A 135,869-nucleotide genomic window follows, 5' to 3' on the forward strand; every position below is an offset into this window, starting at 1 on the left:
AAAAGGAACTCCAAAGAGTTTATGAAGCATTGAGCAGTCATTATAAAAGAATCAGCTGCAGGTAGAGGAGGGTAGGTATATCTGGGAAAAAAATTAGACACAGAAGACTGGGTGGAAGGAGAGGAGATTTCAATTTTTGCTTATGGGCAACCTTTTTGAAAAATCTATGTAACACACATTTAAAGTATATACATGTGTCTTTTATATACTATTTTTTGCATCCTGTCTCTCCCATTACAATGTAACATCCTTGAAGGCACTGGTTTTTGAGACCTTGTTTTTGCCTTTCTTTATATTCCTAACACTTAGCACTTGTACTTTTGCTTCAGTAAATATGTTATTTATATATGTATATATATATATGTATATATGTATATATATATATTAGTGAATAATTCTTGCACATCAAATAAAGTTAGACTGTAGACTAGAACCCTATGAGAATGAAGACTAAGGTAATTTGATAAACTGTGAGTTATTGTTGGGAATATCCATGGCCAAGATATAAAACTGGTAAAGACAATCATATAGTGCCATGGTCTGAACATGCTCAGATGGGTAGAAATAGAAACTGGAGTTGTGATCTCATTAGCATAGGGAACTTTCTGGGTGAGAAAGCAACCTCTACAAATGCTAGTTAACATATTTTCTGTAAATTATAGTCCAAAGAACCCTTAGATTCCAGAGGTTAGATTTGAACCCAGATCTAGCTTTCTATCCATTATTCCACAATGCCTCTCATTTTCAGTTAGGTGTGAGCAAATTGCTCCAGGATGGAAACTAAGAGACATATAAATATATACAGTGAAAACAAGGCATACTGTCTGACTTAAACAGAGGTTATACTGCAAATAGCTAACCCCACCCAACCAAGGAGGCTTAAGGGTCACTAATTGACCCCCTATAAGTGAGTACATTTGCTTTACATGCCTTTGCAATAGGAATAATTACAAGGTCTTACACTTAGATTTCAGAAATTTTAGTTTAAAAGGATAATATAAGAGAGGCATACCTAGATAGTTATTAACTCAAACTCCACTTTCTGCAGGTTTTTCTTACTCCCCTCTTACTCTGCAAGTTAATGCCTTCCCTCTAAGAATACTTTTTGCTTACTAGATGGATGGATGTATAGATGGATGGATGGATGGATTGAGAGAGATAGGTCTATATCATGATATAAGGCAAATAGGATATAAATACATATATTGCACATATAATATATAACTGTACATAAATATATTACACATAAAAATATATATGTGTGATTTTTATGTACTTTTTTGCATGCTGCCTCTCCCATGTGAATGTGAGATCCTTGGAAGGCATTGGTTTTTCACCTTGCTTTTGCCTTTCTTTGTATCCCTAACACTTAGCACAATGCCTAGCTTGAGGAATACTTCTAAATAAATGTTTTTTGACTTACTGATCTGAGGCTTTTAGCATGAGGAAGGGACAACATGGCTTGACAGCCAAGAAGCTAGTGAACTCTTCAATTGCATTAAAAAAGTTGGCATAGGTTCTGGGAATATGGAATAAGCACTGTTGGGGGGGGGGCGTGTAGCTCAGTGGTACACTGGATAGAGCACTGGTCCAGAGTCAGAAGGACCCAAGTTCAAATTTGACCTCAGAAGCTTAGTTAACTACCTAGTTCCGTGACCTTGAGCAAGTCACTTAACCCCATTGCCTTGCAAAAAGCAAAAAAAAAAAAAATTTAAAAATAGCATTGCTGTGGAATATTGGGTAGAATTCTGGTTACAAAGTGACTTCAGAGAAGGATAAACAGGATGGTGAAGAGCTTTTGAATTCCAATTCTAGCAGACCAGTTGATGAAACTGGGAATAGTTTAGATGGCAAAAAAGAGCCAGGGATTACATGATAGCTTTCTTCAAGTATTTGAAGTGTACTCATGTGGAAGAAGGATTAGACAGCCCTGTTTGGTCTGAGAAGGCAAAAAATGAGCAATGAGTGGAAATTCTTGAGAAGGCCATTTTAACTCAACATAAGCAAAAACGTCCTCTCAGTCAGAGTTGTACAGATGAGGAATGAATTGCTCAGGAACTAGTGGGTTTCCTTTCATTGGAGAGATCCAAACAAAAAAAGATTGAATGACACTTGTCATGTATGTGACAGAGAATTTTTTTCTAAAAATGGGTTCATAAAGATGCTAATGTTCCTTCTAACCTAGACCTTTTGCAAATGTTCTATGGTGATGAAAATAAGATGCTTTGTAAATCTCAAAACCAACAAAATGTCAGCTATTGTTACTCATTATTAAATAAATTTATTTTCTGGTAGGAAAGTCAATGTTTTGTTTTATATTCCTTTTCAATAGGAATAATAACAAGGCCTTACATAATGGAAGGATGAGTATATGGAAACATATTTATGCATATATAATATGTGAAGCATCTGGGATTTCATCTTTGAGAACTTCCCTCAAGGGAAGTATTCCCAGTATAGGAATTCCTTCTAATTTATGAATAGTTAGATGGATAGATAAAAAAGAATTAAGCACTTAGGGAACTCCAAGCACTGTGTTAGTTTTCTTGCTGCTTCTGTCTGACACTTCTTAAATTCATTTGGCATTTTCTTGGCAAAGATACCAGAATGATTTGTCATTTTCCTTCCCCAGATCATTTTTATGGATGAGGAATTGAGGCAAACAGGGTTAAGTGACTTGCCCAGGGCCATATAGTTAGTAGGTGTCTGGGGACAAATTTGAGGCTTCCTGATTCTAGGATTCTAAGGATCTAAAGCAAGATTTGAACTCAATTCTTCCTGATTTTAGGCTCAGCACTTTATCTACTGAGCTATCAGTTGCAGAAAGAACTTGGGACTTTGAGTCAGAAGAAGAAGGTTAGAGTCCTAGTGACCTTAGGTAAATAACTTTATTTTTCTGGTCTCAATTTCCTCACTAATGAGGATGCAGATACAAGCAAGAAAGATATTATCTACAACCAGGAAGTTTGCATTTTAATAAAGAAAGACAACATATTTAAGAGATATACCTGGCACATATCAAACATTGAACTGAGACTGAAGTCCAAAATGTTTAATTACATCCTCATTCAACCGTAAGAATGGTTTTTAAAACCCCGTACACATAACAACAAAAAATAGTTTGAAAATTCATTCTTTCAATTAGTCATGTAGCAAAGGGGAAGAAAAGGAAATAAAAGCATTTATATAGCAGCTATTCATAATTATTTCATCTGCAGTTTTAAATCTCCTTTTTACAATTGGGGAAACTGAGGTTAAATGACTTGCCCAGGGCCACACAACTACTACGTGTCTGCAGCAAAAGTTGAACTCAGTTCTTCCTGATTTTAGGCTCAGCACTCTGTCCACTGAGCCACCAGCTGTGGAAAGAACTTGGGACTTTGAGTCAGAAGAACAAAGTTAGAGTTCTAGTGACTTTGGGTAAATAACTTCATTTTTCTAGGTCTCAATTTCTTCATCAATAAAATAAAAAAATTGGATAAAATGATTTCTAAGTCCTGTCCAGCTTTGACATTCTATGATTTGGGAAACAAATATTTCTTTTCCAAGGCATTGTGCTGCCATTTCTAAGGGCAGTAGCCAGTTGAATTTAATCAGCTATATTATAGAGACTCTTACTCAGGTCCAGGTTGGATCAGACAACCTCTGAGTTATTCCCATTTCTAAAGTTATGATCCTATGATCACCACCAGTGCCAAGCCCTGGGGTTAATCTAGTTTGCAGAATTTAAGCCTCTTAATTGGCTGTCAATTATTTACTCCTGGCTTCCTGATTCTTTTCTGACTTCCTCTTAATTGGTTCTTGGCAAGTCATTTCAAACTGGTCCTTATCTCTTTTAGCTCTCTTTACCTTTTTATAGTCAAATAATACAAAAAATCAAGCAAACAAATAATTTACAAATCCTAAACTACAATTTAGTTTGTGTCACATATCCAGGGTTGTGATAGAATTCACTATTATCTTTAAAATATCAGAAAGACTTCACTCCTTAGTTCATAGTCAATGAATGTCATTTGTGCTCAAACTATTTGAAATATATTGGAACATGTGAAAAAGCAACTCAGCTGTTGTCTTTGATGACTAATATCTATTTTCTGGTATCTTAACAAAGGCAGGAATGGTCATGGAACTAGTAACCCAATTCCTGGCACTGGCTTGCTCAAGTGTTGATTGATAGCTTTTCTGACTAAGGGCAAGAGACTCTGACTAAAGGCAACTTTCAACCCATTTAGCATTATGAATGGAATCTGATAGTGGTGCTTTCACTAGACTAGACAAGCAGGGACTTTACATTAAAATGTTTCACAGGTAACAGAGTTAAAGAATTTCAGAATTTTAGAGGAGAAAGGGAGATTAAAACCATCCCTTGTTTTGTTGTTTTTGTCATTTAGTCATTTCAGTTATGTCTAACTCTTCATGACCCTATTTGGGGTTTTCTTGGCAAAGACACTGGAGTGGTCTGCCATTTTCTTTTCTACTTCATTTATGGATGAGGAGTTGAGGAAAGCAGGGTTAGGTGACTTGCCCAGGGTCACACAAGATCACCATAAACTGAAAGTCCAGTGTTCTACCCACTTTACCACCTGGGGCTCATAGAAATAGATTTCAGGGGGGGGAAAGTGACTGGTTTGTTATCACCTAGTTCCTGACAATGCCCAGAATTTTTGGTCTACTTTTTTTTAAGGATTTTTGCAAGGCAATGGGGTTAAGTGGCTTGCCCAAGGCCACACAGCTAGATGATCATTAACTGATTACTAAGTGTTTGAGGCCAGATTTGAACTCAGGTACTCTTGACTCCAGGGCTGGTGCTCTATCCACTGCACCACCTAGCCAACACTGAACTCAGGACTTCTTGCCTTTATTCACTATATCAATGGCTTTTAAAGTGTGATCCAGGAGCCCATAGGGTTCTTGAAACTCCCTCAGAAGATTTTCAGGGTAAAAACTATTTTTATAATAATACTGACATGCTTTAATTTCTCTTGTGATAAGTAAACCTAAATAAACAAAACTTTTAGGGTCCTCAATAATTTTTAAGAGTGTAAAAGGAGTGCCTGAGTTCAAATCTGGCCTCAAACACTTAGTAATCAGTTAATGATCATCTAGCTGTGTGGCCTTGGGCAAGCCACTTAACCCCATTTGCCTTGCAAAAAAAAAAACCTAAAAAAAAAGAGAGTGTAAAGGGGTAGGAGCAGTTAGGTGGCTCAGTGGATAGCCCATTGATCCTGGCCTCAGGAGGACCTGAGTTCAAATGTAGTCCCAGACACTTAATAATTACCTAGCTGTGTGACTTTGGGCAAGTCACTTAACCCTATTACCTTGTAAAACAAAAAACAAAAAAAAGGGTGTAAAGAGGTCCTGATAAAAATCTTGGGAACCACTGCATGATGCCACACTTAGTGCTCTATCCACTGCGCCACCTAGCTGCCCCTAGTGTGCCACCTAGCCACCCCTCAGTGTATTTCTTTATATACCAAGCAGCTTCTCTGACTTCCATTAGAAATTTACAAGTGTCTAGCTTGATTTTCCATCTTCTGATCTCAAAAAGTTTGGTTTTTCAGGTGCCCAGGAGAAAGTGTTAGGTTTTAAGTGATGAAAAAAGTGAAATTACCTAGCCTCACCATTTGATTTTTTATGATAGCTACTGACCCAGTTATCTATCATATCTAAGAAGCCTGTAATCAAAAAGGATGGATAAGATAAGTATGGGGGAAAAAAACAAGAATGTGATAAATGACATTTGTAACCAGAGGTTCAAGTCCAATTGCTAAGACTCTCCTCTCTGGTGGAGATCAAATACACAATGCTGAGGGATGATCAAATTGTATCAAGGAAGCGAGTCTTAGCAACTAGATCTGACCCCTTGGTTTATGAAGGTTCGAAGAAGTAGTTATTACATCATATTGAGGAAAACTGAAGAGTTTATTATACAAATTTTTTTTATAGAATCTCAGCATCATACAGCTGGAAGGAACCTTAGAGGTGATGTAGTCCTACCTGTATCTGGGCAAGAATCATCTCTGCAACATAGCAGAAAAGTGGTCCATCAAACCTCTGCTTAAATACCTCCAGAGAGGAAGAATTCCTAAGAAAACCCAGCTATTTTTAGATAACTTTGACCTGTCAGTTATATACATATGGTAATGTAGATTTTATCTTCTCTTTCCTTAAAAGAATGGAAAGCAGGAAATAGAAAACCATTCATGACTCTTACACTCTAATCACTGGAATTGATCTTAGTTTGTATTAAGTTCTGTTAAAAATTCAGATTAATGTCTTCCCTTTTGCAGTAAGACTTTCAATAGGTTTTTTTGCCTCAAGATTAAGGGAGCAGTCTTACTCACCTTTGTGATTTCTAGAGCATCCCTACTTCCGACATGATGCTTAGCTTTCTTAGCTTTTCCCTTTCACATTGGTGAAGTAGCACTGTTACTTAATTTAAAATCAATACAATCTTAAGGCAGGATGAATATATACTTATTTTTCTAAAGTATGATTGCTATTCCAGCAGTTTGTCATGTTTAATGATTATTTTTTTCCCTTTTCTTTTTGGATCTTAGTACTCTCTATTTTAAACAGCCCTACTCAATGCTGTTTGATGTAGAAAACTTGATCTGCTCCATATCTATCGTGGTCCCACTCCTAGAGACTCATCACACTGGTGCCAGACAATGCAGGCACTCCATTAGCTTTAGCCTTACTCCAACTCAGAACCTCTGAGCTCAAGTGATCCATCAACTTCAGTCTTCCCAGTAGCACATGCCACCATGTCTGATGATAATTTTAAAATAAAAAGAGAAAGGTATGTACTTCAATTATTTTATTATTAAAGATAGAAAGGATAGAGACCAAATTTTTAAGTTCATTTCTCAGGGAACTTTGCATTTGGTCAATATTCCTGATTTCAAAATTCAAGCCAAGTTTTAAAAAAAAGTTTATTGAGTAGTTGCTATGTGCAAAGCAGTATTACAAAGCTTAGATCTAATGAATTAAGCCTAAAATGTTTTACAAACATATCCAGTATTTCTAAACAATGAGTATAGTGGGGAATTGAGGCAATCATTCAAATTAATAAGACCAGAAAACCCAATGTTAAAGAAGGAAAAAGTTCCTTTGACCTAAAAGATTTTCCCTTTCAGTTATTGTATAGTTAATTACGGAGTTTTCTTTCACCTGGACTGTTTAGATAGATACAGCTTCTAAGATCATCCTTCACACTATGTATTTTTTTATTTAACTAGGATGTAATTTATTCTTAATTCCCAAAAGTGAATTTGAGTGATTGAAAAGAATGGCATTTATGAGGAGCCCAACTTCTGAAACAACACTTTTCAGAGACATGAATACTTAAAATTACTTTTAATTATGATTTCACATAGATCTATATATTTAAGTGTTTCACAGCCTTTTATTTAGTAAAAAAAAATACCCATAGAGGAGGTCTTGGTGAAGTGAAAGACAGCATTTGCCTATAATTTTTATGCCAAAGGCCTTGGTGTGCAGCACAATTTCAAACAGATTTGCTAAATGTCACAGTGATCTAAGTTTGGTTTTAGTGTCTACTTGAAATATTCTAATTTTACCTGTTAAAGGTTTAGATAACTGCTTAGATAGCTGGGGCTTTGGAAAAAACAAGGAAACTTGTCAATAAAACAGACCCAATTAAATTCCTCAAGATTTTCATATATGGATTTAATGTATTTAAATTGAAATAAAGGTATTGGTGTATTCTTGCCACAATTATGACAGAAATTACAAAGATTGCTAGAAAAAGAAGAGAACTTATTTTCCCCTTCCCCCCCATGAAAATAAATGAGGAAAAAAAAAGGCTAGTACTTGCTTTTCTTTCTTATGCTCTCCTCAGTTTCTAGTTTCATAAAGATGAAGTCAGAAGAGTTAAAGCTTCAACAACTGAGTGGGGGGGAGGGACTCTGACAGATTGTGCTGACTGATTCCTCCTGACCCAATGCATGATTTAACAACCTTTTCTTGGATATTTCTCCCTTCCTTGAGTAAGTAGATGAATTAATTTGAAATTTATGGAGGAATGAAGAATACCAAGAGAGACAGAGACAGAGAGACAAAGACAGAGACAGAGCAGAGAGAGACAGAGAGACAAAGACAGAGACAGACAGAGAGAATTGGCTATGTAAGGACAGAAGATACAGGTGTAGAACAGTGATACTCAGTTCAGTTTGAAAATGAGTTTGAATTTCCTCAATTTATGAAAGGGAGGAAGTGAAGGAGGACTTTAAAATTTGCCACAGTAGAATGAGTCACACTCAAGTAACCTGAACACTATGGAGCTATAGCAGTGACGTCATTCTTTCATTTAGACAAAGCAAACCTTTTCAGATAAGGATACCTCTGCTTGTTTAGGAAGGACTGAGTCACCACACCCATCTATTGAGTAATGCATTTGGGGTACTTTCAGAATCTGAATGCTTTAAGGACATCCAAATTGCATTGGAGTAGGATTAAGGGGGGAAAATGTTTCTATGACCAAAGATGAGTTAGATGAGGAAGGAGAAAGGCTACATACAGATCTGAAGCTAGGCACTCCTAGACATTATAAATATCTCAATTTGGGCAGCCTATGAAATCATTAGGTACTGCAAAAAAAAAATGTGGTCAGAGTCCACATAGAAATTTGAAGGTTTTTCTCCACAGCAATTCAGAATGTCTAAAGCAGATATGGTCTAGATATGGTTGAGTAACCTTTTAGCTCACCTGGGCCACACATATAGGATTCAAACTTGGAGAGAACAGAGGTAATAAACAGTAAAGTATCATTTCTGCTATAGCAAGTTAATGAAAGATCTAAGAATAGACCCAGTAAAAATTGAGGAGGTAACTCAGGATGAATTTTTTTTAACCTCATTATCCATGGAAGGAGGAGAAAATTATTTTTGAATAGGATTAGATCAAATTCATTTATTCAGCAATCATAATTAAGCACCTCTTGTATTCAGGACTTCATGTTAAGATAGGCACAAAGACAGTTAAGATAGGGTCTCTGTCCAGACAAATTCACAACTTAATAAAAGATGACAGATAAAGACATGACTATATAATAACTATGATGCATAATAGGATATGAGAACCTCAAAACAAGCACAAAATGCAAAGTCTGAGGAAGAAAAGATCACTTATTTTCCACTGAGAAATCAGAGAAGGCTTTCTGGAAGAAATAGTATTTCATAGACTCACAGAATCTCAGAGCTAGAAGGGACTTCAGAAACCATCTAGTCTAACTTTTATAAGAATCTTATCTAAAATCTATCTGAGGGGAAAGTGACTACCTCCCAGAGGCAGCACAGTTCACTTCTGACATTGTTTATAATCAGGTCTAAGCTTTCCCCTTTGCTACAGAAACCAAGATGAATTCCTCCTCCATGCTCTTCAAATATTTGAAAACAATTTTCAAATAAGGCTTCTTTTCTCCAGGTAAGCATGTCTGTTTCCTTCAATTTATCTCATATAACAGGATCCTGAGGTCTTCCAACCATCCCATTCACTCTCCTCTAGATTTTCAAAATGATCAATACCCTTGTTAAAACATGACATCCAAAACTAAACACAGTATTATAGATGTGGTCTAATGAAAGCAGAGTACAAGATTATTCTTAGTTCTAGACATTATACCACTCTTGTTTTAAAAAAAAAAAAAGCCTTTCTCCCATTAACAAGCATTTATTCTAACACTTTCTCACTCTCTTTTTGTTGTCAAAGAAAATCTTGTTACAAATTCTTACATTGGCCATGTCTGAAAAAGTATGTCTCATCCTGCTTAAGTCCATCATCTCCCTGTTCCAAGGTGGGCAGCATGCTTCATCATTCAGCCCTCTAAAATTATGGTGGACATTGCTTTTATCAGTTCTTACTATAATTCTCTTTATTCTTTTAAAGATCAGTTTTTTTTAGGTTGTTTTGTTTTTGGCTGTAGTTTCACACTGCTGACTCATATTTAATTAAATTTAACATTAAAATCCACTTAAAGCCAAAATCTTTTTTCAGATGAGTAACTATCTAATCACACCTTATGTTCATGAAGTTGAAAAAGATCCTAAGAAATGCACTTTTTTTGCTCAAGTAAAAGAACATGTTTGTCTCTATTAATTGTTACCCAATTTGATTCAGGTCAAAGTCTTAGCCTGTGAAGATCTCTTTGGATCCCAACTCTGCCCTACATCATGCTAACTAACTCTTCTAGGTTTATGGCCTCTTAATTTGAATTGGATAGAATGAAAATAAATTTTTTTTGACTAAGGTCCACTTCCACCCTAAGTCTGCAATGTGGAGAACTTCTAAGGATTCATTTTGATGCCCAAAACAGTTAAAGTCAAAGAGATGCCGGATCTTTCCCCTTGAACTTTTTTTTTAAGGAAACATTTGAAAGGGCTGAAATTTTCCAGAGCTGCTTGTTCATAGAGATGTCATAACCATTGGCTGTTTATGCAGTTTTCATTTCTGTTTATCATTCTGGGAAGTGGAGAAGGACTGTTTATAGAGAAGCTACATTACAGGACTGGCCCTGCCACAAAGGAAGGGTCCTTCAGGAAATGAGGAGCTGTTTTACCTCAGACACCAAATGCTGTATTTATATTAACAGATTCTGGGAATTTTAAAGGAAAGTCAGTTTAATGGCAACACTGTGCAATGGAAAGAACTCTGAATTTGGAGGTCTTGAGTTTGAATCTCAGTTCTGCTGCTATAATGAGAAGAGTACTAAATATGGAATCAAAAGATGTTGGTTCACATATTAGCTCTACCATAACCTTACCTGTATAATGTTGTGTATGTCACTATATCTCTCTAGGTCTTGGTTTCCTCATCTGTATAATAAGGAGGGTTGGACTAAATCTCTAAGGTTCCTGACTCCTTTTAAATCTATGACACTTCTCTGGGTATCAATGTCCTTAAATGTAAAAAAGAAAAGATTGGATTAGGTCATCTTTAAGGTTTCTCTAAGTTCTGTGATTTCATAGAGTACCCACCACCAACACCACTCATACCTACTGGTTTCCTCTTCCAGAGACATATGGACTGATGTCGCATTTACAACTTTACAGTCATTCATAGAGTCATAATATTTTAGAACTAGAAATTACTCTATGGATATATTATCTAATCTAATCCATGTCTCATTTTACAGAAGAGAAAACTAAAAAACAGATAGTCTCCACTCCCAGATCATGACGCAATCAGAATATAGGCCTAGAACCCTATTCTTGAACACACACAACTGGATTGAACACACACAACCTGGATTTTTGCTTTGAACTCCCTAATAACTCACGTTTATAAAGTAATTTAAGTTGCATAAAACCCTTTCTTCCCAACAACCTATGAGTTAAGTCACGTAAGTGACCATTTTACAGTTGAAGAAAGTGAGTTGCCTTCTCAACAAGAATATTTCCTATTCCTCTGTGGCCTTTTCACCATGGAAAATTCCTCCACTCTGGTCCCTTTCTCCCAGTAGAGAGATACTTCCCAAGTCTCTATTTGGGGCAGGGGCCTTCCTATTCTCTCATAGCTTTGTTTCTGAATCCCCAGACTAAACATGCCCCAGAATGGGTACCTTCCCCATTAGACTGTAAGCTCCTTGAGGGTGGAGGCTGTTTTTACTTTTCTTTGTATCCTTAGCATGTAGAAGAATGACTGACACACAGTAAATTCTTATTAAGTTCTTAATAAGATGGCACAAACCTAAAAGTGTCTCTCTACTTTCCTGAGATTCATAAGGGTGAAGTAACTCGCCCACTTGAATCAGGTCTGACTCAGCATCCAGGACTCTTTCCATTATTTTCTTGCTACATTGAGCCTAAGATTACACAATTCAGAATTATTTTGCTCAATATACTAAAATGACTTCCCTTATACATCTCTCCTTCCCTATTTCTTCCAAGTGATCTCCAAATATCTTTTCTGTTTCTTAGAATGTAAAAATTGAATTTTCAGACACTACCAGTGTATGAATTTATTTTGTTTCATTATGCATATTTGTTGAAAGAGTTTTGGGGTTTGATTGATGTTCTTTCATTTGGAGATGGAAAGAGAGCTGAAGTAGCAAGGGGCTAGGCATAGAGGTCAAAAAAAGAAAAAAGATGATTTAAGCATTCTTCAATAAACTTTTTTTTGTACTTTTTTTTATTTGAATTTTGAGTTTTACAATTTTTCTCCCAATCTTACTTCCCTCCCCCACCCCACCCCTACCCCAACAGAAAGCAATCTGTCAGTCTTTATTTTGTTTCCATGTTGTACATTGATCCAAATTGAGTGTGATGAAAGAGAAATCACATCCTTAAGGAAGAAACAAAAAGTATAAGAGATAACAAGATCAGACAATAAGATATCTGTTTTTTTTTTCTAAATTAAGGGGAATAGTCCTTGAAATTTGAAAGGGACTAGTCCTTGAAATTTGTTCAAACTCCATAGCTCTTTACTGGATACAGATGGTATTCTCCATTGCAGACAGCCCAAAATTCAATGAACTTTTTAATGCACAAAACTGAACCAAAAGAAAATCAGAAGAAATTCTATAGCAGTCAGAGAGCTTAGTAAGTTACATGTTAAATTTATTTTATATTATATAAACTGCACATAATAGAATCACAGTTTCATGTAGAACTCTTTGCTTCACTGAGTTAATGGAAGTGATCATTGTACTTGGTGTTTAAGTTCAGAATTTTAAAAGAGGAAATGTAAAAATAAAATATAAGTAGATTGAGAACTTCTTGAAGAGTAGATTATCTTACTTTTGTTCTTACCACACCACCAAAATAATTTCTTTATTCAAGTACATATATGTTTCATATCCTTCTTTGTCATAGCTGTTTTCCTATGATTGAATGAAAACTTCCTGAGGACAGGAAATGTTTAGTTTTTGTTTTTGAACAATGTCTGGCACAAAGCAGATGCTTAATAAATATAAATTAATATATGTTATAATGTCAGAACATAGTACAATGTCCAGCACAGAATAAATAATTAATTGATTCACTGGCAACATTGACTGATCATATAAATATATATATATAATAATTATATATAAAATATAATGATAAACACATATGTATATATAATTATTTAACTCATTATGCAAATGATCATTATCTATCTTTTAGGGCAGTGACATAAAACTCACTTCTGCCAGGAAAACTCCCCAGTACTACTAGAACCAGATTAAAATATAACTGGAACATATTTAACAAAATAAATAAAAATGTAATAAAAACAACAAAAGGTTAATTTGTGGTTTCCTATGTTAAGCTACAGGGGTTCATTTCTATTTGAGTTTGATACCATTGTTTTAGGTCAGAGAGTCCTCTAACCCAGATAGATTTGATTATACTAATCAGACTTCCATGCCATCCCTCTTCTTTTCATCACTGCCACCACATTACAAGGAGCACTCCGGCATGAACTGAAATAATAAATCAATGAATTGTAATAAAAAGAATTCTGAGTTTCAGTGAGGGAACCTAGGTTCAAATTCTACTGCTGTCACTCTCTACTTATGCAACTTTAGACAAGTGGTTAACTTCTAGTCCTTTTAACTCATCTTCCAAAATGAAGAGATCTCTGGGGCATGGTAGAGAATATTCAAAGTACGTTTGGAAAGAAATGAGATATAACTGGCTTGGGCATCTTCCTTAAAGAGAAGTGCTGGATGGAGCCATCCAATGTGGGGGAGGGGGTGGAGTGGTGGTGGGAGGAAGATGGAGGGTACTTATAATGTGTGAACTCTAACACCTGGAGTGAACTTCTGAGATGAAAGGTTTCTACACATGGTAGAAAAAGTCCAGAGTGCAGTCTGGAGAGGAATGAAGGGAAAATTTCCCTGGCAAAAAAATCTATAACTTTTGCCCTGCTCCATGAGAACAGAAAATTTTCCACTCCCTAACACTGTTGAGCAGTAACAGTGTCAGAAGTGGTATGAGTTAATGATAATCCTGGGGACTAAAGGACCAGATTGTCTTGCTTAACTCAGCCAGTGCCTTAAATATAATCTTGGAGCAGTCTAAAGTCATTTACCATCCCTTTTTCTCCTATTTTTTTGGAAAAGGGGAGAAATTATACCTTTATTTGTATCTAGAAAGTTAGATTAAGAGGTAGAACTCAGCTCCATCACTAATTTGTATGTACCTTAGACATGTATTCAAATTTGTCTCTGCATTTTCTTTGTGTATCAAGTGAGTAAAAAAATTATCAAGCTTTTTGGAAAGAGCATAAAATTCTTGTTAGACACATGTAAAGTGATACTCTTATAGTTATTATGATGTATATAGTCAAGGAACAACATTTCATGCCTTTTATCTTCTTTCCATCCTTTTATTCTCCTGTCTTCTAAATTAAGTATCCTAAAATGCTTTATATAAATGTACTTTTCTAAATTAAGTAATCAGGGTTGCTTACAATTAGTAATTGGGGTTAAATATTTATTTAAGCATTTGCAAGATCCCTACCTAAACTAGTCTTTTGATGACAGACCATCAACCAGTACTATTCTGTTCAATTCAATTCACCAAGCATTTAAGTTCCTTCAAAGGACAAGGCAATGTGATATTCCAACATCAGTGGTGGAATATAGTAGATACAGAAGACTACTTATATTGATCATCATCTTTCCATTTTTATTTCAGTTACTTTTAATTTTAATTCTTCTGAAATTATAGTATTTTATGATTCTCAAACATATAATATTAGAGGAAATTTTGAAAGGGTCTAAATTCTTGGAGTCAGAAAGTCTTGCGTTTGAATTCTTCCTCAGATCCTTTTTAGCTATGTGACCCTGGACAAGTCACAGTCTCCCTTTGTGACTTCTCTTTCCTCTCCTAGAAAATAAAGGTCCATGATCTTATGAAATGTTTCAGCTTTTTAGGACCTTCTAGAGAAGATTAGTCAAACTCAAAGAGAAATGAAGACCATTAATCTATACATGAATATATTGATTTTTTAAATTACATATTAGTCTCAATGTTTCTACTGTATTTTATTTATTTCATTAAATATTTCCCAGTTACATTTTAATTTAGTTCAGGCAGAACTTCAGTATTGCAGGCTACAATATATTTTACACCTGTTTTAGAGCAGGCATTCTGCCACTATTATCTGAAAGGACCCATTCTTACCTCCATAACACCATGAGTCAGCAAAGGGAAAAATGAAATAAAGTAAATGATCACCAAAAGTTATTCTTTAAAATACTATCTGGATTGATGTAATGTCTTGCAATAATTTAAATTGTCATGCGGTCATAGTTAGACAATTTCTGACTTTGACGGCAGGGATTTAACAAATTCTTATCTAGTGAATGAGTGGCACTCATAAGCATTTGCTGGTGTCATTCCACCATTCCCATATCTGCTCAATTTTGCTTTCTTTCTTTCTCCTTCCTTTCCCTTTCTTTCTCTTTCATTTCCTTCTGAAACTCTCTCTCTCTCTCTCTCTCTCTCTCTCTCTCTCTCTCTCTCTCTCTCTCTCTCTCTCTCTCTCTCTCTCTCTCTCCCCTTTCCTTTTCTTCCATTTCACCTACTTCCACCTTAGGTTTACCAGTAATACACAGAGATCCCAGTTGATTGTTTCACTATAGTGTTGGTACACAGGATCAAGAGCTTTCTGGAACTCATTCTTTCCAAGCAATACCAAATCATTGCATAATTCTATAGAAAATACTGAATGCTTTCATCAATTATTCATGAACCTGAGTTTTAATGCTATTTCAACATATTTATGTAATTGAGGCAGACAATCCTCATCATCCCAAAATCTCTGAGCCAGAACATGTGGTCTATCAGAAGTGATTAAGGTCCCAAATATCAGTAGAAGTTCTCCTGTTGGCACCCATTATATTTATAAACAACTGATTGAGAAGGAAGTTTTTAAGATTACATACTCTCTAAGTGTTGCAGCTTCCCAAATTCAGCCCTTTTCATTCTTTAAGTATATCCACAGGATAATGTTTTGACCTATTAAGTCTTCTCTTACTGAATGCTTGAAAGAAAATCATTCATGGTTCCAGAAATCATGAGAACTGCTCAAACACTGGCTTACACACATTGAGTTCAGGAAGGACAAACCTGTTTGCTATTCATTATTCCTGCCCCTCCCCCAGGTTATCCAAGGGTATGATGCCAAGATTCTCACCCTGTGAATCTTCCTGTGAAGATTAAAGAAAGTGTCAAGAAGGGAACTTGAAAGTTCACCTCTTGATGATGATGGAAGAGCCCTCACCAATTTTAAGGTGACTGAGACAAGGGTACTTCTAGTTCCAAGCTACCTATAAAGGGTTGACTTCTGAAGCTGTCCTTGGTCCTCCAAACCTGTATTATGTCCCTGACACACCACATTTGGGACAAACGGGCTGTCAGAGGATTGATAAAGTTGAAATTCCTCCCCAATCCCAAGCCCCCACCATTTTGCTTGCTGAGATATTTACATAGGTCTAGTGTGTCCTTGGACTAAATAGACTCAAAGAAGAGCCTGGCAGCCCCCTTTCAGTGGGGGGGGGGGGGCTGAGCTGCCTTAATTCAGATGCCTTAAAAGGCTTCCAGAGCAGAGTTGCTGCAGTTCTTATCTCCTGTGGATGGCTGTTTCTTTGGTGATACTGTATTTATAGCTCCCTCTGGCAAGAGAAGACCTGTCTAATTACTAAAGACATAGTTAGAAGTAATCCAATAAAGCAGTAAACCCCAGCCCTGGCTGCTGTCCTCTCATTTCAGGCAAGGAAGCCGACTGAAAGGAGCTGCCACTGGGCTGTAGCAGAGGTAAGGACAAAATAACTTGATCCATAGTAATTTTCTTTCCCCCTCCTTCCTTTCCCGCTCCTGGGTTGCCAGTAAGATAAAAAATAAGAAAGCTGTGCTGTTCTGGGGAGGAGAGTTTTCAAAACTGTTAGTTTTCCCTGCAGTCATTTCTGCATGCATAATTTCTCTTTTGATACCAGTCTGGAGCTTCCATCCGGGTGCTAAACAGCTGGGTTCATTATGCAGTGTCACCCCGTCACCAACAGAATCCTAGCTCTCTACAGATTGTTCTGAAAGAAAAGAGCACCATTCCCTCAAGGTGGACTGTCTTTCCCATTTGAATCGAACATTGCATGGAAAAGGCCTTGGTTATGTTTTTGCATCTAGTTAAACCGAATATTTGGACACTGGAAAATTCCAAAATAATTAACAAAACAATAAAAAAAATAGGGATGAAAACCTCCAAATTGCATTTTCGACTTTGCTCCGTGACAGCATTTCCTGATGGCCTGTGGATGCCTCTGGGTGAAAAGCAAAAGGCACTGATGAGACTGATTACACACTGGGAAAGTATGTTTAAACAAAATGACTTGTTATGGCTTTATGGTTTAAAAGCACAAATAGCTGTTGTGGGCTTTACAAAAGGAAATGCAGTCATGGTTTTGCAATAGATGTGCCTAGGATTGAGTTATGAGTACCAGAGTCCAGCCAATTGCTTGAACCCCCCGCATTGGTTGTTTAGTTCTCAGAAGTCATACTATTCCCTACCTCAAGTCTATAAAAGAGAGCTGTTTGTGGCACCCCTTTATGATAGGTCTAGTGTGTTCTTGGGAGGGTCAAGTCTCACCCCTGCTTTGTAAAACTAGTCAACTTTCATGAGGTTTTAAAGATCTGTAGTTGTATTTAAGAAATGTGGGGCCAGGGGAATTGAAAAGTGATAGATCCTAGTTCTTGTTCTATAATGGGGCTCATGGTCAGGTATGATAAACAAGAGCTTATGACAAACAGGATCTGTTGCCGTTCAGTTGTTCAGTCTTATCCGAAGTTTTGTGACCCCACTAATTATAACACACCAGGTTCTTCTTTCCTCCACAATTTCTCAAAGTCTTTTCAAGTTCATGTTTGTTATTTCCTTGACACTGTGCACTATTCATCTCATCTTCTGTCATATTTTCTTTTGTCTTCAATCTTTCCTGAAATAGGGGTCTTTTCCAATGAGTTCCATCTTTTCCTTATGTAGTCTAAGTTTAAATTTTAGCTTCAGCATTTGATATTCCAGTCATTAACCTGAATTAACTTTTAAGTATCAACTTATTTGATAATTTTGCTGACAAAGGGACTCTGAAAACTCTTCTCCAATACTCTAATTTGAAAGGACTGATTTTACAATGTTATAGTCAACTCACAGTCATAGATTGCTACTGGATAATTTTGACTATATATATGGACATTTTTCATCAAGGTGATGTCTCTACTTTCTAGTATGCTATCCAGATTTATCACACCTTTCCTTCCAAGGAGCAAGTGTCCTTTAATTTCATGCCTGCAGTGATATTTGAACCCAAGAATATAAAACTTGACCTGCTTCCATTTTTTCCCTTTATTTACCAGGAAGTCATGAAACCAGGTGCCAGTATATTAGTTTTGGAGATTTAGAACTTCAAGCTGGTTTTTACATTTTCCTCTTTCAACTCATCAAGAGGCTACTTAATTCCTCTTCACTTACTGATATCAGAATGGTATCATTTAAATATCTGAGATACATTAATTCCAGCTTTTGATTCAATCAACTTGGCATTTAACACAAATATATTATATATATATTATATATATATATTACATATAATATATATATGTAAACACAAATATATATATATATATGTATATATATATATAATTCAGTATGTTCCAAAAGTCTTAATGCAGTTTTCAATTTGTTAAAGCCTTAAACTGCACTAAGACTTTTGGGACATTGTATAATAGCTATAATTTACAACAAATATATATTATATTATTATAATTATGATAATATAGTATGCTTTATATGTACACATATGAATTATAGTATATATTTATATATGACCAGACCAATTACGTCCATAATTGTGACAGATATAGCTTATCTGAATTTCACAAAAAATTAAACATAAAAAATTAAATTAAATTCAGTATATTTTATGGTTCTTTCTTACTTCAATGAGTCTGTAACCTTGACAGTAAGTATATTGTGATTCATCTGTATCCACCCATCCTGCACAATTATGTCCCCATGTTTTAGTCAATAGTTCACAGAAGATTCTGGAAACCTGCTGAAGATTTTCCTTTAGTTCTCTTAATATTTGATGACTACCATTGTAATACTCACACTCTCCATCAGTTATCCCTTTTTCTTACCAGGTGTGTAAGAGCACTGGATGAGAATCATTGAAGACTTGAATTCACCTGCCACCTCACACATTTTGTAGTTTCTATGGCAAGTAACTTCCCCTCAGTCTCAGTTTCCTCATCTATAAAATGAAGATAATAATAGCACAAACTTCATTGAGTCATCATGAGGATTAATTGAAATTATATATGTAACAGTACTTTCAAACCTGAAAATGCTATATAAACACTAGCTATCATTGCTGTTGCTGTTGTTATCATCATCACTTGGAATTCAGTTAATCCTTGAAATATACTTGAACTGATCATTTACATGTTTATCCTGATCATTGATTTTCCCATTGTTCTTTTGGTCACTTTCAATTTTAATTCTGAGATCACAGCATTTCATAATTCTCAAACATAGAACATTACTGGGAGATATTGACACGAGTACAGGTCTATATGTGAGGAACTCTCAACCTGGATATTCCCTTCACCATCTTTTTATTCTATCAAACTCATCTGTCATACAACCCTACCTATGAGTTAAAGAGCAACCATATTTTGAGATGATTATGGAACACATATAAGTTTTCTTTTTAGTGGACTAAGTCAAGATTTTTGGCTTAAGAGCCTAGGCATCAAGCACACATCTGGAACTGGAAGAGGACAGTGTACCCTTAAGAGGAATTAGCTTTGCATGTATATGGCCTCATTTGTTTTGATGACAGTGAACAGTCCAGGAAACAACTAAATTGTAATCATTTATTAAGTGCCCTACAATTGGGCAGCTAGGTGGCACAGTGGATAGATAGATCAACAAGATTGGAGTCAAGAGGAACTGAGGTCAAATCCAATCACAGACACTAGATGCATGACCCTGGACAAGTCACTTAACTCTGTTTGCTTCAGTTTCCTCATCTGTAAAATGAGTTTGAGAAGGAAATGGCAAACCACTCCGGTATCTGCCAAGAAACCCCTATATATAGCTACAAAGAATCATACATGACTGAACAACAAAAACAACAAGAAAATGTGGCAGGCACTTTCTAGGCACTGGGTATTCAAATATAAAATGTAGATCCTCAAACATTGTGCAACTTACAGTCTTAGAGAGTCACCTGGGGCACTGAGAAATTAAGTGACTTGTCCAGGCTCACAAAACTGATACTGTCAGAGGCAGGACTTGAATCTAAGTCTTGATTTTAGAAACTGGCTCTCTATTTACTATAGTGGTAATGAAAACAGGTATTTTTGCAAGAGTGAGCAGCTTGCAAACATTGAAAGGACTGCATAGTTTTTCAACCCAATTTCCCCGTTATTCATTTTAGATAATGCCCAGGTCTTCTCTAATTTGTACTACCTGAAAAAGTTTGTGCATATGTATAGATATAGGTATGGGTATAGGCATATGTATAGGTTGTATGCAAAGTTATATGCATATGCATATATATGCGTAAGTATATGTGCATACTGCACATGTGTATATGACATGTGTATAAGTATAGGATGGGTGTAAGTGTATATGAATGTGTCTGTGTATTATGTATATATTTATATATATATATGTGTGTGTGCATTCTGTATGTAAGGGTATGTATATTTTTATAGAGATAAATATGTACATACATAATCTTTTTATATTCATATGTGTACTTAATATATGAGTAGGTATATGCACATACAAATATAATTTGTATGCATCTACTGCACAAAATGAATGTGTATGCATATATTTAAGTATGAGTATGTGTCTAAGTGTATGATATATTTATATTCATGTATGTGTACATGTGTGCATGCACACATACATATAATATACATATACACTTTTAGTAATTTGTTGAGCTACCAATCTAATTGTCATAATATTTTTATTAATTACATATTTTTCATTTTAATTCATTATAAATTGTTATTCAATAGAATATTGAATTAATCTGAGTCACTCTTTCTCAAGTCATTATGAATAAATAATTCGCCAATCCTGATGCAGAATCTCAAATTCAAAATCAAGTTAACTCATTGAATACAATAATTAGTTTAGCAATTTTCATATTATTCTATATGTCACCAAGCATCTAATTTTATTGATTTTGTTTTCTACCCAGGTTAATCTGACTTCCTGTAATTGTATTCTCAAAGGTCCTTAAATCATGCAAGGAAAATTAAAAGCAACAATAACATATGCTTTGAAGAATTCGGTATTTAACAGATGTATTTTATAAATGTCATGCTATTTTTTAAAATGCTATCTTGTAAAAACAAATTTTTTTCTAACTCAGAGAATTTTTGGAACCTAAGGCTGTTAACTTCCATTAAACTAGAAAAAATCATTTTTAAGTTTGGGGAGTAAGGATGGAGAAAGAGCAAAAATTGCTTTTTGTTCCTTTTAATAGCAATATTTTCCTCTGGTTAATAACAGATGCTGAAAAATGGTAAATGAAATCAGAACAATTTAATGTCATAATCAGGCCATTCAAATTATTCATTTTGCCTTTCTGTAATTGACTGTGACATCTAATCAGAAAAAGAGAAGATGGAAATATCTGAATTAGCTGTGGGGAACCATTCATTTTCACAGGAGATATTTTGGAATTGTGTAATGCTTTCTGCCTGGGCTCAGTCCTAGGCTGATCTATCTAGAACAATTTCAATAATATCTATCAATAATGTCAAAAAAAAAAACCACAAAATGAAGGACAATAGGATACTGATTTAGCCTACTTCCTCTAAGAGACCAGCTGCATGTTTCCCAAAGCTCAGTTCTGGAAGAAATGTTGAGATCAGTATTATTGCCTTTGGCTCTGAGTCTATAAAGCAGTTGAAATCGCATAATTCATTATCTTAAAGAATAGAATTTACCATCATGTTCTTCCAGTCATCCCTGCTGAATTAAATCATGCTTCTTTTCAAGAACTCATTAAATAAAAACTACCTACTAACTACAGCTTGAATAAATGTCAGTTTCTAAATTACAGAATGAAAATGATCATCCCATTAGCTCTGGGAAAATCATCTTTGTTATTCATTAATTCGATTAAATTCAAACATTTATGAAACACCTATTATTTACAATTGACTATACTAAATGCCAGAGGAAAAATAGAAATACAATGCAAAGTTATTATCTCCAGGATATAACCTAATAGGGAGGGCATTTAGACAGGTCTACAAATAACTACAATAAAATTTGTGCTATACCTGTGAATTTTACTTATTTATTTATTTATTTTTCATAAATGGTATTTAGGTTATGCTACATTTTCCCCTATTTTGCTATTGTTCAATTGTTTCAGTCATGACCGACTCTCTGTGACTCCATTTGTTTTGTTTTGTTTTTTTGGCTTTTTTTTTTTGCTAAAGGTACTAGAGTAGTTTACTATTTCCTTCTCCAGTTCATTTTATAGAGGAGGAAATTGAGGGGAAAAAAGGTTAGATGACTTGCCCAGGGTCATATAACCAGCTAGTGTTTGAAGCCAAATTTGAACACTAGAGGAATCTTCCTGACTCCAAACCCATTGTACCATCTAGTTGCCCTTAAGGGAGTCCACAAATAACTATCATTCAGTCATGTGGCACTCTTCATGATCCCATTTGCAGTTTTCTTGGCAAAAATTCTGAAATGGTTTCTCATTTTCTTCTTCAGCTCATTTTATAGATGAGGAAACAGATAAACAGGATTAGATGGTCACACAGTTAGTAAATGAGACCAGATTTGACCTTGGGAAAAAGGAGTCTTCCCGACTCCAGGTCTACTGTTCTATACACTGTACTTAGTTGCCTCAAATAACCATAAAATAAAGTATATCATAAGTCCCTGTGAAGTTTTTTATCTAAATAACATATAGGTTATCTTACATTTTTCCCCCTATTAAATTTTCTCAAATTAGAATTGATCTTTCATTCTAGTGTATTGACTTGGTACTGAACTCTAATATCTGACATCATCTCTTATTCATGTCATCTGTCAATTTTATAAATATGCCATTGATAGGGAAAAAAACCCATCCCTGGGCCAAAGTTAGACCCCTGGGATACTCTCATATAGCTATTCCTCCAGTTTGACATAGAAACCATTATTAATGCATTAAAGTAATTCCAAATTCACCTAATTATGTGATTATCATCTAGCATACATCTTTCCATTTCATCCATAATAATGAGGGATTTTGCCAAATATTTTGCTGTATTTTAGGTAGTCTATGTCTAATCAATACCCCTGTCAAAAAATGAAATGAGTTAAGGCTGATAAAACTTATTTAAGACATATTGAATGAAATTTTTAAAAGTCTATTAGTGACAACCACTTTCCTAATTGCTCAAAAACTGTTTATTAAAATGTATCCCAAAATTTTGCCAGAAATCAAAGTATGTTAGACTATAGTGTGTCCGATCCATCTTGTTCCCTTTTCTGAATATAAGGTCCACATTTATTCACCTGCTCCTGTCCAGTAGCACCTTCTCCAGTTCGCGCATCTTTTTTTAACAAGGCAAATGGGGTTAAGTGACTTGCCTAAGGTCACCCAGCTAGGTAATTACTAAGTGTCTGAGGTCGGATTTGAACTCAGGTCCTCCTGACTCCAGGGCCAGTGCTCTATCCACTACTCCACCTAATTGCCCCAGTTCTCCAATCTTTTCTTGATACATAAGAGCAGTTCAACAATCACATCTGCCAGGCCTTTTGGTCCCTGAAACATAGTTCAGTTGGTCCTAGTAGCTTGAGCTGAATAATTAAGTTCTTTCTTACAAATGAATCAAATAATCTTTTATTCAAATTCCTATTGTGTTCCTGGGGGTGTGCTAGGCACTAGGAATTCAAAAACAATCAAACAAAATTCCTGCTTTCAAGAAGTTTTATATTTTTTCTATATAACAAGGCTTCTGGAGAAAACTGAATGGGGAATAGAAAGGAGAATATACCTTTCTCTCAGTTTTAGGACAAAAAAATCACAAACAAATGTAGGAGAAAAAATTAAGCTTATATTTTAATGGTGGAGACAACATGTATATAGATGCAAATCTATAAATCAAATACAAGTAAACCTTGGAGAAGAAAGCACCAGCAGCTGGGAACCAGAGAAGGACTCATCTAGAATTATTTCTGTTTGTTTCCATTTATTGTTATTGTTGTTTTTAGAGACTAGATCTCCCTATCTCACTCAGACTAGAAGTACAAGGGTTACTCATAGATATAATCTGATTACTTATCCATATAGATCCATTACTTATCCATAAACTGGACTGTTATTTCCAGTTTAATACTGTGTTATCATCTTGGTTCCTCACAGTTCCCCAAGTATCATATTGATGCAAAACAAAGCTGCCACCAAATAGGGTGACTGCATCTTAGAAATCCCAATACACAAACCTCAGCATCCCTTGTGCTGTAATTATAGATGTTGACCACCACACTTGACTTGGGAAGCCATTTTTAGCCATGTTTGTTTTATCCTGTTCAATGTGAAGATAATTACCCTTGGCAGAAAAACCCCCACTCAAACCAGAAGCAAAATTAGAATTTAGTAGTTCTAATTTTTCTTCTTTGTCCATTAGAATCATGCCTTGACCATTGGTCCTACCTCTTTTTTGTTCATCTTTTTGTCTATAAAATGTTCTTATTTTTGTTTCATTTTGCTTCATCACCTACCTTAGTCATTTTCAACACCCTTAACCACTGCTCTTAAAAGACTAGGCAACTCATTTATATTTATCCTCTATTTCTTGCCCTTGCTTTCATATTCTATAAATATTAAAATTCTATATTCTCTTATCAAAAAATGACAAATGAATTACTGAATTTCCTCTTCATTCAAGTGGTATTCTTTTCTTCCTCATAATAACATCTTCTATTGTAAGATATCTTCTCTTCATCATAAAGACAATCTGTGTTTATAACATATCTGAGATTACTGTGCATATCAACTAATAAGAAATAAGTATGATTTGATAATGATAATACAATCTATAATGTATTGTACAATGAATATATTATAATGTATATAATATACATATTATAATTTATATATGCTTTATATATAAGATAGTCTTCTTGAGAGGAAGTATGGCATCATGTAGTGGTTCCCAAGACTTTTATATCAGGACCCCTTTACACCCTTTTTTTTGTTTTGTTTTTTGTTTTGCAAGGTAGTAGGGTTAAGTGACTTGCCCAAAGTCACACAGCTAGGCAATTATTAAGTGTTTGGGACTAGATTTGAACTCAGGTCCTCCTGAGGCCAGGATCAGTGGGCTATCCACTGAGCCACCTAACTGTTCCTACCCCTTTTCACTCTTAAAAATTATTTAGGACCCTAAAAGTTTTGTTTATTTAGGTTTATTTAGCACAAGAGAAATTAAAGCATGTCAGTATTATTATAAAAATAGTTTTTACCCTGAAAATCTTCTGAGGGAGTTTCAAGAACCCTATGGGCTCCTGGATCACACTTTAAAAGCCATTGATATAGTGAATAAAGGCAAGAAGTCCTGAGTTCAGGGTTGGCTAGGTGGTGCAGTGGATAGAGCGCCAGCCCTGGAGTCAAGAGTACCTGAGTTCAAATTTGACCTCAAACAATAATCATCTAACTGTGTGGCCTTGGGCAAGCCACTTAACCCCATTGCCTTGCAAAAACCTAAAAAACAAAAACAAAAACAAAAAAGAAGATCTGAGTTCAGTCTCTAACAATGCTAGTTATGTTACTCTGGCAAGTCACATACCTTCTTAATGTCACGGGTGTCTCTTTAAATTTATTTATTGCAGATTGAAAAGTTTGTCAGACTCATAAAATCACAGATTCAGGCAAAAGAAAAGATGAACATCTGGGACATCTCTTTTCTGACTACAATATTTGAATTGAGTGGAAACTTTTTTTAAACTTAAAGACTATTCAACATAAATCATTTAAATTTCCTTTAGGGGCAATCTCTTTTACTGTGCACAGAACATTTTAAGGACCATCACTTAGTATTGTGCCTAGTACATATTAAGCATTTAATAAATATTTATTGATTGACTACTTATTCTTTTACCAGAAACTGAAACAATTTTCTGCTGGATCCAATTTGGGGGAAGGAAAAACCAGTTCAGTAAATAGTTTTCTCAATTCAAAAATCCCAAATGTAATTACATGAAATTGTGGACAACAATCTAATTTTAAACCTCTCTCCCTCCATCTAAAGAACAAAAAACAAGATAAATATCTCCCATTAGTTATATTCAGAGATAAAGCAAAATAAAATGCCTTGATGTCTTGTATTCACAAAAAGAAAGCTAAGGAATCATTTGGAAAGTTTCAAAAACCAAACTGACTGATAAGGTTCAAACCATTTAGCATAGTTTATCTCAATTCACAGTATTAGCTACAATACAATCTTCTAATTTTACAATTGAGGAAACAAATCTAGAAAAACCATGACCATAGCTGACTTTCTAGCAAAATGAAGATTTGACTCTAGAACTGATTCTTCAATGTTAGTATACTTTCTGTTACATTCTCCCCTTGTATTTCCTTTCTAGGTTTTCAAGAAACTTCCTAGTTCCATTCAATTCACCTCAACAAATATTTATTAAGCAATTATGTGCCAGACACTGTGTTTAGTGTCAGAAACAAATTTAAATTTAAATAAATAGAAAAGAAAGAAATCCAGTTCTTGCCTACAATGTAATGGGAAACTGTTGTTTCAGTTCTGTTACTCTCTCTGACCCCTTTTGGGGTTTTCTTAACAAAGACAATGGAGTGGTTTGCCATTTCCTTCTCCAGTTCATTTTACAGATGAGGAAACTAAGGCAAACAGGGTTAATTTACTTGCCACACAGCTAATTAGTGTCTAAGGTGGTATTTAAACTTAGTTCTTCCAGGTCTGGGATTTCATCCACTGTGACATCTTAGCTGCCCTAGTCTAATAGGGGGAAAACATAAGAGGAAGTTGGAAAAGTTAGGGGACACCAAGACACCTTTCACCCAGGCTCAAAATCTTAGCACTTTCTCAGTCTTTTCACATATCGAGTCTGTTATAAAATTGTATTACTCTTATCTCCACAACATCTTTTATATGCATTCCCTTATTTCCACTCACAGTCATCACTGCTGTACAGACATACATCATGATTTCTTGTCAAAATTATTGCAATAATTTCTTAATTGATCTCTTTCTAGTCCAACATAGTCCCCACTTAGCTATGAAACTGATTTTTTAAGTACAAATTGACATTGTTTACCCTCTCAATATGAATGTTACCCCATTCAATACTCAATGATCCCCAATCAATAGACTTCATTGGCTCCCTAATATCTTCTGGATATTATCTTCTGGATAAATTTCTATGGCAGTTAGAGTCCTTCTTGGACCCTTTCTGCCTTTCCGGTTGACTTTTATTTTACTTCCTTCTTATATACACTATAATCCAACTTCTTCACATATGACACTCTGTCTCTTGACTCAGAACACTTTCAGCTCAGAGATTCAGCTCAAAGGCTACATTTTCAGGAGGCTCTCCCCAGTCCTATCCCTCTCCTGTTACCTTCCATTTATACTACATGTATCTTTTATGTACATGGTATTTTCCTTTTGACTCCCAAGCTAGAATACAAGCTTCTTGAGGTCAGGTACTCCTTTTGCCTTTGAATTCTCATCATTTGGCACAGCGCCTAGCATCTAATAAGTGCTTAATAATGCTTGTTAAAGGATAGATTGAAGCAATAGTCTTAGAACTACCCAGGGAGAAAATGGTTACCAAAGTATAAAATAAGTTTGTGAATAATGTTCCTACTTAAAGAATCACCATCTTTTTTCAATTTATGGTTAATAACTGTGTTTGAGAGGGCTCTTGGCCAAAATTCTTTAGGCTTTTCACTACATAGCATTTCAGAGGAAGCAATGAGTACCATTTATGAAAGCAGAAATAGCCTGAAGTGAATAGCTAAAGATCAGAATGGAGAGTTTGTTAGTGATGTTTTAGGAGAACTAAAATACATCTTAGTTCTTTTCAAATCTCTTTATTCCATTTGATATAGACCTTGACCTTCTGAAATGGTCCATCATTCCAACTTATTTAATACTACATCTCATAATTCTTATAAATTCTTATTAAAAGGATAATGAAACAGAATGAGTCAAATGTTAATGCAAAGTCTCAGGATGAAAAGGACATCTTGAAGAGGGGAAAGGTGAAGACCAAGGAAGGAAGGACATATTTATTAAGTATCTACTATGAGCCAGACACTATGCTAAGCATTTTATAACTATCTTGTTTTATCCTCTCAACAATCCAGTGATTATTACTTATCCCATTTTACAGTTGAGGAAACTGAGGCAGACAGTTTAAGTGACTTGAACAAGATCACACAGCTAGTAAGTGTCTGAGGCTTGATTTGAATTTCAGGTCTTCCTAAATCCAGGCTTTATCTACTGCACCATCTTGTTATCTCAAAAGGAATTTATTCAACCTGTACTTAGCTGCTGTACTATCTTGAACCTTGATATAATTGCACATATATTACAATATTGTGATTATAAGTTTAAATTAAAATTTTGAGTGGCAATAGGGACTATTCTGATAGCCCCTAGCACTGATTCTGCCATACTATCAGTATGATCCTGGGCAAGTCCCTTAATTTTCAGTGCTCCCAGGCAATTTTCTATGATCACTAGATTCAGATAATCTGTATTACACAGATAATTATACAGTTTGTACAATACAGTTTACAGTTATAACACAGGACTTATAAAAATAGAGTTTATGAAAATATCACTGTTAGTTTAATAGAGCTACATTTTCAAGGAAATATATTAATAATTGAAACTGGTGATATATAAATATGCATTTATATACATATATTTACATATACATACTAACATACTTACAATACAGTTTCTAAATGTATAAGATAAAATAGATAAGATTGCAAAGGAAACCGATTATATTAAAATGTAATTATCAAAATAAAGATTTTTTTAAAGAAATTAATGAACCCCCAGGTTAAAACTCCTGATTTCAAAAAACTGTTTTCTGAGGTGTTGTTCATAAACTACCAGAGGGCCAACAGGGTCCATGGCACTGAAAAGATTATGAACTCCTGTTTTATAATTTGCTGACAATTAGGATAACTCTTGCTGTGATTTAGAAATGTGCAGTGAGAAGTATAGAAAAGAATTACATAAAGAGATCTTAAATGTTTGAAGGAAAAGTGTGAAATTTCTCACTCTTCCCCCTCTCACCTGCAACATCCCCTTACCTGTCTTTACCTTCAGTTTCAGTTTCTGTTTCCTGAAACCTCAACCTATGATGGAATACTCACCTGCATATATGTATGTGTGTGTGTGTGTGTGTGTGTGTGTGCCAATTCACATGGTCAGATGTATAGCTAGCTTCATGCAGACCATAAGATGAAGTAAATGAGTACTTCATACATGAGTAAGGAATAGTTGATGACTTCAGGAGGAGTTCTATGAAAAGAAGCAGAGCAGGAAGTTTGAAGCCTCTGAGAACCAGAGTCCCATCAGTTAGACTCTTCCCATAATTTGGAAAAAAAGGAAATAATGTGAAGATTCTGGGAGCAAGAGGAGGACAAACGGTCTTCTCAACATCAAAAGTTACTTATCATATATAGCTGAAAGAAAGGAAAGAGAGGTGAAGTTTAGTGGAGATCAGAAAGGAATAGACCCAGGCAGGATGTCTGGGAGAGAAGATAAAGCAAACTGTAAAGGAATTTTAATTAATACACATGATGGTTCCATTTTTTTACCATGTGTTTTTCATTCAGTTGGGTTACATTTGAATTGTTATGGAGCTATGTCTCTTGATGAAGATAAATTATGCTGAAATTTATTTGAAATTTCACACACACAATACATGGAGGGGTGGGGTAAGGAGACAGAATATTGGAGGGAGATTAAGGAGAAAGGATTTAGCCCTGATTGCTGAACTGGATGTGACCCCACTTTTTCTAGAAAAATTTCCTAATTATATAGTGGATTCTGTGCTAGAGTGGGAGTCAGGAAGATCTAAGTTCAGTTACTGCCTTAAGACATACATTGTGGGCAAGTCACTTAACTGCTCAGACTCAATTTCTTCATCTGTAAAATGATGACAACAGCACCTAACTCATAAAGTTCAAGAGCCATAGAAATTTTATCTATTATTTATTAGCATTATCATCATCATCATCATCATCATTGTCATCATCTCCTGGCACTACAGTCAAGTAGTTTTATAGGGACTTAGAACATTTTGCAAACTTCAGCTATTTAAAGCAGTTCAACACTTATTGAAAAATGTTCTCTCCTGAAATGAAATTTAAAGATAGTTTAATGACTTAGAGGAAAATGTATGTTCCTTTTTCCTGGAGAATTTGCTCCAGATATGAGGACACAAGGATCAATATCCTTCCCATTGTAGAAAATTCTAAGAATTTCTTTTTCAATGACTAAATTCTAAAAAGAGCAGCATTGTCTGATTAGTTGCTAAAAATACTAGACTAAAGTCAAAACTTGTTCCTGATATTGTTGGGGATTTTTCACTGACAGTCAAGAAATTTCCTTGTTTTGTCCCTTAGTTTCCCCTTCCTAGGAAAACATTTGTAAAGAGGTATTATAGTGATTCACATATAACTGACATTTTGATAGATCTGTGAAAATTATGTATTATTTAATTTGAGCCTGTTGAGATAGATTTTGATCCAGACCATGTGGAGAACTCTTGGTAAAGAAGCACCCTCTACCAATACATTTTTATTGGTGCTGCTTGCTTCAGTTGTGTCCAACGCTTCATGATTCTGTATAGGACCTAATTGGTCAAGGCATTGGAGTAGTTTGCCATTTCCTTCTCCAGCTCATTTTACAAATGAAGAAACTGAAACAAATATAGCTAAGTTACTTGCCCAGGGTTACACAACTACTAACAGGATATATTTGAACTCAGATCCTCTTGACTCCAGAACTGATGTTCTATCCACTGCACTACCTAACTGCTCTCTACATACATACATACACACATATGTATATATATATATATATATATATATATATATATATATATATATATATATATATATAATTTATCAGCACTTATCCTGCAAACTTCAAGTCTAACAGAGTTGCCTATTGCCCTGAGAGGTTAATTGATTTGTATAGCTGGGGGGGGGGGGGGGCATTGGATTCCAGATCTTCCTGATTCTCAAAGTTCTCAATCCACTAAAATATGTTATTTCATGAAAAAATACAGGAATTATTACCTCTCTCTTCCTGAATATAATCTCTTCTCTGGTTTTTCATGTCTCTTGGTTCTTCTACCTGTTAGCTCCTTCCTAATTTCCTTTGCTAATTTATAATCCTGGAAAAGGTCACATAAACTCTCTGAGTATCATTTGTAAATGGAGATAAAAATAATTACATTACTTATATTACAATGCTATTTTGAAACTCAAATTTAGTAATATATTTTAAAATATGTTTGCTATTAAAGCACAAGAAAGTCAGCAATTATGATTCCTTGGGTCCCCAAGGATTGTCTATCACATTTAACTACCATTGACTATTATCCAGCATCCTGGGTCATCAAACTCTTTTATCAATTCTTACAGAGCAATAATATTATAATGCATTCTCATACAATTTGTTAAGTCATGCCCTACTTTGATGGACACCCTTTTTCATTTTAACATAAAATGCTACTATGAATATTATTGTACCTAAGTGTCCTTTCTCTCTGGCAGTATCTCTGAGTCAAGAACTTTCTCAACCAAGTTAATGTACTTTTAGAGTATAACTCCAGGATACTTAGAGCAATTCACAACTCCCCAAAGTCTATTGGTTCTTCTAACAATTTTTATTGCTGTTTTGCATCATCTTTGCCAATCTGATAGATGTGCCATTATTTTCAAATGGGTGTGATATTATTCCCAGAGGTATTTTAATTTTCATTCCTATCTTTATTAGTAATTTGGAACATTTTGGTTGTTTTCAAGAATGCTTTTATTTTTCCTTTGGGGAATTGTCTGTTCATATCCTTTGACTATCCATTTTGGAAATGTTTCTTATTTATATATATATGTGTGTGTGTGTAATGATTCCATATATAGCACTCCCTTCAGGGCTATTTCCCCACTCCCACTCAAATTAGTGGGCTAGGATCCCAGAGAGCTGCTCCCTCAAAAACCTAAAGGAAACCTTAATGGACTGGGGTTTCTAGAACCATGTTAACCAGTTCCTACTCATATGTTAGCCCATTAGTTGTCAGTCAGTAGCCTTAATTAGCTTTTAGTAGTAATAATTTACTAAGTAAGAAAGGTCAATATATTTGAGGCATTAAACGTGGTTAAATAATGATTATATACTTAAGTTTTAATAGGGAGTAAAGAGATGTGTGCTTTTAAAACACAAATATCTTCAAGAAGTTGCAAAGGGACTTAAATAGGTAAAATAGAGCACCTACCATGGTTTTGTTCTGTTTTAAAGGTCTTACAAAAGGAAAGAATAGGAAAGGCAAAAAGAAGTACATATGGGAAGAAATGGAAAGGAGGGGGATGAAATTTACTATTAATCATAACTGGAATGAGAAAGAAGAAAAACAATCAAACATGGGGAAAAGGAGGGAGAATAAGGGGAACTGGGTAACATGCAAACCTCACTATTATCTAAACCTGACAAAAAAAAGGATTGAAGCACAGAGAAAAGAGTTAAAACAAACAAACAAAATATTAAGTAACAGATTCAAACAAAGATAGAGAAAGGGAAGGGGCATGTTTAAAGAAAAGGTAAGAGTTGGAGAGGGAATATTCATAAATAAAACAAAGTTCAACCTTGTAGGATGAAAGGGGGAGAGAGAGAGAGAGAGAGAGAGAGAGAGAGAGAGAGAGAGAGAGAGAGAAGGAGGAAAGGGAGAGAGGGAGGAAAGAAGAAGAGAGAAAAGAAAGAATGGAGGAAAGAAAGAAGAAAGAACACTAGTGAGTGAGGTCTGGGCATGAGGAGGAGAGGCAGGCAGTGGTATGAGCAAAGATGACTTCACTTATAGAATATTAGTTGATGCCATTCCTACTACCACTTTGTTCAATATGTCTATTTTGTAAACAAATTTTTGTTGTTGTTGTTGTTGCTGCTGGCAAGAAAGGGATATATTTGGGATCTGGAGGGGGGACATCATTAAAAATAATAATTTTTTCAAACAACATTTAAGAAGAATTGGAAGAGAGATTAGGATCAATGATCATAGTTACCATGCTTTTTACTACCCTTTTCTATTTTGTTAATTAGTTTATCCTATTTACATTCATGATTATGATGATTAAGTATGTGTTTTTCATCATCCTCTTACACTTTTTCTTCTCTGCACAATAGTTCTAGGGGAGTGAAGAGAGATTAGAAAGAGGAAGACATCAATGTTTCATAAGGATTCATGTAAGTTAAACATAAGAATTCTCAAAGATAAAATGAGAACCTAGAGTAAAAATATGCTTTAGGAAAATTTTAAAAATAAGTGGTAGAAATCATGATCTCGAATTAGGCAGCAATAAAAAAATTATAAAGCTAAAATATTGAAAAGGGAAAGCACATAATATTCAAGGTATCATAAACAAATAATATCAGTACATAATATTTACTATACTTTTACCATTTAATAAAAATAAAAATTAAATTAAAGAGAAAAGAAAATATGACTGCAATAATTAGATTTCATTGTATCCCTTTTGGACCTAGACAAATCTCACACACCAAAAAAAAACCAATTTAAGTATTTGAATAGAATTGTAAGAAAATTAAATATAATAGATTATGATAATTATTAAAGTAGAATAGAAAGAAGTATACTTTTTTTCAGCTGTGAATGGTACCTTGATTGATATTGATCATGTGCAAGGGCACAGAAAATTCCATAAAGAAATGCAGAAATATTACACTAATCTTTTAATAACTACTACTGGATAAATATTCACAAAGTATAAAATACTCAGACTAACAGAATAAGAGATTTTAAAATTTAGAAATCCAATCTCAAAAAGTTAACTTCAATAAGTCATAAATCAACTCTCAAAGGAAAAAATAAAATCAAGAATCAAATGGTTTTATAAGTGAATTTTATCAAATCTTCTAAGAATAATTAATTCCAATATTACATAGACTGTGTTTAAAACTAGGGAAAGAAAGGATAGGATTGTATTGCTATAGGGAACTAACCAGTAAGCAAACTCATCCTACCAATTCACTTTCTCTGAAGCCTAAAATTTTAGAGATTTTTCTAGAGACATGAGAGGTTAACTCATTTGCTTAGGGTTACATATTAATTTAAGTATGTATAGGATTTGAGACTTGAGCTTAGGTCTTCTTGTTTTTGAAGTCAGCTCTCTCTCCATTTTGTTTTTCTCCTTTTAAAAAAAGAAGGGATCCTACAACCTTCCTTTTATAATACAAATATGGTCTTGGTAATTATACAAAAAGCTATAGAAGGAAAAATATTTTTCAATATCCCCAAAGAATATTAATGTAAGAATTTTGAATAAAGAGTTAGCAAAGAGAGTACAGCAATATATATTTAAAATGTTTATTCTATGATCAGGTTATATGTATACCAGGTTTATAGAGGCAGTTCAAAATTTGGAAAACCATAAATTTGATGGGCTATATTAATAACAAATCCAACAAAAATATAGAAAAGGTGTTTAACAATATAAAACACCCATTTTGTCAAAAATACTAAAAACATAAGATTGAGTCTTTTCTGAATAAAACAAATAGGATCTGTTTAAAACCAAAAACCTACTTTATCTGTAATACAGAAAGATCTTTTCAATAAGTTTGGGCAAAGTTAGGGTATTCATTATCACTACTATTATGTTATATAACTCTAGAAATGCTAAATATGAAATATGATAAGATAAAGAAATTGAGGGAATAAACATAGCAAAGAAGAAACAAATTATCATTCTTTGCAAATGATAAGATCTAATTATTTTTTTTTATTTTTTTAGCAAGGCAAATGGGGTTAAGTGGCTTGCCTGAGGCTACACAGCTAGGTAATTTTTAAGCGTCTGAGGCCAGATTTGAACTCAGGTACTCCTGACTCCAGGGCTGGTGCGCTATCCACTACACCACTTAGCCACCCTGATAAGATTTAATTATAGAATCTTAGTAAATGGGGACAGCTAGGTGGCACAGTAGATAGAGCACCAGTCCTGGAGTCAGGAAGACCTGAGTTCAAATTTGACCTCAGACACTTAATAATTACCTAGCTGTGTGAACTTGGGCAAGTCACTTAAACCCATTGCTTTAAATAAATACAATTTTTTAAGAATCCTAGAAAATGAACTAAGATTTATTGAAACAACTAAAAAGAAGTGGTATTTAGTTTTTTAGATTTGCAAAGCACTTTATTAATATCTCCTTTGTTCTTCACAACAAACTTGAAAGGTAGATTCTATTATCTCCATCTTACAGTTGAGGAAACTAAAGCAGACAGTGTTTAAGTAACTTAGAATCACACAGCTAGTAAGTGTCTAAAGTGGGATTTGAAATCAGTTCTTCCTGACTGATGTCACTGTATCATCTAGGAAATTAACAAAATATAATATAAACTCAATTATCTTCCTTTTTATAAATTATCAACAAAATCTAGAAAAAGATCATCCTATTTAATAAAAGAGAAATTCTATTGAAATAAATAAATGTTTGGGATTTCAGCTACTGAATGCCCTCAGGATCTATATGGATTCAATTGTAAAACAAATTTTTAAAAAACTATTTGCTGTTCTGTCTTCAGACTTTATGCTAGTGCCAGACTCTGTATACTTCTGGTGAGAATTTCTAGACTGGCCTTTTGTTGTTTTCTTGGGGACCTGCAAGTTTTCAGTGCTCCCTAAGTGGTCTGATCCAGAAGAAAGTCTGATGGCTGCTCCCCTGACTTGAACTCTACAAGTTCCTCATCAAAATTTGGTTCTGGGCACCAGGCCTATGGGCTTACCTTAATTAGAGTTTCAACTCTTAGACTGGTTGACTCAGCCATGGTCGGTCAAGTGGAACACTTTGCTAGTTCAGAGTGACAGAACTTCAGGCTTTACTTTGATTCCTGGGATTCTTGCCCTGATCATTCTTCCATACACTTCAGACTAGGTTGGAATCTAGAAATGAGAATCTGTTCCACTCCTGGAGACAGTAGCAGACACACAGTTGCCCCTTGATTGTGAACTTCTTTGACCAGTACACAGCCTAGGACTCTCAATTGCTTCCTCCCCTGGAATGCCATCTCTATGTAAATGTCCCCTTCTCAGTCTGGCCTGGATTCTATGACCTGGAACTGGGCTGCAAGCAACAGAGTTGCCAGTTGGCATCTGTTTCTTCACCCTACATAAGCATAGGTCCTTCTATGCTGACATAATGCACAGCCTCTCCCTATGCTGGAATGCTCCGCTCAACTATTCTTGGCTAGACTCTATCTGAAGACCTTCCTGTCTGTCTCTCTAGGCTGACCTGAATTAGAAATATGACCTCATGCCTCCCTTTTGTTCATAATATGCATAATGTTCTTTCCCAGTTGAATATAAACTCCTTGAGTGTCTATCATAGAACCCTATATAATGGGTACTTATTATGTACTTTTCGGTCATTGGTTCTTTGAGGAAAGATTATTTATTTTTTACTTTTTCCCTTATACCCCGTCTTTAGAAAAGTGCATGGTAAATAATATCATATACTTAGTATCATGGTATATAGTATCATATACTATAGTATCACATACTTGGTGCATGGTATATAGTATCACATACCATAGTATCATATACTTAAATATTCCTTGCATTCCTGTGTGCTCCTTGGACTCTTTTTAAATCTCATAAAAATTCAATTTAAGATGGGAAGATATAGGTTCATAAAGGTAAGAAGGAAAACTAGATCTATAGTGAACATCAATGGTATTGGGGAAGGGGGGAGCTCACCTTGAGGTGAATGAAGGTCTTTTTGTAACAGACACATGGTAAATACCTTATTAGGTCATGTTACCAATTTGCCCCCACAAGTATTTCATAGTGATGTCTTAAAATTTCTTGAAAGGACAACCTCATGCCAGAATGAACGTTAATGTTGGCAGCAGGCAGAGATGCCAGCATCTTCTGAAGTTGATTTAACATGTACTGTGTGACTTCCTAAAATAACTAGGCATGTCTGAAGCTCTTTGCTTATATAAATGTTAGAAGCCATTGTTCCTCATTTTCTATGGGTTTGTTTTGAAGCACTTTTGAGGCACCTTATCTGAAAGGATTAAGCATTTTGGGATCTCATCTTTAATCTTTTAACTTTTTTCCACCTGTCTGAACTATTCTTGTCCCCAGAATAGTAGAAATACAAGCAGATACAAGAAGACTTGCATACCACACACTTCCCACTTGTTTCCTGTGCCAAGAAATCCTTCTGGCATGAGTAAGAGAATTTGGAGGCTTGATTTTGGAGCATAGAACCAGACTAAGAGTTAAATAGATGACATCTTTTTGGAAACCAACAATTAAAAACAGAAGTCATTGTTTGGGGTTTTTTTTTAAACGTAAGTAGCTCACTAAAATTAAGAATAATTTCTTTTGAGTCCCCATGAAGACATGAAGTACTAAATAAAAATAAGAGATAAGTCTTGAATTTGAGAAACTTACCTTTTTAAACGAGATATACCCACCTCTCTTTCCGCATTTGGGAATAATTTGTTATTCTTCCACACCACAAAAAAGGGAAAAAGAAGGACCCTTTGACCAGAAATTTATGCATTGTATGAATCATAATAATACCATTTATATAACACTTTGAAGGTTTGCAAAGCATTTTAAAAATATACTATTTCGGGGCGGCTAGGTGGCACAGTGGATAGAACACTGGCCTTGGAGTCAGGCGTACCTGAGTTCAAATCTGGCCTCAGACACTTAATAATTACCTAGCTGTGTGGCCTTGGGCAAGCCACTTAACCCCATTTGCCTTGCAAAAATTAATATATATATATACATACTATCTCTCTTTTTTTAAGGTAGGTAATTATTAAGTGTCTGAGACCTGATTTGAACCCAGGTACTCCTGACTCCAAGGCCAATGCTTTATCCACTAGGCCACCTAGCCGCCCCTATACTATCTCTTTTGCACTTCACAATGAGATAGGTAATTTTTAGAGTTGCCAAGTATTTATATATTTAATATATTTCTATATTATTAATATATTAATTATATTAATATTTAATATATGATTATATATTTTAAATAAATATATAAATACTGAGGTATTTATATTTATATTTTCCTGACTGTAAGTCTAATAGTCAATCCACTATACCACCTAACTATCATAGAGTCAAATACTCAGGGTTGATGCTATATATGCTATTAGGATCCTTATACATCAGGGTTGATGCTATATATGCTGTTAGGATCCTTATATCACATATGAGTTAATATTGGAACCTGAACTAAGAGGTAGCCAAGTAGCACGTGGAATCATGAAGATCTGAGTTCAAATATGGCATCAAAATATTTGTTAGCTGTGTGACCCTGGGCAAATCACTATCTCCTCCCTGTAAAATGAGGCACCTACCCACTGGGATTATTGTGAGGATCAAATGAGATAACAATTGTAAAGTGTTTATATAGTAGGTGCTTAATAAATATTTATTTTCTCTAGTCTTCTCTCTAAATGGGGGAACAATCATGAGGCATCCTCAGTGCTTGAGGTTGATTCAGCCTGGAGCAGGTTTCCAGGAAACTTTATTCTCCCTAAACTTTTGTTTGATTATTTTATTGGTATTCTTGCTCCATAAAAGAAGGGAGAGATTAGTGACTGAAAAAGTGGATTCAAGTGGGAAGAGACTTTAGGCAGGTAGACCCATCAGTCAGCCACTGCAATAAGCCAGTCTTGAGGTGATGACAGTTTGCATTAGGGTACAGTATCAGAAGAGAGAAGGGGACAGACATACTGAGACAAGTTGTAATGGTGAACTCAGCAGACCTTGGCAACAGATTGGACATGAGAGTTTGACATCTTGGTTGTAAAGCTGAGGAAGTGGGAGAATGGTGCTGCCCTGGACAATAATAGGGAAGGTAGGAAATAGGGACAGTTTAGGGGAGGTAAGTAGAGGCTTTATACTCAACATAAGGCATGGAAACAGAAGTATCAAAAAAAATTTTAAAAGGGAAGATTCAGACAAACTAAAAAATGAATAATTAAGTTGATAGTTTTGAAACTTTGTAAGTAGCAACTATTGAAAACTGTTTTCAGGCTGATTTTAGTCAATCATTAAGCAATCAATTAGACTGACAAACAGTATACATGATCTGGTGGTCAAGATTGAAACGATTGAGTTATACTTCTGTGATTTTTTTTTTTAGATTTTTCAAGGCAATGGGGTTAAGTGGCTTGCCTAAGGCCACACGGCTAGATAATTATTAAGTGTCTGAGGACGGATTTGAACCCAGGTACTCCTGACTCCAAGGCCGGTGCTCCATCCACTGTGCCACCCAGCCACCCCTACTTCTGTGATTTTGCTCATTATTTAATTGTTCTATGGTTTACAAAAATTACATATCCTCCCAAAGGGGTGGGGGAGAGGAAATAATTTAATGCTATGAGCTAAGCAGCTAGGTGACTCACTGGATAGAACCTGGGCCTTAGACACTAGCTGTGTCACTTATTTGCCTTAATCTACTGGAGAAAGAAATGGCAAGTCACTTCAGTGTCTTTGCTAAGAAAACCCAATGGATAGTATTGATGTGCTATGGTCCATGCTGTAATGAAGAGTAAGAAATAATTGAACAACACTAAAACCCAACTTTACCTTGAATCAGGAGTTAAGTGAGTTATTGATTGGAGAAGAAAATATTGTTTTGGAAGAAGGGAGAGGCAGATGGCACAAAACAAAACAAAAAAAGTCCAAGAGCAGAATCATAGGCTTCCAGGTGAGAACTATTTAATTTCAGCATCCAGTTCATAATGAGTACTCATTTTGTGAATGTGGGGGTTATAGTCTTTATTTGTTACTTTGAAGGATAGGTGATTTCATTAGTATGGGTATTTTCTCCACTTAGAGAGATTGAAAGTCCTCCACACCTCATCTTATACAATTCTCCATATTTACCAAAGATTCTCCATAGTGGATGTGGATTAACCTAATTCAATGGAATCCATCTTTGTGGTTTTTTTATGATCTCAAAGAAGGCACTGTACTTCTGTTGTCACTTTTTCATGTTATCTCTATAAGTCATGTATATATATATATATATATATATATATATATATTTGAATATATGTATGTATTCTCAATAAAGTTTTCAACATTTCTTAAACTCCCACTGTCTTTGCTAACACAACTTCCCCACCTTCTTCTCCCTTACACAGCATTTTGTTCTGTACCTGATATACTCATAACAAAATATAATGTTATGGTTATCTCTCTCTTATCCTTTTAGTCAATTATAAATTCCATGAGGATAGTAACCATGTTTTATCTAAACATAGTATTTCCCCTACTGCTCTGAAGGTAGGCACTTTGTTACTGTTGATATTGTTTCCAACCAATGTTTCTTGTTTTTCTTTTGTTGTAATTTTGATTCTGTATGAAATTGAGATATTTCAGGATCTGCAGACATCCTAGCATCTCTATGAGAATACTGATGTTGAAGTAATGTTTTTTTTGCAACAGAGAATAGTTTAGGATTATAGAAAGTACTCTGCAATTTCCCCAAAGCAATCCAGTCTAGTCTCCTATCACTGCTCAATTCTGGCCCCAGAATGGAGCCATACATATGAGAAAGAAAATGACAAGAGATGTTCCCTAATGAAAATCATTTTTTATCTTGTGTGATTCACATACATATTTTCCAAATAGGGGCTAGGATGAAATGGAGAATGTGAGGTGGGGAATGTGCTGAAGAACTTGAACTCTAATACCAATAGAGTGAGAACTATCCTTCTCCTAATTACAAGCAATTATTTTATTTTTGCAAACAAACCCCCTGTTCTTAGTCTTTATTAGGATTGAGTATACAAATCAGTTCCTTCAAAAATTCCTTATTCTTTGTGATTTTTTAAAACATAAACATGAAATTGATGGCAGTTTACCCAATGGGTTTCTTATTTTCTTTGCTTTTGTGCAGTTCCCTTCTGATCTCTGGTTTTTTTTCTTCCCTAATTATCACTCCTTGATCTGCTTTCCTTTGCCTTCATTTGTATATGGTCTATATGTAATTAAGTTGTTCTTTAGAAAACTCTGTGAAGGTGTTTTACATCAAAAATGACCAAAATGGGGGGGAAACCGAGTCAGGTTCTAAAAACTTGAAAAAAAAGTTGCAAGATGAGAAAAAAATTATAAAATTGTCAGTATCTTTCTCATCTTAGCTCCAAAGAAGGTATGGGGATATAAGTGTTTAACATTGTCTATAATTTTGATATAGTAGTTTTGCTGAAGTGTTTTTCTTCTTCATTTTAATTCTTAGCTATGAGAGATTGCTTTCTATGAAGGACACATTGAGAAATATAAATGATGTAAAAACAAGGTATCAATTAAAATGTATTTTTAAGTCTAGGCAATAAGTAAGAACAACTGACAAATATTTATTAAGCATTTACTATGTGTTAGACACTAGGTATATGAATATAAAAGGCATTTAAATGGAAAAAACACTTGTATAAAATTTAGCCAATTTGTTTCTTCATAACATTCTTCATAACATCCATAACTTCATAGCTTAGGCCTATTCCATAGATAATCTAGACCCAATTTTCCTAGTTTACCAGTAAAATTTCCTATAACTTCACAATTTATTTAGACTGGAATAATTATGTCAGTCTTTGGTATGTTTCCTGCTGAGACTGGGAATATAAATTGACAAGTATAATTGTTCACAATTTTTCTTAAAAGACTAGAAATGAAGCTTGAGTCTAAGCTGACATTCTATCACTTATTTGAGAGTTTTTCTTTCATTTTTAAAATATTTCACCAGATCTATGATCTCAACAATAGGGATAAGCCCCGAGTCAGTGAAGATTGTATTCCTTTTCCTCCCTTTTCATCTTGGAAGAATCTTGTCTGAATTGTTCTCCTTCAAATTCTCCACAAATAGAGGGTGTCTGTCTAAAGTCCTAGGATTCTCATCCTGGTTCTAAGAAAGAATGTGCTTGTCCATCTTATTTCCCCCTCCCCTCCTCCCTATCACCACCACAATGATATGACTGGTTCATTCCCTTTTCATGCATATCTTTAACAGTCTTTCTTTCTTTTCTTGCTTTGTCCATGTGATTCATCATTGGTAATGTGCCATATACTATTTATGATCATCATGTGTCTGTTACCCTTTGACATATAATTTAAAATGGAGTTTAAAAATTCAAATTAGAGGAAGTTATTTCAAGGTAGCTTTAGACCAAGGGTTCTTAACCTGAGGTCTACAGACATCCCCACTCCCACCAAGGGATTTGTGGATAGTTCTTAGGAGATCAGTAAATTTGGATGCGGAAAAAAATTATGGTCTTTACTGCAATATAATTGGTTTCCTTTTTAATCCCATGTATTTTACTTAATGCACTTAAAAACACTATTCTGAGAAGGGATCCATAAACTTCATCAAACTTTCAAAAGAGTTCAAGTTACCAAAAAGACTTAGAATCCTTGATTTAAATCATCAGAAGGCAAGGCTTATAATCAAAGGTAAACTGATAAGCCTGGGACAGGATTCATCAGGAATGGATTGCTACAGCAGCAGTATGAATAGGATATACTAACGCTGCTAATCAGACTGAGTACTGAAATCACCAGGATCTCTGGTCAGCCTGGCTCTGTTACTAAGTTTCCTAAGCACGATCTGAGAAGCTAATAAGTTGCTCCCAGTTTTCTTGATTGGTGAAAAAGTAGGGATAGATTTTATTATTATTATTATTATTTCTTGCCTGGGTCACTTTCCCCAATATAATCTACAATGTTATCAAAGGAGAATGTGGTATAGGGATCAGATGACCTGTGATTTAATTGGTAACTAGAATTGGGTGAGAAAATTCCATGCAGCTTGATAATGTCCCTGAAACTTACAGAGTCAGAAAGTTATCATTGAGAGGGAAAAATAAAATTGGAACAATGATGTTGATGGTGTTATTTTCTTCTCAAACAAAGCTTGATAATGTGCAGATGGATTAAATCCAGTCAAGTAAAAAAAGTCTCTTCATCACTACAGGAAGGATTTATGATTTCCTCAGTATGAGGAACTCCCTAGCTTCATTCAGAGCCTCCATATTTATACAAGGTCCTGACAGGAAGAGCTAACTACATAAGATGGGTTGTATGTGTGCAAAGATGAAAATGGCTTGTAAGACAAGAGAAGGGCAGTTCTTTTGCTTTTAGTACTGGAAGAAGATCAGAAGAATAATTACTTCTGAAGTTGGATATACAACAGCTCTAAACTGGGCTTTAATTAAAAAACAAGAAGACAATCCACTGCAAAACAGTTGTCTAAAGGTCTAAAGGAATGCAATAGTATTCATTTGGGGAATGAAATGTCCTGAATCTCTGCTTAGTTTTTCACATTGGGCATGCTACTACTCTCACCACTACCCATCCCCATTCAATTCAAATTACAACTTAGAATATTAGTTTTAGATGTGGAAGGGATGGTAAAAGTATTCTAGTCTGACCCATTCATTTTTGAAATTAAGAGACATCTCTCTGAGATTACCTTCCATTTACACTGGTATAGTGTGACTGTCATGATGTGGTTTGCAGGGAGGCAAGAATAGACATCTCTGGCATCTTCTCTCCTCATCTCCCTCACTTTTCTCTAATAGAGATTTTGATTTCTGCCAAGAGTAAAAGGAAGTTGGGGCAGAGACTGGCTACTTTGCTCTCCTCAGAGAGAGGGATATTCATGAGTAGAAATATAATTCTACTTTTTGTATCTTTAAGTATTATAAGTTTAGAATATTTAATTCTTAAATTCAAGTTAAACTCTTAATTGCTATTTCTTAATGGTAATGGAGTCTGCTAAGCTACATATCCAAGACTTAACTCCCTTCTCAAATGCCAGTTATACAATGAACACTCATAACAAATAATAAATAAATCTATTTATCTAGTTAATAGCAAAACACAAATCAGAGAAAGTACACATAGGAGAGTATTTATCAGATAGGACAGATTGAAAGAGCTCCCATTGGGAGTGAGATGTATCAGTTCAACTAAAAGAAAACCCATCAAGAAAGGGTTCTAGATCTTACCCAAGAAAGAAATTTCCCCAGATCTCTAGTGTAGCATGTTGGAAATAGGAACATGATAGATATTGCCAGTCTTTCTCTCCTTGGGATAGAAAGTAGATCCTGCTCTACTGGTGCTTCTCAGGAATTATTTTAATATCATCTTGCTGTTTTAAAAACTGAACCTTGTTTCACTGAAAAGTAATGTAGTATAGCATTTAAACAATGCTGACCTTGGAGTCAAGAAGACTTGAGTTCAAAAGTTCCTGCTTGTTTTAGACTAGCTTTGTGAGCCAGAGTCAGTCACTGAAACTCTCATGAAAAACTAAGCACAGATTCACTACATTCCACTTAAAGAATGAACACAGACCTCAAGGCAATTGTCTTCATTGGAGTTTCTTGTTTATTGATTATGGCCCAGTTGAGACCTGCTACAACTACTCCCATTTGGAAGGTAACTTGTGTGACCTCAGAGACAATGCAGTCAAATACTTTTATTATGCTTAATATTACCTGCAAGTTCCAAGATTCACAGTCATTCAGTTTCATTGGGAGAAACAAAAAGCACTTTAAAAAAAAGCAATCTAAGACTACAAAAAGAAAACTTCCCAAATTCAGTACAAGTTCTTTTCTTCAACTCTGAACTCAACTTATTTTGTTTGACAGGGAATACAGATATATCAATTCAATGGATCATAGATTGGGAACTAGCATGGACCAGAGACACCATCTAATCTAATCCTTTCATTTAATAGATAAGGAAATAGATATTAAGTGATGTGGATTCAGGTCTTTCAGACTCCACCTGCCACACTACCTCCAGTTGGTCTGGTTAGCCAATTTCATATTGTAGTCTGCACAATGCTCATTTTCTATCCTTTCAGCTTTTCCTATGTGATTTGTTCAGTTGATCTCTTTGAGTAATCATAGATTTTATAAGAAACAGTGAAGTTTTTTTAAAATTAAAAACTAATGTATTCAATGCAGATAGTTCTCCATCAGGGACTCCTATCAATCAATACAGCTGAACTCTTTATAACTTAATATAAGTTATAAAGTAATATAAGTTAAATATAAAAAGTTAATATAAGTTATCTAGCACACTAAAATGCTAAATAACTTATCCAAGATCACATATCCAATAGCATTATCAAACCTAATACCTCCCCTCAAAATACAGATAAACTAAAACCTGGTAAAGTTCAGGGAATTGCTTGTGGCCATCTAGCTAAGAAAGAGGGCTTAAACTCAGGGGCTTCTTCACTCTGAGGACCAGTAATACTCTAGGGCTTCAGGAAGTCAAAATAATATAATTAATTCATAATAGGATCAGGTAGAAAGTTTATTAATTTTCTGTTTGGTCCCATATAGGGTAATAACTATAATAGCAGTGAATGCCTTTGGACATAATATCTAGGAAGCAGGTAGGTAGTGAAGTGAATAGAACTCCAGCCCTGAAGTCAGGAGGACCTGAGTTCAAATTTAACCTAGCTGCGTGACTTTGGGCAAGTCACTTGCCTCACCTCCAGGACCATCTCCAGTTGCCCTGATTCATATATGATCACTAGCTACATGGCTCTGGAGGAGAAAGTAAGGCTGGTGACTTTGTACAGTTCCCCCTCACTCAAATCCAATTCATGTGCATGTCATGGAATCACCTTCCTGATGTCATGGTCTTCTTTGAAGAACAACATTATTATTATCATCATTTATATTGATAGATTTAAATATTTATATAAAAACATATATATATATATATATATATATATGTATATTACTTTGTTCAGTCATTTTAAAATCCTGTTTGACTCTTCATGACCCTATTTAGGGGTTTGGGATTTTCTTGACAAAGATACTGGAATGATTTGCAGTTTCCTTCTCCAACTCATTTTACAGATGAGGGAACTGAGATAAATAGGGTAAAATGATTTGTTCAGGGTCACCCAATTAGTGACATGTTTTGTGTGTGTGTGTGTGTGTGTGTGAGTGAGAGAGAGAGAGAGAGAGAGAGAGAGAGAGAGAGAGAGAGAGAGAAAGAAAGAGAAAGAGAAACCAAGAAGACTCCTCTTCCTATGTTCAAATTTGGCTTCAGACACTTAGTAGTTGTTTGACCCCAGGCAAGTCATTAACCCTGTTTTCCTCAGTTTCCTCATCTTTAAAACACACTGGAGAAGAAAATGGAAAATCATTCTAGTATCTTTGCGAAGAAAACTCCAAGGGGGGGGTCCCTAGAAAAGGTCAAGACTGTGCAACAACAAAAAAATAGATTCTTCCTTAGGGTTATCTCTAGGATTGCATTTATCAAGGTATCTTGTGTGATCTTAACACATACATGAGACTCCTTGTTGAAAGTCTTTAAAGCTATTATTCTATACACTAAGATTGTTTCAAAAACATATATAGTCTAAGATTTGCAAAAAACTTTATACATATTATTTCATCTGATCCTCAAAATAGTCTTATGATATAGATGTTATTATCTTCATTTAACAGAAGGGGAAAATGGAGATGGTTAAGCAATTTGCTCATTATCATATAGCTAGTAAATATCCAAGGCTGGATTTTGATCTTCCTAACTACAATTCTGATAGACTATCCACTATACTACCTTAGCTAACTCTATCAAAAACCAATAAAGATAGCAGGACTTTTTATCACCCCCCCACACTTTTCATGCTCCCAGTTACAAAATGTACTTAGCCTAGCTAAGTACAGAAAAGCTTGTTACTAACAGGTTAACAATTGTATGATGAATTCTTTAACTGCAGCAACCTATTAGCCAGATTTTTTTTAAAAAAATTTTAAGCCTGTATGTTATTAAAACTAAGACCAAGGAATCATGTTTTGTTCACTCATCTTCCTTTCTTCTCATCTCCTCTTGTCTCCTCTCATCTCATTTCCTCTCCTATCTCCTCTAAACTGAGATTGTCTTCAATACTCTATTCTAGATGTTATTTTTTATTACAGTAATTTCCTCCTAACAAGTTTTAAATATAATATCTATTCTAATGATTTATCAATCTAAATAGTCTGCCCCAATTTCCCATCACTCCCCCTTTGAACCTCAGTCCCACATGACTAATTGTCTATTGAGCATTTCAAACTGGATGTTCTGGAAACATCTCAAATTCCATAAGTCCCAAACTGAATTCATTATGTCTCCTCCCATACCCACCCCTTTTCCAAATTAAACTATTTCTGTGGAGAAAATCACCATTCTTCCAGTCTCCCAAATTCATAACCTTAGCCTTATCCTTAACTCCTTACCCTTTTTCGATTCCAAATGTCATCAAATGTTGTCAATTGTCAAATCTTCCTTGATTCTTCTTTCAAAATATCTCTTGAATTCAACTCCTTATTTCTATTTCCCCAACTACTTATTATTTAGATAATTTTAACAGTCTCCTAATTTGGTCTTTGTGTCTCTCCCTTCTCCAGTTCATCTTGACCAATGTTGCCAGAGTGATTTTTACTTAAGTGTGTGGAGAATTTAGAGGTAACTATTTCGGTCTCCTATTCAACAGACTCCAGTGGTTTCCTATTACCTTGGAGATAATATATAAAACTCCTCCATTTAGCTTTTAAAGCCTGTCTGTGTGCTACAATACTACTCCCATTCCTATACTGTATAGTCTGGAAATTACTGCTTTCTTTGTGATCATACATTTGCATTCCATGTCCTATATCAGCACCTTTGTAATCTCTTAGTTGTCTGCCTAATTTTCTTCATGACCTATAAACTAATGGCTTTATCTGTCTGGGATTCCATTTCTTCTGAAAATCAAGGGTTTGACTAGTTCACCTGCAAAGTTCATTCCAGATCAGTGAATTCCTAAGTTTCCCTTGATAGTTCAGTAACATCTGCATAAAATAACATTTGAGTGTATATTGAGCTCTTAATTACACATGATAATAGGAACAATGATTCATAACTGAAACAGTATGTGTATATATGTAGCAGCTTCAACAACTGTAGTGATATGAGTTATTGGGAGGAGGGAAGAAAATGAAGTTTTTTGCTATTTTGTTTTTTAACAAGTTTGTTTTTAACACAGGAGCAGATGGATGCATCTTTTGAACTCTGTTTTGATTTATATGTTGTTTGTTTGACTTTTCAAAATGTTTTCACATCTATTGTCTCATTTATTCCTCACAGCAACACTATACAATTGGAAGGATGGATAGTTTTATTCTCATTTTACAACTGAGAAGATTGAGGCTTTGCCTTAAAGTTACATAGCAAGGTAATGTGATATAATAGAAAGACTATCATCTTTAAAGTTGTAAAGGCCAAGGTTCAAGTGTAAATTTATCAAATATATAATTTTGGCCAAATAATTTTCCTTTTAGTTTGTTCAGCTATATAATGAAATGAGTTAGTTGTCAATATGTCTGTGTGCTACATATAGACACATATGTCTATATGTATATGCTACATGTATGTATATATACATACATGCACTGTGTGTGTTTCCTAGAAAACAGATAATGGAATATGCTTCTCATCTCTCAACAAATAAGGGAATTATTGTGGCAGAAGAGTGATAGATTGTGAGAGTCACTAAATCAATTTTTTTCTTAACCCTTTAAACCAAGGGAGGGTTCATTTCCTGGTGAGAGAAAGAGTAAAATATATCAAGAAATAAGAATAATTAGCATTTATATAGACCTTTAAGGTTGGCAAAGATTTACTTTGCATAATTATTTAGAAGAGATCAAAAGGATCCTCAAAAGAACTCTCTGAAAGAGATATTTTTATTTCCATTTTACAGTTGAGGAAAATGACATGAATAGAGGTTAAGTGATTTACCCAGGGTCACACAGTAAATGTCTAAGAAAAGATTTAAATTCAGCTCTTTCTGACTCCAGATCCAACTCTAATATATTACCTAGCAAAAAAATATATTTTTAATGAGGGGGATAAACTTTAGCATTCTATGAGTCTAAATTAATAAACAAATTTGGACCCAAACTTTGACTTTTGGTCCCATATATAGGGTTTTTTTTTGGGGGGGGGGTTGCCAAATCATGCTGCCTCTCCATCAAAATTGGCTTGTAATCCCTGAACAAAAAAGAAAGTCTCAAAGACTATTCATAGTAGAAGGAAATCAACCTGGGATTAGAAATTTTGCAGCAATTGTCCTCAAGATAAACAAGACACTGATGGATAACTGAAAGTTATGTACTTTGAAATAAACATTCTTAAAAATAGCTGATCCTGGGTGAAACTCTCCGGTTTCAGTGAAGCAATGGAGTGATTGTTAGAGACCATATGTGAAAGCTATTGAAGCATGATAAGAAAGCAAACACTGTTGAATCAGAATAAGATTTCACTGGGTTTATATCAATTCTAGGGATTTACTCTGTCCCCCCACCTCCACCATCCCACCCAATGCAACTTTTAAAACTGACTTAAGAATAGCTGGTAACAGAAAAAAGAATCCTATTACTATTGCCTCGACTCAAGAGTAAAACAATTTAAGTCAATATGAATGGATTACTGCAAAAAAAAAGCTGCAATCTGAGACACAGCAAAGGAAAGAAACAAAATTTTTTTAAAACCACTTTTTTCCTTGACCTGCTACCAGTCAGTGTTAACTAATATTTATCAAGCCCCTACTGTGTGCCAGTGTGATAAGTGCTAGGTATTCAAAGAAAGGTAAAAGAAAGTGCCTACTCTCAATGTTTGGAAGACAGAATATCTTAAGTTCCGCTAACATGTAATGATATCCAACTACCATGTTAACTTTATTGAGCTATGTTGGGTTTTCAAGATTCCACACAATTGGTCATTATCCCCAAACAGCAGCTTTCTTTAATGGTCTATCAAGACTGTAATGGAAACTTGTATTAAGGACAACCAAATAAAATTGAAATTATTTTGACAATATGATGGCAAACTCTTTGGTACCATATAGTTATTTGTGGATTTGGCCAGAACACTGGAATGTTTTGAGACTTTAAACATTGATAATTTGTATCCATTTAATCTTTTTTTTCCTTTTTCCTCAGAGAAAGAAATTGGATATGGAAAGTTTGTATCTAAGAAAGAAACCAATTTTTTTCCTCCTTCTAACTGGAATGGGAAGAGGATAGGGAATATTGGCCTTTTGTTTATTTATTTGCAAGTATCAAGGCTGGCTTCATGGTGGGCTGAACATTCCTCTGAGCAAACAGAAACAAAGCTGCAAACTATGCTTGTTTCAATACAGAGAAAATAACACAAACAGGCCCTGTGAAAAAATGGCTAATTCAAACAGAGGTGACTCACATTTCCTGGGTGGCAAAACCTGTGGGTCACACATTACAATTTGTCATTGCAGTCTTGTAGATGCCAGGCACTCACACAAACAACCACAGTGCCATTTTAGAGTATAAAGGATAAAGTTTCCTATACCCTATTTTTTTCTAAAAATAAGTGGGTTTTTTCCTTCCCCTAAAACTACATTTTTCTGGTGTTTAAATTCTCTAAAATTCTATGATGAAAAATCAGGGTCTGAGGAGTCTTTGTGTGATCTGCATTTCTGATGTGGCATAGTAGAAACAGTATTGGTTCTTTCCTTAGAAAACCTAGATTCAATTCATACCTCTAAAATTTGCTACCTATGTGAACTTAGGTAAATCACTCAACATCTCTGGAACTCAGTTTATACATCTCTAAAATGAGAGAATTGTACTAGATTGCCTCTAAAGGATCTATGATCCTATGTATTTCCATTTCCCACTCTGCTTATCAAAATCTTGGCAATCCTATGTGCTCAAGGAGAAATCAGCACTAGTAAACATCAGCAAAAGCACCACAAGATTTTAAATTCCTTGAGGGCAAGAACTATATCTTATTATTTTTTTAAGCATAGTGTATTAGCATAGTGTATCAGTGTATTTAAGCATAGTGTATTAGCATAAATTATGTTTAAAATCAATGTAGAAAGAATCCATACCATATATACATTTATGTGCAAAGAGAAATATGGGGATAACAGTGGAAATAAGAGTTGTCATGATTTAGAAAAAGAATTTCTTTAATTTTGGACATTGATGCCAAAGCTATTTTCATAGAGCACACTCATCCTAGACTGCTATTCAGTCCCCTGAGAAACCCATAGTTATCCTCATTCCTCACTCTATCCTCAATCCTAGTCACAAATTCCTGATATTCTCTCTCTTAGAATCTTAGAATCTCTTAGATCTCCAGATCTCCAGATCCATTCCTTGTCCTAAAAGTAGTACTCACAAAGTAAGGAAAACTTTAGTGTTGTCACTACACAGGACACTTCACCAATTCCTTTGGGGACCCAAATGATAACCTAAGGCCAAATCAGATACAAAGCTATTCATGGATTACATATTTCCCTATTCCTTCCCATCTTAGTCCATTCATTTGTTCCACTCATTTCTCCCTACTTTTTTCAGTATTTTTTCTCCCTTCTTGTCCTTTCACTTCCATTAACTTTTCTGGGTACATCAATAATATTCAGAGAATTAGACAAGTGTTTTGTTCTAGTTCTTTCCTGGTCCATAAATGATACATATAGGGATCAAGATTATAGTAGACTAATAACAGGATTTCAATTCTCACCTGTTCATCTATTCCCATTCTGAGAAATAAGAGATAATCTGACCTCAGAGAAGATCAGAATTCATCTGCAGGTACATCATGGGATCATAGATCCAAAGCTAGAAGGGACCTAAGAGGCTGCCGGAGTGAATTACTTCATTTTACAGCTTTTAAAAAAACTGAGGTCCTGAGAAACTAAGTGATTTGCCCAGTCACAAAGCTAAGAAGTATCTGAAGCAGATTTTTTTGACTATCTAAATCCCACACATTATACTTCCTCCCAAACTATTAACCCCTTTTAAGCTATGTTCAGTCTCCTTTGGGGCTAATCACTAGACTATCTATTAACAACCACTTGTGTTCTTATGTGCACTTGTAAAAAAGTTGACTTCTCTTTGAGAGAATTTTATGTGAATTATTTACAGTGTTTTTAAAGACAGCCCATCTGACTTTTTTTCTCCTTCAGTTTTGATAATAGAGGCTTCTCCTCACTTGAAGAAACTGAAAGGCTCATTGCAGAGAGGATTCAGAGTTCCTGATTCCATGTCTATATTTAGCCTATTGCCAGCCCTATTCCAACCCCAGGGAAATTGCCCACTTCATAATGTGTCATTTGTAAATTATTGAATCCAGACTTTGAGTCATTGTGCTGTTTTACTTGGACAATAACCCTTCACACTCTTGTCAAAGTCCTTCAATATATCCAGATAATGTGACATTGTGCACCTGGCTTTGTCCTGGATTGCCATATGTTCACCTGATATGATTTTCAGGTGAGTGACAGTGGGAGGTCACAGGATATAGTAGAAAGAATATTGACTTTGAGTCATGGGTTCAAGTTCCATCTCTAACGCTTAATCTAACTCTGAAACCATGCTCAAATCATGTTGCCTCTCTAATCCTCAAAGTCCTATAATAATCTATTTGGGATGAATGAAAATGGAAGTAGAAAGGACACTGACTCTGGAGTGGGAAGACCTAGGCACCTTCTATTTATTAATGGCTTCAGACAAGACATAGCTTCTCTAGGTCTAAGTTTACTCCAGATGAAGAATCAGACACAACTGAACAACAGCATGGTCTCCTTCACAGTCTCCTAGGTCTGTGATCTTACCTCATGTAGAAATGGTTTTTGTGAGGGAAGTTTTTTTTTCCTTAGAGAAAGTGTTATACAAATAAGAATCTACATTTTCATCGAGAGTCAGTAGTTTTGGATTCTTCCACTGATGGGCTATGTGATCCTGGGCAAGTCGCTTGACATCTGTAAGATTTACTTGACTGACCTTTAAAATGAGGGGCTCCTTCTGGGAAACCCCTCTTAATCATGCACAGGCTCCTTTGTGCGAATTATGAACTCAACAGAAAATAACTGACCATCTCTTTTACAGAATCATAAAACATAAAGCTAATCTTAGAAATCATTTAATCAAATTTCCTTCTGGTGTAGATAAGGAAAATGGAGGTGCAGAGCTAGGCATACATAGGCAGTAATAGATAGAACAGGGATTAGAACCTCTGGCTTCAAATTCAGAATCACTTCCCTTTGTCTACCTCCAGAGCATTTATTATGTTGAACTTCACTCAGTCTCTGGACTACTACGATGTTGCATCTTAACAGTACCCAATGCAGGTTATCAGACAATCTCCTTTGGCCTGGAGCCACAGTTCACAACTTGAATTTTCTTTAAACACTGAAGAAGAAACAGTTGCAATCCCAGAGTTCCCTTTCACTAGCTTTCAATGCAGACACCACCCCCTCCACCCCGTGCCTTTACTTGGGGGTTAAGGAGACAATGTTGATTTTTTTTTTCAATTAACGAATTTGAACCAGTAGAGTGAAGTCCTTTGTTATCTGCAGAGTTTTCATTTATCATCTCATATTTTGATTTTTCCCATGGGAAAGGAAAGTAAGTTCTTTTGTTTTCTTTTCTCAGAGTTAAAAAAAATTAGGCTTTGCATTTTCATTTCGTTTTGATCTCTAGTAGGGTCTGAGCTCCTGGAGAACAGGAGCTGGATTTTTGGTTGTAGTTGTAGTTATTATTGTTTATCTTTGTATGGCCAGTGTTTAGAACAGTGGTCCATTGGAGAAGCTTAATAAAATGCTAGTTGATAGACTGACTGACCTGCTAGTTTCTTTTATTAATTGAAAGGTAGACTTAAAAGAAGGGCCAAGTCTGCAAATATCCAGCTTTCACAGTTCCTGCTCCTCAGATTCCCAGTCTTTACTCCTCGTTTTCACTCTCTTCTCTCCCTTCCAAAGTCTGTCTGCTTCCCCACCCCATATGTAAGCAAAAGGTGAATGTTTAGCTGACAGAATCATCCGCGGGTGACTAGATTCTGCTAAGTCCCAGACTAGCAGCAGCAGCAGCAGCCGCCCTGGTCTGGGCGCTCTACCCCAGGTGAGGAGCCCTGGAATGCTAGGGTCAGGCTTACTGTAAAACTCTCCTTCCTGTAAGTTGAGATTGTTGGGTTTTCATCAAGATGTTTTCCATGAAAGACATCCTTGGGTTCAAAGAGAAAGAAACATGATGGAAAGAGGTGGTTGAAGGGGGGGGGGGGGGAAGTGGAGGTGGCGGGAGATGAGAGGAGGGAGGAGGGAGGAGGAGTGAGAATCTGGCTGGAGCAAGAGCTTGACAAAAGAGTGTTTGGGAGAAAAAGAAAACACACACACACACACACACACACACACACACACACACACGCACACGCACACGCACACGCAAACACACTACAGACGAGAGAAAGTGTTGAACGCCAGCTGCTGTGAGCCTTAAAGAGTGAGTGTCTCCGATGCTTTTGTCTCCTTATATGGTAAAATGATACGGAGGGGGTTTCGCTAGGCTGCGAAGGCAGGCAGCAAGCATCCACACCCCCGGCCTCCCAGCCCAACTCCGCGGAGCCGCCTCGACTGCCTTTGCAGGGTGGCGGGATCTAAGGCTGCTTGGCTCCTGCGCGTCCGCTCTGCACGCAGGCCATTGTACTCCTTCCCAGGCTGCCCATGGATGTGACTCCCCATCCCTGGTCCAGCGAGTCTCACTAACGTGGCTGTGGCTGCCCAGTAAGTAGACCTCTCCTCCCTCCTTCTCTACCTCCCTCCCTCCTTCAGTCTGATTCCAGATTTCTCTAAAAAAAGCAATGAAACGTTGAAGGTGTGTTGCTTGAATAACAAAGGCTGCTGGAGAGAAGTCTGGTCCGCTGAGGAAGGACAAAAAGGTTGGAATGAAAATTGGAGGCTATTGTGAGTCTAGGAAGGATCCCGGCTTAGCCCTCACCCCCCCCCCCCCCCCCCCCGCCTCACCTTACCAGGACGGTGGTAAAAAAAAGGCAGGAGAAAGAGGTCCTTGGGCAAGATGAATCCCTTTGGATCCCTACTAGATGACAGAAAAGGACTGCGTCATGTATTTAGTGAACATTTGGACAAAACTCTGCTATGTGTGATAATGATGGTCTAATGCCTTGGGTCTGGCTTAAGAGAGCCTGAGTTTCAGTGTCTCTCTACATCCCCGTGCATATTTAAAGCTTCCAAACTCAACAAAAGAGTGGTTTATTTTTGTGCTCCAACGGCAGTACCTGAGAACGGAGAAGGATATCTAGGTCCATCAGCGTTTGTATGTCAGAAACATTTTCTTTTAAATAGGGAGGGGAAAAAAACAGTTTGTTTAAGATAGAAAAAATTCTCACTTTCTTGTGGGGAAAGATTGCAAAACCTACTAAGCAAGAATCTTTCTTTGTTCTCAATTCAAATGAAAAACAATTCTTCAACTGTATTCCATTAATAGCTATCTTTGATTACCCTGTGATCACTGGAGGAAAGAAAAATGAAAAAATGACTTGCACGTTTTCCTGCTTTTCTTAATAAGACGATAAAGCTTCTTTGTTTGAATTTACTCCTTACTGTCATAATGTAAAGCATATACATTTTTGTTTAAATGTTCATTTGGACCACTTATTTGGAAAAAAAATATAATTTGGGATTAAGTTAAGATGAATGAATTGGTAATATGTAGAGAAGTATGTCCCAAACCCAACTGCTAAAGTCTAATTCATCTCAATGTATTGATGCCTATGCTGCTTGTGTATATTTGTATCTAGAAATAGGAAAGAATGTGAGTCAAAATGTATTTTGTTCAAACCTTAATTGGATAGAAATAGACACATATGACACCACTGTTTTAAATGTTAGTAAAGTGAAAATGTCCATGTTTTCTAAATAGTACATTTCATAGACTTTAAAAATATATATTGGTAGAGACTTCAGCCAGTTTGGATTTTGCAATATTCACTTAATTTGTGTATTAAATTTCAAATGTATATGTTTTAGGTACCTGAAAATGTCAAGGAGGTTTTCTGCATGGTCAAAGACTTTCCCATAATTTTATCAATCCTTTAGACTTTTTTTCAAAGCAACTCCATCATTAGAAGTAGTCAAGTGTAATTATACACCTGTAGCTTAGAAATCAATAGAGCAGTTTTGTTAAATATAGGGAAGAGTTTCCTGAATGTGAGAGTTACTCAGAAAAATAAAGTCAATAAAAGAGATGTAGGGAAAAAAGTCTTTGCCAATAAGAGAGATAGTCATCTGTCTAGGGTATTGTTAGACCTGTTTGAGAGGCAAAACACACACACACACACACACACACACACACACACACACACAGACACACACACACACACACACACACACACACACACACACACACACACACACACAAAACTGATTTTTCCTCCCTGTGATTCTCAATTCCCTTCTTTCCTTGAGTATACCTTGTCTTTTTATCTATAAATTCCTTGCAACCTATTACTGTCCTTTGTAATTCCATTATACAAGAGTTTAGAAGAGAGACTAATATGGAACCTGGGTAGGTTAATCAACCCAAATTTTTCTTCCTTCTCTGCATATATAACTCCATGATGGGAGCTGGAGACAAAAGTTGGTGCTTTTAATTTCTCTTGCCTGGGTCATCTAGTCATGAAAAGCTATGTACATGTTTTCTTTTCTGCTGATTAGGCTACAAGTTGATTGATTCTAAGACCGTATCTTATTTATCTGTGTACACCTTCTCAACTATTATTAGTTAAATAACATATTCCAATAGAAAACCTTTCTGTAGTTTCAACAAACAGAAATTTCTTTAGTGATGCTAAATTTATAACTGTAAAAGAATAAACTCTAAAGCAAAAAAATCCCTTTTTCTGAGTATAGTCAACCCCATTTGAAAAATATATTTTATAAGCATAAGATAAAAATGTTTGGAATAATCTATACTATTTTGACTGTTATTGGTTAGTTCAGTTGATGAATGTGATACAGTAGAACATAAAATCTTTAATTATAATATGTAATACAGTAGAATGTAAACTCCTTAATATCAAGAATTTTTTTTTATTTTTCTCCTTTTATTCTGAGGGCCTTGCTCAGCATTGGCAATTAATGTTGAATTGTTCTAAAAAGCTATGCACAACCCTATATCTTTGGGGCCATGCAGTTACCAACAGATATGTACAGTAGAATTTTAGAAAAGGAAGTGACAATGATTCTTTGATCACTAGCTCAGTGTCCTTCCATCTTTTCTAGCTTGGTGTCTCAAAATTCATCCACTTTGTTGGTGTAAATCAGTCCTAGTTTAACTAGGAAAAACATGAATGGTCAGTGCAACTATAGAGAAGGGAGCAAATAAAACTATCAAAATGTGAGTAGAAATGAACTCCAACAAACATCTAAATACTAATCAATTCATTTTTTTCTTAAATCATTTAAATAAATGAGTGTTGTCACTGTGAAAGATAGAAATAATGATAGTACTGGAAAAGGGGAAGAGAAAATTTTTGATGGGCCGAATCACAGTGAGGAAGAGAACCTAAATTAATAATATTCATGTATAAGGGGTGATCAAGACTAAGGGAAAGAATTTATAGCTAATAGGATACAGAATAAGAATGTTGTGCTGGAGGAGCCAGGTGTTGGAGAGTTAGGACAAAATAAGAATAAGACATCAAAGGTAAATTTGAGAGATAAGTTAGAGAAGGGAAAACTAGTTTAGTCTTCTGTCTCCTGACAGGGGACATTCCACAGTTCACATAGACAGATACATTCATTCAACAGTTATTTCTTAAGCAACTACCATATGCTAGGTGTCACAGTGGATAAAACATCATACCTGAAATCAGGAAGACTAATCTTCCTAATTTCAAATATGGTCTCTATACTAGTTGTATGATTCTGGACAAGGCACTTAATCCTATCTACCTCAGTTCCCCTATCTGTAAAATGAACTAGAAAAGGAAATGACAAACCACCCCAGTTTCCTTGCCAAGAAAGCTCCAAATGGGGTCACAAAGAGTCAAACTCAACTGATTCAACTGAACAACAATAATTATATGTTAAGTTTGAGGATCAGAAAAGAAACAATCTCTGCTTTCAGGAAAAAAATATATGATAGATAAATACAAAACGTACTCAAAGTAGATATGAAGTAATTCATGGATAAAGAGGTTTGATGAAAGGTAATACGAGCAATTAAGAAGCAGGAAGATCAAGGTAGGTTTCAGCTAGGAGGTAGGACATCTAACTCTGATACTGATGGAAATGAAAGATTGTGAGTGCACACACACACACACACACACACACACACACACACATTCAGTACAAACCACTGAACCAGATGAATTTCCTCAAAGAAGTAATATTTGTGTAGGCATAAAAAGATGGATATAACATATATAGTATCTGTATTGTGTAAATATGTTATATATATATATATATATTTATAGGCATATAACATATGTGTGTATATATATATTATATATATATATATATAATATATATATGTGTGTGTGTGTGTGTGTGTGTGTGTGTGTCTCTTGAAATCCTAAGTCCTGGTGAAAGCCCAGTCTTCTCTAAAACACAATTGCCTACTATGCCTTCATTAGCAAATGAACATCTATCTTCTACTTGAACATCCATCTTCTATTTGAATATCTCTTATTAATACCCACTCACTTTTGGATATCTATAACTGTTAAGAAGTTTGTCTTTATATTGAGCTGAAATAGCCTTCCCTGTAAATTCTGTTAGCGCTGAATGAAAGCAGAAAAAGTCTAGTCACTCTTCCACACGACCAGATGCCAAATATTTTTAGGCAATGATCACCCTCAAGTCTTTTCTTTTCCATATTAAATGTCCCCAGTTTCTTCAATGAGTTCTCACATGGCATTATTTTGAGTTCATTTTGAGTTCAGAGAAACACATGAGAAAAACTGCATATTAAATGAGAATTGAAATTAAGACCCATATGATCAAGGACCAAAAAGAGCCCTTAGTTTTATGATAGACATTTCTTGCAAGATTAATGGATGGTGAAGCAATAAAGTATAAATAAATTTCTTGGATACATCCAAAAGTTAATGGGGAAGCTGGAAAATAGTGTATTGTTTTATCACTTGAAGATTTGTCTTGTGATTCTAAACACTAGGATTATATCTGATCTCCATTTACTGATCTGAGGTGTTTGAGAATGAAGTTCTAACTAGTGTCCAGCATGAACTTTAAGTTCTATATAGAATGATTCTGCAACACAATAGATACAGAATTAAACACAATGAATACAGAAATTATGATTCACTTTGTCAGAAATTAGTAATTTGGCATTTCTTCTTTTCTCATATCCTTTCATTTCCAAGTCAATATTCATAGAATAATTAAGAAGCAATCTATTTTTGTTTAATCAAGTATAAAACATTTACATATAAAACACTTCTCAAGAATATTTTTAAACTTTTGTACTCAACATATTTGGAAACTAGTATTACACTTGGACCCACTGTACACTTTTTCCTCATGTCATTATTAAGGAGGCAATGTGATGTAAAGGAAAGAAAGAGAGGCAGATTTGAGGTCAGAAGATCTATTGTAGTAGACAAATATTTTCTCTCTTCAAAGCTCTTTTCTCCACTTTCTCCCAGCAATCACCTTCTCTTGCTATGGGCAATTAGATGGCCCAGTGGATAGAGCACTGACTTTGGAATCGGGAGCACGGGAGTTTGAATCCAGCCTCTGACACTTACTAGCTGTGTGACCTTGGGATTACCTCACATCCAGGGCATCTCCAGTCCTACTGATCCATATCTGGCCACTGGACCCAGATGGCTCTGGAGGAGAAAGTGAGGCATAGACCTCCTCACTCAAATCCAATTCATGTGCTTGTCATGGTATCACATCTCTGATGTCATAGTTTTCTTCAAGAATGAAGGACAGGGGTGACTAGGTGGCACAGTGGATAGAGCACCACCCTGGAGTCAGGAGGACCTGAGTTCAAATCCGGTCTCAGATACTTAATAATTACCTAGCTGTGTGGCCTTGGGCAAGTCACTTAACCCTATTTGCCTTGCAAAAAAAAACCCTAAAAAAAAAGAATGGACAAACATTATTATTATCTTCACTTCCTATGAAAAGATGTCAAACATCCTGAGTTTCCTCTTTATACTCTATCTCTCAGAAACCCACTACATCTTCAATCAGTCTTTATTCCTTTCCCTGAGGAAGACATGGCTTTTCTCCTTGTCAGTTTTCTCTATCTCCTCATCCCTACCTGTCTCCTCCAGATATTTGTTTCACTGTTTATTTACTTTCTTTCTTCTTCTCTTTCCTTGTCTACTGACTGCTTCCAGTGCCTCTAAATATGTTCAGATCTATGACATTCTTAAGCAAAACAAAACATCATTTAATCCTTGAATTAATTATATTTTTCTGAATTCATAGGATCTTTCTCCCCTCAATATTAAAAGAATTAATGAAATTCTATTCATTATATTTCCTGCATTTGGTGATAGATGCTTCTCCAAAATTTTTTTTGGTAGTAAAGTGGTAATCCTATCTAGGGATGAAAAAAAATAATCAAAGATATTTATTCATGGTTTTATTTTCTGATTAAACTCAACTCTCCTGAGCCACTTTCCAGACTCTAATGAATGTTGTCAAATGTAATAAACAGATGAGCATTTTCTTGGGATCTTTAGTTCAGTAATTTATATATTAAAATGTCTTTCATTTATGAGATAGACTAGCAGGTAAATAAAAAAGTGTATATACATTTCCCAGTCAGTACATACATTTCCTAGAAAGCAATGTCAATCTACTGATATCCATAAAAGAAGATTGGCACTTTTCAATACAAAAATGTTAAATAGGAAATATATCTTATTTGGGAAAGGTGGCAGCACCAAGAAGACAAGCATTAAAAACTGAACTGCAGCAATCATAGTTTCATTAGACCTGACACCAACTTTGCATTTCCTCAAGCTAATATCTTCTATCTCCCCTACCTTTCAAAATCGCCAAAATCCTAGAAAGAATCATCTTCCTCAACTTGCCTTTCTCACCATCCATTCATTTCTTAATTCTTTTCAATCTGGCTTCCTTCTCCCATTATTATTTTACCAAGCATGGTTTCTCCAAGATCACTGATGATTTCTTAGCTGCTAAATCAATTATGTCTTCTCAGTTCTCATCTTTTTTTGAACTCTTGGAAATTGTCAATGCTGCTAACCCAACTCCATTCCTCTTGAAGACTCTTTACTTGGCTCTTGTGATCCTATTTTATGATTCTTCAGCAAAGGAGACTGGAAAAAAGTAATCATACATCACCTGCTCCCTTAACATGGCAATAGTCCATGGCTGTGTCCTAGATCCTCTTCTAATCTCTCTGTCTACTTTCCATTAGGAAATTGTCTAGTATCATTTCTAAGTAGATGACTTCCAAGTCACAACTCTATCCTCTCTCATGAACTCTCATTGTAAACATATTAACAATTGCCTCCTGGAGACCTCCTTCAGGATTTTCCCTAGTAATCTCATATCCAGCATATTCACAACATAACTTATCTTTCCTTTATATTCCTTGTGAAGATTTTTATTTTTGTCTTTGTATTTTTCAATGTCTAGCCTAGTGTCTTGCACTTAGCAGATTGTTTAATCATTATTTATTGAGTTAAATTGGACTGATATGAAAATTTGCAGGAATTTTATGCTAATGGAATTGCAGAAATCGCCATGGGATAAATAAAAAAGTAAGCAGGTATAGGGATCTCCATTTCCAACAGTATCTTTGAAATCTCTAAATAAAATATCCATTCCCCAATATCTCCACTATTTTTACTTCCATGGAAGAATATTCTTTGACTTAAATTTCATTCTTTTAATCACTCCATGTCTTTGAATGTGTACAAATTGTGTGTCTATGCAGAAAGCCAGGGACTGCTTCATGTTACCTAGAGTTACATTGCTTAAAATAAGGGAAACTAGAGAATACTCTTCAAGAAATTCCAAAGGAATATTTTATTAGGCGGTCAGGGTAAAGTGACTTGTCCAAGATCACACAGCTAGTAAGTTTCTGAAGTCAGATTGGAACTTAGGTTCTCCTTACTCTAGGGCCCATGCTCCATCCACTGTGCCATCCACCTGCCCCAAAGCTCTTGATGACAGCTACTTTGCCCCAGACTTGTCCTAGCCCCTTCCAGACTGTATAGCTAGTACATAACTGAGTGCACCATTGAAAAGATGTTTTCTCTTCCCTGTGGAAAACCATGAAGCTTCAACTAACTTACTACAACCTAAATGGAGGGAACTTAGTCTAAATATGTTATGTTTCATTCTTTGAAATAGGACTTTTCAACACTAGCCATCTTATATGAGGAATACCTGCCTAGGTTCACTGAGAGTTAATTGCCATATGGTCACATTGCAAGAATTTACCAGAGCTGAGACATGACCCAAGATACTCCTGACTGTTGGTTAGTCTATGGTGAAAAGAGTGACCTTGATTCCTCAAAGGCTATAATGTTTAGAGTGCACATTGTGGAGTTCTAAATTGGTAAAGTCCATAAATGAAATGAAACTAAGTTCCAAGATCACCTAAGCATTGACAAATGATGAATTATGAGTAATGAATATTTTTGGCCATAGATACTAAGGAGAAAAGGAGTATGCATTGGTAGAAATAATGCCCACAGGGATGAAATCTCATCCTAAAAGAATTGAAGGAAGTGTCTCATGTAAAACAAATTTACATTTTGGTGATTCATTCAGCAGCTATTTATTAGAAAGAAAAACTCTGTGTGGCACTAGAGGAAATACAAAATCATTTACACCCTCTCTTCCCTGATACTTATTTACAAAAAAAAAAAATGCTTCTAATGTCCATTCATTTGAAGAGAGTTAGGAAATGAGAGTAAAGGTAATATTTCATCCCTTACTACATAAATGGGCTGAGAGAAGAGAGAAAAGCTTCTTAAGTCAACATTAATGACTCATTTACTGGATCCAGATACAAATATCCTTAATTATGAGACATTTAAGTGTTTTCTTAAGAAATGAATCCTGTTACATATAAATTGATAGGGAACATTCCAAGTTTTGGCAAAGGGGCATTAGGCACTTAAGTAGCTAACCTAATATGGGTGGGCTTCGTGCAATGAGGAATTGAAAGATTAAACCAGGTGGTTATGATTACTTAATGGGGCTTCTACTTAACCTAATGAAGAATAAAATGGCATATCACTCTAGTATCTTTGCTATGAAAACTCCAAATGGGATCACAAAGAGTCAGATATGACTATTCAACCAAACAACAAAGTTACCCTAAATCTCATTCTTGTCTGATCTCCACTAGCCTCCTGGTCATTTAGTGAATAATGAGAGTTATATAGTGGGATTCTGGAGCAAGGTAGTCCAAAGTTAAGAGACAAATCTGATTAGCATCAATCTATTAGAGGACTAGTCAATTACTAATAGTTGATAAACTTTGTTTAGAAAATGCCATCATAAATACTTGATTCTAACATTCAAAAAATAATAGAGTCTAAAGTTCTGTAAATGAAGAAACAGAGGCTCAATATCACATAGCTTTTCAGCTATAAATCCATGATCCAAATTGCAAAATCAGTATTTGAACCCAGGTCCTCTGACACTCTTTCCATTTTGCTACAATAAGATGCCTATGACTTGAATATAACTAATTGAATATGATTAATGTCTGAGTTAGAGATTCTAAACAGAGAAATATCAAATTCAGGTATAAGGCAGGGAAAAGCCAGGTCTAAGTTTATAAATCAAGGCCCCAAATCCTTAGAGAACTTTGCAGAATAAGGTTGTGAAAACATCAGATAGGATTCAATTCAACAATCAGGCTGAGACAACCTCATTTTAGGAAGCCCCCACCCAGCTACTGATCTTAGCCAAAAATCTATTAGAAATGAGAGCAGAGATAGATTCTCCCAGGAGGCATACAAGGCTCATGCTTAAGAGCCCTTAATAATAATTGTTAACATTTATATAGTACTTGTGTACATGCTATACAATTACTATCTCATTTGATCCTCATAACAATCCTGAAAGGTAGGTGCTAAATTATCCCCATTTTCAGATGAGGAAAATGAGGTTTAAAGTGACTTCCCAAGGGTCATATAACTAGGATGAATCTGAGGCTGGATTTGAACTCAGGTTTTCCTTCCTCCAGGGCTAGTGCTCTATTTACTGCCCCAATAGAGTTTAAACCTTTCGTTTCCATGCAATACCATGTGAATCGTAGCTCTGGCTTTGTCATTCTCTGTCATTCATTTCCATTTGGAGCAGAATACAGATAAATTTTATGCATTTATATAAAATAGTAATATGCAAACAATAATTCATTCTCATAGCACATATGTTAAAAATGTGAGTCAGTCTCAGATCCTGGAAGACATCCATTTAAGATCTATCTCTGACACATAAAAGCTGTGTGACCCTGAACATACAGGCACTTAACCTCTGAGTGCTCTCAGCAGCTGTGTGAGACTATTAGTCTCTAAGACTGTCTGTAAAGACAAAGTGCCAAGGTTCTTCATTGTTAGTTCCCTTTCCTTGTTGCTGTTGTTGTTCAGTTGTTTTCAGTCCTGTCTGACTCTTTTTGACCTCATTTGGGGTTTTCTTGGCAAAGATACTGAAGTGATTTGCCATTTCCTTCTCCATTTCATTTTACAGATGAGGAAACTGAGACAGATTTTAAGTGACTTGCCCAGGGTCACACAACGAGTAAATGACTGAGATCGTATTTGAACTCAGGTCCTACTGACTCCTGGTGCTCTATTCATAGTACCATCTAATGGAACTACCCCTAGTTAAACCAGGTTCAATCCCTCTTCCTATTCATTAATATTAAAGATATTATAAATCTCTTCATGATTAAATGATCCAAAAAGGAAGAAATTATCCATAATATTGTAAAAGGGTTTTTGCTTTTGAAATGCACATTTGTAGACAATTCTCACACACATCTAGCTCAGGGTTCTCCAGATTTTGAACTATGTACCAATCATTGTTTGGTGACGAGTAAATTAGGCCAATAATAACAAACATCTATATGATGATGTTTTAGTTCACTTATTTGGTTTTTCTCAAATTCATCTGAGTGGGAAGAGCTGGCTCTAGAGGCAGGAAGCCTGGGTTCAAATTCTGTCTCTGATTCTTCCTACTTTTGTGACTTTAGACAAGTTATTTAATCTCCCTAGGTCTTCATCATTTGTAATGTAAGCTGTCTTCTTGTCTACATTGATTATCTTACATTATTTTTTACAGCTTCTTTCAACTTATAGTAGTTTCTTTTTAATTTTCATTTCAGACTTTACAAGGCCTTTCTTAAAATAAATATAAAGCAGTAACAATGGTTTATTTTCTGCTTAAATAAAAATATAAATTAAAATGTTAAAAATATAACTTAGAAATGAATTTATGCTGTGGGGCTTTTTCACTTTAAAAGCATTATTTTCCTTAAAAAAAAAGGTGTGATTTAATATGATACCAAACTGCACTTGAAAGAAATTTTCTGAAAGGTTATAAATTGCAAGAAAGTCACCAATCAAAAATAGTTGTTTCCTTAATAGAGTTTTCTGTACATATGAACTCCAGGGTCCTGACTACCATATTTGTTTATTAAATAACAATTAATGTTTATATTGCTCTTATTATGTACTAGGTGTTAAGTGTTTTACAATTATTATCTCATTTGATCTTCATAAGAACCCTGAGAAGAAGGTGTTCTTAATATCTCTGTTTTATAGATAATGAACATGAGGCATACAGGTTAAGCGACTCATCTAAGGTCACACAGCTAATGTCTGAAAACAGATTTTAATTCAGTTCTTCCTTACTCCAGGCCTGGCATTGACCGAGTTACCCTGATATTTATTTGTTTAGTTTTTTATTTTTTTTTTAATTTTACAAACCATGAGAAAAGGTACAGTGTCTTGATGAATTAGATAGAATGCATGTTCCATGAGAGCAGGACCTTTTTTTTCATGGTGAGGCAATAGGGTAAGTGATTTGTCCAAGGTCACACAGTTAGTAAGCATCAAGTGTCTGGGGCTGCATTTGTACTCAGCTCCTTCTGACTCCAGGGCCAGTGCTCTATCCACTGTGCTACCTAGCTGCTCCCAAACTCTTTCATTTTTCAAACTCTTTCATTTTTGTCTTTGGATGTCCAGCATCATTGCAATGCATGAAATATAGTAGGGTTTTAATCAATACTTGATAGGAATGACCAAAAGATTTTAATCCACCACTGAATGAGAATGGGAAGTGTTTCACTGTTCCTAATATTATTCCAGATGGATCCCTGGAATCCATTCTTGTTTATGTTCTTAAAATAAATATAAAGCAGTAACAATGGTTTATTTTCTGCTTAAATAAAAAATATAAATTAAAATGTTAAAAATGTAACTATTGCTATAGAACTATAGGCATGAATTTCCTGTTTTTATCTTCTCCTTTGCCCTGAATCTATTGCTCTTCTGTCCCCCTTTTCTTCCCTCTACCTTTTAGTTCTCAGTCTTCTCCCTTCTTCTTTACTTCCCTCTCCTCTTTTCCTTCTCTTCCATAATTTTGTGATTTTTGAGTTTCAAACTTGAATAGGACAAATCTTAAGGTGTCTTGTTGGCCTGTAGACTGTAAAACCTAATATTGGAAGATGTGTATGTGTTCAATAGAATTCCCTGTGCTGGAGACAGTTTACTGGAGTAAGAATCAGAGGACCTGAGTTCTTCTGGTCTTGACTAACTAGATTTATTCATCCAATTTCATTCAATCAATGAAACTAAGTCACCGTCTATAAATATATTTACCTTTTATTTGGAAAGGCAGAGGGAAAGAAAAGAGAGGCTACTTATAAGCCTCCCCATATCCAAAGGTGTTAGTCCATATAGTAGGTAGTTAAAGTAAAGTAGCTTTAAATTACATGTAGCGCAAGCTGTAGGGGCTACACTTAAAAGCTGTTTGCTGATTGTGAGTTTTTTTAGCTGGGTGGGTAGCTGGTATTCTGTATTGTTATTTAGCAACTTCATTGGTTGAGTACCCAGGAGGAATAGTCACATGCTGAATCTTAAAATACAGATGGAAGGTAAATAGGATAACCCCTACGTACCCTGGTTGTTCAGAAGTATTCTAAGAGTTCTGGGAAATGACATCAGTGCATAATTCAATCCTTATAAAGTCTGTTCAGTGTGGGAATTCGTACTTTGGATTGGAGTCAATGAAATAACATTGCAGTAGTCACACCTCATGTATGTATGATATACCTATATCCTTGTAGTTCTGAGTCTTCATTGCTTAATCCTTTCCACATTGCTCTGAGTTAAGTAATAGGCAGGAAAGATAAGTGGTTAGCCTCCCATACTTCAAAAAGGACATGAAAACTCAGGTGTCCTATGTAAATGAGAGTGCACTATTCCTAAGTACATTATACTGCAATAAAAAGAAAGACTCCCTAAAACTAGTTTTGTCTCTCCTTCATCTCATTTGTCCAAGTCTTATCTTTTAAGACTGTCTAAAGGAAATATGAAGTTGGGGGAGATGGAAACTGGGTGCAAGGCTCAAAATAAACAAAAGCCTGTTTAAGACTGAGTTTTATAAGTTTTAAATCCATGGATCATTTGGAGTATGGGCAGGGACAAGAAAAATATTTCTCTTCAGTTTAGTATCACTTTGAAAAGGAAAGATAGAATTAGTTTAAAATTGTTTAGAAGTCAAGGAAGGAACTCTTAGGTCTTCCATTAGTCTGTAGAATATCTAACCCCCAAATGGAAGATGTGTGTGTGTGTGTTCAATAGAATTCTATTAAAATAGAAAACCTACTTCAGGGGAAAGTTCACTGGAGTAGGAATCAGAGGACATAAGTTCTAATTTTCTAAATCTACTAATTAGATTTCATCCAACTGACATTGGGTAAGAGGTTGGCATGTTAGAGAAGAGCAATGAGGCTAATTTGGCTAGAACATAGATTAAAAAAGTAATATACAATAGGCAGGAGCTATAATAGTAAGGGCTTTAGTTACCAAGTATCTAAGGACTCTGTATTATATCCAAAAGCAACAAGGAGTTACTGGAGTAACCTCCCTCTGACTGTTTCCCAAGCCAGATATATGGTTTTAGCCAAGCCATAACTTTCCTTAAGCCCATAAAAATCTCTGTAAAATGAATGTAAAAATTCATGTCCTGCCTATCTTATATGGTCATTATAAGGATTAAGTGAAATATAAAGAACAGTATATAGTAATATATAAATGTTACACTACTAAAGAATGACTTTATCAAATAATGAAGATCTTAACATGTACTTCATCAGAAATGGTGTTCATTTGCTCTAAAGTCCAATATATTTACCATTTAACTCTGTGAGAGACATGGTGTAGTGACTAGAGAGTTGACTTTGAAGTCAGGAAAATTTGGACTCAAGATCTGCCTACGATACATACTGACTATGTGACTTTAAGCAAGACACAGCCTCTTAATGCTTTGGTAAAGTTTCCTCAAAAGAGTCCTTTCTACTAATGAAATAAGTTTAACAGCCATCTTTATCTACAAATCCTTAGCTGGCCTCAAAGTTGTTGTTGTTGCTTCTTAGAGAAGACATAAAGCAAAGTGGACAGAATATACATATATATACATATATATATATATATATATATATATATATATATATATATGTATTATTTCCTTCCATAGGGTGATAACCCCACCTTTTCAAATTATATGTAGTATGAGGAAGGTGATCAAGACAACCCCAGATCTCTTGATGCAATTAGAGAAAATAAGGGTCAACTAAGAAAGACAACAGAGAGTTCTCATCTTAAAAGTGCAAAAAAGGCATTTTTGTCAATTCTGTTACCTTTTTAAATGATGTGAAGAAATTCTTTAACCAAGTTTCATAGAATTAGAGGTATCAGTCAAAGTTCCCAGAGATCTTTTAAAAACCAAGATATACTTTCTAAGAAGACAATTAATATAGGAGACAGCTGTGAGGAATGTGAGCTATAATGATTAAGAAGAGAGTCAGTTCCTTGAACCTTAATGAACTTCTTAAAGACAGTATACTGTGTAGCAGCATAAAGGGAAGCCAGTAAAACTATCTTACCAAAATACAAAGAAATGATAGTTATCTCAAATGCTTTGTGGAAAATCAAGATTGAGACGCTAAGATGATCTTCTGGAAGGATGTATGAGCTGAGAACAGCATGAGGACAAGCAAGTAAAAATGCTAGTTCTAGACTGGTGAGACATATAAAGGACTAGCCCCAGCATTTCCCTTCCCTTTCTCATCCACAAAGGACATCTATGGAGAGTAGAATCTATTTCCCATTTACTCACTGACCATTTACTTCCTGTTTCCATTGTTCCCTTTTAGGCTTTTTGAGCTGCAGTCAGTTTCATGTGTATGTGTCTGTGTGTGTTTTCCCCTCAAATATTTACTTTGATTTATAGGCCATTTTAGCAATGATAAATTTATTTGGTCAGCAAACTCAAACTATTTGCTGTAGTTATTGAATAAATTAAAAAATAAAGAATTCCAAAAAAAAAGGGAAAGAGAGAGAGGGTCAGTTATGGAAAACCTCAGCTCTTGAAAGGGAATTATCCTCACCTCTTGGAGGAATCGCTCTCCCTCCCTAGTCCCTTCTATCAATCATGACATTTTCACATCCAGCATTCATCCAATAGAAGGAACAGGGGGAGCAACAAGAGGATGCCTCTAAAAGAGAAAGGACTTTGGGACCCTGCATGGCCAGAAGTGTGATTTGTCGGGACTACATATATTTTCTATGTGAACACCTCTCTACTAGTACACTCTGTTTTTTTTAGTTTTTGCAAGCCTATGGGGTTAAGTGGCTTGCCCAAGGCCACACAGCTAGATAATTGTTAAGTGCATGAGGTTTGGATTTGAACTCAGTTACTCCTGACTCCAGGGCTGGTGCTCTATCTGCTGTACCACCTAGCTACACCTACTAATACACTCTTATGTTTGGACCCAATACTTCTCCTGAATGAATATAAATATAATACAAAGATATGTGTGTATGTTTATATCATATATATTCACACATACTTATACATATACATATTTGTTGTTCAGTTGTTTTCTGTCATACCTGACCCTTGAAGACCCCATTTAGGGTTTTCTTGGCAAAGATACTGGTGTGATTTGCCATTTCCTTCTCTGACATATTATACAATGAGAAAACTGAGGCTAACAGGGTTAAGTGATTTCTCCACGTTCATGTAGCTAGTAAGTATCTGAGGTCAGATTTTAACTCAGGAAGTTGAGTCTTCCTGATTTCAGACCTATATCCATTGAGCCACATAGATGAGCTTCTCTTCTGCCCTGCTCCCCCTCCACATATATAAGAGAGTACTGACCAGTTTTATGGGGAAAATATTTTGTAACTTCCTTTTTTATGATGATAATTTGGTAAATAATTTTGCTTTGAACCAACTGTATATACTAGCTTACTAAAAAAAGTAAGCACATGGATGGGGACTATAGTTTTAATACTATGGACTCAAAACATGCCTTGAATATAGAAATAGTTACTTCCCCCCTAGACCTAACTTAGGAATTCAAGATTGGGGGTTAGCCTGTAGGAGCATATAGTTCCTTAACAACATTATTACCTGTCATTTTAATGCCTAGAATTAGTGATAAGAGATAGGGGAAGTTAGGATAAAAAGTTAGATCTTCTCAGGATCAGTTAGTCAGTCAACATGCATTTATTATAAAGCAAGAGTGGCATCACTTATAGGGTAAGGTCTACCTGCGATAAGAGCTCCTATAGTGTGATGTGAAGGGAAGCAGAATAAACATCTCTAGCTTCTTCTCTTTCCACACTTCTCCATTACAGCCTTTCCTTCCTGCCAGGAAGAGAAGCAGGAGATTAGGGCAAGAGGTCACTCTCTTCCCCTGAAAAAGAGAGAAGTAACAGGCTAAAAGTATAGCTATCTACTCCCTTAATATTATTAGTTTATGGCATATGATTGAGTTCACTCTACCTTTGTATTGCTTTGGTATTATTATTGGGGATAAGTGGGGAGAAGAAACCTTCCCACCAAGTACTAGTTCCACACTAGTTCTGAACAAATAGAGAATAGCAAAGAAACCCATTTATCCAAATCTTAACAAAAAAGAAATCAGAAAAGGTGTGCCAGAAAGAGAATATATACCAGACAATACTACCTGAATGAACTCTCCCTTTATGAGTTAGATAAAAGCTCAATCAAGAGAGTTCCTGTTCTCACCCAAGGAGAAACTTCCCAAAGTATCTAGAGCAGCAACCTAGAAATACAGACCTGTATTTCCTGAAGTGGAGAAGATTTCTTCCATCTCTCTCAAGATTGGAAATCAGTAGCATCAGAAGCATCTAAAAACTTAAAGTAGACTCTAAGTTTGGGGAGACTTGAAAGAAACTATCCTTTGGGGAGTCCCATAGAAGACTGGAAGAGACTGGAGCTCTTTTACTCACCAATTCTACCCCTCCCTTCATGTAGGGTAAAAGATTTATCTCCAGCAAGGAGAAGAAAGTCCCATGTCAATGGGTTTGAGATCAGGGATCACAATTAAGTATTTCTTTTTTGCCAGATACTGGGCTAACTTCTAGGGATACAAATAACCACAGAAAGATGCTCCCTAACCTCAAAAAGCTAACTTTCTAATGGAGAAAACAATATGTCAACAATCATGTACATAAAAGCTATATACAGTGTAAGTTGAATGTTATCTTGAAGGGAAGAAATTAAAAATCCTCCTACTCAAGATCACAGAAAAGGTAGTATGCAAAGATTTAATCACCTTCATTAATAGTAGATATGTTGATATAGAGTATTCATCCCCTTTCTTAGATGAGGATATGTGATTTATTGAAAACCAAGTTTATTAAACCCTCCTTCATCCAAGGCAAACTTCTGCATACAAAGTATACTAAGGCAAAGAAAGAAAACAAAAATGAAACTCACAGCTATTGCCTTCAAGGAGCTTTTATTTCTACTGTACACTACTACTACTACCACATTTCATTATTGTAGTTTGAACATCATCCCCTCTTTTCATGTTCATTGGAAATTTATGTGCGTTCCTCATCTCCTTTTGCTGCTTCCATTTCTGAACAAACCGCCATTCTTTAATTTGTGTATGTGTGCATGTATAAATATGTATGTATATACATATATTTATATACCCACATATATGTACGTACATATATTGGGGGGGGTTGTATAGACCTTCTTACCTACAATTAGTTTCAGTCTTCCCTTGAAAGAAACACATATTGGAAAAGCTGTTGTCAGCTGTTACAAGAAAATACCTGATGGGTGTTGACTTTGCCAATAACTGTTGACTTAAAGGAACGTATTAAATTCCTTGCCAGAAAAATCACTGCGGGGCAAGATGGCAGAGGTACAAAGGATCTTTACACAATGGGTTTCAGAAGAATGACTTAAATGCTCAAGGTCCACATTGATACTATCCCAAGAATGCTCAAACAATGTTTTCTTTGACTCCAGGAAGAAAGATTAAGTGGGATGGACAATACTCCATGTGTCTAACTGTATGCCTAGGTTCCCTGAAAGAACAGTATCCTATAAATTCAAAAGTGATTCAGAATGAATGCACAAAAAGAAGATGGCAGCTTTTTTTGCTTATGGCTATCGAAGCTCTCAAGCACACAATAGCAGTGAGTTAGTCCTTCTATCCCACAGGCTGTCATGACAAGCTGTGCAATATTTTATTTTTAATTTTGTATCTTTCTTGTCACCTTAATAAGTTTTAAGTAAAACAAAAGTCAGTTATTAGGTATCCTTTAGAACTTTACTCAGCTATATGGCACAAATCAATATATTGATTTTTTTGCTTCAGATTCAGAATCAAAGTTTCAGTAATTATAAGCAGATTTTCCTTTAATGTTCATATTCTTGACCATTTTCCATTTACAGAATGTTGTTCATTCAAGGAGTCTTAACATACAGCTTGTCACATGTGACAGTGTCCAACCTACTTCCTTTTGCTGTTAGTAAATTAACCATTCCTCTTGTTTGTAAAAGAAAAAGGAGCACACATGTGCACTCCTAGGAAAAGGCTGTACCAAGGATTATTAATACAATGGAAAAAATTTCCTCGCCAAGTAGTACCAGTCATGATGCAATAAATACTTGGAAGGAGTTCTGACCTATGATTCAGGAAATCTGGGTTCGATTCCTGGTTCTGCTGTTTAATGTTTTATGGGAATTAGGCAAGTTACAGAAGCTTTGTTCCTTATCTGTATATGACAGATTAGATAGCCTCTCAAGTCCCTTCAAGTTCTGTGATTCTGTGATTCCCATCTCTACTCCTAATTAGTTGGGCAATTTATATAAATTACCTTTTCTCGGTTTTCACTTCTCTAAAACAATTAGGTAATATCCAAAGTCTCTTCTAGCTCCAACAATCTATAAATCTTGACTTAGTATCCATAAATCCACGGAAAAAAAATTCTAATAGGTTTATTTGAGATAGTGAAAAATATTCTCCACCCCCACTCCCCATCACCCCACCTCCTCAGTAGTCAGGCACAGCATACACTCATTCTGGAAAAATTCACCATGACTGTCATATTGCCAAAGCACGGAGACTCATACTTACTTCTCTTTGAAATGAGCTCCGTATTGCCTGTCAGTGCCACTGTTCGAGGTCAGTGCTTTTGGAACTGTACAATCATCTTTGTGTTTTGGAAGAGAACCCTTTTCCTTCATTCTGCTCCAGTAATGCCCATGAAGCTGAATAGGGTTTCTTTTTTTAAAAAATTGTGACAAATGAAGCACTTTTGAATCATTTCTCTTTTACTCATGTATCTCCTAATGCAACCTCACAGTGGAGGATACTGTGCCCATTTTATCCCCTGATGCCCTACCACTGCTGTTTCTTAACATTTAAACTTGTGAATCATGAAAAGTAGCTCATGGAAAATCTTTTAATAGAAATGAACATATTGTTTTAAGTTCCTGCCTGTCTATTTCAGGAGAAGGGATAAGGGGAAAAATTGATTTATGATGATGTTACATATTTAAATCATATTTAAAAAGCCAGAGAGGTTAAAGAAACCTGGTCAAGAGTTTAATTTTTCTCTCAAATTGATATGGTCATATAAAGCAGTGAGTAAAGAAAAATAGATTTTAGACTATAATTTGTTGGGGAAAACCATCCACTAAAGGGGAAAAGGTTGATATCTTTTTTCCTTGCACACTAATATAGTAAATGAAAGTTTGTTATTTAAACTAGCCAATGTGAAATTATTCACCAAGTGGAAATAGAATATCACTTGGATGAAACTGATCCCAGTGCCACTCAGCTTGATTCTGAAGAGTGCCTAGTGACAAAGAAGCATTAAATGGGGCTTTGAATTTTTTCCTTTTGACAGATTGCTGGAAACCAAGGTGACAAAATGACTGAGCGCTTTGATTGCCACCATTGCAATGAATCCCTGTTTGGAAAGAAATATATCCTGAGAGAAGAGGATCCCTACTGTGTGAAGTGCTTTGAGAACCTGTATTCCAACATATGCGAGGAGTGCAAGAAACCCATTGGCTGTGACTGCAAGGTACTGTAGTCTCATTCCTTATTTTGATAATCCCTGTTAGGATGAAGTGAATAAATTAGTTCCTAGGGCCAATTACTGGAAAATATTGTTTGCTATTATGTTCTGACTGTGGTAGAATTGTCTCTCTAATCAAACTGTAGGATTATAGAAGACAAGGATCGTCTCATGTTTCTTCTCTATTCTCCACAGCACCTAATTTGATGTTGGATAGATAGAAATTATAAGGCTGGAAGTAACTTTAAAATCTGCTAGCCTAACCCCCTCATTCTGCAGATGAAGAAACTGAGGCACAGAAAGTTACTTAAGAGCATGCAGAAACATACCAAAATTAACCCTATTCCTTGAAATCCTTCAGGTTAGGAATACTGATAAATCAATTTGAACTTTCCAGGATTATAACTCAAGTAGAACTGGTTCTGATCTAAATTTATGGAATTTCATATACCTTCTTTTAGTCCTGTTGTTCTTCCCTATGACTAAAAATTTGGGGGAAGTATCATCATATGTCTCTAAAATTATAAATACCAAGTTTACCTATAGGCAGAGGGAAAAGTATTCATAATTAGAAAATCCCACTATTTCACAGCTACCGTGTTAGTTTCATTTAACAAGTTGTCCCTAGAAAAGGCAATTCTAACAGGACTGTCCTGTTGCCTTCTGCTGCTAAATGTTGGATGACAAATGAGCAATAATCCCTCTGTTCCCTCCCCCATTTCCTATGCACAGGAAGTCTTGTGAAGAAAGAAAATGAGATGAGGAATGTGCAACATGGCTCTTTTTATGTCCCATGAAACCAAACTACAGCAATGTATTTTTTGGCTATAGCACAGGAGTGAGATGCCAAATGTAAAAGAAGCAAAACTGAACAGTAGTATTGTGTAAACTCTGAAGAGTTCAGAGGTTTAGAGATAGAAAAAAATTAGTTGAACTAGCTCATCTAAAAAGTGATTTCTCTTCTGTCAATTGCCCAACATCTCTCCCCGATGTTTAAGGAAAGTTATTGTTCCCTTTCTCAATAAATCAATCAAGTGTTTATTAAGTGGTTGTTTTGTGGAACACACTCTGCTAGCAAATGGAGTTACAAGTACAAAGAACTACACCTGCTCTCAGTGAGCTTACATTCTAATAATGGGGGAAAGAACTAATACATCTAAAAATATAATCAGCATAAATATTAAAAATATATCAATGAAAATATATATATATATATCCCAAGTCCTCCCTTTTGGGAGGGAGGGAATTGGCAGGAAAGATATTTGAAATATCTTAAAGGTAGGAGGAAGTGGGTTCCAAGTATTTGGGACATTGACTGTCAAGGCATGTTCAGGCTTATAAGAGCAAAAGTCCAGTCCTTCCTCTTCTCCTAACAATGTCCCTACTTTTCTGGAGTGTATTTCCTCTGGCCAATGCATAAAACCTTTATCCTTCTCTATTGAATTCCCAATAAGGAAATTTCAGGGTTTTTTTTTAAATGTGCATTTAGATTAAAGAAAGAGCTAAGACTCTAATAAAGTTGTTTGAGACAACTCAAATGAGTGAGAAGTCCATCAGTTTGAAAGTCCAGCTCTTTAGAGATAAGAGTTATAGATATTTGAGGCTAGTCTCCCTTGGTCAGTGAATAATATGAAGAAACTGAAATGACTTTCCTTTTTCTTGAGAGTATGATTTAGTTAAAAGTCTCTTTAAAACAGTAATCCTTCAAGAAATCTTTTATGTGTTAATGATCAAAAATCCCACCAAACTGGGCCAAAATCAACAAGTCTTTACCAAAGTCAGGAATTAATCAGCCTGAACTTTTCAACTTGGATTTAGAGGTCTTAGAAATGTGGTATTATTCAATGTGATTTTTCTGTTATTTTAAAATTTTAAAAATCAATTGGCTAGACCACCCAGTTTAGAAAATTTTAATAATTAATGGTATCTGGGGGAGGGTATTTTTAGATGTTAAAAAGTGAATAAAATACATAAATTTGGGGGGAGGGGAGAATGTAATTTTAGAGAAAAATGGTCTGGGTTTTTTTTTTCAGGAAGTGAAACAAAAACTCCTGGCAGGGCACCCAGCAGAGCAATTGAACTGATAAATCTGGTTTGCAGTTCCATTTTCTTAAAACAACAAGACAAGCCACAGATCTCTTCCACCCCCACCCTCACCACTAAGCAATGTATGCATACAATTAAAAAACTATCAAGAAGTCTAACAAAATGAAGCTAATTTTGTTGACTTGAAAGTGTATAAGCATTTATTAAGCACCTACTATTTGCCAGTCATTTTACTAAGGGTTGGGGGATACAAAAAGAGCAAAAGAAGGTCCTTGCTCTCAAGAAGGTTATAAAGTCTATTGGGGAAAAGCAATATGAAAACAACTATATATGAACAACTATATATGAATTTAGATATTAAAGTATCTAAAGGATGAATTAAGATTAGTACCATATTTCCCCATGTATAAGATGCTCCCATGTATAAGATGCACTTAAATTTGGGGCCCCAAATTTGAAAAATTTGAAAAAAAAGTATTACATAAAGTTATTGAACTCAAGTTTTATTGTTCATGAAATTGAAGGACCTGCTCATAGCTTTCAGACATATTTTGAGCAAGTCTGGTGTGTGGACACATTCCCTTTTATGAACCTGAATTGTGTCCTTTGAAATTCAGTTCTTTTTCTTCTTGCCTCCTGCTGAACCATCTTTGTGGACACAGGAATTCCAATTGCCCTTTGCTCTTCAATCCATATCTTTAATCCCCTCTTCTAATTCAGGCCATTTGGCTGACTTGCCTCTCATTGCCTTCTACTGTGGAGTTTTCAGTTCAGTTTCTTCTTCCCATAGCCAGTCTCGGATTGTTTTCTCAGTTGGAGGAAAATCAAACTTAGGATCAGTAGCACTATTTCCATTCACTTTCGAAAACTGGATCACTTTGAACTTGAATTCAGCACTGTTCAAAAATCTTTTCTGAGTCATTTCTGGGCAGAATGTGACAAAACATAACCAATACACCGATGACAAATACGAAACGATGAGCACAAAGACAAGAAGTGTGAAGAAAGCAGGAAATGCAAGTAAAAAAATTTACATCCACTGAATAAAATGCTCCCAGTTTTTTAGACCCCAAACTTTTCAAAAAAGGATTTATCTTATACATGGGGAAATATGGTTTATGAAGGCAGGCACAAAGATTAAGGAGGACTAGGAAAGATTGATTGAAAAGGTGGGATTTTAAATGAGATTTGAAGGAAGGCAGAGAAATTAGGAACATAGATAAGGACTATTCTTCATACATGGAGTATAGTGTTCAAGGGACAGTAAGGAAACCAGTATCACTGGAAGAATACCTAGAAGGGAATAAAGTACAACATTATTGGAAAGGTAAGAAAAGTTAGATCAAACAGAGAATTCTATATTTGATCCTGGAAGTTACAGGGAGTTACTGGAGTTCATTGAATGGAGTTGGGGTAGGGGGATATGGTCAGACGTGTTCTAGGAAGATCAATTTGATGGCTGAGTAAAGGACATATAGATAGATGTAGATGTAGATTTAGATGTAGAGATAGAGATAGAGATGATATGGATAGATATAGATAGATATATAGATATATAGATAAAGATATTGACATGGGGAGACTTAGGTAATGAGGGCCTACCCCAGGGTGGTAGCAGTGTCAGAGGAGAGAAGGGGTTCTACGTGAGAGATGTTATGAAGGTTTAAATAACAGGATTTGTCAACTAAATGGATATGGGAAAATAAAAGAGAGTAAAGAGTTGAGGATAGTCAAGATAGGATGATGGTCAGAATGACAGTACCCTTTATGATTATAGGAAAGTATAGAATAAGAGGGGAAAGAAGCTTGGAGTAGGGAAAGATAAGTTTAGTTTTGGACATGTTGAATTTGAAAGAATAGTTTGAGATATCTTACAGGTAGTTGGAGATAAAAGACTGGAACTCAGGAGAAAGGTCAGTGCTGAGTGTATTTATTAGGGAATTACCTGCTTTGAGATGATAGCTGAATCCATGAAAAGTGATGATATTAACAGGTTATGAAGATATAAATGTGACTGGACATGGAGGATGAGAATGAGTTGAGGATGTGAACCTCATAATAATCATAAGTTCAATTTTAGATACATTGAATTTAAGATGTTTATAAATTGGAGATGCAAGATTGGATAGGGAGATACTTCAGAACTTGTGTATTTTATACCTATTCCTATATACTTAATGTATATCTCTGGGAGTTCCTTAAGCATATTTTATATTATTATAATATAATACTATTTTAATCAATTAGTTCTAATTAAAATAATTAAACATTATATTAATTAGTATATTCATAAAAAGCAATTATAGTGAAATGGATAAAGAATAGATCTTGGATTCAGGAAGACCTAGGCTTAGATTCTGCCTTAAACACATACTGGATGTGTGACTCAACACAAATCACATTACCTCTCAAGGCCCCAGGCAACTAAGATTTTAAGTTGCAAAGACTTGCCAGCCTTTAGTGGTGGAAGGCATTTCCTTATCAGGAGATCCCTCTATCATTGAAATCACAGGTCCTGTCCTGTGCTCATCTCTGAGAAAATAAGAGTAATGTTCTTAAAGAAGACATATCTTGTTTGTTTTTTTTCTGTACTGACGCAGGCAGTAGTCGTGATAAGGACTTTGTCATTTCTCCTCAGACATATGGACTCTAAGGGACCCTGTTGTCATTTGCAATATGGCTCTTGTTTTCTGACTGACAATTCCATCCTATTTCCACAGGAGAGAAGCTGGGAAATGAAAGAAAGGGACTGAAGCTTGCATATTATATGTATTTATTTTAAAAAGGGAAGAGAACAAACTTTTTTGTAAAGCTTATTGTGAGCTAGAAACTTTGCTACACACTCTTTACAAATCTCATTAAATCCTCATAACCTTGGAGGGTCTTTTCAATCCCCCCCCCTTTTTTAACAAATGGAAAAACTGAGGCAAATAGCCATTTAACTGACTTACCCAGGATTACACAGTTAGTAAGTATCTGAACCAGATTTGCTCTCAAATCTATCAGTTCAGCTTTCTATTCAGTGCAACACCAGCTGGTTATGCTTACTATGTCATACACAGAAAGGAAATCAACTCTTCTTTTTTAATGAAGAGGAGGAGACACCATGTAAATAACTAGGTGGTATTGTTCAGTCCTTTCCAACTCTTTGCAACACCATATGGGGTTTTCTTGGCAAAGATACTGAATTGGTTTGCCATTTCCTTCTCCAGTAAATTAAGGCAAACAAAAGGTAAGTGACTTGTCTAGGATCATACAGCTAAGCCATGAACTCAGGTCTTCCAGGCTCCAGGCCCTATGCTCTGTCCTCTGACACCTAGCTGCCTCCAGATAACTAGGTTTATTCTTTGATTTCAAATTGGACCAATGATGTCACAGATGATGTCTTGACTTGCCTGTGAATTGGATTTCAGTGAGGCAGAGTTGCACAAAGTTATCAACCTCACTCTCTCTTCCTGAGTTAAAGAAGACTAGTGGCAAGACAAAAGGCAGGACAACTGGCATGCAGACACAATGGCTGACCCTGGTGTCCTTGAGTCCAACCAAGATCTAAGTGCTCCATAGTAACCTGCTTCCACCATTTCATGACCATCATCACCTTCTCTGAGACTTGTGATTTTAGAGAATTGCCCAACAGAGACCCAAAAGATCCAGTTTAAAAGTCAATCCAAAGGAATAGAAATGGGTAAAACACCGGCTACATTCTCAACATTGAAGCAGCCAGGTGGCATTGGCAAAGGTTTTGGACCTGGAATCAAGAAGTCCTAAGTGTGAAGTCTCACTCAAACACTTAATAGCAGTAACCCTGGACAAGTTATTTAACTCCTATTTACCTCAGTTTCCTCTCCTACAAAATGGAGATAATTGCATCTACCTTTCAAGAACTGTTGTGAAGATCAAATGAGAAAATACATATAAAGCATTCTGTAAACATTAATGAGTTACATAAATATGAGTTATAATAATAGTTATTATTCCTATTATTATTATTATTAAATTCCCCTCTGATTTTTCTTCTGAGAATAACTTTTTTGGTAACTACAACCCCCACATTCTTAACAATTTAGGACTTCCATTAACTTGGTGAAGTTATTTCTACATTATCAAAAAATAATAATTAGTCTCTCCAGGAATTTGCTGGTAATGATTGGATACCCAGGATATAACTAGTACCAGAAATACAGAAAACATATTTGCATCTTTCCTTACAAAAGAATGGGTAATGAAAGAGAAGAAAAAATTCTAAAACAGCATTCAGTATTTGGAAACAAGAGATTGGGTAAAAGAGGAGAGAGATCTATGGGACTGGAGTAAGAATATGGGATCTCAAATCCTATTCCTATCTCCCTGAGACTTCAGTTTTCTCATCTATAAAATGGAATTGGGTAGGGGGAAGTGACCAAATTTGATTTGTAAGATCCTAAGTGACATTATGGCATAAAGTCATCTTTAATTTATACCAGAGTCTAGTTAATCCTAAATCGTTAACTTTGTTTAACTGAATCAGCTATTCTAAGAGAGAATGCTACATATCAAATTCAAGTTATAAATATTTCCCATATCTTGAAATGTTTCTGATATGAAAATTCTGAAATTTGGGAGGGAAATTTGGTCCCAATCATGTTTAATTATCAACATTCTTCTCTTAATTTAGAAGATTTCTATGGGTACCAGATTTGTCTTAGTATTTTTTCCAATGGGCTAAGAGTTTTTAAAAATCTTTTTAGGGATGCATTTTATATCTATATCTATATTTTATACATGTATGTGCATTGTGTATATAAAACATATAATACATATGTGTATAATACATACATATAATACATATATGTATCTACTTACATATATACATACATATAGGATAGTTTAAGTTTCTTGAAGATAAATGATTATAAAATTCAGAGCTATTCAGGTACTTCTGTTGAGGATACTAATAGTACCAACTCATGGAGTTGGTGTCAATAAAAAATGCAATACCATATGTATAGCACTTTACAGAACTTGAAGATCTATATAGATGCTAAGTATTATTATTTAGGCAGATAGGTAACAGAGTAGATAGGGTGTTAACTTAGAGTCAGAAAGACCTGAGTTCAAATCCTGCCTCCAACATGTCCCTGGGCAAGTCAATCTCTCTCAGACTAACTTTGCCTTTTGTAAAATAATGTTAATAATAGCGCTTAAGGGGTTTTTTGAGGATCAAATGTAATGACATAAAATACTCTATGAGACTTAAAGCATTATGAAAATGCTAGTTATTGTTATAAATGCTTAAAGCTGCAAGAAAGGTTTGTAGCTTTTTGAAAATTTACTCTAGTATCTAGCTTAGTGGTTGTTTGGTGAATAGAGAAAGGTCCCAGATCTTAGAAATTCCCAAATGAGGAAACCTCCATGCAGGTTAGCACTATCTCCTCAGTTTACAGATTTAAAGGAGGGGCTTTTAAATTTTTCTGTGTCATGGACTCCTTTGCCAGTCTGATGAAGTTGGTGAACCTTCTCAGAATAATGTTTGAGAATGAAGTATGTATACATACATACTCCCATATACATAAATATTATATACATAAATGTATATAATATATGTTTATAATATGTGGATATATTTTTTCCCAATCATGTTCTTTGGCAAAAGATTTATCCGAGAATCCATAAACTCCAAGCTCAGACACTCACTAGCTGGGTGACCCTGGGCAAGTCACTTAACCTTAATTACCTCAAGAGAATAAGAATAAAGAACATTGATCATATAGAACTACTTAGAACACTGAGAAATTAAATGACTCGCCCAGGTTTTATATTGCTATTTTATATATTAGAAACAGGATTCGAACCTAATCTAGGTCTTCATGCCTAAAAGGGCAACTCTTTATCTTCTGTGCCACAGACTCTCTTGAATGTAGTTAATTTGTAAAGTAAAGTAGTAAAGAGAAATTTCAAGTCAGTTACTGAATAATCCATACTGTAGACAGCAAGAGTTTAAATAGTAAAATTTTTTAACTAGCACAATTTCATATACATACATACAATTACTTATATATCATTTTAATATTTAGCTTCTTTTATTAATCTTAGATATACTTTGGGAAGCCACAGAACTGAAATCCTGCATCATCAGGTGAAATTATGAACCATCTGCATCCTAGCTAATTCGTGGGAAAAAAAAAAGCAGACAAGTATTTAGTTGCCATCCTCTGCTTATAAGGTCTGCTGTTATTTTCTTTTTCTTATGATGAAGCAGATCAGAAAGATGTATTACTAAATAGTCTTCTAGATGTAGCTAAGTGGTACTAGATGTTACAATGGGATCTACCTTTGGACCTGGAGTCAGGAAATCCTGAGTTGATATCTATGTCTATTGACACTTAGTAGCTGTGGACCCTGGGCAAGTTACTTAATTTGTTTGTCTGTTTCTTCATCTATAAAATGGGAATTATTACAGCACCCACTTTGGTATATGCTTGATGAGAAATCATTTTAAAGCATTTAGAAAAGTACACAACACATTAATAGTAAGTATTTGAAAAATGTTTATTCCCTTCCCTTTCTTCTCTTCTAACATGAGAGTACAAATAATATAAAATCATATAGGTATAGAAAAAAATGATGAGTTGTTTTGAATGGAATAGGGTTTTTTCATATTTACTTCCAGAAGAGATTTATCATATATGAACTATCTTGAATTGTATATAATAAGTCTTTGTTTTTTACTGAATTTTGTTCCATATTCCATGTTTTTTTAATAATGCCGTCTACTCATTAATTATCTTGGTTCAAATTTTATTCCAATTAAATTAAGAACTTCATAGAATTTTTACAAAATAAATTGAAAGGTTGTAATAAAAATAACATAATTTATATTTATTAACAAAAGCTTTACTGATCCTTTTTGTACATAATCTTTTTAATTTTAGGATAGGAATAGAATATAGGGAACTTCCAGAGAGGAGCTTCATCAATACTGTTCAGCAACTTCAAATGCATGTTGTTGTTGCTGTCATTTAGTTGTTCTCATTCATGCCTGACTCGTTAACCCCATTTAGGTTTTATTGGTAAAAATACTAGAATGGCTTGCCTTATCCTTCTTCAATTCATTTGTCAGATGAAACAAAACAGAGTTAAGGGTCACACAATTATAAGTGTCATAGGTCATATTTGAACCCCAAAAGATGAGTTCTGATTCTAGGCCTAGCACTCTATAAATTGCACCATTTAACTACCCATCTATGCTATATAAGTTTAGATAATTGTGTCTTATAGGGTAAGTGGTTTACTCAAGATTGCTTAGTATGTTACATTCCAGATATTTTTGACTTCAGGGTCAACTCTGATACTGCCACTTAAATATTATGTAGTCAAAATTATGTATTTTTACTATTTTATTATACTATTTTTCATGATTTCTGTTTATTGTTTGGCCAGAATTCTGTCTTTTGCTACAATAGTTGTGAAAAGTATCTCAGTCATTCTCTTCTAATTTATTTATGGTGCGATGATATAAATGCATTTAAAATGCATTTTAATCACACTGAGATATCTATTACAAGAGTTTGAGTTTTTTTGCCAAACCCCTTTCCAATTTTCTTAGTTGTCCTTGTTAAATCACTTCCCCTAATAATTTATGTTGTTACACTTATCAGATATTGGACTACGGATTTAGTCTGCTTCTATTCCTTTATTATCAGGTCCCTTCTCATCCACTTTCCTGTTTTTTAACTAATGCTAAGTACTTATTGATAATTACTGCTTTCTAATTTAGTTTGGTAATACTATGGTATATATGGTGGGGCCCTGGGCTTGGAATCAGAAAGACTCATCTTCATGTTTTCAAATTCAGCCTAAATTCCTTAATAGCTGTGTGACATTAGGCAAGTCACTCAACACTGTTTGCCTCAGTTCCTCATTTGTAAAATTAACTGGAGAAGGAAATGACAAACCACTCCAGTATTTTTGCCAAGATAATCCCCAATCAGACTCAAGTGAACAACAATAATGCCATTATAAGTATATTCATATTCTCTTTAGATTCTAGATTGTTTGTTTTTCCAAATTATTTTGCTAGTTTGTCTATTCTAAAAAAAAGCAACCTATTAGTATTTTGACTGACATATTACTAAATTTATAAATTGAGATGGGTCATTTTATTAAACTAGTACACCTCAAACAAGAGTAGTGAGTATCTCGCTATTTAAACCTTCCTTTATTCCTCTCGTTTTTATAACTTTGTGTATTTCTCAATAGGGCAACTCCCTATCATTTTTGCAATTTATAGTTTTTAATGGAATGTCTCATATATTTTTTTTAGATTTTTCAAGGCAATGGGGTTAAGTGGCTTCCCCAAGGCCACACATCTAGGTAATTATCAAGTGTCTGAGGCTAGATTTGAACTCAGGTACTCCTGACTCCAAGGCCGGTGCTCTATTTACTGTGCCACCTAGCCATCCCAAATGTCTCATATTTTAATGAATTTATTTCATAACCTACAACCTTATTGAGTTAATTATCAACAAGCAAGCATTTAAGCACCTACTATGTATCAGAAATTGTGCCAGTCTCTGGGGCAACATTGAATGAAATATTGATCTAATTATTTCAATTAAATTACTTTAGATTCTGTTGGGGAGGAAAGGATGGAACAATATAAAAATATCAAATAGATAAAAGGTTACTTATGGAGCCAACAAGCTTTGGAAAATGGGAAATGGGATGGGGAAATGGATGGAGAAAAGCTTGATGTAAAAGGTGAAGTTTGAGCTTTCTCTTGAAGGAAAAAAAAAGTATTTTATAAGGCAGAAGTGAGAAGGAGTGAAAAGGTCCTGGGACCCAGTGCTAAGACATGACAGTAGAAGGAGTGTTGTGTGTTAAGAACAGAGAGAAGGATTGTTTGGTTGGATCATAGAGTGCCCCTATAATTCTCTTTAATAGAAGTTAAGATTCCATTAATGTTTTTGGGTTGCCATCTTGAATTACTGATTTCTTGGGCTTATAGGGCACTAACCACAAAACCGCAAAGACTTTTAAAGATGAATTTATATCCAGCTACCACACCTTCATTTTATATTTTGAAATTAATTTGAAAACAAATATAAGCTTTAACTTTTAATATTCTGCTGGATCTGTGACCTTGGCAATGTGGGGACTCTATTAAAAGAAGTAAATCAAACCTAGCAATACCTTCTCTTCCTGAACAGCAGTTCTCTGTGACCTGTTATAAATCCTCCACTAGATGATCTATCTTGATCTATCCTAATGTACATCTTAGATCTTTAAAACTAGAATACACTAATATTATGAATCTGAACGAAAGGTCAATAACAGACATGTTTGAGTTTGAAGATGAAATCAGAGTAGGAATGAGTATGAAGGCTAATTCAAAATTATGGTAAAGACAGTCCTTTAGGGGGCGGCTAGGTGGTGCAGTATATAGAACACTGGCCCTGGAGTCAGGAGTACCTGAGTTCAAATCCGGCCTCAGACACTTAATAATTACCTAGCTGTGTGGCCTTGGGCAAGCCACTTAACCCCATTGCCTTGCAAAAAAAAAAAAAAGACAGTCCTTTGATTGTAATTCAACTTCATTCCCAGACTAGCCCATCTCTTTTTCAATTGATTCATTTTGTTTCATGCCTTATTTGATTTTAATAATTAATAAAAAGTTATCCCTGCTGTTATAGCTTTTAAAGGAGTCTTGTATGACTTTAGCACGTGCGTGGGAGACACCTTGTTGGAAGAGGGAGAAGGCAGCATTTTGTTCTCACCATCAAGTACTTTTAAAAAATGATCAACAAAAACAGAAGACTGCATGATCGTGTATTGTGCTTACCTTTCAGGCAATTGTGTATTTAAGGATATATTTGTTGTAAGATATTGTTTCTGAAAGCCTGTCTGTTCTCCTGATGTTGTCATTGGATGCCTTTAGTTGATACAAGTGTAGATTATTCTCACATAAATTTTGAAGAGATGAGAAATTAGTCATATGGGTTAGTAGTTTCCTGATATCATTTTTGAAGGCATAGTAATTACCTCTATGATGTTTTCTAGTATTTGATATTTTCTTTTTTTAGTGTCTCTTTCAAAACATAATGCCTGTCACCTTTGATCTTGAGAGTTTTTCTCATCTGTCTTTTTTTTAGCACCAGTTCTACTTCTTTGAACAGCATTTCAGGAACTATAGGATTAGAGTCCAAATTCAGTGGTTCCACTGTAGATGACTACATTTAGCCCTGATAAAATTCACCTTATTTACTCTAAATGACCTGGCATTAAGGTTTGTAGAGTTCTTTTTGGATCCCGACCACATGCTCCAAAGTTTGAGCTATCTAGAGTTGTGTCATTTATAAATTTGATAATTATATTGATAAATGATATTGCCATTGATAAAAAATTTTAAACAACATAGGGCTACCTCAGATCTTTGGGACTTCCATTAGAGACTTCCTTTCAAGTTACACCATACCATTAATAACAAGTCTTTGGATCTGGCCAAATCATTTTAAAGTTATTTATTCTGTATTAGTCTCAGAAAAAAATGGGAAGTCTTTGCTAAATGCCTTTCTGAAGTCTAAGTGAGGAATAACTATAGAATTTTCTGATTGAATAACTTGTGAACAAAAGAAATGAATAGTTTAATATGATTCATTCTTTTTTTATTATTTTTAAAGATTTTATTTGAGTTTTACAATTTTTCTCCCAATCTTACTTCCCTCCCCAATTTTTCTCCCAATCTTACTTCCCTCCCCCATTCCACCCCCCCCCCCACAGAAAGCAATCTGTCAGTCTTTATTTCGTTTCCATGTTATACATTGATCCAAATTGAGTGTGATGAGAGAGAAATCATATCCTTAAGGAAGAAACAAAAAGTATAAGAGATAACAAAATCAGACAATAAGATATCTGTTTTTTTTTCTAAGTTAAAGGGAATAGTCCTTGAAATTTGTTCAAACTCTATGGCTCTTTATCTGGATACAGATGGCACTTTCCTTTGCAGACAGCCCAAAATTGTTCCTGGTTGTTGCACTGATGGAACGAACAAGTCCATCAAGGTTGAACATCACCCCCATGTTGCTGATAGGGTGTACAGTGTTTTTCTGGTTCTGCTCATATCACTCAGCATCAGTTCATGCAAATCCCTCCAGGCTTCCCTGAATTCTCATCCCTCCTGGTTTTTAATAGAACAATAGTATTCCATGACATACATATACCACAGTTTGCTAAGCCATTCCCCAATTGAAGGACATTTACTTGATTTCCAGTTCTTTGCCACCACAAACAGGGCTGCTACGAATATTTTTGTAAGAGTGATGTTTTTACCCTTTTTCATCATTTCTTCAGGGTATAGACCCAGTAGTGGTATTGCTGGATCAAAGGGTATGCTTTTTTATTGCAATTTGGGCGTACTTCCAAATTTCTCTCCAGAAAGTTTGGATGAGTTCACAGCTCCACCAACAGTGTAATAGTGACCCATATTTCCCACAACCTTTCCAAAAATTATCATTATCCTTTCTGGTCATATTGGCCAGTCTGAGAGGTGTGAGGTGGTACCTCAGAGAAGCTTTGATTCATTCTTAATGATACCCTATTTATTAGCTCTTGATGTTCAATGCTTTCTTTCTTAGATGTTCCCTATCCATTTCATTCATATGTTTGAAAATTTTTCCTGGAAATTAAATCAGCATCTTGAATCAGATGTCTGGAATCAAATCTTAGCCATTTAAGTTACCAACTCTGAGTGGCTTTGAGCAAGTCATTGAAACTCTGAGTCTTATTGTTCTCATTTGTACAATAGGGATGGTGATTCCTATCTTATTTACTCCACCAGGTTATCATGGAGATCCAATGTAATAATGTATTTAAAAGAGATTAGTATATTGTCATTATTTAGCTATCATGTCTAACTCTTTGTGATGCCATTTGGGGTTTTCTTGGCAAAGGTACTGAAGTGATTTTCCATTTCCTTCTCCAGTTCATTTTATAGATGAGGGAATTGGAGCAAATAGTTTAAATGACTTGCCCAGGTTCAGATAGCTAGTAAATGGTATTTGAACTCAGGTCTTCCTGACTCCAGGCCCTTCACTCTATCCACTTTGCACCACCCACCTATCCATTTATTCCACAAGGTTGTTGAGATCCAATGTAATAATGTATATACAAACACTTAGTAGATACTAAAAGTCTATAGAAATGTAAGAACCATAAAGTGATTTTTCTTTGTGCACTCAAGAAGACAGACCTATTAAATTCTTCTTCTCCATGTATATAAACATTTACCCTAAACTGTTCCTTTAGTGGTTGCTGGGGACAAAATAAGCAAGACAGGATACCATGATGAAGTCCTTATGGTTTTCAGTTTTTATGATGTTTTGCTTGGAGGATTTTTCTCAAAAATTTTTGAAGTTCAGCCTAAAAAGGCAAAATCCCTTGAACTTCTATTTATTTTTCTTTTTTCCCCCTACTATAACTTGTATTCCAGGTCTCTGCATGAGGTTTACCCTCTGATCTGAGTAACTAACAAGTATAAACAAACCAGCATCAAAAGATGCAAATCATTAACATTTCTTCCCCTTTCCCCCCTGCTCCTGGGCTTCTCATCTCATGCTAGGGGATGAGTCACTGAATGTGGAACGCATTTTGTTGTTTTTCCACCATGGCGATGGCAATACTTTATCAGGTGACAAGATGAACACAGGAGAAACAGTTGACTGACTAAAGAGAATTTTTACTTCGTCTTTTTTAACCAAACTCTCAAATCCTGTTTTCTGATCAGAGGAGGTATGGTAGTACAAGGCAGCTCTGGATTTGGAACCAGGGAACCTGAGTGGGAATGCCTTTGCAGATGCTATTACTACCTGTGTGACTTTGGGAAAGTCACTAAATTTCTTAGGGCTTTAGTTTCTTTCATCTGTCAAATGAAAGAGATGAACTAAATGGCCTAAACCTCAATCCATTCTTTGAAGCTGTTTTGTTAGACTTCTCAAATGATCAAAAAAGCCAGGAAAGAAAAATGAAACACAGCAGTTTAGTTTTAATGATAGCAATTATATACTTAAAGCTAAAAGGGACTTTAGTTAACATCCAATTTAACACCTCTCCTCACAATCCACATTTTGCAGAATGAGGAAATTGAGCCCTGGGTCTCTGCCTCCTAATCCTGTGTTCTTTCCACTAATAGTAATAATAGCTGGAATTTAAATAACACTTTAAAATCTGCAAAATACTTTAACAATATTCTCACGGCAACCCTGAGAGGTAGGGGCTATTATTACCATCCCCATTTTATAGAGAAGAAAATTGAGGCACTTGGAGGTTATATAACTTTCCCAGGATCATATAGCTAATAACTTCTGAGGCATCACTATCAAGTGGTTCCCCCTTTGTTGCTGCTATTATTCAGTCATTTCAGTTGTGTTTGACTCTTCATGGCCCCATTTGAGGCTTTCTTGGCAAAGATACTAGAGTGGTTTACCATTTCCTTCTCTAGCTCAGTTTATAGATGAGGAGACTGGGGCACACAGAATTAAGCAACTTGCCCAGGGTCACATAGCTAGTTAGTATCTGAGGCTGGATTTGAACCACAGTCTTTCTGGTTCCAGGCCAAAGCTCTATCTACTGTACAACCAGGTTCTCCTTTCTATTAATATTTATGTGATGAAATGAAAGAATAAGGAAAAGTTATGAGGTAAGAATACCAGATGAACTGTCAGTTGGGGGAAATTAAATTAGCAATACAAGCAGCAGAGCTATAATTAACATCCTCTTCCCTTGAGGCAGAAAAGAGTTGAGTAGAATAAGAAGGCAGCTCAGAGGATAGTCCAGTGGTGAAATGGGGTAGGGTCAGAAGCACAGAGAACAGTCTGAAAAAAAAAAAAAACATTCCTAGGACCCTGAGGAGTCTGAAGGGGAGAGAGGCTTCTGATAATCTCTGGGAAAATGGAGAAAAGCATATTCCCTAATATTAGAATCCTAAAGTAAAACCTCTATTTACCATGTTTTTCTTATAACTAAAACATATATGGTCATGGACTTCACCCATAGTCATACTGCCTCAGAAATATTGGTTGCTTGGGTCCGTTCTGCATGACTAACCTCAAAGGGTAGTATTTCACAATTGGCATTCACCAATTAAAAAGTAATACTAGGATGAGGGGAAAGAACTTAGCATGTTCAACTTGAATAAATAATGAGTGTGACATACAGATACATTAAAAGTACAGCAAGAGTATTGAAGAGCAGAGAGATGAACTCAGTTAATTTGCCTGATATTTAAAGCTGATAGAACATGTGCTATCAGAGGCCAGAAAGAAGGCCAAAATTGTATATGTGTGTGTCTACTGTGTCTCTCATCTGTTATCATCTTTTTTTTAATGGCTCAAGAGAAGGAAATGGAAAAAGCAGAGACCAAGGAAAGACCAAATGGGCTTTCCAAAAATTCATTCATATTCAGAAGTCTATACCTATAGAATACATAGTCAGCTATAGAATACACAGAAAGCTATCATTTAGTTTTTGTTTTCCCCCTCACACCATGAATCTGAATCAGATTTTGATTGCTGTCTAAAAAAATCTACATAAAAATGAATAATTAAACACTAGGTAACAGGGGGGAAAAGCCACATACTAATCTCACCCAGAAAATCAAATAGCAAAGTTGGGAGATGGGGAGGTGGGAAGGATTGTAGTTGAGACAAAGAGAAAAAAAAAGGAAAAAAATAACAAGAAATATGTGTTTGCTTTTCATATCATGAAAGATAATAATAAAGATATCCTGTCATTCCATTTTCTAGAATACCAATGTCAGAGTTTTAAACAAACAAAAAACAACTCCTTCCAATTGGATCTAACTTGCATTTTTCTATTAAAAGATTTTTAAAAATTGCTCCCTTGAGATGATTTTTTTTCAACTTCCTTTGTTGGGAGGGGAATGATTTGAATGAATTGTTGTAAAATACAATGCTGAAAGGTTTGAGATTTCGGTTGTTTCAGAACTTTGGAATGGTACAAAACAGAGTTTATTACCTGGAATCATTCTGAAAAAAAGAAAAGGGAAATATGAACATGCTGATAATGTGCCTATAAAAGAAAATACCTATAAGGATCTTTCTAAACTCATGGTTTAGATGAGGGCTGGACCCAACCTGTCAGAAAGCTCTTCTGAGTAAATAGATATCTCTTGATATGTTATGGTCAACAACTGTAAATTGTGACTATTGAAGGAGTTTGTATTCATCTCCATTTGGCAAAATACTACAATTTATCATGATGCTCCGAATTGCTTGCCCAGAATGGTTTTTCTCCTTCTGTTTTGCTTGTGGTAAGATGTACAAGGATCAGGTGCTTCATTCACCATGTTTTCTTTCTAGTTATCATGATACTTGATACTTTTATCAATCTCAAAAGAACCCAAGGCCTGCAGGGGATAAATGAACTGCACAAGAAGACTCATCTAGCAATAAACATTTAAGTGCTTTAAATGTACCAGGAATTGTCCAAGGTGCTGGGGTGTCAAATAGAAATTCGAAACAGTCCCTGCCTTAAGGAGTTTAAATCCTACTAGAAATGTTACAGTATGTTTAAAGATAAAAAAGATAAAGAATATATACAAAATAAGAACAAAGTGATTTGGAAGTGGGGCATCAACATCTATGGAGATAATCAAAAAAGGCTGTTGTTCATCCTTCATTCTTGATGAGGACCAATGACATCTCTTGAAAGGGATCATTCTAGGGCTGAGTCTTGAAGGGATTTAGGGGTCCCAAGAGGTGAAAGTGAGGAAGGAGAAGCATTTCAGGCAGGAAGAATAGCTTTTGCAAAGATTCAGAGACATCATGAAAACAAATGCCTACAAAAATTCTTTGGCACATATTTATGTCATTTTATCAAATTTCTTCCAACTGTTGGGTAAAAGAGGTTTCCAACCAAAGTGGGAAGAAGAAAAATGTGAAAATTAAGACTGGAATTAGGCTTATCATTTCAGATATTACATAAAATTGTTGAGTAATGTAATTGATATGTTGATTTTTTTTAGTACAGATCTATGATTTTATTAACTTAACTTCATATCTTATGGGAAACAATGCAGCCTGATAGTCATCTATCATTTATAATATTAGAATTGCCTGGAGGCATGGAAAGTTTAAGTAATTTGTTAAGGGTTGCATAGCTAGCAAATATCAAAAATAAGAGTTGAACTCAGATCTTTTTGACTCCAAGCCCAGGGTGCCACATTTCATAAGGATCAAGAAAGGAGATAGATAATTTCTGATTCTCCTTGAAATTTCTCCTATCCATGTGGATTGTACCTGTTCTTTAATTTAGAGTCTGAGTAAGTTACCTGACCTCACTGAGAAATAAAATGTCTTTCCCACAGTAATACAGATTTGGTTCACACTTCCTGATGTCACATCTTTATCCAGGACCTCACACTGCAATAACAATTAAATACATCATTTATTTGAGAAGTGTAAACATTTTTCAGATTGCTTGAACTAAACCAAATTGTAAGTGAAAAGCAAACCAATTGACTTTAGTGTGGTTTACCTCAATCAAAAATCTGTTATTTCTTTGATAAATGCACTTAGGATCAATGCTGATCCTCACATTTTCATGCCTACCTAGGTAGTTTTCATGATCTTTTAGAACTGAAAAAATATATTAACTTGATGGTCAAAACTCTGTAAATAAGCCTCTGGTTTGGTATATAGATAAGAAAAAATTAATTAATTTATGGATTTGGTTTAGTTTTCATCTCAGTAAGGTAGTTCTGATCTGATTTGTGATCCATAGCCTCATTCAAATTCATATTCTGGTCTTCAATTCAGTACAATTCAACACTCTACATATTAGTATTTCCTTCGTTACCCTGCCTCAAACCCAGCAATTCATACATTTAGAACTAGAAAAGACTTCAGGGGCCAGCTAAATCATTTTAGGAGGATTTGAGGAAACTGAGGCTGAGGGAAGTTATGTAGTGTCAGAGGCTGGATTTAAATCCTGGTTCTCTTAATCCAGAGACAATCCTCCTTTTCACATAACTTCACCTTTTCTCCTTCTGAGAGAGGTAGGGTAAGTAGATTGTTTTGGCATACAACTTCTAGCATATGTCTATTTCTCAACAGGCTTCCTGTTAACAATTTTAAGTTACAGAAATACCTTGAGAAGGATATTTTTGACAGGCAGCCTTCATTTCACAGTCCCACTGCCTAGGAAGCAGAATTCATCATGGAGAGAAGTTGCTACTAGTTCATAATTCTGTCTCTCTTCTTCAGTAATAAATAGGTTTCTAGTCGGTTGTGAATAAAAACCCAAAGGGAAAAATAATGTAAAAAATATCAATCATAAGGAAGATACAACACAATTGGATCTAATTTTTGGATTATGCATTAGCTCCTTCAAGACATTGCCATACAATTTTAGTAAATTACCTTCATTTTTTGTCCCAAAGAGTTTTAATGATCCTCCCAAATATGAAAAATGTATTCTTAATTGTCAGTCTGCATCGGGGGTGTTATCCATCATGAAGACTGATACATTATGGTTGCTAAAAAATGAGGCTCCTAAGTGAAATATTGCTTGTTTTTCTAAGCATCATAAAAATCCAACTGAGATGCTATTTTATTTTTAAATTTTAATTTTTTTTCAATTAGCAACCATTTATTTTCTCTTCTTTTCCCATGTTAAAAAATGAAAAATAAAGCACGCCCATGTAATAAATTAGCATAATGCAGAAAAATAAATTCTGTATTGAGAATGTCCCAAAAAATGGATGTTTCATTCTGCATCTTAAACCCATTACTTCTCTGTCGGTGGGTGTCTAGTATCCTTCATCATTGATACCTTGGAATGGATTTGGTCATTGTCCTGAAGGTGCTATTTTAAATGAACACTAAAAAGGAATAATTTTACTCTATTTTCAGTAGTCAGGCAGGGCAAATTTCCAAAAAAAAACCCCAATATTTCTCCTGAAATTGGATATTTATTGTTTTACTATGCAGGTCTCACTGATACCCCAATTGGGAATTGTGCCCAGATATCTTTAAATTTCCTTGATTCTTAATTCTGCTAAATATTCACCATTTTCTTTGTGGTTTGGGATTCTGCAGGATCTGTCCTATAAGGATCGTCACTGGCATGAGAGCTGTTTTCACTGCTTCCAATGCAAGAATTCTCTGGTGGACAAGCCTTTTGCTGCCAAAGATGAACATCTCCTTTGTACTGAATGCTACTCCAATGAGTACTCTTCCAAATGCTCAGAGTGCAAGAAGACAATCATGCCAGGTCAGAACTTGTTGCTTTCTATGTAAGAAAAGGGATTAAATTAATAGTCCTACTAATCCTAAAATTTTACCCTTATGTGAAAGTAGCCTTGATCTTCCATTTGCATCGCCTTTGGTCCAGAGCTATGTACTGATTGACTAGTTACACCTTTTGTGTACAGTCTTTGATTACAGAGATGTAGTTAAAGTACACATAAAGTACACATAAAATACATGAGGTCATTCTCTTTAGAAACAGTACTTTTATAATGAATGTATGCTTTGCATATATATCTGAAAGAATGATCATATCAAGTAACTAACTGCGGAGCACAAGTCATCTAAATACATCTTCATCATAAATGTACAAGTTATTTTTTTCTTTTACCTTCCACCAACAATTTGTTGATGAGGAAGAAAGTAGTTTGAGAGTGGTCAGGGTAGAAGAGGCTGAAAGCATTGGTTACAGGTAGATGGAGGTAACTCTTCCCCCCCCCCAGATCATTATTATTGTATGAGAGCCAGATCCAAAGCCAAGAAGAATAGTTTCAAATACTGCTCCTAACACACAGAATGGTTTCATGACTCTGAACAAGTCAGTTAACATCCCAGTGCACTAGGCGAGTCACTAAGACTGTTGGAGAGAACATGTCAGTGTGAATTGGTAGAGGGAGTTGGAGTTTGCTACACAAATGAAACTGCAGTCCCTATCACCACCTCTATATAATTTATACCAAAATGCTAGATTTTCAGAGCAAATTTTGTAAAACTTTAGAACTATGAGGAGGCTTGAGAAATCATCTCATCTTTCCTACTACCTTTGGTCAACAGGCATCAAAATTAAGATAAAAAATAAATCAGACATGATCTGAGGGAACTCTTTAATTACCAGACTAGAGAAACTCCCATGAAGGTAGACTTTGGTTCTTTACTGAGGGACATGCAAAGATAGCCCAGGGAACTGCTGATTGGATCCCATTGGCTAGGGGGTTGAGGTAAAGATAATTAATAACTGATGATGGGGGGGTTGGGATCAGAGAAGACAGGTGATTGCTAAATCAATCTTCTCTCCCCTCTTTGATCTACAAAAACAAGGAGAAAATCCTCTATTCTCTTACTGAAAATCTAAGGGAGGGAAAATTTTCTTGAATTGCAAAGGAGAGCATAATCATTTCCACAACTCTTATAGACTCAGTTCAGGGAGGATGTTTCTTCAATAAGAGTCTGAACCCTCTGACACTTGACCACATATTGTTGACTCAATTCCCCACACCCGATGGTGAACCCATCAAGAGTTTCCTGTGAAAGTCTCTGAGCAAGTAGTCAAGAAGTTTCATTAGAATTCACCAATTCAGAGGTTCCTTGATAAGTTCTTAGAACAGGAAGAAATTTTACTATGCCAAACAACATTGAGAGCTTTTACAATCTCTCTTTAAAACTCAATCTAAAATAGAATAATTTATCAATGTCATTTAATTCTCATTATTCTAATCTGAGGCCCTATCTCAAAAGCTTAAAGTAACTTCCTCTTAATATGTGAAACCAAAAAGAGAAAAAATAATTTCTATTATTCACAGTATGAAAAATTTAGGCTTTCTGTTTTCTAAAGGAGAAAAGGGAAGGCAGATCTCTTCCTGGATTTTACAAACTATTGAAAGGAGAGAAATCCTATTTGGAAACTAATCTCATAATGATATTCCCCTAGACAGGCATTCATTTGGTTCTAACCTTTTAAAAATAGTTTTTCTCAGACTAAATCAAACAGACTTCCATGTGGAAGAGATTTGCTTTCAAACACTCATCTAACAAATAAGTGGGTTTTTTTTCATTATTTCCCAAAAATAGCCAGGTAGAGCCAGAATGTCTGTATCATATTTGTAGAAATATTTGAGGTTTTGCAAGCAGTTATAGTTAGTGTTTAGTGTACTAGCAAAATAGAATTAAAAGTATTTATGTATTTTCAGGCTGTTTCCAAAATGAAACTTTTTACTTACAGATTCAGTTCAAGGTTATTTGAATTTTCATTCAGTTTTTCCATTTCCTAACAGCAAAAAAGGGAATTGGAACCCTTTAATTAGGATTTCTTGGCATATTTACTTTAAATCTAATCCAACATTTTCTGAATGTGATCATCACTATGAGTACTATTAAAAATTGATGAACATTTATGTAGTGCTTACTAGAAGCAAGACATTATGCTGGATACTAGAAATGCAAAAAGGTCTATGAGGTAGAGGTCTCTACCCTCAAGGAATAATTAATTATCTAGTTTTTCTTAGTAAGTGCTATCTCTCATCTATTCATAATCTTTATCCCCATGTTATATACCCCTCAACCCTCCCCAAAAGAATGTAAAATCCCTTGGGGGGGAAGGAAAAAGGTTCAGTCATATTTTTTTTTTCCTTGACCAGCTCTTCAAGAATCCATTTGAGGTTTTCTTAGCAAAGATACTGGAGTGGTTTGGTATTTCCTTCTCCAGCTCATTTTTCAGATGAGACAACTGAGGCAAGCAGGGTTAAGTGACCTGCCCAGGGTCATATAGTGAGGCCACATTTGAACTCAAGAAATCTTCCTGATTCCAGGCCTGGAGCTGCCCTTGATAGCCTCTAAGGACAGAGGACTCTTGCTATTTTTGTTTGTTTGTTTTTGTTGCTCTAGCACATAGTAGATACTTTATATCTATAAAGTTGGGTTAGGCTACACTGAAAGTTGCAGAGCAGGTGATTCTTTTGCACTGGTAGAAGGAGTTCTTTACCTAAAGCTCCTTATAACAATGAAATCACAAGTTTGTTAAAATAAAATTAATAATAATAACACTATGTGAGCAGCATGCCACAAGGAATAAAGCAAACCTTAGAGTTAGGAAGAGGAGGGATTAAATTCTATATCTGTCACACACTAACCATGTGGCTATAGGTAAGTCTTTTAAACTCAGAATCTCAGGTGACTTTTTAAAACTGGTTATAGAGAAATTGTTGAGGAGATTCCCTAGACAAATAAACACACACACACACACACACTAGAATGCGCTGGATGCCAGTAAATATTTAACAACAATATTTGATCCCTCCACCCAAATATATATATATATATATATATATATATATATATATATATATATATATACTTTTAAATTTAGTCTAAATTATTAACATTTTCCACTTCATTTTCTTAAGTCTAGACAATCAACAAAATAATAAATCAAGACCTGTTGCATTGTTTGTCACTTTTCGAGGTGTAAATATATTAAAAACTTAACAACTGGAATTCACCACAACAGTTTGAGTTGACTGGTTCCCCTCTGGATGAAAGATTCCTTACCTCAAAGATAGCTTTATTTTGAGCTTGGATAACTGGGAAAATGAGATATTTCTTTCTATGCCTAAGACAGTATTTCTTACATAGTATTTATTTGGCAATTGTTTTGGGGACAGATCAATGAAGAACAGAGCTTTTGTTAAAATGTAAGGCAAGAGGGGCAGCTAGGTGGCCCAGTGGATAGAGCACCGGCCCTGGAGTCAGGAGGACCTGAGTTCAAATCCAGCCTCAGACACTTAATAATTACCTAGCTGTGTAGCCTTGGGCAAGCCACTTAACCCCATTTGCCTTGAAAAAAAACTAAAAAAAAATTTAAGGCAAGAAAGTGAAGTAGATTAGGAAAACATTGTACATAGTAATAGTAATACTGTACATGATGATCAATTATAAATGATCTAATTATTCCCAATAATACCATGATCCAGGATAAATCCAAAAGACTCAAAAGGAAAATTGTTAGTCACGTTCAGAGAAAAAAATGATGGAGTCTGAAAACATAATGAAGCATACTATTTTTCACTTTGTTTATTTTTCTTTTGGTCTGTTTTTTCTTTCACTACAAGACTAATTTAGAAATGTGATTTACATTATTGCATATATATGTGTGTGTGTGTTTATATATTACACATATATACATATATATATACACACATATATAAAACCTATATCAAATTACTTACCATCTTAGGGTAATGGAAAGTAAGGGGAAAGGGAGAACATTTACAATTCAAAATTTTCAAATTAATATTAAATTTGCCTTTACATGTATTTAGAATTTAAAGTAAAAGGGGTAAACTGAGGCCAGATTACAGCAGACTATGCTGGGAAAATTATGTTTTATTTTGTAGGTAGTAGAAAGCCACTGAAGGTATAACTGAAAGACAAAGATGACTTCTACAAAAAATTAATCAGGTGTGGTGTATATAATAAATGAGAGAGGTTAAGATGCTGAAAGCATTTGGAAATTATCACAGCCATGTAAAAATGAGAATTGTGAGGGCCTGGGTTGAGTTAATGGAAGTAGGAATACAAAACTGAGAAAAAAATAAAGTAATTATTTCTAAATTTGCTAGGTGTGGTTAGAGAAGATGGAAAAACGGAGAATAATTTGAAGATATATATAAACCTAGATGACTAGGTGAATGCTTATACTCCTAAGAGAAATAGAAAATCCAGAGAAGCAAGGGAGAAAAAATAGTTCTGTTTTCAGATCTGTTGAGTTTGACAAGATGGCAAGAAATCTAAATGAGGATGCACAAGAAACAAGTTAAAATGTCAAACTGGAAGACAGAAAAAAATGAAGGTTGAAAAATACAATTTTGGGAGTTGTCTGTATCTATGGAGGTGATAGCTGAGGCTATTAGAGTGGTTAAAATCTCAAAGGAAAAGGGTTTAAGGGAGAGTTATTTGTTTAGTGCTGACAGTATATTGTACACACCATAAGATAGAAAGAAAAGTTATTTCTTGCCTGAAGTTATTACTAATCACCCTCAAGATTGTGCTTAGAAGGCTTACAAAATGCTTTCCTTAGAACCTAACTAAAGTCTCAGAATTAGTCAGGATTGGGTTGCAAGCCCAGCCTCCTGAGTACAAGCAGGGGGTCCTTTCTATTAGACCATACCTCTTCTCTAATTCTTATTGGGGGAAATGGTTCATACATAAGATGGTCCAGCCCAGAAGGCATCTGAATATTTAAATCATAGAATTCAAGAACTGGATGGGCCTAAATGGTTATTGTTTTCTAACTCCTTCATTTTACAAATTAACATGCTTTTTGACCAAATTTTTACAAAAGAGGAAACTGAGGGCCAAAATGTTTAAGTGACATAGTAGGTTATGATTAGAATCAGGACTGGGTCACAGTCCTCTGACTCCTAGTCAATTGTTCTAGAATATGATTTCAGGATCCTTGAAATCCTTTGGTGATCAGTTAGAATATATAAAACAGGAAAAATGTTCATTTGGAATGTGGGCAGGATTGCTAATGTTCTCATCTTTATGATAAATGAGAATCAGCTGCAAAGTCAGTATTTATTATATAGGGTAAATAAATATGTACAACATAAAATCTGCTTCCATCAATTCTTTTGGAATTCAAATGCATTTTCTTTATAGAGAATTTTTTAGAACTATGGGAATAGTTGCTGATCTGACTTGGATTTCCATGCTAAGACTTTCATGGAAACAAAGAGAAACAAAACAAAACTCATTATTTGGATTATAACAATAATAATGATGATGATGATGGCATTAGGAAAATTTGTATTGGGAGTCAGGAGGTCAGGATTATAATCTCAGTTCTATCACTAAATATTAGGCAAGTCATTTTCAGCATGTGAGGCCAGAGTGGGACTAGCTCTGCTAGTAAAAATTTCCACTTCCCTCGGCAACGAGTTCAGTTCCTTCAACATCAAATTTCCTATCTGTAAATTGAGGCAAGAGAGAAAAATAAGAAAGTGTAGATAGCACAGTAATAGGGATACACCCACACATACACAAACACACATACCCAAAACACAATATGATACAGGAGAGACTGTAGAACTACTCACCTCCTATTGTACTCTCTACCATGGAGATAATCTTCAACCTCAGAAGGATAGACAAAACATGTTAAGAGAAACATGAAACAAGATGGGTCCTAACCTTAACTTGAAAGTACAATGATATAGAACTGTTTTTCTTTCAAGGATCATTTGGATATTTATATTATTCACTGGTCATACAAAACTATCAATTTTAAAATTAGTCTGCTCTATTTGGTCACCCCAAAAGTTCCTAGATGTATTGGATTTTGAGTCCTGCTAGTAGTTACTATGGTATCACCAAACCAAATGACTTTGTGGGTTGGACATTCCCCAACCCTGGTGTAGAGGATAGAATGTTAGACTAGGAGTCAGCAAGACCTAGGTTCAGATCTCATTTCTGATACTGTGATTGTAAGCAAATCACTTAATCTCTGAGTCTCAGTTTCATCATTTGTAAAATGAAGAAATTGGACCAGATGAACTCTAAGATCCTTTCCTATATCTTTGATCCTATGACCTTGTCCAAAGGATTTGCATTAAATTACTGAAAAACCTTAGAGACGTCACTAGGAGCCATTGTGACTTTAGAGATCAGGGAGAATGAGAAAATGTAAAAGGCCTGGAGATAGACAAACATTATTCTGGTTTTTCTAAAAGGGAGGAAAAGTGGATCCTTCAGATGATGCCATAATGTGCTTGACTTTATTTTCTGGCAGAATTCTAGAATATATTATTAAAAATGTGTGTGCCCTGTTAGGGAAAGTTGAGGCAAGGAGCCACTAAGCTGGCAAAGGGCAGGCAATCAGGCCTACAATGGAAATGGAGCAGGTCAAAATTTTCATACAGATCAGCAGTAGGGTAAGGTCCAAGGATGATGACTGAAATTCTAGACTGAGTGAGATTGAGAGACCGCCAAATAACAAACAAAACAAAATAAAAAAAAGATTTGTTAAAATTAGAAAGCAAGAATAAATTTTATCAATAATGTTCCATTCCAAAATAACTTCATTTTTCTTTTTTGGCAGGCTTAACTAGACTTAGGAGAATGCCCAAGATATAATATACTGGTATTTCAACATAACATTTGACAAAATCCCTCATAATATTTCTGGTAAACAAAGGTAGAAAGCAATGGGAAGATTGTGTACATAGGTAGATTCAGAGGTGATTGAAAAACTGTATAAAAATATTTATTAATGGATTTTTGTCAGCCTGGAGAGGAAGTGTCTAGTGGAATGCCCCCAATAGATGTCTTCTTGGCACTGTTTTGTTCAACATATTGTCTGTAATTTGGATAAAAGGTATATATATATATATATATATATATATATATATATATATATATATATTCTACATATTACATATATAATATATATATATTATATGTGGCCTATTTGTGAGTCACATGGAGCTGGAAAGGATAGCTTATAGGTTGGGTGAAAGAATTAGTTAAAAAAAAACCTTGGCTGATTGGAATCATTATTTGGAATCTGATAAAACACCATTTAATAGAGATAAGTATACAATCCTTGACTTGGGTTAAAAAATAATACATGAGTATGATGAATTTTAGTGGATTTCGAGCTCAAATAATTCATCAGTGTGATGTGGCAAATCCAAAATTAAAAGGGCTCTTGATCCATATTAACAAAAGTATAGTATCAACAATTATTGAAGTAATAGTATCATCACATTCTATTTTGATCACATCACATCTTTTAATGTTAGTATGGTAGTATGGTGTTCAATTTTTGGTCTTTATTTTAAGAATGATAATGACAAGTTGGAGCACAGAAGACAAAAGTGTCTTTTCCTTTGACTTTTCCAATCCATTCTTCATACAGCTATCAAAATCATATCCTAGGGCACAGTTCTGAACTTGGCACTCCTTTGCTCAAAGCTTTCCTCAGTTTGGCAATTAGGCTCTCTACAATCTGACCCTACCTTTCTAGTTTTATCTAGCATTGTGTCCCTTTATATGCCTTTATTCTAACCAAACTTGGTACTCTGACTTGGTCAGTCTCACAAATATTTGTTCTCTATCTCTGCCTCTCCTTCCATAAATATTTCTCTCTCTCTCTCTCTCTCTCTCTCTCTCTCTCTCTCTCTCTCTCTCTCTCTCTCTCTCTCTCTCTCTCTGTCTTCCTCTCCCATTCATTTCACTTTGCCCAAGGAACTGAGCTAGGTGGCTGGGACAGAAAAACAAAATTGAGCCAGTCCTTGCCTTCAAGGAGCTTGGGGCTGTACTCTACCAAAAACAGAATCTGAGAGAAGCTAAGTGATTTGCCCGAGGTGACACAGGTATTAAGTGGGGGTCAGGATCCTCTTTCTCTTTTACAATGATACCTATCTTTTTTTAATCTTATATTTTATTGATATCTTTTTATAGCATCACATTGCTCTACAAACTCATACCTTGTTTCCCTATTGAATACAGAATCCCTTACATCAAAGATAAAAAAAAAAATTCAGAAAAACTAACCAACACATCAGTTGTATCTGGAATCACATGCAACATTCATAGCCATAGCCCCTCAACTCTGTAAACCCCCTACCCCTGGCCCTTTTTTTTAAGAAGTAAAATTTTTAGCTATTTTTTACAGGCTCTTTCTTAGTAATCTTATGAGATGCATCAAGTGAAATTTTTAAAACTACAGAAGACACCAATTATTAAGATCTTCTGTTTTGGAGTATCTGACACATCACAGTTTAAACTATGAACAGATATCACAACTTGGTTTAAATACCTAATTTATAGAGTAGTAATACCAAATTCAAATAGAAACAGACCACTTAAGTGTTCAAAAGGAACCCTGCAGTGGTATACTGACTTAGGTTTTAAAATCCACATATTAATATGCATTTTTGTATTTTTGTTAAATATTTCCTATTACATTCAAATCTGGTTGTCCTGTACTCTGGAGTTTTACAGGCAGTAACACAGACTGTGGCCTGGTGTTTGAAACCTATGAGATAATATAGCCATATGCTCATAGAATCCTGGACTCCTCAGAAAGTAGCACAGATACATTTATTGACAGCTCAAGCTATGTTGTTGGGGCACATATGTACTGTTGATGTGATACTTGCATCAGTGAATCTTTCACCTTAAAAACTCAATATTCCAGGCTGTGCATCATTTTATGTAAAAAAATAATAATTTTGTCCTTGTTTCTGGTGGCAGGTACCCGCAAGATGGAATACCGGGGCAACAGCTGGCATGAGACTTGCTTCATCTGTCATCGATGCCAGCAACCAATTGGAACCAAGAGCTTCATTCCAAAGGATGATCAGAACTTCTGTGTGCCCTGCTATGAGAAGCAATTTGCCATGCAGTGCGTTCAATGCAAGAAGGTATCTTTTATTCAGATTGCTCTGGCATTCTTCTTGGTATTCTGAACTTATTTTTGTGATTTTTGGCCTTTAACCCCATATAGCATGAATAGCACACCCTGACTTTCTTTCCATTCCACAATATTGCTAATTAATTAGATCCACCCTCATTTAAAGTTCTCTAGAACTCTGGCATATATCATGAAGTTAAAAAAGGTTTTATCTCTACCTCTACTATACTGTAATATACCTCTATTTCCTTGGAGGAAAACCTTCAAATATTTTTTTGCAAGGCAAATGGGGTTAAGTGACTTGCCCAAGGCCACACAGATAATTATTGCATGTCTAAGGCTGGATTTGAACTCAGGCACTCCTAACTCCAGGGTCAGTGCTCTATCCACCGCGCCACCTAGCCACCCCCAAATATTTTTAACATATATAAATAAATCTTAATTTTGGCCTTTATTTTTCCCATTAGTCCCCTTTGCTATCTGCTATGTATGTGATTTTTTTTTCATGCACTACTCTTCTTCAATGTGAAGGAAAGGAGTTTATGCCTTCTTGATGAGACTTTTTATTTTCTGCCTCCAGTTTCAGTTTCATTCCCTTTTGGTATTGATTAGAGTCTTCTCTTGTTCAAATTTCATTGTTTTTTTAAGAGCTGGAAGGAGTCCTCAGAATCATAATGTAATCAAATTGAATTAACACATGTAAAGTGTTTTGCAAACCTTAGAATGCTAAGTAATGCAAGGTTGTAGTAGTAGTGATGTAGGTGATAGTGATGGTAGTAATAGTAAAAGTAGTAGTAGTAGGGTAGTACTAGTGATAGTTGTAGTAGTGAGTATTAATAGTAGTAGTAGTAGCAGTAGTAGGTAGTAGTAGTAGTAGAAGTAGTAGTAGTAGTAATAGTAGTAATAGTAGAAGTAGTTTAGTAGTTGTAATATTAGTAATAGTTGCAGTAGTAGTCATGATAGTAATAGTTTAGTAGTGGTAATAGTAGTAATAGTAGTAGTAGTAGTAATTAGTAGTAATAATAAGTAATAGTAGTAGTTTAGTAGTAGCAGTATTTGTATAGTAGTAGTAGTTTTAGCAGTAGCAATAGTAATAGTGGTAATAGTAGTTGCAGCAGGCAGCAGTAGCAGCAGCAGCAGCAGTAGTAGTAGTAGTAGTAGTAGTAGTAGTAGTAGTAGTAGTAGTAGCAGTAGTAACAGTGTCCTGATTCAGTAAAAGAATGCTAGACTTTAAATCAAGAAACTTGGGTTTGAGTTCTACCACAGGTCTTAAAGTTATGTGACTATAGAAAAGTCCTTTTACCTTGTTTCATCTGGAAACTGGTCTTCATGATCCCATTTGGGGTTTTCTTGGCAAAAATACTGGAGTGATTTGTCATTTCCTTCTCATTTTACAGATGAGGAAACTCATCTGTCTAGAGTCAGATTTGAACTCAGGAAGATGAGTCTTCCTAACTCCATGCCCAGGACTCTTATCTACCTAGCTTCATCTGGAAATTGGGGCACTGCTTAGCTATTATCTAATCAAAGCTGCTCACTTTTGAGAGGAAAAAATTGAGACCTGGTCACATAGCAGTAGAACCAATGAAAGGAACATTGAATTCAGAGTCTAAAACTGGTTCTACAACTTATTTCCTCCCTTTAAGTGATCTTGGGAAATGGACTTTGATTTCTTCATTCATAAAAAGGATGAAAGACTTAAGGTAGGAGATCTCTAAGGGCCTTCCAAATCTAAAAGTCTATCTTTTAACTTGAGGCCTTCTGAAATCAGGTCCAAGATATATTCAGCTGTGACAGATTGCATCCTTCTCCTAACTTAATTTTCTGCAGATAGATGAATAGATAGATAGATAGATAGATAGATAGATAGATAGACAGATAGATAGATAGATAGATAAATGATAGATGATAGACGGATAGACGGATAAACAGATGGATGGATGGATGGATGGATGGATGGATGGATGGATGGATGGATGAATAGTTTCTTCTAAGAAATGAAAAAACTCATAGATTGTATTCTTAGACTTCTAGATTTTTTTTGCAAGGCAAATGGGCTTAAGTGGCTTACCCAAGGCCACACAGCTAGGTAATTACTAAGTGTCTGAGGCTGGATTTGAACCCAGTTACTCCTGACTCCAAAGCCTGTGCTTTATCCACTACACCACTTAGCTGCCCGACTTCTATGTTTTACTATTCGCAAAGACCCAGGTCTTATGTTCTGGATACTACTAACTTCCTCTTGGTCAAATGTAGAGGCAGAATTTATTTGAAAGTATTACTGCTTGCCTTTATCCTTATCAAAAAAAAAAAATTTGTTTCTTCATTCAAGAGCTCTTTATTCCTGTTTTTCAAGGAATTCTCTTGTTTGAGGGGAAACTACAAATTAATCTTTCAATTTTTCAGTTTATCTCTATTAATTTTTGGCTAAGTCCTACTCCATGCTTTTCTTCTCCGGCAATCAACTTTAGCCAAAGTGCTCTCAATAAAAGGCTTTCCTGCCCTTTTTGTATGTATAGAATCTGTATACAAATTTTCAGTAATTTTCACTTTTAAATCTGCTTTGCCTGACAATCCCCCCCCTTTTTTCCTCTTATTTTTTATTTTTTTGAATTTTACAATTTTCCCCCCAACCTTGCTTCCCTCCCCTACCACCCACAGAAGGCAATTAGTCTGATGTTTCCATGCTATACATTGAGCAAAATTGATTGTTGTTATGGTGTACAATGTTCTTCTAGTCCTGCTCACTTTGCTCAGCATCAGTTCATGCAAGTCTTTCCAGGCTTCTCTGAATTCCCATCCCTTCTGGTTTCTAATAGAACAATAGTGTTCCATAACATACATATACCACAATTTGTCCAGCTATTCGCCAATTGATCAACATTCACTCAATTTCCATTTTTTTTGCCACCACAAACAGGGCTGTTATGAATATTTTTACACGTGATGTTTTTACCCTTTTTTCATGATCTCTTCAGAATACAGACCCAGTAGTGGTATCACTGAATCAAAGGGGAGGCACATTTTTATTGCCCTTTGGGCATAATTCCAAATTGCTCTCCAGAAAGGTTGGATTAGTTCACAGCTCCACCAACAATGTATTAGTGTCGCAAATTTTCCACATCCCTGGTGGCACAGTGGATAAGAGTGCTGGACCTGGAGTTGTAAAGAAGCATTTTTTTCCCCCCGAGTTCAAAACTGATCTCATGTAATTCCAAGTTATGTGGCCCTGAGGAATTCACTCAACCCTGCTTACCTCAGTTTCTTCATCTGTAAAATGAAATGGGGAAGGAAATGGCAAACCACTGCAGTGTCTTTGTCAAGAAAATCCTTAATAGGATCAGAGTCAGACGTGACTGAAAAATAACAATCTTTTAAGGGGACTAGCAATCCCTCTTCTAAGAAAAACCAAAAACCCACAATATTTAAACAAAGTTAAAAAGCTCTTTTATAAAGCTCTTACACTGTTTTCATCACATTCATGAACTTCTTTTTCTAATGAGAGCTGATTCTGGCCTACCTAGAAGTTCCATAAGCAAAAATGTTCTGGAGTCTCCCTTATTTTCTTTCTTTTTTTTTTAAGGTTTTTTGCAAGGCAAATGGGGTTAAGTGGCTTGCCCAAGGCCACACAGCTAGGTAATTATCAAGTGTCTGAGATCGGATTTGAACCCAGGTACTCCTGACTCCAGGGCCAGTGCTTTATCCACTGCGTCACCTAGCCACCCTGAGTCTCCCTTATTTTCACCCTACACCTAACATAGATAAGTTCTCCCCAAAGGCATGTAGATTGATTATACCCTCAAACTACAGATTGTCATATTTCTTCCTAGGGACAAATATTTCAATCGCCATTTTAAAAAAACTAAAGAAACCAGAATCAAAAGGGACTGAATAAAAATGTGAAATGAGACTACAAGAAGAGTGAGGTTTGTGAAACAATCTAATAGGGAAATTTCCAAAAACTTACCTGACTCTAATAGAATCCTGAAAAGCACCAAAAATTGGCAGGTGAGAAAATGTGCCATTCTTGTGAACACACAGGTGATTGTCATTAAGGTGATCCTATTAAAAACCTTAGTTTTGTTTTTTACTAGGCCATCACTACTGGAGGAGTCACTTACAGGGAGCAGCCTTGGCACAAGGAGTGCTTTGTTTGCACAGAGTGCAAGAAGCAGCTGTCAGGACAACGCTTCACTTCCCGGGATGAGGATGCCTACTGCCTCAACTGTTTCTGTAATTTATATGCCAAGAAATGTGCTGGGTGTACCAACCCCATCAGTGGTAAGTGTTTGCTTTAAATTAAGCAGAGAATGTTTACACAGACCAGTTTTTACAAGAGCTTCAAGCTTCAAGTTTGAATGTTGAGCCTTTTATAAAATAAATTTGATTTGGTTCTTTGCCTGAACTTTGCTCATCATAGAGTAGAGGAACAAGAATCTTAGCATGCTTTGTAGCCAGTGTATTCATAATTGAAAGAAATTTTTGAGTTAGTAACAGGAGAAAATAAAGATCTACTTTTTTCCCATCGAGGTTCATAGATTTTTTAAAATCTACCCTTACTATAGGCTAATATTCTGAGGGAAAACTCCAATCCAGCATGTCCCAGAGATTAATATTCAACTTGTCTGGTAACTTCTAATCTTTTAGGTCTTTTGGGGAGTTTACTAAGCTGTATTATATCCTGCCCTACTGTTTATTAACATATGACAAGCACATGAGATAAAAGAAAGCAGATGATTTCAGGCTTGGCAGCCTTGTCTTATTGGGACTCCTGTTCAAGGTCAAGTTGACTTTTTTAATTTAAGGCATGAAATAGTGGATATAGAGTTGACTTTGGAGTCAGAAAAATCTGGGTTCAGGTTTTCCATCATTTGACATATAATTGGCTAAGGGAACAGCTAGTTGGCACAATGGATAGAACACCAGCCCTGGAGTCAGGAGGACTTAGGTTCAAATCCAGACTCAAGACACTTAATACTTACTTAACCATGTAACCTTGGGCAAGTCACTTAACCCCATTGTCTTACAAAACAAAAAAGACATATAATTGACTGTGTGACCCTGTGCAGATCCTTGCACTTCTAAGTGCCCAATGAAACTCTCTGATTAGTAAAGTAGGTACCTATTAGAATGGTGGAAACTTCTCAGATCACAGGACCAGGCCAAAAAAGAAAAAAAAAATCCAGAGCTCATTGAGGACAAACATAATGAAGTTTTGTTTAGTGTTTTTAAATTCCATATCTCTAACAAGGGCTCATTAGTGGCTCAAAAAAATACTTGACTGGTTAACTGGACTAGAATTAACTCATCAAAAGATCAAGTTGGCAGTGTGGCATAGTTGGTAATCAAAGTTAGAAAAATTGTTCATTTGTGAACCATTCTTCATAAAGATATTGGAGTGGTTTGTCATTTCCTTTTCCAGCTCCTCTTACGGAGGAGGAAACTGAGGCAAATGGGTTAAGTTATTTACCTAGGATCGCACAGCTGGTAAGTTAAGTGTCTGAGTTCGGATCTGAACTCAGGACTCCAGCCCCAGCACTCTATCCATTGTGCCATATAGGTTTACAGTCTTGTCTCTAAAACCTAATGGTTGTGTGACCAAACGATTTCTCTGAGCTTTATCATCTGTAAAATAAATATAATTCCTACAATTATATTATCAAATATCACTGACTTGTTGTGAAGTTTAAAAGAGTATCTGTAAAGAGCTTGACAAATTTTTAAAGCATTACATGTGTAGATCATTAGTTTCAAAGTCTTTTTTTAGATTGCAATTTTATATTTAGATAGATCCTTGAGGGCAGGGGTTGTCTTTTGCCTTTTTATAAAAAAAAAATTCCCAGTGCCTGGTACATAGTAGACATATAAGTGTTCATTGATTGATTTTCCTGTGTTACAATGCAAATCAGTGACTGCATATCTTAGTATTGTCCTATAAGCATAAAATGTTAGTCCTAAAAGAGACCTAGAGGTCTACTCCTTTGGTAAATAAGGAAGCTGAGGCCAGGGAAGTAAGGATAACTTTTAGAATTAAACTATAAAGAAAAAGGAATAATGGAATTTATTTTTATTTGAAATTCATCTGCTTTTTTGGATTTGTTTCTTCATCAGACAATAATTTCATGATAATTGGCAATAAAATATTTAATGCACTACAACTTAATAGTCATTACATTGTAGGAATAAATAATCCAGCATTTGAAAGTTTGCAACCTGCTTTACAATAAGAACAAAATCTTTTCTAGACAGAAACTAGTATAATAGAAAATTCCATGAAAAGAGGCAAATTAATTTTCTGAGACCCATGAAAGGGATTTCTGAAGAGTGAATTTCTGACAAACATCAAGAATTTTATCTTGATTGAGAAAAATCCTATTTTAGGGGCATGATTTCTTTTGAAAGATTAGAATTCTCACATTTCTTTTTCTAAAAGGTGATGCTTAATTTACACATGATTACAGACTCCTTCTATGCCTCACAGCTCCTTGGCTATATTCTTTCTATTGAGCTTACTAAGACAAACGTAGTAGGTTTTTTTAATTGAGATAGAAGCTGTATTCTTTTTTCTCAGGGTTTGCCAAGTAACTCCAACTTGTAGAGCATAGCAAATAAAATAATAGCAGAAATTAAGTTTCTCCATAATTTTACAGGTTAGTAGAGTGTTGAAAAGTGGGATGAATTTGGAGTCAGAGACCTCAAGTTCAAAAGTAACTCTCTACCTATATGACCTCTGGGAACTCACCTCTAACTTTTTAGAGTCTCGGTTTCCTTAAATATAAAATGTGGGAACTGAACAAGGAATAATTGAGGCTCATCTGCCCTTCTCCTCTGGTGTCTTACAGGAAAAGTTACCAATGAGAAACCAACCTTACAAAGTACTTTATTTTGCACCTATCTAGTGCATTTATGGTATGATATTGTAGTAGATTCATTTGTTTGTTTTATTCTCAGTTCCCCAAGGGCAGGAAGAACTGCATATTATTCAAACTTTGCTTCTTTTTCACTTATTAATCCATCTAGTCACTGTGGCTCAGTCTATGTACTACACAAAGTAAATATTTAATGCTTTTGTCATCAAATTGAACTCTTGGTTTAGATTTTGTATAACTCATGGGATGGTCTAAATGACATCAAAATAATTCCTACCTATGGTAAGCTAATTTGATTTTCTAGGATAACTCCAATTTCAAGGAAAGAAGGGGGTACTTTTAAGAAAATTTGCAAAAATAATATTTTTCCCTGTGTTCTTGTTTTAGAATACATTTACCTTAAAATTCAAAAATTAATATAATTACTCGATATTTTGATCATTGGGTTTTTGTTGGTTATTCATTATAACTCAATCTAGTTCCTTTTGAGAGATGTCATCCATGAGGTTAAAGGATATATATATATATATATATATATATATATATATATATATATATATATATACACACATATACATATATATGAAAATACTGGTAATGGGAAATGAAGGTAATATTTTATTTAATTTTTTAATTGATGTTTATTGACATCTTTTTTAGATTATCATATTTTCCCCAGTATCCTGGTATGAACCATTTTATATAACAAATAGTATTTTTAAAGATTAAAAAAAGGAAAAAGCAAAATGAAAAGAAAATATATTAATACTTTGAAAAAATTCTAAAAACATATACAATATGGGATAACTACGAACCTCCCATCTCCTCAAAGAGGAAGATTGGGGTAATCCTCTCATATCTCTCATATTAAGACATGCTTATTTTATAATTTTGCAACATTTACTTTTGTTTTTTGCGTAATTGTTCTTTCTTTTTATATTGCTTGCAGTCATTGTCTATATATTGTTTTCTTGACTACTCTTCATTAGTTCATATGAAATGAAGGGGATACAAAAAAAGATATCTATTTTAAAAGTCCATTAAGAAAGAATTGTAGGATTAGAATAATATACTCTAACAGAAGTACACTGGAGGTATAGTGATCAAAATTCAGCTTAAGCAGTTGATACCTGCTTACCTACATACATACAAACATATATATATATATATATATATATATATATATATATATATATATATATATACACACACACACACACACACACACACACACACACACATACATACATACATACCAGTTAGGTGGTGCAGTGGATAGAGTGCTGATCCTGATGTTAGTAAGATTCATCTTCTTGATTTAAAATCTGGCTTTGGATACTTATTAGCTATGTGACCCTGGGCAATTCACTTAACCCTCTTTGCCTCACTTTCCTCATCTATAAAATAAACTAAAGGAAGAAATGGAAAAGTACTCCAGTATCTTTGCCAAGAAAACTTCAGATGGAGACCCAAAGAGTTGGATAAAGCTGAAAACAACTAAACAACCACAATGCTGTGTATGTGTGTGTGTATCTAATCTCATTTTCAGATATGCAAAGTATTTTACATAACCTCATTTGATCCAAATAACAACCCTTGAAGGTATTATTCCCATTTTACAAACAGGAAAAGGCTATTGACAATTGTCTTGCCATATCTTGCCATGACTTCCAAATCATAGGCATCATCCTCTTGATGCCATCAGTGCTCTTAGAGAATGGCACAACAAATAGGGAAACTGAAGCAGGAAGCAGTTAACTAACTTGTTTAGGATCACACAGCAACTTGGCATCTGAGGCAGGATTTGAACATAAGCCTTCTTCACTAAAGGACCAGTGCTCCCTCGACTGTGTTATCTCACTGCCTGTTACTCAGCAACAAGGATCTCATACCATAGACATTACTCAACAGTACTGTTTTTTCTTATTGTAAATATTATTTGGACATCCCCCCCCCAAAAAAAGGGGAACTTTATAATTTCAGCCCCCAGTCAAAATTTTCCTAGAATTTTTTTAATAATCACAAAATGTATGTTCATTTGTAAATTATAGCAGACTGTATTTTTTCCAGATGACATACTGAATTTCAGAACTAGTGGTATCATTGTAGAGTACCTTTGTCTTCATGCCTCTCTCCTTTTCAGTGTTTTTAATGTGGCCTTCCCTCTTTAGAAATGGAAGCTCTGTGAGGGCAGGGATATTGTCTTTCTATTTATATTTGTATTTTCAGTGCTTAGTGCATAGCAAGCAATTAGTAATTATTTGTTGACTAAATTATTTAATTTAATGTACCTCTTAATACTCTTTTCTAATTCTACTATTTTTCTAATGGGATGATTGTTTTAGTCACCAGTAAATCCCCTCAAAGATCTTTGTGGGGAAGAGACAAATAGGAAAAACCAAGCAAACCCTAGTCCCAGCTTCTATAGCCTCTTTAGCAATGGATTCTACTTCACTCTTCAGTCAAGAGGTTGCTTGATATGCCTTAACTCCTTTATCTGATGTAAATTTTTCTTTCACCAGGACTTGGAGGAACAAAGTACATCTCTTTTGAAGAACGTCAGTGGCACAATGACTGCTTCAACTGTAAGAAGTGTTCTCTATCCTTAGTTGGACGTGGCTTCCTCACTGAAAGGGATGATATCCTTTGCCCAGAGTGTGGAAAAGATATTTGAAGCTCAAAAAACAAGGGGAAAGCTGTGCTTGCCAAATACATGCATACATACATACATATATATATATATATATATATATTATATATATATATTATATATATATATTTTTTCCTGAAATATGTCTATGTTGTTTACTAGCTTTAATGAGCTACATGCAGACTTCCTTTGGGGGTTTTGCAGTGAGCTTCACATCTATAAAACTTTTCCCTCCTGGGATGGACTAGTCCAGAGGGAACAGCAATTTTTTTTCTTCTAGCTATAGCAGGGGAAGTGGTCTAAATTTCTGTAACTGAGGCAGGTCCAAGAGTAGATAGATAACTGATCAATATGAGCTAATTTTCTTTCTTTGACTGAATGATTGGTGCAAAGGGATGGTATGGTCAATACATAAAGGAATATACTAGCTGTGGATGAGGTCCATGGACTGTGTGATAAAAGTGTAGAACAAATTTTTGTGGCTTAAAATGTGTATCTGTCAGAACAAAACCCTGTGTCCCACAGTGTGAAATAATGATTTATCACTGAAGACAGGAGTATTGTGTGACAAGCACCTACTGTGTTGCATGTTTAGGTGATTGACTGTGTCAATATTAATTGAAATTGCATCACGCCTTATCTTTTTTCAAAATAATAAAAATTATGTCAGTCAACCTCATATTTCCTTTTTATCTGTTTCTCTCTCAAAATATTTTTGCTTGAAATGTGTAGTTTGATCAAGTTTTCAGGTATTTATTAAATGATGCCAGGCCCGCTAAGGGCACAAGAAAGGCTAAAACAATCCTTGCCCTCAAAGGACACACATTCTAATGGGATGGGTGATAACATGTAAACAACTATGTACATAAAAGACAGATATGGATTAAATTAGTGGGACCAACTTTAAATGGGGCAAACTTGTAGAAGGTAGAGTCAGGAAAAATATTAGGTAGAGAAATGGAGTGTGTGGAGCAGCAAGGATGCCAATGTCACTGAATCATAAGATAAGGTAAAGCATAGAAAGGTGTAAGAAGACTAGAAAAGTAGGAAAAGATCAGGGTGTGAAGGGCTTTAAAAAAACAAAAGAGGATGCAGGAATAAATAAGGTAATAAGGAACTAAGTAGAAGATGAACAAGAAATGGGAAAGACTTCAGGCAGGAAGACTGTCCATATTGTAATAATCCAAGTTGAGGGACAAGAGTCTGTAACAGGGTGATGGCAGTGCCAGGAGAAGAGTGCATATAGGAGAGATGTGACAGTGTTGGCAACAGATTAAGGTGGGGTGAACACAAGTGACAGTGATACCTGAGTTGGTAGTTTGGGTAATTGGGAGGATGGTTTTTACCTTCAACAATAATAGAGAGGTTCAGAAAAGAGGACAGTTTATAAAAAGAGTTAAGTTCATTTTGAGGTATACTGAGTTTATTTTGTCTATAGGACATCTAGTTCAAGATACACAATTGAAGTTTTGGGACTAGAGATCAGAAAGAGTTTAGGACTGAGTAAATCATCTGAATAAAGATGGTCATTGAATATTAGGGTCAGTCTTACCAAAGGAGCTAAAATTGGAGAGAAAAGAAGTGGGCTTTGGGGCTCCCAAGGTTAGCAGGCTTCACCTAGATGACTGAGAAGGACTTAGAAACCACTGACTGAATGAAAAGCCACCTAGGTAGGAAAAGACCTGGGAAATAACAGGGTACCAAAATCTTAAAAAGAAGAGCATGTTAAGGAATACCAAGTGAGTAACAGTTTCAAAGGCTGTATAGAGGTCAAGAAGGTTGAAGGCTGAGAAAAGGTCATAGATTTAGCAATTTAGAAATCATCAGAAACTTTGGAGAAAGCTACTAGTATCAATTAAATAATAGGGTCTGAAGCCAGACTGCAGAAAGTTTAGAAGAGAATGATAGATTGAGAACCTTGAAATGGATTTGAATCAAGAGGCAAATGAAGGGGCAGCTAGGTGGCGCAATGGATAGAGCACCGGCCCTGGAGTCAGGAGGACCTGAGTTCAAACCCAACTTCAGACATTTAATAATTACCTGTGTGACCTTGGGCAAGTCATTTGACCCTATTGCCTTGACAAAAAAAAAAAAGACAGAGAGACAAGTGAAAATACAAAATTAAAAGGGATTCTATATTCCCAGATGAGTTCAGAATTGGACCATATAACCCAATGTTCTTGTTGGTGTGGACTATGTGATACCCCCAGATAGGATTTTATTGTAAACTCTGTTCTCTCTTCTACAAAAATGAGGAAGTTGCAAAAATACTCACTTCAGCAGCTGGTCTTATAAATCAGAAAGAAATTCCTGGATAAATTGACAAAAGATCAAAGACAAAAGAAAGAAAATTAATATGTACATACAAGATACTTGTTTCCAAGGAAAAGTGGTTCTTTGTTTTTAACATTAATATTTTTTTAAACGCAGTACTCTTGTTTTAGTGAAAAGTAGCCTCTGTTTGTGTTGCATGTTATAATAAAAATGAATATACAGTTAAGTTAATATAGAATAACTTTAATCTTATGAGAATGGCAAATTAGCCAGAAGTGTTTTTTAGAAATTAGCTCTTCAAGCCACTTAAGATAACTTTTGCACTTTTATAAAAAAAGTGAATATGTGAAGAAAAGTAACCTTCAAAGAAATGAAATTATTTGTTTCCATCTTCAAAGAATTATCAACAAATTTTGATTCCATTCAATAAAGAACAAGGAACTTTAAAAAGAGAGTGAAGTGAGAGGACAAAAAGTGAAAGCACCATTTGTAGACTGCTTTCTTAAGGATTTTAACTACAAAAAGAAGAGATAACAGAAGATAGCTATACTGAATGGATGGATCAAATGAGGGTTTTTCAATGATAGGAGAGATGTAGGTGTTTATGTAGGCAGCAGGCAGGAAGACATTAAAGATTATTAGGGAGAGAATCACGATAAAGGAGAGGCAATCTGATGAAAAAACAAAATGAAGTGTATCAAGGGACATGTGGAAGGGTTGGCAAGGACGACTACCTCTTCATATAAAAAAGTATAAAAGGAGGGAGTGAGAAAAGAAACATAAATGATATATGATCACATAATGCTAAGGTAAACAACAAGCTCAAATCTTTAGTTAATTGGTTTCAAGGTCACAGTTTTATTCTTTGCTTGAATATTATTGCATAGTAAAACCTATACATCTAGCACTGAGCTGCCTTTTAGCTACAATTTTGTTGACTACAATTTTCCCATAAATACACTTTTATGCCACAATGTTAAAATTTTAAATTGCTTAAAAATTCAATAGGAATACCATGAGTTCAAATGTAAATCCAAACTACAGCTGACACCAAATACTAAATTAGTAGTTATCATTAAAGTACAGTAATTAACTTAAGAGAACCAATTAGAAGGAAACAAAATCTCATAGAAAGGGTATATGAATATCACTATTACTGTTGAGGGGACTACAATTCTCCCAGGCAGTCAGGTTCACAAATAAGGATTCATGCTCAAATACTATTCACTAACCACAAATATTCAATACATGGCCAAATCTTGTCATTTCTACCTTCACTCCTCTCTCACATGTGAACCCTTCTCTCCATTAACACTGTCATCACCCAAATTCAAACTCCCATCATTTTTGCCTACTTTTGAATAGCCCCTTTTTAAAAACATATAAAAATCCAATTTTATTTTCAGTTAAATTCTCTCTCCCTTTCACCATTGAAAAGGCAAGGAAAACAAAACCCATTACATATGTGTGTGTGTGTGTGTATACAGAGAGAGACATATATGTCAAGCAAAAAATATTGTTCAATTTGCACTTTGAGTGTGGAGCTAGGTAACATATTTCATCACAAATCCTTTGGAAATTAATTATATTGTTCAGAGTCCTCAGGCTTTCATAATCAGTTGTCTTTACAGTATTGCTATTGTTTAAATTATTTTCTGGGTTTGCTCACATCATTTTAGATATGTTTATACAGGTATTCCCAGGTATTTCTAAAAGTATCCCCCTTCATCAATCATTTCTTACAGGAAAGGGGAATAAGTCTAGGAAATAAAAATTATAAAAATCTTTTAACTGATCTCCATAGTTTCATTCCCTTCTCCTTTCCAATCCATCCTCAAGTGCCCAAATAATCTTCCAAATAACAAGCACAAGTCCACAGTGATATGGTAAAAAGAGACTTAACTGAAGTCAAAGACTTGGCTTAAAACCTCACTTGATGCTTATTATCTGGGTGACTTTTTGCACATGCAATCTAACCTTCTGGGACCTTATTTTCCTAATCTACAAAATACAGGGTGATTCAACATGCTGCCCTCTGACCACATGCAAAACACAATACTTAAATATATTAACAATATAGCAATAGTTCACTCCAACTAGATTAAAATGTAATTAGTAAACATTTAACAACAAATCCACACTTATATATGAAATAGTACACAATGTTAATATATTTTCTAAATTAATCTGTGGGGGTAGAGCCAAGATGGCAACAGGAGAAGAGCCTCTCTTAGGTGCTCTCTCTATAATATTTCAAAAATCTTAAAATTATGACTCTAACTAAATTTTCAAGAGACAGAACCCACAGAAAGATTCAGTGAGGCAATTCTCCAGACCAAGGTAACCTGGAAAATAGTGGAAAGGTTCTGCTCCTCAGGGGTAGAGAGGCTGTTGTCAGAGTGAAGATACTTCAGCCTTCTGGAGGCAGCCCCAGGGTGCCTGGGAGCCTAGCCTCAAGGTAGTGGGGGCAGTTTCCAGACCTACACCCCAGGGAGCACTGGGCACAAATTAGAGGATCAGCAGAGGGGACTTCTGCCAGAGCTAGCATTTGAAGACCAGGCCCTCAGGGCAGTTGTGGCAGTCAGCATGGTCAGCTAAGCAGCTGCAGCCTCCCTGCAGCCCAGATCCAGGAAACAGAAGCAGGCAGGGAGCTGGTAAGCAGGAGCCCCCAGGCAACTGAGCCTTTAGTGCTTAGCCTACCAAAGGTGGGGGAGTAGAGAGAGACTCCAGAGGTCTGTCCTCTGTACCTGGAACAGGATTCTGGGGCTCTGACAACATTCAGATCCTGATCACAGTCTAGGCCCCCATAGAACAGGGCCCCCCCCCCCACCTCAGCCCCATGGCAGAGGAGTATGCTTGTGGTCATTCACAGACCAGGAAATCAGAACTTCACACACTAAGATCCTTGTCGAGGGGTGTCCCAATAATACTCAAAAGCTCAGGCTAGGGGCAGCTAGGTGGCGTAGTGGATAAAGCACCAGCCTTGGAGTCAGGAGTACCTGGGTTCAAATCCAGTCTGACACTTAATAATTGCCTAACTGTGTGGCCTTGGGCAAACCACTTAACCCCATTTGCCTTGCAAAAACATAAAAAAAAAAAAGCTCAGGCTGGAAAAATGAGTAAACAGAGAAAAAAGAGAAACATTATTGAGAAATACATTGTCTATGATCCCAAGAAAGATCAAAATACTCAATCTGAAGATGAGGAATCACAAGCTCCTGCAGCTAAAGACTCCAAGAAAAATGGAAATTGGGCTCAGGCTATGACAGAGCTCAAAAGAGTTTGAAAATCAAGTAAGGGAGATAGAAAAAAAATTTGGAAAAGAAATGAGAGAGATGCAGGAAAAACATGAAAATGAAGTCAGCAGCTGAGTCAAGGAGATCCAAAAAAATGCTGAAGAAAATATCATGTTAAAAACCAGCATAGGTCAAACAGATAAAATAGTTCAAAAAGTTATTAAGGAGAAAAATGTCTTAAAAAGCAGAGTTGGCCAGATGGAAAAAGAGATAAGAAAGCTCTCTGAGGAAAACAAATCCTTCAGATGTAGAATGGAGCTAAAGGAAGATGCTAACTTTATGACAAGACAAGACACTACTTCAACACCAAAAAAATGAAAAATTAGAAGTGTGAAACATCTCATTAATAAAAACTGATCTGGACTTCCGGCCAAGATGGCGGAGAGAAGGCAGGCACAGTTCTAAAGTCTCCGGATCTCTTCCCCATCTATCACATGAAACAACCCTCTTAAAAGAAATCCGAACCAGGAAACCCAGAAAGAAAAGCCAGGAGAGGAAAACTACCTCAGGATTTGTCTCCCGCAGTAGCCTTGGCTGAGTACCGGCAGGTGAGTCCGAGCTCCCAGGGAAGATCAGCCAGACCAACAGCTGAATTGGAACCGGGAGTCTGAGGGCCTGAGAGCCAGACCTGCTGGATCAGCAGTGGGGCTGGACGGAGGGGGCTTGGGTCTGTGGGGAAGCAGAGGCACTGGTGTTGGTGCTGTCCCCCTGTAGCTTGAGGAAGGGGCTGTGGGGAGAGGTCTGGTGCAGGACAGCTGCGGACATCCCTGGGCTCCTCAGGTCTGAGAAACTGAGCCCATGCCTCCATTGCACTGAGGCCTCTTCTCAAATAAATGCAAACTACTTCTGCCTCAGGGCCAGGTGTGTGAGCAAAAGAACCAACCCAGCTGAGGAATCACCTCAGGCCAGGGTAAAGCCCACCATTGATTGAAGGCAAAAGAATTCCATAGCTCCAATTCCCTCCCTCAAGCAAAGGGAGAAGGCCTTGCAACCAAGGTCCCAGACACCTCAGAGTGCAACCAGCACCTCCTATTGGCCAGCCAGAGAAACTGCACTCAATAAAGCCTTTAGAGATCCCAAGCCCAGGTGAACCAGACCCACCCAACTCAAGGTCTTAGCATAATGAAGAAGGGTCAGCGGAAACGTGGATCCATAGAAAAATTCCTGGAAGAGAAAGACCCCAACCCAGAGAGACCTGGAACATCTGAGGAGAATACAATCTGGTCCCCAGCACAGAAAGACTTCCTTGAAGAAATAAGGAAGGAGTTTAAAAATCAACTGGAAAATTTGGGGGAGACAATTAATACCTTGCAACAAGAAAACAAAACCTTAGAAAGTAGAATTGGACAAACACAAAAGGAGAATAAATCTCTCAGATCATCAATTGGACAATTACAAAATGAGAATAATTCTCTCAGATCCTCAAATGAGCAAATGCAAAAAGAAATTAATTCTCTCAAAACCTCAATTGGTCAAATGGAAAGCTCTTCCTCCCCCCCCAAAATAATGGAGTCTATAGAAACTAATGACTCCACGAGACAGCAAGAGTCAGTGAAACAAAACCAAAAAATAGAAAAAAATAGAAGCAAATGTGAAATACCTCATCAACAAAACCACTGACCTAAAGAATAGATCGAGGAGGGAAAACCTGAAAATTATAGGACTTCCTAAAAACATTGAAGAGAAAAAAAGCCTGGACTTAATATTACAGGATCTAGTGATGGAAAACTACCCTGACATCATCAAATCAGAGGGCAAAGTAGTTATTGAAAGAATACATTGATCCCCACCAGAAAAAGATCCTAAAATGAAAACACCAAGGAATGTTGTAGCCAAACTCCAGAACTATCAGATAAAAGAGAAAATCCTGCAAGCAGCCAGAAAGGAACAATTTAAATATCAAGGAGCCACAGTAAGGATCACACAGGACCTGGCTGCATCAACTTTAAGGGATCAAAGGGCCTGCAACGAGATATTTCAAAGAGCACGGGAGCTTGGAATGCAGCCAAGAATCTACTATCCTGCAAAGCTGAGCCTTCTCTTCCAGGGAAAAAGATGGACATTTAACAAAATGGAAGAATTCCAAAAATTTCTGATGAAAAGACCAGAGCTAAACAGAAAATTTGGATATCAAACAGGAGGTTCAAGAGACACATGAAAAGGTAAAAAAAAAGGGGGGGTAAAAGGAAAAAAATGCAATCCCCCAAGTGGAAACTGGCTATATCCCAGTATGGGGGGGGGTAGAGACTCTCATAAATCCTGAGAAATGTAACTCTAACAGAGAGAGTATACCTAGCCAGAAATGATGGACATCCATGACCTATCCATGAGACTGATATCTAATGGGATGTAACTGGCTTTAACTCCACTGGGGAGAAAGACTCTAATAACTCTCAGGAATTTTGACTCTATTCAACAGAATATACTGAACTAGAAGGGACAGACACTCAGAATTTTCTATGACTTAGATAGAATGATCTAAAAAAATACACTACCTCCCTAAAAAGGGGGACAGGAAAGAGACGGGAGGAGGGAGAGGATTGAATGGGACAAATCTCATTACACTAAGAGGTACAAAAAAACCTACGGTAACAGAGGGGAAGAAGGGTGTAGAGGAGAAACACCTGAATCTTCTTCTCATCAGACTTGGCTTAAAGTCAACCAACACATACTCAGTTAACTTATAAAACATCTAACCTTTCAAGAAGTAAAAGGGGAAAAGGGGAGGGGGGGATGGAGAAAGAGAAGGGGAGTGGGGGAAATAAGGGGAAATAACAAAAGGAAGGGAAGGGAACAGGGAAAGGGGAAAGAAAGGGGAGGGCAAACACACTGAAGGGGGTGGTATTCAAAAACAAAATACTGGGGAATATGGATAAAAGGGGGGGAAGGGGGAAAAATACAAACAGAGGGAAGATAGCACAGAGGGCAATAAAGAATTAGTAATCATAACCTGGAATATGAATGGGATGAGTTCTCCCTTAAAACGTAAGCAAATAGCAGAGTGGATTAAAAACCAGAATCCTACAATATGCTGCTTACAAGAAACTCATTTGAAGCAGAGAGATAAATATAGAGTAAAGGTAAAAGGTTGGAGCAAAATATATTTTGCTTCAGCTGAAGTAAAAAAAAGCAGGGGTAGCAATCCTTATCTTAGACAAAGCAGCAGCAAAAATAGATAGCGTTAAAAGAGATAAGGAAGGAAACTTTATCCTCCTAAAAGGTACCATTGACAATAAAGTCATTTCAATATTGAATATATATGCACCCAGTGGGACAGCACCCAAATTCTTAGAGGAGAAGCTGAAAGAATTACAGGAAGACATAGACAGCAAAATTCTACTAGTAGGAGACCTCAACCTCCCGCTATCAGATCTAGATAAATCAAATCATAAAACAAACAAGAAAGAAATTAGGGAGGTAAATAATTTGTTAGAAAAATTAGATATGGTAGACTTATGGAGGAAACTGAATGGGGATAGGAAGGAATGTACCTTTTTTCTCCGCAGTACATGGAACTTATACAAAAATTGACCATGTACTAGGACATAAAAACCTAATATCAACTGCAGAAAGGCAGAAATAGTGAATACATCTTTCTCAGATCACAATGCAATAAAAGTCATATGCAATACTGGGCCAAGGAGATATAGACCCAGAGCAAACTGGAAACTGAATAACCTCATCCTAAAAAATGAGTGGACCAAAAAACAAATTATAGAAAGAATTAACCATTTTATCCTAGATAATGATAATCATGAAACAACATACCAAAACCTATGGGATTCATTCAAAGCAACTCTCAGGGGATATATTATAGCTCTAAATGCTTATATGGATAAATTGGAGAAAGAAGAAATCAATGAACTAAACATGCAAGTAAAAAAATTAGAGAAAGAACAAATCAAAAATCTCCAATCAAACACCAAATTAGAAATTTTAAAAATTAAAGGAGAAATTAATAAAATTGAAAGCAAAAAAACTATTGAATTAATAAATAAAACCAAAAATGGGTATTATGAAAAAAGCAAAAAAAAAAGAAGAAAACCAAATAGCTAGCATTATAAATGAAAAAGGTGAACTCACCACCAATGAGGGGGAAATTAAAGTAATAATTTGAAATTATTTTGCCCAACTTTATGCCAATAAATTTGATAATCTAAGTGAAATGGATGAATATTTACAAAAATATAAGTTGCCCAGGTTAAATGAAGAAGAGATTAAATACTTGAACAACCCTATCTCAGAAAAAGAAATTCAACAAGCCATTAGTGAACTCCCTAAAAAAAAAATCTCCAGGGCCTGATGGATTCACAAGTGAATTCTACCAAACATTTAAGGAACAATTGGTTCCAATCCTATATAAACTCTTTGGAAAAATAGGGAAAGATGGAACTCTGCCTAACTCTTTCTATGAAACCAATATGGTACTGTTACCTAAACCAGGAAGCGTTAAAACAGAGAAAGAAAATTATAGACCTATTTCCCTGATGAATATAGATGCAAAAATCCTAAATAAAATCTTAGCAAAACGACTACAACAAGTCATCACTAGGATAATACATTATGATCAAGTAGGATTTATTCCAGGAATGCAGCGTTGGTTCAATATTAGGAAAACTGTTAGTATACTCAATTATATCAATAACAAACCTGTCAGAAACCATATGATCATATCAATAGGTGCTGAAAAAGCTTTTGACAAAATACAGCATCTATTCCTATTAAAAACACTAGAGAGTGTAGGAATAAATGGACTGTTCCTTAAAATAATTAGTAGTATCTATCTGAAACCATCAACAAGCATTATACTCAATGGGGAGAGGCTAGAGGCATTCCCAATAAGATCAGGGGTTAAACAAGGGTGCCCATTATCACCACTACTATTCAATATTGTATTAGAAATGTTAGCATCAGCAATTAGAGAAGAAAAAGAAATTAAAGGAATTAGAATTGAGAAGGAAGAGACAAAACTCTCACTATTCGCAGATGACATGGTGGTCTACCTAGAGAATCCCAAGAAATCATCTAAAAAACTACTGGAAACAATTAGCAATTTTAGCAAAGTTGCAGGTTATAAAATAAACCCCCATAAATCCTCAACCTTCCTATATATGACTAGCAAGAAACAGCAGGAAGAGCTAGAAAGAGAAATTCCATTCAAAGTAACCTCAGAAAGTGTAAAATACTTGGGAGTCTATTTGCCAAGACAGACTCAGAATCTTTTTGAAAACAATTATAAAACACTTCTCACACAAATTAAATCAGATTTAAATAACTGGGCAAATATCAACTGCTCATGGATAGGTAGAGCTAATATAATAAAAATGACAATTCTACCAAAACTAAACTATCTGTTTAGTGCCCTACCAATCAAAATTCCAAAAAATTACTTTAATGAGCTAGAAAAAATTGTTAAGTAAGTTCATATGGAGAAATAAAAAGTCAAGAATTGCCAGGAGCCTAATGAAAAAAATGCAAACAAAGGTGGCTTAGCCCTACCTGATCTAAAATTATATTATAAAGCATCAGTCATCAAAACAGTTTGGTATTGGCTAAGAAATAGAGTGGTGGACCAGTGCAATAGACTAGGTGTAAAAGCAGGAGAGGATTATAGTAATCTGCTGTTTGATAAACCCAAAAAGTCTGCCAAAGAGTCTGGCCACCGGGATAAAAACCCTCTTTGATAAAAACTGCTGGGATAATTGGAAGTTAGTATGGAAGAAACTTAGATTAGACCAACACCTCACACCCTTTACCAAGATAAGATCCAAATGGTTACAGGACATAGACATAAAAAACAATACTATAAGCAAATTAGAAGATCAAGGACTAGTCTACCTGTCAGATCTATGGAAAGGGGAACAGTTTATGACTAAGGAAGAGTTGGAGAACATCACTAAAAACCAATTAGATGATTTCGATTACATTAAATTAAAAAGGTTTTGCACAGATAAAACCATTATGTAATCAAGATCAAAAGAAAAGTAGTAAATTGGAAAACAATCTTTACAACTAATGATTCTGACAAAGGACTCATTCCTAAAATATACAGAGAACTGAGTCATATTTTTAAAACAAAAAGCCATTCCCCAATTGACAAATGGTCAAAGGATATGCAAAGGCAATTTACAGATGAGGAGATCAAAGCAATGCATAGCCATATGAAAAAATGCTCTAAATCATTAATTATTAGAGAAATGCAAATTAAAGCTTCGCTGAGGTACCACCTCACACCTCTCAGATTGGCCAGTATGACCAGGAAGGATAATAACTATTACACTGTTGGTGGAGCTGTGAACTCATCCAACCCTTCTGGAGAGCCATTTGGAACTATGCCCAAAGGGCAACAAAAATGTGCATACCCTTTGACCCAGCAATACCACTACTGGGTCTATACCCTGAAGAGATGAGGAAAAAGGGTAAACATTACTTGTACAAAAATATTTATAGCAGCCCTGTTTGTGGTAGCAAGGAATTGGAAATCCAGTAAATGTCCTTCAATTGGGGAATGGTTTAGCAAACTGTGGCATATGTATGTCATGGAACACTATTGTTCTATTAGAAACCAGGAGGGACAGGATTTCAGGGAAACCTGGAGGGATTTGCATGAACTGATGCTGAGTGAGATGAGCAGAACCAGAAAAACACTGTACACCCTAACAGCAACATGGGAGTGATGTTCAACCCTGAAGGACTTGCTCATTCCATCAGCGCAACAATTGGGAACAATTTTTGGCTGTCTGCAAAGGAGAGTACCATCTGTATCCAGATAAGGAGCTGTGGAGTTTGAACAAAGTACAAGGACTATTCCCTTTAATTCGGAAAAAAAAAACAACCCAGATGTCTTATGGTTTGATCTGGTTACCTCTGAGAATTCTGTTCTCTTTAAGGATATGATTTCTCTCTCATCACACCCAATTTGGATCGAGGTACAACATGGAAACAAAGTAAAGACTGACAGAGTGCTATCTGTGGGGTGGGGGTGGGGGAGGGAAGCAAGATTGGGGGAAAACTGTAAAACTCAAATAATATCTATAATAAAAATTTTAAAAAAACTGATTTGAAAAATAAATTCAGGAAAGATAATTTAAAAATTATTGGGATACCTGAAAGTCATGATCAGGAAAAAGAGCTTTGACCACATTTTTAAAGAATTCCTACAGGAAAATTGCCCAGATATCCTAGAAGCAGAGGGCAAAATAGCAATTGAGAGAATCCACCGATCTCCCCCCGAGATCCAAAAAAACCAACTCCCAGGAATATTATAGCCAAGTTCCAGAATTCCCAAATCAAAGAGAAAATATTACAAAGCAGCCAGAAGGACACAATTTAAATATCATGGAGGTGCAGTCAGGATCACACAGGACTTAGCAGCAACTACATTAAGGGCTCGTACAGCTTAGAATATAATATTCCAGAAGGCAAAAGAGCTTGGAATGCAACCAAGAATCAACAACCCAGCAAAACTGAACATCTTCTTTGGGGGAAAAGATGGACTTTCAATGAACCAGGGGAATTTCAATTGTCCCTATTGAAACAATCAGAAGTGAAACAGGAAGTTTGACCTTCAAATACAGGACTCAGGTGAAGCATAGAGAGGGGAGAAGGGTAAAATATGAGGGACTTGATGAACTGCAAGTATTCCTGCATAGAAAAATGATACTGATAATATTTATATAAAACTTCTCATTTAATAGAGCAGGTAGAAGGAGCTTTTATAGAAGCACAGGAGGGAGCTGAATTTGAGAATATAATATCTTGTAAAAATGAAGTCAATGGCTAAAAGGGGAATGTACTGGGAGTAAGAGAAAGGAGAGGTGGAATAGACTAAGATATTTCATATAAAATATATATTTTTTTACAATGAGTTATTGCAATGATATGGAAGGGGGGAAGGTGAGAGGGAATGAGGGAACCTTTGCTCTCATCAGAGGTGGCTCAGAGAGGAAACAGCATATACACGCAATGGGGTATAGACATCTAGAATAAAAAGGAGAGAAGGGGGACGGGCAAAGTGGGGGATCATAGGGGAGAGTGGTCAAATATAACATTTTCTTTTTTACTTCTTGCAAGGGACTGGGATTGGGTGGCCTGTCCAGGACCACGGGGCCAGGTGGTTGCTGGGTCTCAGGGATGGTATGTGGGCTCAGGGTCTCTTGGCCCCAGGGCCAGAGATCAGTTTGCTGCCACTCAGCTAGCCTACTGCACATTTTAGAAGGGGGCCAGAGTGAAAGGAGAGAGAAAATATAGTATATGGTAGTGGGGAGGAATGAATGGAGGAAGTCACAATCAGCAGCAGCAATGGTGGAAAAACATGGAAGTAGCTTTTGTGATGGACTTAGCATAAAGAATGTGATCCACCTGTGACAGAGTTGGTGGTGTTGGAACACAGACTGAAGCACATTTTCTTTCCTTTCCTTTCCTTTTTCTCATGATGGGGAGTATTATGTTTACTCTTAAACAAGAATATTTTAGTAATGTATTAAAAAATAGCATTTGCACAAAAATAAAAATTAATTAATCAATCTGTGGTCCTCAGGGATTGTTTTGTACAGTTTGGTGGCCCCAGTTTTATTTGTTTACTATCATTGGCCTTGTTCAGTGGTCCAGTTGTATTCAACTTTTTGTGACTCCCTGGATCATAGCATCTGGACCAAAGATATTAGAATCATTTTGCCATTTCCTTTTCCAGTTAAGTGACCAGGGTCACACTGCTAGTGTCTGAGGCTGAATTTCATCTCAGATCTTCCTAACCCTAAGACCATAGGTCTAGATGGCTGTTAAGGGCCATTCAGTTCTAAATCTAGAATCCTATGATCTTAAGGTGCAGGTCTTAACCATGTTATGTTCCTACCCAAAAAACCTACCTCCAGTGGTCAATAGGAAAAAACCCACAAACTCTTTGGCATAGCATTTAAGTTTCTTCACACTACCAAGTTCCCTTTTGGCTGTACTTCACTTGTCATTCAGACACTTGACCTTCTGGACAAACTGGACTAGTAGCTTTTCTCCAACCTCCTCCTACAATCTCCTTCTCCTCTTTCCTCCTTCTCCCCTGTATCTTGAAGGATTCTACAAATGAAGGTTCTCAACAAGAACCACTATTCCAGTCATGCCCTACCACCACATCCCAGTTTTTTAGCTTCTATCCATGGGTTGTCCTTCCCTATTAGAATATAAGCTCCTGCAGCACTTTTAGTGCAGTGTCTCATAAATTAAATGCTAAATAAATGTTTTATCTGCCTAATATCCACAAACCATTCCTGGAACAAATTTCAATCAATTAACATTTACTAAGCACTAAATGATTAGGATGCTGCACTAGAGAGTAAGGAAGACCTGAGGTCAAATCCAATGTCAGATCCTTACTAGCTGTGTGACCCTGGGCAAGTCACTTAACCCCATTTGCCTCAGTTTCCTCATCTGTAAAATGAGTTGGACAAGGAAATGGCAAACTACTCTAGTATCTTTGCCAAGAAAACCATAAATCAGGAAGCAGTCGACATGATTAAACAACAAGCATACACTATGTACCAGACTCAGAACTATGTACAAAGAATGAAACAATTCCTACTCACGAAAAGTTTACAATCTAATAGGAGACAAATATAAAAATACATGTATGTATAGAATTATGTATTATCTCCATGTTTTCCAACGGATCTCATGCATATATGTATATACATACACACACACACACACACACACACCATCTTGGGAGGGACAGCGTTAACAGTTGGGGGAATCAGGAATGTGTCCATGGAGAATTTGGTGCTTGTACTATATAGTAAAGATTAAGAAGAGGGTAGCTATGTGGCATAGAGAGCACCCATCCTGGAGTCAGGAGGACTAGAGTTCAAATCTGGTTTCACACTTGTTGCTAGCTGTGTGACCTTGGCCAAGTCACTTAATCCCATTGCCACACACACAAACACAAAATAAAAAAAAGATTAAGAGGTCAAGGTGTTGGGAGTAGAATAGATAAACTGGCTGGATCTCAGAGTGCGAGGAGGGGAATAATATCCAATGAAGTTGAAAATGTTTTGTCATTGTTCAGGCATTTCAGTCAAGTGTGACTCTGCAGCCTGTTTGTGGTTTTCTTGGTAAAGATATTGGAGTGGTTTGTTGATTTCTTCTTCAGCTGATTTTTAGATGAGGAACTGAAGTAAAAAGGTTTAAGTGACTTGCCCAGGGTCACACAACTAGGAAGTGTGTAAGGCTGGATTTGAACTCACGAAGATGTTCTTCTGACTTCAAGCATGGCATTCTATCCACTGTTCACTGTCAATCTACTTGTTGAAACATAAAATAGGGCTAAATTGTAAGAGAATTTAAAACAGAGGAATTTTTATTTTTCTCTAATGACAATAGGATGACATAAGAGTTGGTGGAGTCTGAGATCACAAGGTCAGATTTGCAGTTGTGTAGATTAATTTTATTCTGCATCAGTTAATACAGGTTTTCCAAAGTTTCTCTGAAATTCAAATTTGTTTAAAACACAATAACATTCCACTACATTCATATACAATTTATTTAGTCATTCCTCAAAATGTAAGTGGAGAGAAACTTAATAAAGAGATTCCAATTAGGAGATTATTGAAATAATCTAGGGGAGAAGTAATGAGGATCTGAACTAAAATTGTAGCTGTGAGTGGAAAGAGAACAGATAGAAACAACAAGATTTGGCAACTAATTTGATATATGGAGTAGAGGATTCCAGAATAAGATTAATCTGGGAGACTAAAAGGATGATAGTAACTTCAACAGAAATAGGTAAATTTTAAAGAGAAGAGGACGTTGAAGACAACATGCTCAGTTCTAGCATGTGTCTCTGGTACATCCATTTTGAAATGCTCAACAAGCAATTTGGTGATTCAGGGCTGAATCTCTGGGGAGGGTAATAGGAAATGGACATAGAGATCTGAGAATCACCTGCCTGGAGATGATCATTAAACACAAGGGATTTCATAAATTTAAAAGAGAGTATGAAAGAAGAAAGGGCCTAGAGTAGAATCTTGGAGAAGAGTTAAAACAGCATTATGTGGAAACAAACTAGCAAAAGAAATTGAGGAGAGGTATGACATCCAAAACCATCATCATTAAAACCCCAAAAGGAGAGTATCTAGAAGAGTAGTCAACAGTGTCAAATGTAGAATATAGTAGAAAAGGCCACTAGGTTTGGCGATAGAGATCACTGACAACTTTGGAGGAAGTGGTGTCAGATTGCATAGGGTAAAGAAGAGGAAAAGAAATGGGAGGCATGTGGAGCAAATGCAGATATTTTTTTCAAATTGAATAAGAAAGGGAGAGTTACAGGACAATAACTTTGAGAGGATGAGAGTGAGGGCTTTTTTGTATTTTCATGTATAATTTAATATTTTTCAACTATTAAGCAATTATTTGCTCTACCTCTCATTTTTTCCCTTTAACTGAATAGAAAATAAAATAAATATGCAGTCAGGACAATTTCCAACACTGCCCATGCACAAAAACTGTTCGACTCATTCTGTCTCTTCAGGCCTCTGGAATTATTCAAATCTTTCGAAGTTATTTTTCTTTAAAATGTCATTGCAGGGCAGCTAGGTGTTGCAGTGAATAGAGCACCAGCCCTGGAGTCAAGAGGTTCTGAATTCAAATTTGGCCTCAGATGTTTAATAATTATCTAGCTGTGTGACCTTGGGCAATTTGCTTAACCCCATTGCCTTGCCAAAAGATACCTAAAATTTTTTTCTAATTAAAAAAATGTCGTTGTAAAAGTCTTTCTCATCATAACTTTATTCTGCATCAGTTAATACAGGTCTTCCAAAGTTTCTCTGAAATTCAAATTTGTTGTTTAAAACACAGTAACATTCCACTACATTTATATACAATTCAGTCATTCTTCAAAATGTGAGCAATCCTTCAGTTTCCAATATGGGGTTTACTATTTAAAGTTTCTAGAAATGTTTTTATGCAAGGGGGCCTTTTTCCTTTCATTGATCTCTAATCAGGTCAAATAATATGAAGTTTGATGACTTTTTTTGCATATAGTTCCAAACTGCTTTTCAGAAAGGGTTTACTAATTCAATGCCCCACATTAATATAACTGTTTTCCCACAGCCCTTCAAATTTTTATTTTATGTAACTTACATATATTGCTGTTTCTGTCCTTACTAATTAAGAGATGTCTAAAAGTGAAATGGGCTGCCTCCAGATGTAGCACCCTTGATAAAGATCCTCAAGCAGATACTACTGGAAAGTTTCTTTAGGATGAGAATTAGACAAATGTTACTTTCAATCTCAAATTCAATAATTCTACAAAATCCCTTTTTCTTTCAGGTTCAACTCAGGTGCCATAATATTCATAAAATTTTCTCTGGCCCTCCCAACTTTAGATGATTTCTGGTTCCTCAAAATTTTTAGGGCACTCTGGATCTTTCTTTTGCCCCTGTTGTTAATGTGCTTTTTCAGCACATGCCATGTCCTCATTCCTATTCAAACTCAAGATACATTAGGGGAGGACAAGGTCCATGCTATTTTTCAACATACATCACTGTAGCCTAGCACATTATCTTTCACATGCTAGTATTTAATGTTTAAAAGAGCAGTGTGGGAAATTCTATTAAGAAGAGAACATTTCCAGTCAGGGAGCACCAGAAAAGTATTATCTGAATATGTAACATATAACATGGGCTTTAAGAGGATTGGGAACTGCCATTAAATAAAAGGCAGTTTCAAGGAGAATGGGGAAAGAGCCCCTTCCAGGCATGGTAGTCAGCATAAACAAAACCATGGATAAGAGAGGGTAGAATCAAAACCAGGCAACAGGAAGAAGTCAAGTTTGGCTAGAATGTTCAGAGTAAAAAAAAAAAAGTTGGACAAGATTTTTGGAAGTCTCCCACTCCCAGCAAGTTAAGAGTGTGAATTATATCCTGAATGTAATGAAAAGCCTCTGAAAGTCTTTCAAAAAGAGAGTATTGTAATTATCTTGGAAATTAACAAAATCCCCTTGGCAGCAGTTTGAAAGATAGATTGTCATGATTGGAAGTAAGGAAGAGCTGGGACAATAATGCAAATAAAACGATCCCAAATAGCTGGTATGAGTGGAGAAGGTAATGGATGATTGTTTAAAATCCAAGTAACTCCCCAACAAATGAGGAATTGAGAATCAGCTTGTGGGGACTGCTGGAAGGTAATGGGGTGAAGAGAAGTTCAGTTTTGGAAATACTGAGTCTGAGATGTTAGCAGAACATCTTGATGACATTAAGTGGGTAGCTCAAGAACTAAGGATTTCAAGAGTTTGGAGGAACAGGTTGGAGATAAATGTAAAGCTCTGGGAGTTATTGTCATATACCATCTTATTTTAATTTACCATATTGCTTTGTAAACTTAAGATCCACTATTAACTCATGTTTCATAACTTACCTATGAAGACTTGAAATCTGCTGTCATTTACTGCCCAGCATTTAAGAGTATATGGTAGATTAAAGAATAAAGGTTGGGAACAAGGTAGGTTATCTCTAAATGTAAAGTCAAATAATCTTGTATTTTATTATCCTCATATCTTCTATTCCCCATTAATTGAAACTTAGTTATCAAACAACATACCCACATTACATGAAGCAGCATAAATATATTCAGTTCAAAAAATTCAAGTTTTGTTTTTGTTTTCATGCCTTCCTTTGAGCAAGTCACTTGCAAAGAGTTTAAACTCTTCACTACTGAAAGGCAGGGTAAAACAATGGCAAGAATACTCCTCTTTTAGCCAAAAGACCTAAATTACAGTGCCACTTGAGCTAAACTATTGTGCACCTCTCTGGGTCTAGGTTTCCTTTTATGTAAAATGAAGGAGATGAACTAAGGTTCTTTTAAACACTTATTCTTGTTGCACATTTTTTTTCAATTGTGTCTGATTCTATGTAACCCCCAATTGGAGTTTTCAAGGCAAAGATACTAGAGTGGATTGTCACTTCCTTCTCCAGCTCATTTTACAGAAGAGGAAAATGAGGCAGAGTGAAGTGATTTTGCAGAGTCTTTTGGCTAGTAAGTATCTGAGGCTGAATTTCAACTCAGGAAGATGAGTCTTCTTAACTCTATATACTGTGCCAACTAGCTGCCCCTTAAATACTAACATTCTTTTCTAAGTGATGACTGGTAAAGCAAGCATACATTTTAAGGATTTATTTTTCTCTCCCTATAATTACTGGTATAGACACATCTGAAAATAATCATTAGCTAAAAGAAGTTTAACAGTTTGACTAAGACTAAAGCCAGTTGTAAATGAATTTTTTAAATTAGATACTTATTTTCCATCTTACCATTATGATTTTGGTATTTATCTATTTGATATATTTTGAAGGATAAGAATTAAAAATCAAAATAATATAAAAATTCTTATACATTACAAAAAATGATCAAGAAAATGAACTGAATACTCATACATTTTTATTGATGTTACTGACATTTGGGAGCAAAGCGTGTCTAGAACCTATATAGTTGAAACTATGAATTAAGAAACTGACATTTTTAAGAACTGGAAATTTTTGTTAAAAGATGTCAATGATAAAATTTCAACCACATCATGCTTAGAAGTCTTCGCTAAGGGGTGAGTAGGTGGCACAGTAGATAGAGCACCGGCCCTGGAGTCAGGAATACCTGAGTTCAAATCCAACCTCAGACAATTAATAATTACCTAACTGTGTGGCCTTGGGCAAGCAACTTAAACCCATTGCCTTGCAAAAAAGTCTTCTTTACATATCTAGGAAGGAAAAAAAAAAATCACAGAAATTATCTTTTTTTTAGTTTCACCTGTTAATAACTTGAGCAGTAATTTAAAATATTAAAAGAAATAACACCTGCAAAAAGTAGCCACTGCTTAAAACATTATGGCCTTGTCTATTTCCTGACCCTCAATTTTATGAATTCATCAGCTTCCATCAGCTCCTCAATATGGAGTCAGAATTCAATGATCCAGACTGAGATAAATCTGTTTCCTCTTCCATGATAACCTCAACACTTGTCTTAATTCCCTTTTGTAAAAGTGTAAAACATATAGAAGAGGCTTACACAAATGATAGTTGTGTTTATATATTTCTCTAAAAGTTCAGCTGGTGGGTGGCTAGGTGGCACAGTGGATATAAAGCACTGGCCCTGGAGTCAGGAGTACCTGGGTTCAAATCTGGTCTCAGACACTTAATAATTACCTAGCTGTGTGGTCTTGGGCAAGCCACTTAACCCCATCTGCCTTGCAAAAACCTAAAAAAAAGTTTAGCTGGTGATATTTTCCTAAATTTCAGTAAAGCAAGAATTATCAAGACAGAAATATATAGAAATAGAAAAATATTTCCTCTAAAGATAATTTTTGATAAATTTTAGATTATCAAATTTTGTAATTATATATATTTTGTCTATTATATTGATTAAATTGAGTTTTATTTTGCACATCTGAAAGGAATAAGGGGTAATATTACTGAGATTAAAGATCTAGGTGTATCAAAAATAATAATTTAGAATAAACTAAAGCAGTTTGTAATCTTATATAAACTTACAAAAGAATCTTCACAAAAATCTTTGCAACAAGGTTCTGATAAAAATCTCATTTTCAAAATAAGTAACTGATTCATAAGAGCCATTCTCTAATTGATAAATGATCAAAGAATATATACAGGTATATGAAAAAATGTTCCATATCACTAATGATCAGGGAAATGCAAATTAAAAGAACGATGAAGTTCTATATCACACCCAAATTGATAAAACAAGAAAATGACAAATATTGGAGGGCTACAGAAAAACAAACATATTAGCACATCATTGGTATAACTGTGAATTGGTTCATCCATTCTGGAAAGCAATTTGGAACTAGCTAAAACTTGATACGGCATGCATGGTTTTTGATATAGCAATATGAATACTTGTCCTATACTCCAAAAGAGATAAAAATAAAAGGCTAGATATGTACAAAAAAATTATAGTAATTCTTTTAAAGAGGCAAAGAACTAAGGGACAAAGTATCAACTGGTAAAAAAAAAATAGAACAAATTATATGAATGTAATATAGTTGTGTTACACCTATATAGGAATTAATGCTTTGGAGATCATAGCACATTGACTTACAAAACCACAAATTAAAGTTGTTATATATTTTTATTTATTTTGTTAAACATCTTCCAATTTTAACTTTGCATTTTAAGTTGATTCAGGCTGCACTAGGGAATTGTGCTGATCTTGAGTTTGACACAACTGTAATATAATGGAACATCTCTACACCATAAGAAATGATAATAGTAGGGATGTTTCATTAAAATAATGCAAAGTGAAATGAACAGAATCAAATTCATAAAATGACATGGTAAAGATAAGTAACTTTGTGCAAAAGAAGGTGGCTTAGCCCTACCTGATCTAAAATTATATTAAAAAGCATCAGTTATCAAATTTGTTTGGTATTGGCTAAGAAATAGAGTGGTGGACCAGTGGAATAGCCTAGATGTAAAAGCAGGAAATGAGTATAGTAATCTGCTGTTTGATAAACCCAAAGAGTCCAGCTATTG

The 135,869-nt window shown here is 35.5% G+C and overlaps 1 protein-coding gene across 4 annotated transcripts; it reads left to right on the forward strand.

The window, feature by feature from the left end:
• The first annotated feature begins 16,575 nt into the window (after positions 1 to 16,575).
• FHL2 (four and a half LIM domains 2) lies at positions 16,576 to 114,444 on the forward strand. 4 transcript variants are annotated; one of them, XM_074192187.1, is made up of 7 exons: positions 16,576 to 16,769; positions 48,455 to 48,542; positions 74,597 to 74,776; positions 94,909 to 95,083; positions 104,092 to 104,261; positions 108,346 to 108,532; positions 113,643 to 114,444. In XM_074192187.1, the coding sequence occupies exons 3-7, from the start codon at positions 74,621 to 74,623 to the stop codon at positions 113,792 to 113,794; spliced, it is 840 nt and encodes a 279-aa protein (XP_074048288.1). In that variant the 5' UTR covers positions 16,576 to 16,769; positions 48,455 to 48,542; positions 74,597 to 74,620; the 3' UTR covers positions 113,795 to 114,444. The 4 variants fall into 4 exon arrangements, with proteins under 4 accessions (XP_074048288.1, XP_074048287.1, XP_074048290.1 ...); XM_074192186.1 differs by lacking the exon at positions 48,455 to 48,542; XM_074192189.1 differs by lacking the exons at positions 16,576 to 16,769; positions 48,455 to 48,542 and adding an exon at positions 54,464 to 54,633.
• The last annotated feature ends 21,425 nt before the right edge of the window (positions 114,445 to 135,869 follow it).

This window comes from Macrotis lagotis, chromosome 6 (genome assembly GCF_037893015.1).
Source record: "Macrotis lagotis isolate mMagLag1 chromosome 6, bilby.v1.9.chrom.fasta, whole genome shotgun sequence".
In the NCBI taxonomy this organism is placed as follows: Eukaryota; Metazoa; Chordata; class Mammalia; order Peramelemorphia; family Peramelidae; genus Macrotis; species Macrotis lagotis.

Bases quoted from the DNA above. Each gene is read 5' to 3' on its own strand.
- FHL2 (XM_074192187.1), top strand. From the start codon at position 74,621: ATGACTGAGCGCTTTGATTGCCACCATTGCAATGAATCCCTGTTTGGA. The intron at 95,084-104,091 runs GTCAGAACTTGT...TTCTGGTGGCAG, and splicing joins CAAGAAGACAATCATGCCAG to GTACCCGCAAGATGGAATAC. The intron at 104,262-108,345 runs GTATCTTTTATT...GTTTTTTACTAG, and splicing joins AGTGCGTTCAATGCAAGAAG to GCCATCACTACTGGAGGAGT.